This window comes from Saccopteryx bilineata, chromosome 1, assembly GCF_036850765.1.
Source record: "Saccopteryx bilineata isolate mSacBil1 chromosome 1, mSacBil1_pri_phased_curated, whole genome shotgun sequence".
Lineage (NCBI taxonomy): Eukaryota > Metazoa > Chordata > Mammalia > Chiroptera > Emballonuridae > Saccopteryx > Saccopteryx bilineata.
In genome coordinates, this window is record NC_089490.1 from 242,685,745 (window position 1) to 242,829,923 (window position 144,179).

A 144,179-nucleotide genomic window follows, 5' to 3' on the forward strand; every position below is an offset into this window, starting at 1 on the left:
CCAACAGTGCACAAGGGTTCCCTTTTCTCCACATCCTTGCCCACACTTGCTTGTTGCTTTATTGATGATAGCCATTCTGACAGTTGTGAGGTGGTATCTCATTGTGGTTTTAATTTGCATCTCTGATGATTAGTGATGTTGAGCATCTATCTTTTCATATGTGTACTGGTCATCTGCATTTCCTCTTTAGAGAAGTGTCTATTCAGGCCCTCTGCCCATTTTTTAATTGGATTGTTTGGGGGGTTGATTTGTATGAGTTTTTTTGTTGTTTATTTGTGGGGTTTTTTTTACAGAGACAGAGATAGAGTCAGAGACAGGGATAGATAGGGACAGGCAGGGACGGAGAGAGATGAGAAGCATCAATCATCAGTTTTTCGTTACAACACCTTAGTTGTTCATTGATTGCTTTCTCATATGTGCCTTGACTGTGGGCCTTCAGCAGTCCGAGTAACCTCTTGCTCAACCCAGAGACCTTGGGTCCAAGTGGTGAGTTTTTGCTCAAACCAGATAAGCCCGTGCTCAAGCTGGTGACCTTGGGGTCTTGAACCTGGGTCCTTGGCATCCCAGTCCAACACTCTATCCACTGTGTTACTGCCTGGTCAGGCTGTATGAATTCTTTATAAATTTTGGATATTAACCTGTTAGCAGATATATCATTGGCGACTATGTTCTCCCATTCAGTAGGTTGTCTTTTTGTTTTGTTGATGGTTTCCTTTGCTGTGCAAAAACTTTTTAGTTTGATGTAGTCACATTGGTTTATTTTTTTCTTTTGCTTCCTTTATCCAAGGAGACATATACAATTATTACTGAGACTAACATTAGAAAATTTAATACCTGTTTTCTTCCAGAATTCTAAGGTTTCAGGTTTTACATTTAAGTCTTTAATTGGTCTAGTTTCATTCTTTTGCCTGTAAATGTCCAGTTTTTCCAACATCATTTATTGAACAGACTGTGTTTACCCATCTGGGTCTTGATTTTTATCCATTCAGAATCCTGTCTTTTGATTGAAGCATTTAGTCCATTTACATTTAAAATAACTATTTTAACTTTATTTTGTTTTTTTGTTTATTATTTTATTTTATTTATTCATTTTAGAAAGGAGAGAGAGAGAGAAGAGAGAGAGAGACAGAGAGAGAGAAGGGGGAGGAGCAGGAAGCATCAACTCCCATATGTGCCTTGACCAGGCAAGCCCAGGGTTTCGAACCGGCAACCTCAGCATTTCCAGGTCGACACTTTATCCACTGCGCCACCACAGGTCAGGCCTAAAATAACTATTTTAAAATAAATTTTTATTTTAAAATGAATTTTAAAATGATTTTTCAATTATAGTTGACATACTAGTTTCAGCCATACAACCCAATTAGATATTTATATAACTTGTGATCACCCCAATAAATCTAGTACCCATTTATACCACATAGTATTACAATAGTATTGACTGTGTTCCCTGTGCTGTACTTTACATCCCTGTAACTATTTAAAAAAAAATTTTTTTTTATTTAGTTATTTTATGACAGAGAGAGTCAGAGAGAGGGACAGACAGGAAGGGAGAGAGAGAAAGCATCAATTCTTCGTTGTGGCACCTTAGTTGTTCGTTGATTGCTTTCTCATATGTGCCTTGACCGGGGGGCTACAGAAGACGGAATGACCCTTTCTTTGCTCGAGCCAGCGACCTTGGGCTCAAACTGGTGAGCTTTGCTCAAACTAGATGATCCCGTACTCAAGCTGGCAACCTCAGGTCTCGAACCTGGGTCCTCCGCATCCCAGTCCAACACTCTATCCACTGTGCCACTGCCTGGTCAGGCCTTGTAACTATTTTTTAACTACTGATTTGTACTTCTCAATCCCTTCACCTTTTTCACCCCTCTCCCAAACCCCCTCCCATATGGCAACTGTCAGGATGTTCTCTATGAGTCTGGTTCTGTTCTGTTTTTTAGATTCCACATATAAGTGAATTCATATGGAATTTGCCTTTCTCCATCTTATTTCACTCAGCACAATGCCCTCTAGGTCCATCCCTATTGTTGTTGCAAATGGCAAGAGTTATTTTTAATGATTGAGTCATTAAAAATTCCACTGTACAGGCCCTGGCCGGTTGGCTCAGTGGTAGAGCGTCAGCCTGGCGTGCAGAAGTCCCGGGTTCGATTCCCGGCCAGGGCACACAGGAGAAGCGCCCATTTGCTTCTCCACCCCTCCCCCTCTCCTTCCTCTTTATCTCTCTCTTCCCCTCCCGCAGCCAAGGCTCCATTGGAACAAGGATGGCCTGGGCGCTGGGGATGGCTCCATGGCCTCTGTCTCAGGCACTAGAATGGCTCTGGTCACAACAGAATGACACCCTGGATGGGCAGAGCATCGCCCCCTGGTGGGCGTGCCAGGGCATGCGGTTGGGCGCATGCAGGAGTCTGTCTGACTGCCTGTTTCCAGCTTCAGAAAAATACAAAAAAAAAAAAGAAATTCCACTGTACATATGCACCACTTCTTCCTCATCCATTCATCTATTGGTGGACACTTGGGCTGTTTCCATATCTTGGTTGTTGTAAATAATGCTGCAATTAATATAGGGTTGTACATGCCTTTTCAATTTAGTGTTTGGGGGTTCTTCAGATGCATACCACGAAGTGGAATTGTTGAGTCCTTCTTTGTCCTGTGACAGCCTTTGTTCTAAAGTGTATTTTGTTTGGTGTGAGTGTTGGTACCCCCGCCTCTTGTCTTTGCTTCCATTTTCATGAAGTGTCTTTTTCGATCCCTTTACTCCAGTCGTCTTTTGATCTGAAGTGCATCTCTTGTAGACAACATATATAAGGACCTTATTCTGTTACCCATTTAGTCACCCTATGTCTTTTAAGTGAAGGTGAAGACCTACCACACCTCCTGGTCTTAGCAGAGTGGCCTTATGTAGTCAGTGTTCTGTGGGCCTGTTGGCAGTCTCCCTGGTCACACAAGCTACGCACAGGGTGTGCCCCCCATGTGGATTATGTGCACCCCTGTTGTGGTTGAGCCCTGATTGCTGTTGGCGTCTCAGCCAGCTGCCGGCTCTGTGGGCTGGCCAGGACTACCTGGGGTGCGCTGCCAGCAGGGGCTCCTATGGAGTGGGAGTTGCTCTAGTGCCAACCAAACCTGCCCTTGAGATGTGTGGTTTGTGGGGCTGGTTGGGCAGTACTCGGGTGCGGTCTGAAGCTGGCCACTGGCTGGGTTGGTTCCAGAGCCTCTTCCAAGGTGCTCTGGCACACGGTCAGCCGTCACTTATGCCCAGCTCGAAGCTATCTGGTAAGTGCTACCATGTGATCTGAGGTTGGTTGCTGCTTGTGCTGCACTTGGAGCTGCTTGGGAAAGCCTGTCCCCTGAACCAAGGCTGGCTGTCACTAGCATTGGGTTGGGGATCGTGTCGGGTACCATAATGTGAGCTGAGGCCAGCTGCCATTTATGATGGGTTTGTGGCCACTTAGTTGAGGCTGTTTCAAACCCAGACAGGCCACTGCTTATGCTGGTATGGGGCTGATGGGAGTGAAATATAAGCTGAAGCCCTGGCCAGTTGGCTCAGTGGTAGAGCGTCGGCCTGGCGTGCAAGGGGTCCCGGGTTCGATTCCTGGCCAGGGCACACAGGAGAAGCGCCCATCTGCTTCTCCACTCCTCCCCCTCTCCTTCCTCTGTCTCTCTCTTCCCCTCCCACAGAGAGGCTCCATTGGAGCAAAGATGGCCCAGGTGCTGGGGATGGCTCCATGGCCTCTGCCCCAGGTGCTAGAGTGGCTCTGGTCGTGACAGAGCGACGGCCCAGAGGGGCAGAGCATCGCCCCTGGTGGGCGTGCCGGGTGGATCCCGGTCAGGCGCATGCGGGAGTCTGTCTGACTGTCTCTCCCCGTTTCCAGCTTTGGAAAAATACAAAAAAAAATTAAAATTAAAATTAAAAAAAAAAAAGAAATATAAGCTGAAACCAGCACCTTGTATTCCACACTTGGAGTAGCTTTGCGAGAGATACGTGGCACACCGAGGCTGTGCTGTTCGTGTTAGCCGGGGCGGCTGGGGGACTCAACAAGAAACAGTGGTGCGGGCCACCACTGCCCTCCACGGGGAGAGCTGTCCCAGCCCCTTCCTCTCCAGCCCTGGCCCTGAACCAGTCAATTTAGTTCCTCTCTCTGAGTCCCAGCCCTGAGCTCTCAGCACCAACAGTACTGTGGGACTGAGACCTTTCGCCCCTCGGGGGTTCTTCATAGCCAAGCTCTTTCTCTCCTCCAACCAGCTTCAATGTGGCTGCTTCTTTATATGCTTATAGGACTGTGTTCAGCTAGTCTTTAGGTGGTTCTCAATGATGCCTATTTCATAATTTAGTGGAAATTTTGATATGGTTATGGGAGGAGGAGAGCATAGCATCTGCCTACTCTACAATTTTGACCAAAAGTCCTCTGGCACAGTGGTTTCTATAGTTACCATGATCCTCCTGTAGTCAGGAATCCTACTCCATTTCTTCACCACCCAGAGCATCCACCCGTTTCTTCCTCCAAGGCCAAGCCCCGCACAGGTGAAGTTTGGAATGTTTAAAAGGGAGTTCATTAGTAAGCGTCTCAAGTAGATTGTGATTGTCTTCTCTTTTCCTATCAGGTCTACATAAGGGTTTTCCTCAAACTCAAGGTAGTAAAGGAGGAGTCAAGATAGAAGATTTTTTTTTTTTTTTTTTTTTTTTTCCATTTTTCTGAAGCTGGAAACGGGGAGAGACAGTCAGACAGACTCCTGCATGCGCCCGACCGGGATCCACCCGGCACGCCCATGGGGCGACGCTCTGCCCACCAGGGGGCGATAATCTGCCCATCCTGGGCGTCGCCATGTTGCGACCAGAGCCACTCTAGCGCCTGAGGCAGAGGCCACAGAGCCATCCCCAGCGCCGGGGCCATCTTTGCTCCAATGGAGCCTTGGCTGCGGGAGGGGAAAGAGAGACAGAGAGGAAAGCGCGGCGGAGGGGTGGAGAAGCAAATGGGCGCTTCTCCTGTGTGCCCTGGCCGGGAATCGAAAGATAGAAGATTTTTATTGAAAGGAACTTAAATATTACACAGACTTGGCTGAAAGGTACATTTTATTCTTTTCATTATTAAAAAATTATGCCTAAAGAGTCAAATGTAAAAATGTCTACAAAGAACCTTTTCCCATGAAGGCAAAACTAATTGGAAATGTTTATTTTCCCTCTCGAATATGGCTGCAGGTGTAAATTCATGCCACTTCTTTCACTGCTTCCCTCCCTCCCACCGCCACATCTTCCGGAAGTACGTCACTGAGCTGTCGGCTCTAGAAACAGTGATGTTGAGGCCTTACGCATCCAGGGCCCAGTGGACAGACAGGCTCCTGCCGTCCACGCTGGCCACCATGTCTTCAATGGCCTTCCAGTCAAGCTGGCTGAGGATGCTGCTCGTGCTCTCCGACACGCTGTCCCTGCCACCCACCCCAGCAGGAGGCTCCGGCTCATCTTCCATAGGTGACAAGTCCTGTCAAATTGAGGAAGATACTAAGTGTTAGTCGTAGCCTGAGAAAAAATCTAAATGGAACATGAACCAAAGACTCAGAGTTGCGCGTCCCCCAGATGGTGAAGGAAACAGGAAGGCACGGGGCTCGGGCTGCCCAGCAGGTCTGGACTGGCAGGGAGCCGGGCGGCTCCTGACAAGCAGCTGCTGCCACCAGATCTGAAGAGGACAGACGGGTTTATACACAAGTACCTGTCCTTACATTCTGGTGTTTCTTTAGTTAAAAAGAAAATACAAAAAGTCAAGGAAAAGTCTGAAGGATAAAGGCTATATTAGTTGCTTTGAATGAGTACTTCAAACTGACCTGACGATCTTTCTGTATCTCTGTACCCCACAGAAACACAGAAAAAAATATACATCCCCCCCAATACAAAACGAAAGAAAACAGAACCCAAAGAACAGAGAGGAATCACTAGGCCAACAGCAATCCAGAACAATGCTTACTTGCAGAAGGGGACTATGACTGCTGTGGAGAATCGCACGGATGTCCGGAGGCACCAGCCAGGGGCTCACCACGGTCTCTTCTCGCTCGTACTCAATACACACCTGCTGGGTCAGAGGCTCGCGCCCAGCGCTCCCACGCTTTTTCACGTGCGGCGGACTGCAACATGGAGCCATAGAGCCTTTCACGGGAAGATAGCAAAGCATACACTGGGGCGGGTTCATTCCTAAGTTTGTTCATTTATTGTGACTTCCATCATGAAATCCATGGCAGTCACATTTTACCGAATATTTGAGTCACCAGATCTGGATACAGTTCACTTTGGAGTTCTAACAATTCCTGTTCATCAGCGTGAGAGAAGGAAACTGAATCCTGGCCTCTTTTGTTTTTAAAAATAACAGGAAGCTCTCAGACAAGAGAGTACAGGGAGGAGAGGCCACAGAACTGAACTGTAGAGAAGTTCCAACTTCAACACTGGGAGAATTCTAACAGTCGGGCCTACCTGGCCTCTAATGGGCAGTGTTGTGGAAGCTTCCTACGAGCGGTGCATTAGCGTTCCTGCCTACTGTCTGCCTTCGGCACAGGCATCAGGCTGAGCGTGGCGATATGCAGCATGGCCTTTGTCCTCCTGACTGTCAGTATCTGTGCACAGCCAGTGATACAAATATGGAGGCAGCTCAGCAAAGCCATCAGCCCACAGTGCCGCTCTGCGCAAGGCCCTAGCCACGTCTGCCCCACTAACAGTGACGTCCCCCAGCCAGGGTCACGGCACGCCCTGCCCCCACCCCACAGGGACCTGAGGAAACACCCAGACAGGGGCTGCGATGGGAAGTAAACGCAGGTCCCGGACAGTGGTCCAGGCTCCCCGCAGAGGGAAGAAGGGGTCAGAGTGGTGAAGTCTGGCCCCTCTCGGTTTTACCAACCTCACACACTTAGAGGTCAAGGTGCCTCCAGGAAACAAGAGCCTGACACAGCTGGACGGCACACACTTCGGCGTCTGCTGTGGGCTGGTTAAATTCAGGAGCTTCCTGTTCTTTATTTACCCACCTTTTTGGAAGGTAACTGGAGACAGCACAGCCCTCCTTGCTGCCCCTCGAGCTCCACCTTTCTTCTGGGTAAAAGTGGCGGCTCCTGCAAAGGCAAGCAAGTGTCTTTACCCTTCTGTGTGTGCTGTGACTCTGCACATACCACACTGTCAGGCCCTCGAGGACAGAACCCTCCTGACAGGAAGGTTTGATCTGAACCAGGAAAGCAAAACAAAAGTGCAGGGGACAGGAGGCAAACTCCTTTGAGACATGGTGTCCTTAGAGCACGGCCGCGGCCCTTTGCCTGACGGCACATGTGCTGTGCCCACCAGGGTCACTGGCAGCTGGAACAGTCAGGCACGTGGCCTTCAGCTGTAAACACCTGGACAGAGTGTCAAGTTAAATTCTGACCAGAGAATGATTAACTAAGGTTTCTTAAATTCCATAATTAACGGCAACCATTTATGTTACGCAAAATGTTTCACTTAAAATCTTCAATAATTCTATGAGGTAGTTTTAAGTAACAGGTCTGACGGCACAAAGTAAGCAACAGAGCTGGGTGAGGGCCCAGAGGATTCCAAAAGCTAGACCTTTGTCTGTGGCGATGACACCTCTCAGGGACTTACCACATAGCCTTTCTATTGTTTGTGATAGAACCAAACACAAAACAAACGAAAAGGACCTGAAAGTTTGCAAGCAAGGTTGAAGAAATTAGCAAGAAAACTGCAAACTGTTGTAGGAGATAGAGTACAACCTGACTGCCAAACTCACTAGTGTCTCCAGAAAAGTTTTTCTTTTACAGCTGAATTACAGTGATTTAAAAAAACAAAAAAGCTTGATGGATCCTTACTCCTGCATCTGTGCAGTGACTGAACTGGCCTTGTGTGGGCTCAGGGCAGGACCCGGGGTTCTCTCCTGAGCCTCGGAGTGTGGCCAGGGGAGACGGCTGGTTTCCGGACATGGTAGGGACCCCGGCTGGGCAACTTCCGGATGGCCAGGAGTCAGCAGGGGACCCAAGTTTACAAGTAACTACAACGGGAGACCTGCAGGAGTGCCTCAAGGGGAACGTGACACGGGACTGATGGGTCAGAGGACAAAAGGTAACTATTTCAGGCACCACGGCCACCACTTCTCTCCTACTGTTCACCGCTAGCGTGGGAGCTGAGCAGCAGCCCCGAGTTAAAAATGAAAATATGGATGTCAAAATTCATTCTTTAGGAGAACTAAAGAATTAAGATTGGGGATGTCTTCCGAGACAGAGGCAGGAAGGAATTTCAAGGAAGGAGCAGGAGCAGGGAGTACAGCACATGGTGGAACCAGCCTCTGTGCAGGGTACAGGGATTATACGGGACAGGGTGGCAATACAGGTCCGACACGAGACAGGTCTGAGAGAAAGACACATTTCCATCAAGTCCAAGACTTTTCCATCTGATAGTAAGAAATGTTTGCCAATTCGAATACATATTTGAAATGTTGGAATACATATCAGGTGTAAACGCAAATTTCAAAATACTGTTTTCTGTTTTTAAATTTTATTGTAAAAAGCGCAGCATTTTCTTATTGTAATTTGTCAGTCAAAACCAAAAGTAACCAAGCTATGAAGCTTTATCAGAAAGATTGGAATTTCTGGACATTTCAATCTTCGAAATTGAGGCGATGCCCTGAACTGTAGTCTGGGCCGTGTAGGCTCCGGACCCGGGCTGGCTCAGTCCTGGCTCTGTCACTCCCTGCCTGAGAGTAAGCAGTTTTATTTCAACTCTCTCTGCCCTGGTGCTCTCATTTTAAATGGGAACATGATAGTTCCTATCTAACAGGGCTGTAATTAAGACCTTCTCCAGAACCTGGAACATAGTTACAGTTATTATACATTTTAGCTGTATACACTTAGACTCCATATTAGCTATGATTATACATTTTAATGTGCTATCATTTTACCAGTAAGTATATTTTACTTTAGTAATCAAAACTCAGCTATGGCAAAATTAACTAAAAGAAAGCTGGCAATAAATGACAGATATTATGTCTTTAAATGTGGAAAAAAATGTTCAAAGGGTAAAAACATTTCAATCTGAGCCTGTGTAGTACTTCTCTTCTGTGATATATCCATCCTGACATCTAGAGGAACTTTTTTGTCAATTGCAGTTGACATTAAATATTTTATATTAGTTTCAGGCATTTAGACATTTATTATAATTTATGAAGTGATTCCCCAGATAAGTCGAGTACCCACCTGGCACCATACATAGTTATTACAATATTACTGACTATATCCCCTATGTGTGCAAATCAAGTTCTTCGGCCAAACACACAAAAGAAACAGATTCCCAAATAAGTCATATCTAATTTACCAACTGTTCAAAGTCTATTACAAAATGGCCATTTGTTTTAAAAGATTCCTAGGGTCTTATTTTCAAAGCAAGAGAATGAAATTCTAGTACAGCTAAATCTTTATCAAGCTCTCATCTTCTGCTAAAACAAGAATTGCTTTTCAGGGCCTGGCCGGTTGGCTCAGCGGTAGAGTGTCGGCCTGGCGTGCAGGGACCTGGGTTCGATTCCCGGCCAGGGCACATAGGAGAAGCGCCCATTTGCTTCTCCACCCCCCCCCCTCCTTCCTCTCTGTCTCTCTCTTCCCCTCCCGCAGCCAAGGCTCCATTGGAGCAAAGATGGCCCAGGCGCTGGGGATGGCTCCTTGGCCTCTGCCCCAGGCGTTAGAGTGGCTCTGGTCGCGGCAGAGCGATGCCCCGGAGGGGCAGAGCATCGCCCCCTGGTGGGCGTGCCGGGTGGATCCTGGTTGGGCGCATGCGGGAGTCTGTCTGTCTCTCCCTGTTTCCAGCTTCAGAAAAATACAAAAAAAAAAGAATTGCTTTTCACTAAGATTTACAGGTTTTACTAATGAAAAGACAACTTGGGAGACAAGAAGGAAGAGGCCCAAATTACACAAGATAAAAAGCTTTACATCTTACCATGTGGCCGAGGTGAGCCTTGAGATTGCCCCAAATGTTTCCCTTTTGGGATGGAACTTGGTTTGGATACATATCTGACTTTCCCAGGTCGGTTTATTGGCAAATTGTGACCACGCTGAGTCTCTCTAAAGTAGAAATTACATGGGGTGGTGAACACACAATACAATATACAAATGATGTACTATAGAATTATACTATGTAATTTCATTAACCATTGCATACCCATAAATTCAATAAAAAAGAAAAAAGTAAGTAGAAATTATATTATATATTCCTAGAATCTCATATCTGTGATAAAACTATATTTTTTAAAACCCAAATTCTACCTCAGATGAATCCATTCACTTATTCTGTACTTCAGTGATATATACGTATTTAGTGTATAATAACTCAACAAAATATAACATTGGTCTGTTGTTCCACTAAGTTATGCATTCACTGGTTGATTCTTGTATGTGCTCTGATGGGACCGAACCCACAACCTTGGTGTATCAGGACAATACTCTAACCAACTGAGTTACCTGGCCAGGGCCATTCTTTTTTTCAAAAAAACTATTTTTGTTCTCTCTCTACCCATTTCAAATTCTCTATGCATTTGACAGTTATTTATGTATTGAAGTCCATGCTTTATTCTAAAAAAGATTCAAGGGGCATCTGCTATATTGAGTACACCCCAAATTACACACACACACTTGTGATCTGACTGCATCTAGGTTTGTGTTGGGTGGCATTTTCTCTAGGCTCTTAGATGATTATGTTTATGATCTTATTTATTTTGTCAAAAGTAGTCATTTTTAACACTGTGTTGCCCATTGTGGCTCACTGTAAATCGTCCACAAATATAATTTTGTGTTTGTTTGCCATGTATAAGAAACTTTACACCTGGGTACTTTTCTTTAGCATTCTTGGTTTAATTCCTGCATAATGAACTCATGCCCAAACCTACTGCAGGTCATTAATTTAAGGAAGAAATATGTAACAGTATCTGTAACTGAATCAGCAAGAACTGGGCGGGAAGGAAGAGATGGCGGGGAGGAATGGAACTGGTGGGGACCGTTTCTGTAAGAGCGCAGCCAGGTCGAGAACAGGTGCAGCAAACTACGGGAGGAATATTAACAAAGACTACAGAAAAGGAAAAAATGATAGAATATCAAATTGCATTAGGTAAGCTGCAATGCTCTGTTACTGTATTTCCCCATGTATAAGACACACCTTAATTTTGGGGCCTGAAATTTGAAAAAAAGTTTTTACATAAAGTTATTGAACTCAAGTTTTATTCATCATAAAATTCACAGAACTCCTCATCCACGTGAAAAAGTAGGAAATGCAAGTTAAAAAAAGTCTACAACCACTGTATAAGACACTAAGACACACCCAGTTTTTAGACCCCAAATTTTGGGGGGAAAGGTGCGTCTTATACATGGGGAAATAGGGTATATCTTAGAGATTTAATGCTATTGTCTTATTCCTTGGTTAATTCTACAAACTTATGAAGACTTCATAATTAGGGGCCATTTCCCCCCACTTTATCATCATAATTCTGAGCAGGGTAGATGCAAATGCAGTGAGCTTGGGTCACAGAAGTGCTACATTTCTTATCACACCTGACATTGTCTTGCCAAATGACATGCCAACCCTTATCTTACCTTTTTGGAGAAAGGGAGAGCTGCAGCCTGGAAATTTGAGCAGTCCTGGGCTTGTTCGGCGATGGTTTCCGTGCAGCTGCGTGCGGTTGCACTGATTCAGATAACAGTTCATTCATCAGGCTGTACGCTTGTGAGATGCGACGATTAAAGTGGTCTGAGAGCAGCAATCTTTAGAGAAAGAATTTAACGTTAGTAAAAGTCACTTTCAGTTCATCTTTCTAGAAGGAACACAGTGTTCGAAGGCCACCTAGCATTTGTTATTTTCAATACCTTTCAAGTGTATTTCAAATGCAGTATCAAATACCCTAGGTCCGAAAACCACCAGGTTGTATTATTAAAGGTACCTGTAGTTATGGCCTTTGGGGGGAGTTGCAAAATGCATGCACATGTCTGGATTGGGAGGGGGAGGGGAATAGCAGAAATAAGAGTCATAAAAACTGAATGAAGTAAATAATATTTGAAAGCAAGTTCCTAAACAGGGAGGTGGAGTCTAGTTATATTCCTTGCAGTCACCTTCCATAATTTGACAAAAAGGGGCCTACTGTGGAGCCAGAGTCCCCTAAGGCCCGTCCGTGCCTCAGGGCAGTGACTAGACTCACCTATCCTTCTCACGCTTCACCTTCTGTCTCAGCCTGATTTCTCTGGACGTCAGGTAAAACTGCGCAAGAAATATCCAGAGTTCATTATTGCATGGCACAGATAATTAAACGGTAATGATCCATAGAAAATGTGAAAATTCTACTAATTGATTTTAACAGGAGGTTAACATATAATTGTGTTATTTAAGAAATAGTGCAAAATACTATCACATTTTCTTTTCTTAAGTAAAAAGCAGAGAGGCAGAGAGACAGACTCCTACATGTGCCCTAAATGGGATCTACCCAGCAATCCCCCTACCGGGCAATGCTCTGCCCATCTGGATGGTTGCTCTGTTGCTTAGCAATTGAGCTATTTTAGCACCTGAGGCGGAGGCCATAGAGCCATCCTCAGTGCCTAGGGGCAACTTACACCAACTGAACCATGTCTGCGTGAGGGGAAGTGAGAGACAGAGAGAGAGTAGAAGAAAGGGGGAAAAGCAGGTGGTCCCCTATCCTGTGTGTCTTAACTTGGAATCAAACCCAAGACATCCATACACTGGACCAATGCTCTACCACTGAACCAACTGGCCAGGGCCCTGTCACATTTGTTGAAGCTTCTGAGCCCAGCACAACACATGAACATGTTAAAATAAAGCATCATGTAATTAAAGTTCAGTTTAATAAATGGAATGAAAAATATATTTTAGTAGCCAAATTAATGTATTTTCTGAAAAGAGGAGAACCTTATCAGCAGTATTTAAAAGGAAAAATAAGAACATTTTAAGGATGGAGAAGCCTATACTTTATAGTCAGTTTTGTGATTAATCTCACCAAGAGATATATGATAAAGCAGAAATGAGGCAAATGTTTAAAACCAGAAACTTACTGCAGTAGTTCATTGTCACTTCTAAACTCTTCAAAACTTATGCACCGTGAAGCAAACTAGCAAACGTCAGCTCTGCACATCTGATTTCTGAACACCGAGTTACTGCTGAGTCACTACTGAGGTGAAATCCTTTTATAAAAATTATATAAAGGTACACACTCAAGAGAATCCACTTTTTCAAGGTCCTATATAGAAGTAGTCAGTAACTAATTAAAGGTCATATTGATTTCTGATAGAGATTGAAATGAAAATTTTAATTACATTAACCCCTCACTAATCCCATACTTTTACCCAAATGGAAGCTAAAAATAAAGAAACAAGGTCTGCAATCTTGAAGGACATGTCACAAAGTCTATAAACCAATGCCTTCGGAGTGAATTTATTCTAAATTTGGGCACAACTCTAACCATCTTGGGTACTACTCCCTTGGCTGATGGGAAGGGGGGTGCTGATACCAGAACACACACATATACACGTGCAGGGTAAGAGTCTGGTCATGTACCTCAGTAGCTGTGAAGGTCACCATGCCCCTCAACAAAATGTTATATTGACATCAACAGGCTCTCTCCAGACAAAGAAAAGTAAATTACATATTTTAAATAATAGTTCACCTACTTTTGCACCATTCAATGGTTTTTTTTGTTTATTTGTTTTGGTATTTTTCTGAAGTAGAAGTAGGGAGGCAGTCAGACTCCCACATGCATCTGACGGGGATCCACCCAGCATGCCCACCAGGGGGCGATGCTCTGCCCATCTGGGGCGTTGCTCCACTGCGGTGGGAGCCATTCTAGCACCAGAGGCGGAGGCCGTGGAGCCATCCTCAGCGTCCGGGGCAGCTTTGCTCCAATGGAGCCTTGGCTGCAGGAAGGGAAGAGAGAGACAGAGAAGAAGGAGAGGGGGAAGGGTGGAGAAGCAGATGGGCACTTCTGTGTGCCCTGACTGGGAATCGATTCTGGGACTTCCATACACTGGGCCGATGCTCTACAGCTGAGCCAATCGGCCAGGGCCCATTTAGTGTTTAAATGTGACAATCTTATCTAGAAAATTCACTTGTAGCATGTGTTCCCCTGATAATGCTGGAAAAAAATGAAGTACAATTTTGTTTTATTTCAGATTAGAAAGGAAAAGACAGACCATGATTGAAGTGTAATTTAAGTGGGATTGTCAGTGAAGTGATTATTAAAGGAACATCGCTTTATTTCACTTTAGGAGAAATACTTCTGACCTCTGCATGGTAATGTTTGTAGTCAGAACTCAGTACATAAATGCTGAGAGTCTAAAAGGCAGTGAATGCACACACACACACACACATACATACACAGAGCCATTGTTCTGTTGGTAAATGACTGGACTTTTGAAAGTTTCTGTAGATAATGTATGTATAGAAAACTGATATTTTAAAATGTTTTTACTGGCTTGGGAAGACAAGATGGCGATGGATTAGGCGAATGTACCAACTTCCACCTCCCAGAACCAAAGTGGATTACAAACTAATTTTAAGAACCATCATCTGGAAAAACCAACTTTGGAATAAACTAAGAGGACTCTTCAACCAAGGAACACTGAAGAAGCCACACTGAGACTGGTAGGAAAAGTGGAAATGTGGAGAGGGCTGCCCAGCTCCCCGGAGCAAACGGCAGCTGGGAGAGACTCGCATGGCGGGAAGTGAGTTTAGCAGAGAGGAGAGGGTCCTGAGTCCCAGGAACAAAGCCCCAGCCAGCAGCCCCAGAGCCTAGAATAGGCATATGGACAGTATTTAGCTGGAAACAAGACAGGATACTGTTTTTGAGAAAGAGACAGATCTCTCAGACCCAGGATTCTTCTTAGAGGGACCGCGCAGAAAACCTCTCTCACAACCACTCACCAGGGGCTCCAGAGGACGGGGAGAGAGGAGAGGACCGGAGTAGCAGGAAGAGAATGTAATCTAGGAAGCACAGGGAGAAACGCTTTGAGGGACAGCCACCTTAACCCCTGGGCTGAGTCGCTCCCCAAATCTGAAGTGAATATTTTCCCTGGAAAAAGCAATACCAGCAAAGGGAAGCAGGACACCAGCCAAACAAGCTCTCCCACGCACTCAGAGCAGAGTTGCTTAGAAGGAGGGAGCTTTCGGGACTACAGTAGTGAGTCTTAAGGTCTGAACTGCAGCACCCCCACATGGCTGAGGGTTGGCTGGAGGGCAGGCGGTGGCAGGAAATAGAAGCGCGGTTATGTCGGCAAGGGCAGAAGCCGGCTGGCCACCACTGAGGCCCAGGTGTGAGCTCAGTCTTCCCCAGCTGGGGAAGAGGGGACGTGCAAAAGCAGTCAAGCCAAGCTGCAGCCACTTGCAATCAAGCCTGCAGGGGAAGGGCAGAAGCCCCGGAAGGGGTGGACACCTGCCCTTGAGGAAGGGTGCAGGAGCACAGCCTTGCCTCTCCCAGGGAACCGAGGCTTGTGGCCTGACTTGGGAGCCAGCTCCTCCCACGGGGGTGGAGCCAAAAGCCCAGAACAGGCGGAATCCCGATGAGCGTAGGCACATAGTCCCACCTGGCAGGTGGAGCCAAGGTTTGCAGCCATCCCACAATGGGCTCCTCCTGAAGGGGCAGGCGAAAGCCTGGAATCAGACAGAGATTCGCAGCTGAACAAAGGTGCTCGCCACTGCCCTCAGGGCCAAGCATAACGCCACCCGCAGGGGCGGGGTGAAGGCCAAGGCCACCGAGGCTTGTACACCCGAGCACATGATCACAGCCACTCTCATGAAGGAGAGGTGGAAACCACAACAACAGCCCCAGTAGGCAGGCACTGGCAACGCCTATACCCAAACGCCCTAGGCAGCAACAGCAGAGGGGGTGGCGGGCCTGCAGACAGACCACACTTAGGGAACACAGAGGCCACACTCAGTGGACTCCAGTAGCCAAAACCTTCTTTTACACAGACAAAATGAGAAGGCAGAATAATGCAACACAAATGAATCAAGAGAAATCCCCAGAAAAGGACCTGAATGAGTCAGATATAACCAGATTACCAGATGCAGAGTTTAAAATAACAATTGTTAGGATGCTCAAAGATATTAGAATAACAATAGATGGTCATTAAAAACACCTAAATAAAAAAAACACACCTAAAGAGATAGCAAATATAAAAAAGGACATTGAAATAATAAAAAAGAATCAATCAGAAATGACAAATACAATATCAGAAATGAAGAACACAATGGAAGGAATTAAAAGTAGGATGGATGAAGCTGAGAATTGAATCAGCGAGTTAGAGGACAAGATAAATGAAGTCACGGAAGCAAAGCAGAAAAAAGAAAAGAGACTCAAAAAGTCTGAGGAAACTCTCAGAGAGCTCTGTGACAACACGAAGAGAAATAACATCCGCATCATAGGAGTTCCTGAAGAAGAAAAGAAAGAACAGGGATAGAGAATTTGTTCAAACATATCATAGCTGAAAACTTCCCTCAATTAAGGCAGGAAAATGCCTCACAAGTGCAAGAAGCACAGAGAACTCCTTTAAAGAGAAATCCAAAGAAATCTACACCAAGACACATCATAATTAAAATACCAAAGCTAAGTGATAAAGAGAAAATATTAAAAGCTGCTAGATAAAAAAAGACTATCACCTACAAAGGAGCCCCCATAAGGATGACTTCCAACTTCTCAACAGAAACACTTGAGGCCAGAAGGGAATGGCAAGAAATATTCAAAGTACTGCAGAACAAGAGCCTACAACCAAGACTACTTTATCCAGCAAGGCTATCGTTTAAAATTGAAGGAGAAATAAAAAGCTTTCCAGACAAAAAAAAAAAAAAAAAAAAAAACCACTCAAGGAATTCACTACAACCAAACCAATGCTGCAAGAAATGCTAAGGGGCCTGTTGTAAGCAGATCAAAGGAGAAAAAGAATATAGCAAAAGAGGAATACAGTTTTAAAGAATAAAATGGCAATAAACAACTACATATCAATAATAACCTTAAATGTAAATGGATTAAATGATCCGATCAAAAGACATAAGGTAGCTGCATGGATAAGAAAACAGGACCTGGACCTAAAGATGGCAGTGGAGTAGGTGGATGCATAGACACCCAGCTCTCATCACCAAACTGGAATACAAATGAATTTAGACAAAATCAGGGTGAAAAACCAACTCTGGATTACAAGAACAGCTCTCAAAAACCAAGGAGCAAAGAAGAAACCACAACAAACCTGGTAGGGAGCACCTGAAACTCCCCTGCTTACAGGAACAGGGGGCGGGGGGTGAAGCTGAAAGCCTAGAGGGGATCTGACCCCAGGGAAAAGAGCACAAAATACTGCTCACAGGCCAATTGCCTGGCGACCAGGGAGCGAGGTGTGTTGAAAAGACCAGCTTATCTCCCAAGTGGAAAGGAAAGAGAGAGGGACAGACTGTGAGGGCTAAGGAATTCAGAAGATGATCGAAAAAAAGCTGACTCATCCGTGCTGGAGGCAGCCATAGCTGGGGAAGGGACTGATCCTTCCTCACAAAAAACTACTGAATTGCTTCCAGATCAGAGATCTCCAGACATCTCTCCAGCTCCAATCAGCGCAACAAGACACAGCTGAAAACAAGAAGTGGGGAGGAGGGGCAGTAACTCAGGTCTCCATGGAGATCTGAGATACACCTCCCCCTACTGAAGCTGAGAAAACACCCTGCCCCCAGAGAGATTAGTTGGTGGAAGAGGCCTTCAGAGTCTCAGGTTACACCCACCGCATTCCTGGATACAGTTTCAAGGAAGCCCCCTGCTGAGATCAGTAAACAAGAATACCACCTGTTAAGAAAACAAACAAATCAAGACTTCAAAGCTGCCCAAATCCGAAAGTGCATTACAAATAATAGCTGATTCCAACCCAAAAAGACCTAGAAATAACACAACTGAAAACAGGAGGCAGACAACACCAAGCCTAGACTCAACCAACTCTACAAACAAAACACAGACAATGAGAGGACAAAAAAGCGCAATCCAAATGAAACCTTCAGGAGATGAACTGACTGATATGGAAATAATCAAACTTCCAGATGTGGAGTTCAAAATAATGATTGTAAGGATGTTTAGGAATCTTAGAACAACAATGGATGGTCATTATGAACACCTAAATAAAGAAATAGCAAGTATAAAAAAGAATCAGTTGGAGATGACAAATACAATATCAGAAAAAAAGACCACAATGGAAGGAATTAAAAACAGGATAGCTAGAGCTGAGGAGCGAATCAGCGAGTTGGAGGACAACTGGAATGAAGGCATGAAAGCAGAGAAGAAAAAAGAAAAGAGACTCAAAAAGTCTGAGGAAACTCTCAGAGAGCTCTGTGACAACATGAAGGGAAATAACATCCGCATCATAGGGGGTCCTGAAGAAGAAGAGAAAGAACAAGGGATAGAGACTTTGTTCAATCATATCATAGCTGAAAACTTCCCTAAATTAATGCAAGAGAAACTCTCACAAGTTCAAGAAGCACAGAGGACTCCATTAAAGAGAAATCCAAAGAAACCTACACCAAGACACATCATAATTAAAATACCAAAGCTAAGCGATAAAGAGAAAATATTAAAAGCTACAAGAGAAAAAAAAAGCTATCACCTACAAAGGAGCACACATAAGGATGACATCCGACTTCTCAACAGAAACACTGGAGGCCAGAAGGGAATAGCAAGAAATATTCAAAGTAATGCAGAACAAGAACCTACAACCAAGACTACTCTATCCAGCAAGGCTATTGTTTAAAATCGAAGGAGAAATAAAAAGCTTTCCAGACAAAAAACAACTCAAGGAATTCATTACAACCAAACCAATGCTGCAGGAAATGTTAAGGGGCCTGTTGGAAACAGATCAAAGTGGGAAAAAATATAGCAAAATAGGAATACAGCTTTAAAGAATAAAATGGCAATAAAGAGCTACATATCAATAATAACCTTAAATGTAAATGGATTAAATGATCCGATCAAAAGACATAGGGTAGCTGCGTGGATAAGAAAACAGGACCCGTACATATGCTCTCTACAAGACACACACCTTAAAACAAAAGATACACATAGATTGAAGGTTAAAAGGATGGAAAAAAACATTTCATGCAAATCGAAATGTATAAAAAGCTGGGGTAGCAATACTTATAACAGACAAATTGGACTTTAAAACAAAGGCTATAGTAAGAGATAAAGAAGGCCACTACATACTGATAAAGGGAGTAATCCAACAGGAAGATGTAACTAATATAAATATCTATGCACCTAATATAGGAGCATCTAAATATATAAAGCAGACTTTGATGGATTTAAAGGGTGAGATCAACAGCAATACTATAATAGTAGGGGATTTCAATACCCCACTAACATCACTAGATAGATCCTCAAGAAAGAAAATTAACAAACAGCAGACTTATTGGACACACTAGATCAACTCGATTTAATAGATATCTTCAGAACCTTTCACCCTAAAGCAGCAGAATATACATTTTTTTCAAGTGCTCATGGTACATTCTCTAGGATAGACCACATGTTAGGGCACAAAAGTGGTCTCAACAAATTTAAGAAGACTGAAATCATATCAAGCACTTTCTCCGATCACAACAGCATGAAACTAGAAATGAGCCACAACAGAAAAATTCTCAAACACATGGAAACTAAATAGCATGTTACTAAATAACGAATGGATTAAGAATGAGATCAAAGAAGAAATTTAAAAATTCCTAGAAACGAATGAAAATGAGCATACAACAACTCAAAATTTATGGGACACAGCAAAAGCAGTACTGAGAGGGAAGTTCATAGCACTACAGGCACACTTTAAGAAGCTAGAAAAAGCTCAAATAAACAACCTAACCCTGCATCTAAAAGAACTAGAAAAAGAACAGCAAGTAAAGCCCAGAGCTAGTAGAAGGAAGGAAATAATAAAGATCAGAGCAGAAATAAATGACATAGAGGCTAAAGAAATAATATAGAGGATCAATGAAACTAGGAGCTGGTTCTTTGAAAAGGTAAACAAGATCGATGAACCTTTAACTAGAATCACCAGAAAAAAAGAGAGAGGACTCAAATAAATAAAATTAGAAATGAGAGTGGAGAAATAACAACTGACACAACAGAAATACAAATATTGTAAGAAAATACTATGAAGAACTGTATGCCAAAATCTAGACAACCTAGATGAAATGGACAAATTCCTTGAAACATACAATCTCCAAAAATCAATCTGGAAGAATCAGAAAACCTAAACAGACCAATTATACCAAATGAGATTGAAACAGTTATCAAAAAACTCCCAACAAAGAAAAGTCCGGGGCCTGATGGCTTCACAACTGAATTCTACCAAATATTCAAAGAAGAACTAACTCCTATCCTTCTCAAACTATTTCAAAAAATTCAAGAGGAAGGCAGACTTCCAAGTTCCTTTTATGAGGTGTGCATAATTCTGATTCCAAAACCAGGTAAAGACAACACAAAGAAAGAAAATTATAGGCCAAGATCCCTAATGAATTTAGATACTAAAATCTTCAACAAAATATTAGCAAACCAGATCCAGCAATATATGAAAAAAATCATACACCATGATCAAGTGGGATTTATTCTGGGGAGGCAAGGCTGGTACAATATTCACAAATCAATCAATGTGATTCATCACATAAATAAAAGGAAGGAGAAAAACCACATAATAATTTTAATAGATGCAGAAAAAGCATTTGATAAAATCCAGCACCCATTCATGATCAAAACTCTCAGCAAAGTGGGAATACAGGGAACATACCTCAACATGATAAGGCCATCTATGAGAAACCCACAGCCAACATCATACTCCATGGGCAAAAATTAAAAGCAATCCCCTTAAGATCAGGAACAAGGCAGGGGTGCCCCCTTTCACCACTCTTATTCAACATAGTTCTGGAAGTCCTAGCCACAGCAATCAGACAAGAAGAAATAAAAGGCATCCAAATTGGAAAAGAAGAAGTAAAACTATCATTATTTGCAGATGTATGATATTGCATATAGAAAACCCTAAAGTCTCAGTCAAAAAACTACTGGACCTGATAAATGAATTCAGCAAGGTGGCAGGATATAAAATTAATACTCAGAAATCAGAGGAATTTTTTTTCTTTTTTTTTTGTATTTTTCTGAAGCTGGAAACGGGGAGATACAGTCAGACAGACTCCCACATGCGCCCGACCGGGATCTACCCGGCACGCCCACCATGGGCGACGCTCTGCCCACCAGGGGGCGATGCTCTGCCCCTCCGGGGCATCGCTCTGCCGCGACCAGAGCCACTCTAGCGCCTGGGGCAGAGGCCAAGGAGCCATCCCCAGCGCCCGGGTCATCTTTGCTCCAATGGAGCCTTGGCTGCGGGAGGGGAAGAGAGAGACAGAGAGGAAGGAGGGGTGGTGAAGCAAATGGGCGCTTCTCCTATGTGCCCTGGCCAGGAATCGAACCTGGGTCCCCCGCATGCCAGGCCGACACTCTACCGCTGAGCCAACTGGCCAGGGCCCAGAGGAATTTTTATACACTAACAATGAACAGTCAGAAAGAGAAATTAAGGAAGCAATCCCCTTCACCATTGCAACCAAAAAAATAAAGTACCTAGGAATAAATTTAACCAGGGAGATTAAAGACTTGTACTCAGAAAATTATAAAACATTGATAAAAGAAATCAGGGAAGATACAAACAAGTGGAAGCATATACCATGCTCATGGTTAGGAAGAATAAACATCATTAAAATGTCTATATTACCCAAAGCAATTTATAAATTCAGTGCAATACCGACTAAAATATAAATGACTTACTTCAAAGATATAGAACACATACTCTAAAAATTTATATGGAACCAAAAGAGAACACGAATAGCCTCAGCAATCTTGAAAAGGAAGAATAAAGTGGGAGGTATCACACTTCTGGATATCAAGTTATATTACAAGGCCATTGTACTCAAAACAGCCTGGTACTGGCATAAGAACAGGCATATAGATCAATGGAACAGAACAGAGAACCCAGAAATAAACCCACAGCTCTATGGACAACTGATATTTGACAAAGGAGGTAAGGAAATACAATGGAGTAAAGACAGCCTCTTTAATAAATGGTGTTGGGAAAATTGGACAGCTACTGGCAAAAAAAAGAAACTAGACCACCAACTTACACCACTCACAAAAATAAACTCAAAATGGATAAAAGACTTAAATGTAAGCCGTAAAACCATAAGCATCTTAGAAGAAAACATAGGTAGTAAGCTCTCTGACATCTCTCGCAGCAATATATTTGCCAATTTATCTCCACGGGCAAGTGAAATAAAAGACAGGATAAACAAATGGGACTACATCAAACTAAAAAGCTTTTGCACAGCTAAAGACAATAAGAACAGAATAAAAAAACAAACTGCACAATGGGAGAATATATTTGACAATATGTCTGATAAGAGGTTAATAACCAAAATTTATAAAGAACTTGTAAAACTCAATTCCAGGAAGACAAACAATCCAATAAAAAAATGGGAAAAAGAAATGAATAGACACTTCTCCAAAGAGGACATACTGATGGCCAATAGGCATATGAAAAAATGCTCAACATCACTAATCATTAGAGAAATGCAAATTAAAACCACAATGAGATATCACCTCACACCAGTCAGAATGGCGCTCATCAACAAAACAACACAGAATAAGTGCTGGCGAGGATGTGGAGAAAAGGGAACCCTCCTGCACGGCTGGTTGGAATGCAAACTGGTGCAGCCACTGTGGAAAACAGTATGGAGATTCCTCAAAAAATTAAAAATCGAACTGCCTTTTGACCCAGCTATACCACTTTTAGGAATATATCCCAAGAACACCATAGTACTGTTTGAAAAGAAGAAATGCACCCCCATGTTTGTGGCAGCATTGTTCACAATAGCGAAGACCTGGAAACAGCCAAGTGTCTGTCAGTGGATGAGTGGATTAAAAAGCTTTGGTACATATATACTATGCAATACTGTGGGGCCATAAGAAATGATGACATCGGATCATTTACAACAAGATGGGTGGACCTTGATAACATTATATTGAGCGAAATAAGTAAATCAGAAAAAACTAAGAACTATATGATTCCATACATAGGTGGGACATAAAAATGAGACTCAGAGACATGGACAAGAGTGTGGGGGTTACGGGGTTGGGGGGAGGAGAGGGAGGAGGTTGGGGGAGGGGAGGGACACAAAGAAAACCATTTAGAAGGTGACAGAAGACAATTGGACTTTGGGTGATGGGAATGCAGCATAATCAAATGTCAAAATAATCTAGAGATGTTTTCTCTGAACATATGTACCCTGATTTAATAATGTCACCCGATTAAAATTAATTTAAAAAACTATAAAAAAATGTTTTTACCACACACATGTACGCGCATGCACACACACATTCAGGTGTTCCCGCTGCCTCTGACTCTCAGTGAAAATTAAGGTAACAACTCTAATTGTTACCCAGTCACTCAAACTCATTTGTTTAAAATGCTAGAGCTAGAATTAGCCTGGGGGAGAAAGAAATATTCAAGACAGTTCAACAGAACATGGTTTGGACAATACCCTGCTACAATGTGTTTAGGTCCTTCTTTTCCTAACTTAAGTAAAAATGCTAACTTTTTGTCAAAAACTACATCCAGATTCTATTAATCCTTTCCTTGAATTTTGCCAGAAAAATCCTGCCCATCACCTGCCACAATCCCATAATCCCCCACCGCACTCACGGGACTGTGACAATCCCATCGCCCCCCACCGCACTCACGGGACTGTGACAATCCCATTGTCCCCCCACAGTACTCACGGGACTGTGACAATCCGATTGCCCCCCCACCGCACTCACGGGACTGTGACAATCCCATTGTCCCCCCACAGCACTCACGGGACTGTGACAATCCCATCGCCCCCCACCGCACTCAGGGGACTGTGACAATCCCATCGCCCCCCACCACACTCACGGGACTGTGACAATCCCATTGCCCCCCACCACACTCACGGGACTGTGACAATCCCATCGCCCCCCCACAGCACTCACGGGACTGTGACAATCCCATCGCCCCCCCACCGCACTCACGGGACTGTGACAATCCCATTGCCCCCCCACCGCACTCACGGGACTGTGACAATCCCATTGTCCCCCCACAGTACTCACGGGACTGTGACAATCCCATCGCCCCCCCACCGCACTCACGGGACTGTGACAATCCCATTGTCCCCCCACAGCACTCACGGGACTGTGACAATCCCATTGTCCCCCCACAGTACTCACGGGACTGTGACAATCCGATTGCCCCCCCACCGCACTCACGGGACTGTGACAATCCCATTGCCCCCCCACCGCACTCACGGGACTGTGACAATCCCATTGTCCCCCCACAGCACTCACGGGACTGTGACAATCCCATCGCCCCCCACCGCACTCAGGGGACTGTGACAATCCCATCGCCCCCCACTGCACTCACGGGACTGTGACAATCCCATCGCCCCCCACCGCACTCAGGGGACTGTGACAATCCCATTGTCCCTCCACCGCACTCACGGGACTGTGACAATCCCATCGCCCCCCACCACACTCACGGGACTGTGACAATCCCATTGCCCCCCCCACTGCACTTATGGGACTGTGACAATCCCACTGCCCCCCCACTGCACTTATGGGACTGTGACAATCCCACTGCCCCCCCACTGCACTTATGGGACTGTGACAATCCCACTGCCCCCCCACTGCACTTATGGGACTGTGACAATCCCACTGCCCCCCCCACTGCACTCACGGGACTGTGACAATCCCATCGCCCCCCACCGCACTCACGGGACTGTGACAATCCCATCGCCCCCCACCGCACTCACGGGACTGTGACAATCCCATTGCCCCCCACCGCACTCACGGGACTGTGACAATCCCATCGCCCCCCACCACACTCACGGGACTGTGACAATCCCATTGCCCCCCCACTGCACTTATGGGACTGTGACAATCCCACTGCCCCCCCACTGCACTCACGGGACTGTGACAATCCCATTGCCCCCCCACCGCACTCACGGGACTGTGACAATCCCATCGCCCCCACCGCACTCACGGGACTGTGACAATCCCATTGTCCCCCCACAGCACTCACGGGATTGTGACAATCCCATCGCCCCCCACCGCACTCACGGGACTGTGACAATCCCATTGCCCCCCCACAGCACTCACGGGACTGTGACAATCCCATTGCCCCCCCACAGCACTCACGGGACTGTGACAATCCCATCGCCCCCCACCGCACTCACGGGACTGTGACAATCCCATTGTCCCCCCACCGCACTCATGGGACTGTGACAATCCCATCGCCCCCCACCGCACTCACGGGACTGTGACAATCCCATCGCCCCCCACCGCACTCACGGGACTGTGACAATCCCATCGCCCCCCCACAGCACTCACGGGACTGTGACAATCCCATCGCCCCCCACAGCACTCACGGGACTGTGACAATCCCATTGCCCCCCACCGCACTCACGGGACTGTGACAATCCCATTGCCCCCCACCGCACTCACGGGACTGTGACAATCCCATCGCCCCCCCATCGCCCCCCACCGCACTCACGGGACTGTGACAATCCCATCGCCCCCCACCACACTCACGGGACTGTGGCAATCCCATCGCCCCCCACCGCACTCACGGGACTGTGACAATCTCATTGCCCCCCCACCGCACTCACGGGACTGTGACAATCCCATCGCCCCCCACCGCACTCACGGGACTGTGACAATCCCATCGCCCCCCACCGCACTCACGGGACTGTGACAATCCCATCGCCCCCCCACAACACTCACGGGACTGTGACAATCCCATTGCCCCCCCACAGCACTCACGGGACTGTGACAATCCCATTGCCCCCCCACAGCACTCACGGGACTGTGACAATCCCATTGCCCCCCCACAACACTCACGGGACTGTGACAATCCCATTGCCCCCCCACAGCACTCACAGGACTGTGACAATCCCATCGCCCCCCACCGCACTCACGGGACTGTGACAATCCCATCGCCCCCCACCGCACTCACGGGACTGTGACAATCCCATCGCCTCCCACCACACTCACGGGACTGTGCCTGGGGCAGAAGGGGTCGTGCTCCTGCCCTCTCTTCTCTGCCAGCTGGTGTAGGTACTGGGACATTCTTTCTTTCTGCTTCCTTTTCATCCAGACTTGAATCTCTCTTCTCTCCTTCTCAGTTCTTCGAGGGCGTCTATCAGAATGCTGAGTCCTGAGAAATGTGACAGGCTGGGCCTCACTTGACTGTAAATTTGTTGTGGAGATAAGAAGCATCACAACTAATACTGTTTATTTCAAGAGATTCTGTCCCATCTCAAAAAATAGTCAACACTTACACGTTCTCGTCAATCTGCTCCAACCTGTCCTCCAAAATCCAGCGGAAGTGGCCTCAGAAAGGTCACCAGTGGCCTCTCCAGTCTTCATCCTACTGGACTTCTCTATAACACTTGATACAAATAGGCTTTTCCTTTGTTTCAGACTCTCCCCTGGGTCTTTTTCTAACACTCAGAACTCCATGCAGCATCTTCATTGGTCCTTCTGTGCTCACACTTCAATAGTAATGTCTAAAGGTCCTGCTTTAGACTTCATCCATGACCTATTTCTGGACTATCTCATTCACTTCCAAAACTTACAATAAAGAGAAAACTTCTAAACTGCTGCCCTCTGCATCTGGCCTCCCGTTCCTGCCTGGGCACACTTCCTAGCGGCGGGCCTAAGCGATGACTGAGCCTAGGGGACGTTGTGACTGACCTGTTCCTGTGAGACAGGACGCTCTGATGGGTCACTTTGGCTTAATGTTACCACTGACCCCATGAACCTCTCTTAGATCTACACTGGACTCTGAGATTCTACTTCCTTCACCTTCTTCCCCTCCCCTCCTGTCCACAAGGAAGGCCAAGCATTGACTGCGGTCTGAGGCCTCTCCCAGCTTCTGGCCTTCCCTGTTGCCCCTCACATGCATTCCTCCCAGTGAGTCTCCTGTACATCTAGCTGCAGCGTGACTTCTGCCTCTCAGAGGATAAGCACTAACTAAGCACTAAGCATGGTCCAAGGAAACAGTGTGAGATGGGGATTTGGGGCTGACTCAGCACCCGGTTGTACAGAGAGGGCGCCATCCTAAATGGAAGATGGGTCATGGATACAAACGATGTGCTCTATACTGACCACCTGCTTTCCTCCCGGGAGTCTGCACTGGGTATGTCCTGGGCAGAGCGTGCCTACCTGGCCCGCCCCAGGAAGGACTCGGGGCGCTGGGTCTCTAGACAAGACTCCCTGGGGCACAACCTCTCATACATGCTGTCAGTCTGTGGCTGGAGGAATTAAGTGTGTCCTGTGTGGCTCTGCTGGGAGGATTCTTGGAGGCTCGTACCCAGTTTCTCCTGGAATCCACTCCATGTGCCTTTTCCCTCTGCTGATTCTTCTCTGTATCCTTTTGCTGTAGTAAGTTCTAGTTGTGCGTATGACCAGGGAAGTTCTGTGAGTCCCCCGAGTGAGCGCCTGGACCTGGAGCCATCCTGTCTCCACCTCCCACAGCTCCTCCCCTTCCTCCCCTCATAGGTGTTTCTCCAAATAAACCTCTTGCTCATCATCTAGGTCTCATTTTGGCATCTGCTTCGGGAGGACCTAGAACTAAGTACCAGTGAACGTTACCAAGTGAATGTCCTCCTGGCACCTTGTCTCTAAAACTGCACTCATTCTCTATCTTGCTGAAGGAATCACCATCAGCTCAGTCTTCCCGGCAGAGAACCATGCTCACTCTGCTGACCGTCTCCGGGCTCACTCAATGCTTGCTGCCCTGTACTCTCCATCTGGAGCCGCCGCCTCACGCCTAGGCTGCGAAAGTAAGACCTCTAACTGGCTCCCGTTTCCAGTGTTTTGTTTTTTTTTTCACTTATTGATTTTAGAGAGGAAGAGAGAGAGAGACAGTAACATCAATTTGTTCTTGTATGTGCCCTGACCGGGGATCAAACCCACAGCCCTTGCGTATCAGGATGAAGATCTCAGCAGCCGAGCTCCTTGGCCAGGGCCTCTTTCCAGTTTAAAGCCCTCTGCTGATGCCCTACTGTCTGCAGAGCATGTAACTCGGGTGCCTCTGGTCCCCAGAGGCAGGCCATCGGCACACCCAGCGGCCAGCCATGTCTCACTCCTTGCCCTCAACTGACCACACCTTTGCATGTAATGTGCTGGCTGCCTAAGGTACACTTCCTTCTCCTTATGAGCCATGTGAATTTCTGTTGACCCTTTGAAATTAAGCCCAAATCCCATTACTGGGGGGACGGGCCCCTTTAACTGCCTCTGCTCCCCCAGGCTCCCAGAGCACACTGACAGAAGTGGCAGGCTAGGCCGCATTCTTTACTGCTCTATCTCTGTTCAAGAGTAGAAACCATATTTTATTTTCATTTCAACTTCTGACACTTAATACATTATTGATGACATTGATAATATAATCATTAACTTCAAAAAACAAGAAAATTCTATGTATGTGATTGAAGGTAACTAGAAGGCAGTTAGGGTTTACATGGTCTTGATATGAGGTAATAATATAGCAGACAATTCCACTAATAAATAGAAACTGGCGGGGTTTTGGTACACTATTTCCTGGTAGTAGCCTTGTGAGTTCGATGATGTACACGGCGTGCCCACTGGGTTGGAGTGGGCACTGAGCCGGGAAATACAGAAGGCTGGCAATCTTCCACAGGAAGGCCACAGGGATGCACTGCACGACAGCTCCCGTAAGCCTGTCAGCCTTCATTCTCTCAGGAACCAGTTCTTGGCCCAGAAAAGGTTGTAAGGAAAAACACTTCATTTTCTAGGAAAGACTATTTAAAATGTAGTCCAAGGATTAATACATAGAATAAAGTAATACAAATGAAATCATTAATTCTAAAAAAAAATGATTAAATTTATGTTGTACTCAGCCTGACCTGTGGTGGTGCAATGCATAAGGCATTGACCTGGAAAGCTGTGTTTGCCCTGTCAAGGCACATACGAGAAGCAACTACTATAAGTTGATGCTTCCTGCTCCACCCCCTTCCTTTCTCTCTCTATCCCCTCTTTCTAAATCAATAAATAAGATCTTTTAAAAAAAAATCATGTTGTACTTTGAGTGATTGGGAAAACTCACACGATACAGATGTACCATATAAATGAAATAAACCAGTCTATATTCTGTTGGGGAGGGAGAGGAATGATATATAAAACATCATAAAATTTGTTTATGAAGAAAGAAAAATCTAAGCTTTGAATTTGTTTCATTAAAACAACCACATTAAAGCATGGCCAATTTTGAATATTCTGGAACCATGAACATTTTAAGTGGGTTAATTACCTATTCAGTGATTACCTGATGATAGCCCTGGCTTGTTGTTCTGTTAGGCCCAGCTCCTCACTGGAAACGCCATCTTTTGTGATGAGGTCCTCAATGATGTCTGCAACATCCGTCAGCTCAGTCATGTGGAGTGGGTCTACAGAGACGCTTCATTTGCACATGCAACGTGAGAAATGTAAGTCAGCGTCTGTAGCTCATTACAGGAAGCAAAGGTAAGCGTGTACACTGGGCCCTCCCAGACCACAAGTGAACACAAAAGTGATAAACACATAACTCTGTTCCTTTGCTTAATTCCAGGAATCCTCAGTGAAAAACCCAATCATCAGTAACTGATGATTTTGTACGTGCTCTTAAAAAAGCCACACAACACCCAGGACACAACTTATCCCAGTCCTGCATATGCAGTAAGAGAAGATGTAACCATGTAGTCTGTGGTCCTCTCCCTGCCCTGTGCTAAAGCCCAAGGCACGTACATCCCTCGGTGTCTTACAACACCTGGGCCCAGTGGGACTCAGTTACGCTCCTTTAATTTACAAAAAAATGTAGTGGAGAAGTTTACATACATAACCACCACCAAATTTCCAGAACACATAATTTAGACCCAACTTTAAGTAAAACTGTGAATTCATTCTTAAGATATTTACCTCTCAAATGACTCACCACTGTTATTCACACCTTAAAGAAAAAAAACATTATCAATAAAAATTTCCAGACACTGATTTTTCTACTTTTGATTGTTAATATGACTTAGAAATTATACAACCAGGAATTAAAATATTTTTGAACCTCCAAATTGGTTTTAAGGTATCCATGGATAGCATATTTCTCCTCCACTTGAGCATGCTATTTGGTAGTAAATATTGTCCCCATTTTAAGATCACTGCTTTGGTACCCAGTGTGTTCTGCATGACACATTGTAGGAGGTACGAGCTTTCTTTGCTCCACTCAGTTTAGAATACTGAATGAAGTGCAGTTTATTAAAACAATCATAGAAAACAAAAACACTTCTGATGGTCTAAAAGTCATACAGTTGGTAAAATATCTAATTTAAATTCAAGAAGCCCTTACTGAGATTAAAAAAAAAAAATCACAAGATTTAACAACAGCTGCTTATAGCCTTTCTTTATTTAAATGACAGCAATGCCATTTAAAAATAGCACTTTTTACTGTTTGTTATTACTTGAATAATGATAATACAAATATTGTAGACACTCAATAAAGTCACCATGGTTGACCATCAATATCTAGGGAAAACAACATTTCAAATCCACTGTCAGTGGTTCACCCCCTGCATTTAGTCTGACCTGTCATTCATGTGCCCAAGTGCATTCGTTAGGACTAAAGAGGAGCCTTTACTTGCCAGCTCCAGGTGACACGGAGGGAAAGTGGCACCGAAGTTCTCTAAGCCTCAGTCCCCTTCCCTGTAGAATGCGGATGTTAGTGACACAGACCTCACAGTTGGTCTGCGCGGGCGACGCATGTGAGACGGCCCTGCCGGGCACAGGCTCCAGAAATTATAGACATTATTTTGTTTCCCAATTAAAACGCGAGTTCTCGTGATTGGCAGAGTTTGAATTTCTCAATTTTTGTAAAAATCAAGTCTTTTCGTAATTCCTGTTTATTTAACACTGACAAGCTGCAGAGATATAATGCTTGGAGTGTACCTTATGAAGGTGACAAGAGGACATAGTTCTTCATGTGAAGGGTGCAGTTTTATTACTTCCCCTCACCCCTAATTTATACGTAGTGCAGAATGGTTTTACTAACCCCTTCATAACTATTCCCAGTGAATACGCCTCAGTAGCAAGAGTATCTAATTATGTACATCCTGCAGGATACTGGAAATGAGAGCGTAAGTGAGAATAGTGGAGAGCAATGCCAGGCAAACCTGTGTTCCGCTCACTGGAGAGGCTGAGGGCCGCGTGGGCAGAAGGGATCACACTGGTTCCCATGTGAGAAGGAGCTTCTTTCACTGAGAATGCAGCTTCAGAAGTCTGTTCTGTGTCACTCTGATCGTCCTTATTCACATGAGTCAGGAAACGCAGTAAGTCAGAGCCTGTGTTACAATTAAGAGAAACCAGAGAGGGAAGAACCACATGGAAAAGATGTAACACATAGCTGACACTTCCACATGGCAACAGATAGATCAGAAGTTTGCAACGCAACGTTCTGATAGCTTTCTACTGTTATAAGATAATTTAATGATATTTAAAATTTACACTCACCAGTAGTAAAAAAATAAAGCTATTAAATTTATTATCAGCTTCAGAAACATGGTAGACTGAGCTAAAGTAGATAGGCTCCAGCCCGATATAAAAATCACAGAAGATGCCTGACCTGTGGTGGCGCAGTGCATAAAGCATCAACCTGGAACACTGAGGTTGCCTGTTCGAAACCGCGGGCTTGCCCGGTCAGGGCACATACAAGTGCTTCTCGCTCCCTCTCTTTCTCTTCCCTCCCCCTTTCTAAAATCAATAAAATAAAGTCTTTAAAAAAACCACAGAAGAAATGCTAAATTAAAAAAAAAAGATTAATAAACAACAAAACCCTGTAAATAAAAATCCTTGGTGCCAGTAAAAAGAATTCAGCTCTGGCCAATGGTTCAGTTGGTTACAGCATTGTCCAGAAGCACAGAGGTTGCCAGTTCGATCCTCTGTCAGGGTACATATAGGAACAGACTGATGTTCCTCTCTCTTTCTCTCCCCTTTCCTCTTTCTAAAGTCAATAAACGTTAAAAATTTAAAAAAAAAAAATCTTTAAAAAAATTGCAAGGGGAAAAGAGAGAGAGGAGGAAGCCAGAAGTTGAGACTGAATTATAAGCCATCATAATACAATGAAAATGGGAATAAATTACAAAAACTATAGCCCAAACTACATAATATTTAGAAGCTTAAAAAAAAAAACCTTTTATGAGCTAAGAACTCTTAATACAAATGACAAACTATTCAGATCTAAGCAATATCAAAGGATGGTATATATCAACACTATCATCTGGGTCTTACAGGAATGTGTTCAACCTCAAGTGCATATATTAGAAAAGAAGAAAGAATAAAGTTAGGAGAAAATCTAGTACTCAAAAGCAGAAAAAATAATAAGGCTAAGAATAGATATTTACAAAAGAGAAAATTAACAATAGGACATCAAAGCCTGTGGTTTTTTTAAACACATTAAATTGCTGACGACGGAATAGAAGGGAAAATGCAGATATAAACAACTCTAGATGCAGTAGAAAAATTTTTAAATTACTACCCTAATTTTACCCTTTCTATAAGAAATGCAAAAACTTAACATTTCACCATTTCCCAGCGGATTAGCAGAGCTTCACAGTACAGCCCGCTGATGAGCACACACAGCCCAGCACACAGCTCCGAGTGCTCCCAGGCAGTGTGTGGCCGGGGTGGGGGTGAGGCTGGTGAAGGGGGGGCGAGTCACCACCCACACTGCCCAGCTCGGTGGCACAGCCAGAGAAGTGACAGCAATGGCTTCTCAGAGAAAAATGGCCTGACATGGGAGCCAAACACATTATCACAAGAATAATCCCAATCTAAAAACTGGGGGAGCTGGCCCTGGCCGGGTACTCAGTTAGTGTCCTCCCACACGCCAAGGTTGCAGGTCGGGGCAGATGCAAGAACCAACCAATGAAAGCATAAGTAAGTGGAACAACAAACCCATGTTTCTCTCTTCCACTCTTTCTTCCTCCCCCTTCCTCTCTTTCTAAAATCAGTCAATAAATAATAAAATGGCCTGACCAGGCGGTGGCCCAGTGGATAGAGTGTTGGACTGGGATGCGGAGGGCCCGGGTTTGAGACCCCGAGGTCACCAGCTTGAGCACGGGCTCATCTGGTTTGAGCAAAGCTCACCAGCTGTAAAAAGAATTCAGCCCTGGCCGATAGTTCAGTTGGTTATAGCATTGTAAAATATCTTTAAAAGGTCGCTGGCTCAAGCAAGGGGTCTGCTGAAGGCCCGTGGTCAAGGCACATGTGAGAAAGCAATCAATGAACAACTAAGGTGTCACAACGAAAAACTGATGATTGATGCTTCTCATCTCTCTCCGTTCCTGTCTGTCCCTCTGTCTACTCTCTGTCTCTGTAAATAAATAAATAAATAAATAAATAAATAAATAAATAAATAAATAAAATAATAGTAAAATGGATAAAATAGAATAAAAATTGGGGGGCTGATGGCTTCAGCTCACATATGAAAAACATTCCTATTGCAATGCTCATTCCTTCACAGCAAGGCTTCGAGCCAGCCCCTAGCTCCCCACAGACCTTCTTGGGAAATGCAAACAGTTTTGGGAGCCAGAGTTTTCTCAGCTTCAGGGCCAGAAGACAATTCAGTGCGATCCACAGATTCAACCTGTGGGAAGACACACACCACAAAATCACTGCTACAAATTTTATAGTGTGATAATTAAACTCTCGTAAGCAACTTTATGTAGGTTTTAAACATTTGTATGAATGCAACAAATGTAAGAAATGGGAATTTTTACCTTGTAGCTTAACTGATTGACCCTTTTAGAGGGCTCAGGCGATCGTATTATTTTAGAATGGGGGGCAATGTTAACTACCATCTAAAACCTTTTATGTTAGAGATGATAGAAAAAGCCCAGAGACATTCAGTGACTTTCTTAGATGCAGAATACGGATTTGAACCCAGATCTTCAAGGCAGTGCTTATCCACAGTATCTGTCTGCATCCTCCATGCTGACATGTTTTCTTTACCAAAAGGGGCAAGCCAAAATCTTTGCATTTATGTGTGTTTTATAATAGAATGAGAACATCTTACAACCAATACGTCAAACCTTTCCTTTTAAATTAATGCCATTTCCTTCAGGTAGTCACCTTGGAAGACTAAATGCTTCCTATCATTACCTAATAGTATACTGTCTTACCTCATCTATTTTTTCAGTGTAATTATTCATGTTTAATCTTAACTTTTTAATATTCAGTTAAAGAAATACTATAAACCTAGTAAATTATCTTTAAAATGTCAACATGCCAGTAACCTGGAATATTTGTTAGGTAAGTCAATAATGGAACTGTTATCCTGCAGATCAATTTGCATCTCCCAATGTAAGGCTTTAACACACATTCAAAATATGTTCACTGTTTTTTCTTTAATATTTATTTTATATAAATTGTACTTCTGAAAAATATGACAAGATACTTATGTAAAATAATAAATTAATGTTTGAGACTTCCTTTTTAGTTGTCGAACTACCAGGATATACTAATATACATAAACATTAATCCTTTTATTATGAATGTTCTTTAAAGACATAAAAAATGTCTAAGGACTGCTAGTCCACTGTGTAAAATATTTGACCGAAACTGAATTCCCAATATGAGGAAAACAGTATTTTATAAAGTTATAAGAATCTTGCTGAAGGAACGGATAATTAGGAACAGGGTTTATTTCTAACTGCATTCTGGTTTTACAATTCATCAGAAACCTAAGTCCACTTCTTAAAAGCTTAATGCAGTGGTACTCCGCGGGTGGCAGTTTGCCTCAGGGGACATTTGGCAAGGCCTGGAGAGATTTTTTATTATTACAGTGGGGGGGGGGGGTGACAGCTGGGGGTGGAGACCAGGAACGCCACCAAACACCCTGCACTGCAAGGACGGCGCCCCCCATGGAATTATCGGGCCCAAACGTCAGTAATGCTGAGGTTGAGAGACCCTCGCTTAAAGAAACGAAATGTCTCATTCTTCTGAAATAGCCAAGTGTTTATAGAATTATATCACACTACAAATCTGATAACTTGGCAATAAACAGAAAACTAAAATACAGACAGTCCACCTTATCGTGACGGGGGTCTGCCGGTCCGCTCTCCGGGAAATCCTGCTCTATGTCTCGGGCCAGGTTCTGCACTCCCAGCAGCTGCCGGTCGATCTTCCGCAGCTGAGATGAGAGCTGCTGCAGGCACCGGGAGACAGGGCGGGGCGTGGGGCCTCCCTGCAGCAGCTCCTGCAGGAGGTAATCCCGTAGCCCGTCCTCAGCTGCATCTGGCTCTGAGTTCTGCTCCTGGAACTGCAACCCGGCCTCTGGGATATCTAAATATAAATAAGGATCATGTCAGGATCGATTATCATTAAGGGAAAGGTAGGTGCTGATGATCTAACTTTTTGGAAGATCTCAATTTAAGTCAACCTAACTTTCCCTTACAAATCAGTTCTAATGTAATATACTTAGCAATACCATTTTAGCTTCTTATGAGATTTGTCTTTGTTGGGAGATAAAAATATGTAACCGTGTTACTGTGACCACAAGCCTTAATATACAAGGCAGTTTGTTACTTTTATCTTCTGCTACAAAAATATACTTCATAAAAAAAAGCAACTTTAATATCTTTATGACTTTTAAAATAAGACTTGAAAACCATTGTCACCCAGTGAAAGCTAGACCCAGTGTTGGCCATTACTAAGGTGACCAATCATCCTCCTTTAGGGAGGACAGTCCTTTTTTAAAAAAAATTTTTTTTAATTTTATTTATTCATTTTTTTTTTTTTAGAGAGGAGAGAGAGAGGGAGAGAGAGAGACAGAGAAGGAGAGAAAGGAGAGAGAGAGAAGGGGGTAGGAACTGGAAGCATCAACTCCCATATGTGCCTTGACCAGGCAAGCCCAGGGTTTCGAACCGGCGACCTCAGCATTTCCAGGTTGACACTTTATCCACTGCGCCACCACAGGTCAGGTGGGAGGATAGTTCTTTTGCAAGTTCCGCCCTCCCTCGAAAAGTGTGCTATATGTCCTCTTTCTGATATTGGAAGACTAATCTCTAAATGTCCGTATTCGATCAATGCAAAGTCGATCCTTAACGTGTGATGTGACGTATTTGTATCGAAATACTTTTTTTCTTACAATTATTAAAAATTAATAGGCATGTAAGCATAATTACAATATAAGATATTACAAATGTTTTTATTATGCATTTATCATGTTATAGTGTATTATTGTTGCAATGAATAAATTGTTTCTTTTATTTACGATATTGTTTTCTTCAATTTATTTTTGTCCTCCTTTTCACTGTAAAAAAAGTTGGTCACCTTCCCATTACTGATGCCACAGGGGGTCCCAGACAAAAAGTAACCCTCCCAAGACCAGCATGAAAACCAGGGACCTCCCTCTTAATCTCAATAGGTTCTGGTCTGGAATTTGAAGTGCTTCCTCCCTCAGTGCATTCTTCCGGCTTCCGGTCTCCCCTCCCCTCCACTGCTCGGCGTTCTCAGTCATCTCCTCGGCCTCCTCTGCCACCCACTCCTGTTCCCTCCCCATTCTGGGTGCCAGTCCCGGGCACCTCTCTGTGCCCACTCTGTGTGTGTGCCGTCACTGATGCCCAGGAGACGCTCAGATCTACGCGGCACTCTGAGCTCCAGCCCCTTCAATCCCTGTGTCCTGGCCACGACACTTAGGTTGTCCCCAGAGCATATTAACCGAACTCACCACTTCTGACCTCCAACCTGCCTGCCCTTCATACTTCCCTGCTCAGTGACCACCCGGCCGTTCACCCACCCTCCCAAGTCGGAGGCCTGAGAGTCATCCCAGGTTCTCCTCTTTCCCTCACATCCGAATGACCCCAAATACTGATGACTGACCTGCCAAAGGTCTCCTCCATTCCCCCGCAGCACTGCTTCGCTGAAGCTGTCACACAGATGGACCCCAGACAGTGCCTGTGGCTCGCTTATGTGACTCCTCACTAGTCCATCTCCCCACAGACCCCAGAGAGATCATCTAACTTGTTACATCTGAGGCTGTTCCTCTGCCACCTGAAATCCTTCAGCATTTCTACAATGCCTTCCACTGCAAAGTCCGAACAGCTCAGTAGGAGAAAACGGCAATCTGTCTTTCTCCAGCCTACCTCTCCAGTTCACCTGCTATTTCTTAAAACAAAACAAAACCCTCCACTGACTCCAAGCACACTGAACATTCATTTTCTCCCCCTTGGCGAGCTCCATCAAGCCTCTGACCACTGCTCGGTTCATCCTCAGGCTGTCTGCCCTTTTTCTCGCTAAACCCTGCTTCTTTAAGATCCATAGAAGTGTCTCTGCCCTGCACGGCCCCAGCCGTCTGGAGATGACCTGGGTTCTGCCTTTCCCAAGACTCCCACCGTACACCACGCCAGCACTGCCCATGTGCAAACAGAGCTTCCCTATTTCTCCCCCCTCTACCCCCCCCCCCCGCAGGCAGAGAGCCTGGCAGGATGCTCTTCTTTAGGCAGAGAGTGGGTCTCTAACTTAGTGCTTGTCGCATGGACAGTCATGATGCCTGTCCCACTTAACTCACAGAGGTTTTGTGAAGTCAAATTATGAGGCAAAATAGAATCTGAAAAAATGTGAATTACTGAGCAAATATAAGTAGAACTTATTGTACTTCCGTCCTAGTGTAAGGCGAACCTTCCTGCGAGGAGAGAGAATGGAAAACCACAGCGTTGCCAACAGCAGTTAGGGGACCTTCCCCACCTGCCTGCGCCACGCCTCTTTAAGCCTGATGCTCACAGAACCTTGCCACCTCTTCCAGCAACGTACTGTGAGGTTTCTCAGCAGCCTGAAGTGCCCCCTTCATTGCTCAGGAGAGAACCTGGTGTACAAACTTCTGACAGAAAATGCAGCAGAAAAGACAGGCGTGCTCCACATGCAGAAGGGCCCCCAGACCTGGAGCCAGAAGGGCCCCCAGACCTGGAGCCAGCCTCCCCTTCTCTGGAGCGCTCACACATCTGCGGTGACAGGAAAACTCACCAGGAGGGTGGACTGCTGGGTCCCACTAACCCTGCTGTGCTCTCCCCAGCCAGCAAAGCACTACTTGTTTTTACTGACAAAGTTCTAAAATAGGAAGCGACTGCTATCTAAAGTGATGGTAAGTTTCCACTAAAACAGGAATGTATTGTTTGGCTTTTATCATTTTAAATGCCCAGGGACCCTAACCGTCCCTTTGCCCAGCCTTTTCCTATAATGCAGACCCCACCCACTCTACTGTGAGACTGTGTTCTGTCTCTTAAGTATAGTATGTAAATACCATGACAAAATTTCATTTTAAAATGTCTTCCTTTTAAATTGGCATGTTTAAGTTCTCTTTAATAAGCATGGAAGGGTCCACTGGCATTTTTGTGCCCAGGCAGCCTTCCTAGCAAAGGATCGTCCCTACGGTTGATTACAGTATTAGACAATATTCTCCTGTTGCTCATTGTCATTTGAAATGCTGCTTAAGATATTCAGAGGTCACAGGGAGATGGTTTTGGTTCCAGTTTTCAAAATTTGACAGGTATGGGACGGGGTACCTAAGTGTAGGAAAATGGCCGGGAATTAGACTGTTGTCCGAGACAAGTCTTGGGTGCGGACTTTGGACACCAAGGGGGCAGAACGCTGCCCCGGCAAGCACTGATAAGATTGTTGAAACAGCTGGTCCCTATGGCCTTTTCCCTACATACCTGAAAGGTATTAGTTAATTACTCTTCTCTGCACCTGAACCCAGGCTCTGCTAATTTGCTTAATGAGCAAAGAGACCAACAAATATGATGAGGGTGCAGAGATCTGGGCTTTCAGCCCTAGGGGCTGGGAGTCCCCTGTGCCCATCTGTTCTCTATGTTGTGTCTTGTGTGTGTTTTCTTCTTAAGTCCTGCAGCACCTTCCTTTCGTGCACACCCCTTGCTGAGCTGGTCGCAGTACCTAAGTAAGCACAGGCCTGTCCCACCCCTATGACAACCCTCTGAGGCTGCGCCCCAGAGATACAGTGAGGATCATGTAATGTTAATTTTCTTGCATAAACTTCCCAGGATATTACGTGACAGAGCTGGGACTGAAACCCAGTCTGTTCTTCTTGATTCTAAAATCCAAGCTCTTCATGCGGTCACTCGCTCTGCTATAGCCCCTGGTCAGGGCACATATGAGAAAGCAATCAATGAGCAACTAAGGTGCCACAACTAGGAGTTGATGCTTTTCATATCTCTCCCTTCCTGTCTGTCTGTCCCTACCTATCCCTCTCTCTGTCTCTCTGTCTCTATCACACACACAAAAAAATAATAAAATCCAGGCTCTTTTTACTTCTGCAGCCACAAGCCTCCAGCTCCCACACCCTCCCCCACTACGCATGCAGTGCGCAACTCTGGGATCTCAGAGAGGGCAGTCTTCGCATTGGAGATGCCGGCACCTACGTGCAGCGGTAAAACACATGTCCCAGCCGTCCCCTCCTGGCTGCTCACGTCCCCTGAGGCCTGCTGTTGACACACTGACCAGGCAGTGCTGGACTCTGGACCCCAGCATCAGACAACCACTGGCGGGGCCATGCCTCCTAACAGCCATGGGACCCAGAAGAGACACGGGGTCTCCGCTGTAGGAAGCCTAATCGCATATTTGACTCATCTAATCATTCACATGATGTGATAACTTCAGGCTTTGGAGAAATTGTCTTCATCTTACAAATATTTTACAATCATGCAACCTGATTTATGACTATAAAACTCAGTAATTTACATTAAAATTACTGTCAGCTACTATGCCTGTGTATTTTCTATTTGTATTTCTATGGGCTACTCTAGATCTTCCTACCTTTTTAAATGTGAGAATTTCTGCTTAACTCTGAAAAACTCACAGGACGTTTCTGGCTAACCTCATGAATGGAGAAAAGACAGGCACAAAAGATGTGCAGTCTCCAGGCAGAACGTCCTGGCTCCCAGGGCTGGAACCGTGACCATATCTCACTGTGTATCTGTCCATTCTCCTTGGCAAGGGAAAGCCTTTTTCCGGTGTGTTTGGTAATTACCAGGTGGTAGTGCTTATTCCTAATGCAACAGCAATTCGGGGGAGGGGGTGTCGGTGTCATGCTGCACATCTGGGACAGTCACCTTTGTCCTGCTCTCTGTCTGCTGGTGCAGGGGAGGTGACCCTGGGCTCCTTCACTTCTGCGGCACCTGCTATCCTGCTTCTTCCATCCCCACGGGCTGGGGACACTTCTGCAGCTTTAACAACTAAGTCCACAGCGGAACTGGCAGATTCTATCAGGAAGATGAAAGGCATACAGAGATCAAGTCTCAGCTTGTCATGAGGTATTTGGAAGATGAACAGAGAATTTGTAAGTGTGACTACAAACATCCAAAAGTACAGTGGTCTTCAGGGGTGCTAAGAGGCATAAGGAGGGTTAACAGGGCTACTGTAAAAAAATTCTTCAAAATGTTTTAAAAATGTATTGAGAAAGTAAGAGAAAACAATCACCTGGACCGTTAACGCTACAGAAGGGAACCGCATTGGTAACGGAAGCGGCCATATAGTGTAACTCTGCAGAGGACGGGACCTCTCGCTGCTGTGTGACAATATTGTCACCTGGAGGCTCTCTGACGGGCAGTTCCTGCAGGTCGTCAGCATCAATGTCAATCACATTTATGTAAGTGTGTCCAACCTGAGCCAGAACGTCAAAGCAGAGAGGGTTACATTCCTTCACTCCCTGTGGCCTCTCTGCTCCCTTCCCCACAGAAAGGTTTCATTCTGAAGACAAAGGGAGTTCACACAAGCTTACTTTAGGGAAAACTGCAGGAAGCATGTGTTATGATCTGTTTACAGTATTTTGAGGCATAATATTTAAATCTTAATTTTTTTTTACCTTTCCAGCAAAACCATACAGGAAATTTTTGTAGCCACATTTCATCTATATAGTTGAATCATGAGGATGATCATAATAACTTTCAGAACACAGGTATCATTAAAACTTCTGACTAGCCCTGGCTGGCTGGCTCAGTGGTAGAGCGTCAGCCCAGTGTGTGGAAGTCCTGAATTTGATTCCTGGCCAGAGCACACAGGAGTAGCGCCCATCTGCTTCTCCACACACACACCCCCTTCTTTCTCTCTGTCTCTCTCCTCTCCTCCCCCAGCCAGGGCTCCATTGGAGCAAAGTTGGCCCCGAGCACTGAGGGTGGCTCCATGGCCTCTGCCTCAGGCGCTAGGATGGCTCCGGTTGCAACAGAGCAACACCCCAGATGGGCAGAACATTGCTCCCCGCTGGGCATGCCAGGTGGATCCTGGTTGGGTGCATGCCGGAGTCTGTCTGACTGCCTCCCTGCTTCTCACTTCAGAAAAATACAAAAAAAAAAAAACCCAAACAAACAAACAACTTCTGACTAAAACCCCAACCAATTTTAGTACCATATCAGATGCTGGTGGTGACCAGGGTTTCTCTATTTCAGTAGAGAGGCTGCTATGTGGACACACAGCTGGGGCCAGCAGCTGAGGAACAGCCAAAGGTTCACATGCTGAAAGTTAAAACAAGAAAAATCAGGAATATAAAAACAATCTGGAAATAGCTCTAAATCATTAACTTTGTAAGAACAAACAGCATTAACATTTATTTGTTGGGAATCTAAGAAGCTTCACAGGTATGATTTACTCTAATTTTTTTTTTTTCTTTTACAGAGAGAGAGTCAGAGAGAGGGATAGATAGGAACAGACAGACAGGAACGGAGAGAGATGAGAAGCATCAATCATTAGTTTTTCGTTGCGACACCTAGTTGTTCATTGATTGCTTTCTCATATGTGCCTTGACCGTGGGGCTACAGCAGACTGAGTAACCCCTTGCTCGAGCCAGCAATCTTGGGTCCAAGCTGGTGAGCTTTGCTCAAACCAAATGAGCCCGCGCTCAAGCTGGCGACCTCAGGGTCTCGAACCTGGGTCCTCCGACGCTCTATCCACTGCGCCACTGCCTGGTCAGGCTGATTTACTCTAAATTCTTAATGGGATGCAGATTGGCTACTGCTTTTCTCATGTGAATGATTTACAATAAAAATAAAGTACCTATGTCATGTTGAGAAAACGCTCTATTTCTGTGTCAGATATTGTTGTTGTGTTTATTAAAAAGAATTTCAATATAATCAGATTTTAGTAAATAAGACCATAATTAATTTCTCTTTTGCTTTCCACAATGTTTATCTGTTTATTTTAATAGCTTTATTGAGATATAATTCACATCCTTTAAAAGGGTACAATTCAGTGATTTTTTAGTAAATTCAAAGAGCCCGTAGCTAAATTTCACCACTTAAAATGTTTAACATCTAAATTTATAAATCTAGGCCCCAGCTGGGTAGCTCAGTTGGTGAGAGACCCTTATCCTGATATGCCAAGGTTGCGGGTTTGATCCTCGGTCAGGGCACATACAAAAATCAATCAATGAATGCATTAAAAAAAGAGAGAGAACAAGAAATTGATGTTTCTCTTTCTCCCTTCCTCTAAATTTTATAAAACTCATTAGCTTCTTACCCAAAAGTAAAATAAAGAAACCTGTCACAATAGGTCAGGAGTCTAACTCTGTGCCTTCTGTCCTATGACTCTAGTCTTATTTCCTAGCCTTTCATTTTAAAAAGAACATTACTGTCAAATTTCATGTACAAAATATAAGTCATCATCATACTGAGTACTGGACACTTGGTACCAAGGCTTGAATTTAAACCATACCACAACCATAAACCTGGAAAAAAGGGAAGTGAAAATGTTCAGCTGCTTTTTAATGGTGGAGGTAACGCCTGCTTTGATATCCTGCAGACACAGTCTTTAATCAGCCATGCTTTCTCAGAGTAAAGGAAAGAAATCACACCTGACATGGAGGCCATGATGTGTTCATTTCTACGACATTCAGAAACAACTTCCTGAGAGACAGCTTCTTCATCGTGCAGTCAGGAGAGTTGAGGCAAAAAGAGAAAACAGGAAAAGGATTCCACAAACACAGAAAAAAATTATATAAATGCAGATTTTTAGATATTGGATAGCAAAGATAGTAAGAAAAGTAGAGACAGCTTAAAATTTTAATTTAAAAAATTAGTGATAATTTCAGATTTTATTATTTTTTACATCCTGGGCCTGTGTACCTGGATCAATGACAGGCCCCTAGAAAACAGGCTGCTGACTTTAAAGAACTACCCAGGAGTGTCTGACCAGGCAGTGGTGCAGTGGATAGAGCGTCGGACTAGGATGTGGAGGACCCAGGTTCGAGACCCCGAGGTCGCCAGCTTGAGCGAGGGCTCATCTGGTTTGAGCAGCTTGGACCCAAGGTAGCTGGCTTGAGCAAGGGGTTACTCAGTCTGCTGAAGGCCCGTGGTCAAGGCATATATGAGAAAGCAATCAATGAACAACTAAGGTGTCGCAATTTGCAATGAAAAACTAATGATTAATGCTTCTCATCTCTCTCCGTTCCTGTCTGTCTGTCCCTGTCTATCCCTCTCTCTGACTCTCTCTCTGTCTCTGTAAAAACAAACAAACAGCCCTGGCCGGTTGGCTCAGCGGTAGAGCGTCGGCCTAGCGTGCGGAGGACCCGGGTTCGATTTCCGGCCAGGGCACACAGGAGAAGCGCCTATTTGCTTCTCCACCCCTCCGCCGCGCTTTCCTCTCTGTCTCTCTCTTCCCCTCCCGCAGCCAAGGCTCCATTGGAGCAAAGATGGCCCGGGCGCTGGGGATGGCTCTGTGGCCTCTGCCTCAGGCGCTAGAGTGGCTCTGGTCGCAACATGGCAACGCCCAGGATGGGCAGAGCATCGCCCCCTGGTGGGCAGAGCGTCGCCCCTGGTGGGCGTGCCGGGTGGATCTCGGTCGGGCGCATGCGGGAGTCTGTCTGATTGTCTCTCCCTGTTTCCAGCTTCAGAAAAATGAAAAACAAACAAACAAACAAACAAACAAACAAACTGCCCAGGAGCAAAGAGTTTGCAAGGGCTTTCTCAAAGGTACACTTCCGAGTGTCACACAGATGACAAACAGAGAGACGTATGAAAAGTTCAACATCACTAATCATTAGAGAAATGCAACTTAAAACCACAATGAGATACCTCCTCACACCTGCCAGAGTGGCTATCATCAATAAAGCAACAAGCAACTAGTGCTGGCGAGGGTGTGGAGTAAAGGGAATCATCCTGCATTGCTGGTGGGAATGCAGACTCATGCAGCCACTGTGGAAAGCAGTGTGGAGTTAATTCAAAAAATTAAAAATGAAACTGCCTTATGACCCAGTGATTCCACTTCTGGGAATATATCCTAAGAAACCCAAAACCCTAAATTTAAAAGAATATATGCACTTCTATGTTCATGGCAGTGTTATTTACAATAGCCAAGATTTGGAAGCAACCCAAGTGCCCATCAATACGCGAATGGATATAAAAGCTGTGCTGCACATATACTATGAAATATTACTCAGCCATAAAAAAGAAGGAAATCTTACCCTTTGCAACAGTGTGGATGGATATAGAGGGTATTATGCTCAGTGAAATAAGTCAGTGAGAAAAAGACAAACACCATGTAATTTCAATTATATGTGGACTCTAAAGAACAAAATAAACAAAACAAAACTGAAACAGACTCATAGATGCAGACAACAGACTGATGGTGGCCAAAGGGGAGGGGGTGGGGGACCGGGTGAATCAATCAAAGCGGAGGGGGTGGGGGACCGGGTGAATCAATCAAAGCGGAGGGGGTGGGGGACCGGGTGAAAGAGGCGAAGGGAGTGAGAAGCACAGACTGGGAGCTACAAACTAGTCACAGGGAGGACAGTACAGCAGAGGGAATACAGCCAACCATATAATGACCATGTGTGGTGCCAGGTGGGTACTGGAAATATTGGGGAATCCCTTTGTAAGGTATGACCGTCTAAGTACCATGCTGTACACCTGACACTAATACAAAATATGGAATGTAAATTGTAATTTTAAAAAATATCAATTTAAATAAAAAAGGAATGTCTCAACTGAACACTCATTATTGCATCACAAAACATCTTAAACATGTTCAGCCTCATCAGAAAGAAGCTAAGTAAGATGCCTTTCTTTGGCCTTTCAAACTGGTGAAGAGTTAGCTAAATCACAGTGATGACAAAAAAATAGCTCTTATGCAAGATAACTCATTAGAGCATTAATTTATCAGAGAAAATACAGAAAGCACTAATGTTTTCAACAATAGGAATTAGTTAAATATTTGATGGCATAGTTGGAGAAAGGAATATGCTTACAGAATAGGTTTTTTTAATTAATTTTTTTACAGAGACAGAGAGTCAGAGAGAGGGATAGATAGGGACAGACAGACAGGAACGGAGAGAGATGAGAAGCATCAATCATCAGTTTTTCGTTGCAACACCTTAGCTGTTCATTGATTGCTTTCTCATATGTACCTTGACCGCGGGCCTTCAGCAGACCGAGTAACCCCTTGCTGAAGCCAGTGACCTTGGGCTCAAGCTGGTGAGCTCTTTGCTCAAGCCAGATGAGCCCGCGCTCAAGCTAGTGACCACGGGGTCTTGAACCTGGGTCCTCGGCATCCCAGTCCAACACTCTATCCACTGCACCACTGCCTGGTCAGGCAATGAACAACTCTTAAACACCTGAGTATCTCTCCATGAAGGATTACCAAATAATCTAAAGCATTTTAAACATTATTTCTTAATTAACATTCATTTAATCCATTAATTTGTGTGCAATATATAATAATACCAAAATATCAGATACCAATTGTCTTCAACATCAGAGAGACCGTGTACTATAATGTACATGAAGAAAGAAATAATATGTTAAGAATATACTCTAACTGGACAGTGTTCCAAGGTACCTGGAAAAAGAACAAACACTGAAACCCAAGAAAGGCTGAACTCTTAGGGAAGAGAGCAATAACATCCGCACGATGGGAGTTCAGGGGGTGAGGGGGCACACCTGTACTATGTATACCTGTGTAAAATGTACACAAGACAGAAAACCATCACGATATTACTTCTGAGTGGTGTGATCACAGTTAATTTCACCTTCTTCATAGCTTGCTATATTATCCATTCTACTATGACCATATATTATTTCGAAACCATACTAAGAAACACTTTACAATAATATAAGATTAGAGATTTAAAATGGCACTTACGAAGTTCAGATACAGTGAAGAGAAACTCTTTCCCAAATGGCACAAAAAAGAATTACTATAACACAAAGGACAGAGCCCAGACATCTTTGAGGACGGCTGTCGGGCCACATTCCAATCAGCAGCTTCTCCAATACTGAGTCCTCTGCTCTTGGACAGAGTCCCACACGCCCCTCCGTCGTTAAACACAGCTCGTCCCTGTCCTAACTCGACTTCACCACCCACAGGCCTGGCCTCCGGTGAAGGCAATCAAGGACTCCCAGAACCCAAATTCAAAACACTTCTGATTCAGGAGGCAGTCTGGGGCATTTGTGAACAAAAGTCTCTGTCATGTTTTAAGTTATCATAAATTCAATTTGAAATCTGGCTTTAGGTTTAAAATGTGTAGCATTCCATTTGGCTCTTCCTGAGTTGCAGACTTTAGAATAAAACTGTAATCGAGCCTGACCTGTGGTGGCGCAGTGGATAAAGCGTCGACCTGGAAATGCTGAGGTTGCCGGTTCGAAACCCTGGGCTTGCCTGGTCAAGGCACATATGGGAGTTGATGCTTCCAGCTCCTCCCCCCTTCTCTCTCTGTCTGTCCTCTCTCTGTCTCTCCCTCTCCTCTATAAAATGAATAAATAAATAAATAAAAATTAAAAAAAAATGCTAAAAAAAAAACAAAAAAAAAACTGTAATCGTAAGTAAAACACTTTCCTGAGTTCTAGAGTTGTTCTAGCAAATTAACAAATCTGGAAGGGGTAGTCATGGGAACCCCCAAATTTGCAATTGATTGCAGTTGACTGGACAGCAATACCGGTGTCTGGGGACCCCATTTACAGCTAGCCTCAGACATAGGAAGTCTTAGGGTTGGGGACAGGAACCTGGGAAGAGCAGCTAACACCAACAACTTAAATTCCCTTTAAACCACTTTGAAGAAAAAGTGTAGATGGAGCAAATGCTGCAACCCACATGCATTTGTAAGATGCATGCATGCAGGCATTAAGATGAAGGAAGAGAGCCGGTCACCTGGGTCCGTGTTTGTGCTGGCGTCCTGGTGTGCCGTGGCCCTGCGTCTCACGGTGGCCATGAAGTGCAGCCCGGCTGTGGTGGCAGTGGCATCCTGCAGCATTTCTTAAATACAGGAAACATGGGACTCAATCAATGAGCGGCCATTACACCACCAGGAGCCCAGGATCAGAGCGCCGAATGAAAGGGAGCCGAGGTATGGGGTCCAAGCTGTTATCAAACGGACTCTCTCATGAGGCAGTGCCTAGTGTGACCCTACAGGCAGCCCAGGGGACATACCTGAAATCATATAGATGGTGGACCAGCAGGCACAGCCTGGACACCTAGCCGTCCTGCTGGGCAGTGACAACCGTGATCGCTGAGCAGGAGAGTGATGTGGTCAGACTGACATTCTAGAAAAAGCCCTCGGCCAGCAGGCAGGGCAGAGTAAAGTGGATAAAATGGAAGTGGCCATGGGGGGCTGAATGGCTGCGGCAGTGTGTACACCTCGCGGTGCTGAGGAGCAGAGAGGAGGGGAGAAGCCAGATCACCAAGAACCGGAAAGCAGGTGAGAGCTGGTGGGTAACCAATGAGGGGAGTGGGGAAGGCAGGGTTCAGAGTGATGTACGTTTTGGGGTTGAGTTGGTAGCGAGCCAAACAAAGACAGAGAACAAAGGAGAACAAGCCAGCTGGTGTGGGGGCTGGAATTCAGACCACATGTGCTGTACGTGAGTTAATTCCCATCCAGACAGAAAAGGTCAGCAGGAAGCAGACTAAAAGTCCAAAGTCTGTTAGGAAACTTTGTGTTTAATGTGCGTTTTCCTGGGAGATCACCCAGGGAGACTCATAAAAGTATCAATCATGGTACGCTGTGATAGAATAAAAAATATGTATGTGCTTGTGGTTCTTGGTTCCAACCAAACACAGAGTTCCTCAAACCCTTCAAATTTCCTGGGTGTCAGAGGAGTGTCTGTCAGTATTCGTGATGAGCAGGGACAGTGGCTGGAGGTGGAGTTCAATCACCAGTGGCTGAGGCTGTATCGATCACGCCTCCGCAATGAAACTAAAAATCCTGAAGCAAGTCTAAGGGAGGCTCTGGGCAGGTGAGCGCTCCGCCTCGGCCCCCACACCTCGCCCTGGGCATCTCTTCCATTTGGCTCTTCCTGAGTTGCAGACTTTAGAATAAAACTGTAATCATAAGTAAAGCACTTTCCTGAGTTCTAGAGTTGTTCTAGCAAATTAACAAATCTGGAAGGGGTAGTCATGGGAACCCCCAAATTTGCAATTGTTTGCAGTTGACTGGACAGCAATACTGGTGTCTGGGGACCCCATTTACAGCTAGCCTCAGACATAGGAAGTCTTAGCACTGAGCCCTTAACCTCTGGGGTCTGGGTTCACTCTAGGTTATTAGTGTTAGAATTTAATTTAATTATGACACCCAGTTAGTGTCAGAGAATTGCAGAATTTATTGTCGATTGGTATGACATATTACACACTCACTGGAGTACTGTGCAGTCATTAAAAATACTGTAGGAAACCCAGTGACATGGAAGACATCTGCCCAAATTCCAGTATGTGGAAACAAGTAAATAATAAACAAGTACAAAAGGTATTCTTTTTACATAGGCGTCCAGTGGTGCAGTTAGCATGTGACATATACAAACATATACATATATATATATCTCTATATATGTCCACATATATGCATGTATGTATAGTATTTGCAGATATATTTGAGTAGGGGTATTCAGAAGATAAAGCCTAAAAGAATATAACACTGGTTATCGCTAGAATGGAAGATTATGGGAGCTTTTAATATTCTTCTAATTCTCTATTTGTATTTTCTAAGTTTTCTCCAATGAACACGGGTTACCTTAAAGAAGCAAAAATGTATTATTAAGAGTGAAAGGGGCCTGGTCGGTGATGGAATAGTGGGTAGAGCGTCGACCTGAAATGCTGAAGACCCAGGTTCAAAACCCCGAGGTCGCCAGCTTGAGCGTAGGATCATAGACATGACCCCATGGTAACTGGCTTGAAGTCCAAGGTTGCTGGCTTAAGCCCAAGGTCACGTACAGGAAGGTTTGTGTGTGTGTGTATGAGAATCACTGAGCAGAAAGTCTTGGCGAATACACATATTCAGTGGCAAGAAATAAACAGACCAACTGAAGAAAGAAAATAATTTACTATCTATAAAAGCAAGTTCTCTTTTCTGAACTGATTCCTGTACTTTAATGTGCACCTCTTTTCTATGATAAATTCAGCCCTAGGCATGTTCCCCCATCATTTCCTTTTAGGCCTTATATTATATATTGGTACCTTATGTGAGATTCTAATAAATTGCACGGCTCTACTGGAGCAGTTGGCGAATTTGTTCTGTAAAGGACCAGACATTGAGTACTTGAGACTTTGTGAGCCATACGGTACCTTTGTGCAACAGCTGAACCCTGCTGCAGTGTGAAGGCTGCCACAGACAACGAGTTATAAGGGCAGAGCTGTGCTTCAATAAAACTTGACTTACAAAAACAGGCATGGTCTGGATCTGGCCTGTGGGCCAGAGTCTGTCAAGGAGTGCTCTATATCACATCATCGCACGCACACACACACACACACACCCCATCTTGTCAAGGGTAATTAATGTACATTTATAGTAATAATGTAGTCTCGTTTTTTTGGTTTTTGGTTTTTGGTTTTTTTGCATTTTTCTGAAGCTGGAAACGGGGAGGCAGTCAGACAGACTCCCGCATGCGCCCGACCGGGATCCACCCGGAATGCCCACCAGGGGGCAATGCTCTGCCCCTCTGGGGCGTTGCTCTGTTGCATCCAGAGCCATTCTAGCGCCTGAGACAGAGGCCACAGAGCCATCCTCAGCGCCTGGGCCATCTTTGCTCCAATGAAGCCTTGGCTGCAGGAGAGGAAGAGAGAGACAGAGAGGAAGGAGAGGGGGAGGGGTAGAGAAGCAGATGGGCGCTTCTCCTGTGTGCCCTGGCCGGGAATCGAACCTGGGACTCCTGTACTCCAGGCCGACGTTCTATCACTGAGCCAACCAGCCAGGGCCAGTAGTCTCATTTTCATATACATATTTTTAGGTATCTAGGGAAGCTGACTTTAACCTGAACTTAGACACAGTTGTGTATATACGTACCAAAAGGAATTTCAAAGTCATCCAAAGGCTGGGAACTGCCATGTTCTTGCTGCTCCTAAACAAATCCACAAATGATCAATTTATGAGTAATTCAATGACATTTATTACTCTGAATATATATATAGTAACTATTTTTTATATACAGTAACTATTAAAACTGCTAATTTTTAGGAAAAGATCCAATTCCCCTAACTGAAGAAATATTTATTTACTCTATCAAATTATGTACGCTAACAAAGTAACTCTACAAAAGAGTTTGCAAAAGTCACAAGTCAAACAATAAAAAAAGAGCACTATCAATGCAATTATTATGACTGCAGTTCTCGCCTGCAGAGTAGTCTTAACACTCAGCTAGTACCTGTACCCCCGTCAGATCGAAACTATTCATGGACTCGACTAAGCCTCCAGACTTGACTTGAGGATGTCATGACAATGTGTGCCTTTTCAAAATTCATGAGAACAAAACCATTTCAGTTTACTTGATCTGTTGTTGCAAAAATAGGTAAACAGAGTCATCCGATTTAGAAGGAGTGTTTGAAAAGATCTGATTTAAAATATACTTTACATAATAAACCCGTAGTGGGGACATGTTAGAGGGACCTAAAAGAGGTAAGTAAAACTGACAAAGGAGAAACCCAAATCACATAATGTGCATTAAGACATCATATAGCCTGACCAGGCGGTGGCGCAGTGGATAGAGCGTTGGACTGGGATGAGGAGAACCCAGGTTCGAGACCCCGAAGTTGCCAGCTTGAGCGCAGGCTCATCTGGTTTGAGCAAAGCTCACCAGCTTGAGCCTAAGGTCGCTGGCTCGAGCAAGAGGTCACTCGGTCTGCTGCAGCCCCCCCCCCCATCAAGGCACATATGAGAAAGCAATCAATGGACAACTAAGGAACCACAACGAAGAATTGGTGCTTCTCATCTCTCTCCCTTCCTGTCTGTCTGTCCCTATCTGTCCCTCTTTCCAACTCTCTCTGTCTCTGCCACACACACACACAAAAGACATAAAAAAAAAAAAGCAGAGTGATTTCAAATATAAGTCACATAGGCAGATGCTCTGCACTTCACTGGTGTCTACTGCTCCCCGGAGGGACACAGCACCAGTTCTGTACTTAATTATGGAAGAGGCTCCTGGCACAACCAGAAGGTCCCAGCAGGCAGGAGACGAGACAGACCCCAAAGACATTCCAACCTCGGAGTTCGTGCAGACCAGGGAAGAAGCTATAGTCGGGGCTTTATGTACCTTGGGTTTCATCACCGTTTCTGCATCGTTGTCATTAATGGTGGCGCCCTCGGGTTGGAAAGTCACACTCGGATCTCCCAGTTCCTCTGACCTTCGACCTTGCAGCTCTCTCATGGCTCGTCGCCTCTGCCTGTGAAGAACAAGAGTGTCACGCATTTTTATTATTTTAGTAATACCCGGTTTTCATTTGTGTCATGCTTTGTAAGGAGACAGTTATGAAAATTATGTCAAGCCCTGGCCAGGTAGCTCAGCTGGGTAGAGTGTTGTCCCAATGTGCCAAGGTTGCGGGTTCGATCCCCAGTCAGGACACATACAGGAATCAACCAGTGAAAGCATAAATAAGTGGAACAACAAATTGAGGATTCTCTCTCTCCTCCCCCTCTTTCCTCTCTCTCTAAAATCAATACAAATTAAGAAAAAATTTTAAATAAAGAGAATTGAGTCACTAAATTATTTTCAGCCTGACCAGGTGGTGGCGCAGTGGATAGAACATCGGACTGGGATGCAGAGGACCCAGGTTCGAGACCCCAAGGTCGACAGTTTGAGCGAGGGCTCATCTGGTTTGAGCAAAGCTCGCCAGCTTGAACCCAAGATCACAGGCTTGAGCAAGGGGTCACTCACTCTGCTGTAGCCCCATGGTCAAGGCACATATGAGAATACAATCAATGAACAACTAAGGTGTCGCAACGAAAAACTGATGATTGATGCTTCTCATCTCTCTCCGTTCCTGTCTGTCTGTCCCTATCTGTTCCTCTCTCTGACTCACACTCTGTCTCTGTAAAAAAAAAAAAATTATTTTCAATGGCATTAAATTAGCAAGATATTCTGCCACAACAGGAGCAAAGATAAGCAAAGTCAGGGACATGTGGAAGTTATTTCCAGCTCCTCCACTACTGCTCTGACTTTTCTGTGGAAGCCTCTGGAATCTCAGGTTAGACTTACACCCTGCAGGTAATTTTCAAACTCCCTTTCCTGCAGATTCTAGGCTGGCCACAGACCCCAATTGGAAACCTCAATCACCTATTTGAAAAAGTTCAGCACACTTAGTCACCTCAGCAAAATGCCAGCAGGGCAGGGTGGGGGGCGGGTAGGGGAGGAAAGCCCAGAGACTTAAAAAGAAGACTTACTGTAAAGGGGGGATACCTGGAAAGGATGGAAGGAAGGGACCACTTCTGGAAAGAGGACCCTGATAATAGAATTTTTGGGTCTGATAAGTATTTTCTAGACTCGGTAATCTACTACGTACTGAACCTCCATTATGAGTAAAACACTATAAATGCTCTTCATCCTAAGTCACAGCCTCCCTTCTTCCGTGCACATTTCTTAGTGCCCTGACACAATTCACATCCCGTACCCCTTCTTCCTAAGTAAGAGAAGTAACCATGAACATCCGGTAGGAGTATCAGAGGGTACACGGACTAGTGCAGGAGACAACACACGTTCGTGCTGCCAGAGATAACGACTGCTCATCCTGTTACAGAAACGTGGAAAAGAATCCTCCAGCCTATGAGTGTCAGAAAAAATTTCTTAATATGCTGGAAAAAATAGTAGTATTTGTCTCTCACAACACAGGAATTTTCCTCATCACAAGACGTGCTCAAATGCATGACGCATGATGAGGAAACCGGATATGCGGTTGTGTTTGGGCAGGAGGTTGAACCAGTTGACTTCCATTTTGTAACTATATTACTGTAAAAAACTTGCAAGTATGATCATCTCAAATTAAATTTCACTTAACACTCACCGTTGCTTGCTGTCCTTTCCTTGTCTTGCTTCCGAAGGCCTTGTTTTGCCCTGTCTATGCAGACAGTGTCCCGAGTCACCTCGTTCAAATAAATCATTAGGTGTCGGTTTCTGTTGGCTTTGTTTAAACGCAATCTTTTCAACTGGAATAAGTCGTGGGGTTTTGTACTATAAGAAATAAAGCATACAAACTTAAAATTCCATACCTCGACTAGGCAGTATGTTAAAGATTTGAGAAAAACAATTGTTTAAATTAAACTAAGATGTCTAAGAGATAAAACATGCCAAAAGGTAACAAATTGATTGGGACCGGTAAGGTGAATAGCCTGACCTTAAAGAATAAATGATTTTGGAATGCTGAAAATTTCAACTGGGTTGTCCTATTTCAAAAATTAAGCTAGAAGTCTTCATCTGCTTAATTTCTTTTCTGGATTAAAAAAAAATCTCCCTTCTTATAAATAAAAGTATACATCTAGTATTTGGTTTAAAATTTTTTGGAACAGGGAGGATGCGGGAGGCTGGAGATTGTGCATGGAACAGAGTAGCAGTATGATGCGGACTGCAACTTGGGGACTCATGATACTATTCTAATAAAAAAAATTTCCTTAAATCCTCCTCAAAATTTGTTTTTCTACTCCTTTAATCCTTTCTTTTCTGTTCATAATATGTGCAGAAGAAAAGAAGGCATGGTAAGTACTTTTTCTAAGGAAATGACCCAGTATTATCTTCAAATCTTAAAAGTGCATCAGAGAGCAAATTATTCAATTACTGTCCTATGATGGTACTATCAACTTAGGAAACTAGAACCCAAACAATTTGAATGTCATAAAGTGGAGGTTTTGGTGGTTTATTAAGATTCAACCTTTATGTTTTAAGTACTTTTAAAAGACACCATTCTTTTTATATGCTCAACTATTTCTAGACCTGGGTCTATTGAACAATTTTAACCTGTAGCAGATTTAAAGACAATCACATCGCAATTGCTAGGGACCTCAAACAGTGCTCTCTCTCACTCTCTTTCTAGACACACACACACACACACACACACACAGACACAAGCGCGTGTACCAACAAAAACACTGGTCATTTTCTTTTACTACTTATTTCTTCTGCAAGTAGAAGAAATGTGCGTGAAAAGAGTTCAGTAAATTCCAGTACTGATGTACAAGACAGACCTAAAACCGTTAAAGGACCCAATTATTACTTTAAGCTGCATGTTTGAGTTCCTGCCAATAACAGAAGCATTACTTTTACAAAAGAAATGTGTAAAAGCTTGTGACCGAGTGCTCAGTGTTTATCATATGACCAGGACTGTGCCTTTGCATATGACAGGACGGTTTGCCGCAAAAACAATTACCGTATTTTCCTGGGACAGACAAAAATGAAACAGCGGTAGTCCTTGGTGCTTTCTCTCTTCTGCTGCAGTTCTGGCGGGGATGAGGGGAACTGGAACTGAGGCTCTCGGGACCGACGGAAATGTGTAAGAAGGTGTGGGTGGCAGGTGCAACAACGGAAATCCAAAGGGATTCTGAGGAGCTATCTCACCGGGCTGTGGCTTAATTCCAAATACTTGTGCCGGTTTCATAAACAATGAAGAGTCCTGTTGAGGCATCAAGTTCTCTTGTACAACATGCTGATTCCAGGTGACAAGCGTGGGGACTCCTGTAAGCAAGGCTTCCGCCCCCCGCTCCCGCTCAGTGGCCTTCTGCGCGGCTCCAGTGCTCTGCTGGCTCCGACTGGGACAGACTGCTGAGGCGGTGGGCACTGCTCTCTGGGGCAAGGGAGGCTGGAAGGGGCCAGATGACCCCCAGGCCTCCCTCGGCCGTGGCACAGCCCCGAAGGGTACCTGCGGAGCTCTCTCTGCGTGGAAGGAAAGGGGCTGAAGCCCGTGCTTAGGCTGCAGCGGAAGCAGGGTAAAGGTCTCTGCAGCAGGAGGGAACCTGAGGATCTCCAGCCCAGCAGACGGTGTGCACCCCGGCTGGGGGTGGGCGCGTCCGGCAGGGTCCGGGGACAGCGACGTGGCCGGTTGGCTTCCACATGCCGTGGGTAGCCCGCCATTCTCAGGCTGGACTCCTAACTGACAAATACTCCCACGTGGAACAGTCTGGAAGGGAAAAATGCTACTATGAAAATTGAGAACATATTAGAAACTCCTTATTTTATAAATGATGTTTAATATGTTTTGGAGGGTGTAATAACTGTCCAAAATGTTACTCAAATAACAAAAGGAAAACAACTGAACCACTAGGACAGCTTGAATGGTACTTAGAATGAGTTACCTGACCAGTTTCATCACTGCTCTGACCCGACGGCCCCATCGCTTCGGGGCGGGCTGGGGGGCGGGCTGGGGCCCCCTTGCCAGGCTCTCTCATGGGCTCTCCCAGGGGCTCTCCCGCAGACTTTGGTCTAGTGTCCAGTTTCTCCTTTGCATTTCTAGTGACGTCTCCCACACCACCACTCCCTCCTGCCAGGATGGACACCGGGCTTCCCACAGAGCATGCGGGCGGACACTGCTGGACTAGCTGCTGTGCGTTCAGGAGGTTGGCGAGGGATGGCCCTATTATTTGCATTAGACTCAGGAAGTTGATCTGTTGCAGCTGCAATGAAAATTAAAGCAACATCTGAAAATATACTGAAAAAAAACCCCTCTAAAGAATCAACACCAACCGGCCAAGCATTCCACAACAGTCACCACTCTGCCTAGTCTCTGTGAGACCCAGGAGTGCTGAGCAGGAAGCACAGTTGAGGGAGATTGCTTTAAAAGAGGGAAAAAAAGAATGAAAATGAAGATTCACTTCGACCCCAAATGCTGATTATTGAAGTAAGTTATAAAAAATTTTAAAGAGAAGATGACCAGGTGATTTCAATGTGCAAACAAGCTTGGGAACCACCCTCGCACGCCGGCGTGATGGACCGCAGCTACGACGAGAAGACAGGTGCACTGCCCAGCAGGCCTGGGATGGGGGCCTGGACTTGCATTTCTAACATCTCAGTGATGTTCACGGTACTGGTCCAGGGACCACACTGTGAGAACCAAAGGACCTGTGAGAGTCTGGTGGGAAAAAGACGGAAGGGAAAAGCGAGTTGTGGGTCTTTCAAGCCCAACAGAAGAATCTACACTTCATAAAACAAACCAACAGAGAAACACTGCAGGTTAAAAACACGTTGGTCCCCTTCGATTATAGAAGAAATGCAAGCTTATTACAGGAAAAACCCAGAAAAATGTAAAAATCATTCATAATCCTGTCCTTAAAGATAACTAGTACTGATTTTTTGTATTTCACTTTTGTATTTTTAAAACAAGATAGCAAATAGTATACACATCTGTATCTGAAATTTAAACAGGAAACTACAGTATTAAAACAATACTTGAAAAAACACAGTATTAAAACAATACCTAGAAAATGCACATATAAGACTATGGAAGTATGAAGGTCTAGGACTCCAGCTCAGCTTGGCTACAGAGCAGCAACAGCCGGTGACGGTGCTGGCACATGGGTGCAGGCCTCAGGAGGGCACCACCTGAGCCCTTGGCATGGTGGAGGGCCATCAGCGGCTCTCTGAGGCAGCGATTCCAATCCTGTGTGTGCACCCAAATTGTTCGGAGAATTTGTTAAACACACAGGCCGTGACCAACAAGGTTCCTACCTAATCCAAACACCAAGTTTGACAAATGCTTCCAAGAGCTGATGCCGTTAGAACAGGCAACGTTATGAAAAGGACAAGGATGGGAGGAGAAAGATGCAGTGAGTTTCATGGGCAGAGGAGCGTGTGGGAAAAGCATTCTCACCAGGGCCTGTAAGTGCAGAGAAATCAACAAACACCGATATAGAAATGGTGTATTACACCACAAGTAGATTCAATTAGATTTCAGGGAAATAGATGTTTAAGGTACAAAACAGGAAAAGAAAATAATTTAAAAATTTTGGTAAACAGAGACAAAAAATAACCAGGTGACAAGATGTAATCAAAGGGCAAAATAGCCCTGGCCGGTTGGCTCAGCGGTAGAGCGTCGGCCTAGCGTGCGGAGGACCCGGGTTCGATTCCCGGCCAGGGCACACAGGAGAAGCGCCCATTTGCTTCTCCACCCCTCCGCCGCGCTTTCCTCTCTGTCTCTCTCTTCCCCTCCCGCAGCCAAGGCTCCATTGGAGCAAAGATGGCCCGGGCGCTGGGGATGGCTCTGTGGCCTCTGCCCCAGGCGCTAGAGTGGCTCTGGTCGCGGCAAGGCGACGCCCAGGATGGGCAGATTATCGCCCCCTGGTGGGCAGAGCGTCGCCCCTGGTGGGCGTGCCGGGTGGATCCCGGTCGGGCGCATGCGGGAGTCTGTCTGACTGTCTCTCCCCATTTCCAGCTTCAGAAAAAATGAAAAAAAAAAAAAAAAAAAGGGCAAAATACTTCTAAAGGCAGCTGGCGACTTCAAGAAACAGGCCACAGTCTGGTCTGCAGATAAGAACTGCGAGGTGACAGGCTGTGTCAGAAATAAACTCTGGGAGCCTGCGACCTGGTCTGCCCCTCACCTCTGCGCGCACCTCTGTGTGTCAAAGGCTCAGTGCAGAGAAGTCGTTGTGGGAGCCTGCCAGGCCCTCCCCTGCAGCTCTGAACCACCGAAACAAGAAACAAAGGGAGAGCCCAAACAGAGCCGGGCACTTGTATTTCAACTTGTCCGTTTCTGGGAGTCTGCTCGGATTTAAAAGCCTTACGTATATATCATGTGTAGACTGGCATATTTATAAGGAGATGCGCTTACCTGAACTAATTTAAACATTTCATCTTGGAGAATCTGACTCACAGAGCGGGAAGGGTCTGGTGGTGGAGCCCCAGCGGCACTGTTTGTTGGCGCTGGTGGCGTGGGCACAGGCGTCTGGGACGCAGCATGGACTCCATTCGACAACAAAGGGGGAGCTGAGGACGATTTCTCTATAAATACAGAGACCTGTGCACTGCAGGTGGAAGCACAGAAATAAAAAAGTCACACATGAATCAATAAAAACGCAAATTAAATGTCTGTGATCTAAATATTTTGATCCTACTTTTTTCCTCTACTTTACAGACTTTCTGGAAGTGTTTAGGAAATTTAAAGCCTAAAGCCCATGTCTCTGTCCCCCTCACATCTGTCACCCACCAGAGACACATCTGTCATCTGCGTGTCACTCATCCATGTGCATTCACTAGGAAGTGTATGTGTCCCGTCTCACAACCCAGAATGGTCCACACACATATTCTACTCTCCTGGTTCCTCAAGGCACCTTGGTTTAAAACCTGTATAATCATTCTAATTAGTTCTGTAGACTGCGTGATTTGGTTCAAGAATATATTTTTTTTATTTTTTTTTTTTTTAATTTTTTATTTATTTACTTTTTTAGATTTTTTTATTCTTTTTTATTAGAGAGAGAGAGAGGGGAAGAGATAGAGAGAGAACAGGGGGAGGAGCAGGAAGCATCAACTCCCATATGTGCCCTGACCAGGCAAGCCCAGGGTTTTGAACCGGCGACCTCAGCATTCCAGGTCGACGCTTTATCCACTGCGCCACCAAAGGTCAGGCAAGAATATATTTTTATGACTAAATTTAATGACCCAGATGGACTTGAGAATAGAGGGAAGGTATGGGTTTAAAAAAATGTTTAATTCTAAGATAGGTACAGCAAACTCCCTTCAATCATCATTTAATACAAAATAACAGTATGGTGAACATTTCCCCCCAAATTACAGAGTTTATAGTTATAATTAAATCCTAATCAACAAAATAAGATTAAAGTATGTTTTCTTAATTTTGTAAGTAAAATGATTATTTGGGGATGATTCCTTAAACATAGCAGGTACTCAGTGTTTTCTAAGCAAATCAATTTCATAAACTAAATAAGGGAGCTGGCATTATCTTTTCCTAATAATGTGGTCACTGTCTCTAAAAAGAAAAGAACATATTAAATTACATTTAGGGTTATTTGGGGGTCCTCTCATTTCCTTTCAGCAACGTTTGCCTTTTCTCAAGCATCTAACATACTCAGTAACAAAACTTCATCTGGCAAAGCCATGAGAAAGGCATTGTGGCTTGCCTGTTTTAAGACACCTTGGTCAGCCTTTGCCTTCAACAAGTAGCAAGGGTGAATTCTAATTGTGGAGAATTTTTCTAAAGTCAAGCTGCTCTATAAAGCCTCCTTTTCCAACAAGACGTCACACACTAAACACTCTGCTCAACCTCTGTTAGGGAAATTCAGAGACAGGATTGGACGAATCTGTTCTATGGGAATTAAAAGCATTTTATGTCTCATTAGAAATCTGTTAGAGGCTGACAAGGAGCACCAACATCCTCTTTCAATTATATAGCCACTAGTTTTTTCAGAAAAGACTTTGCTAAAATAGTTCCTGTATGTCTTTCAAACAAACTGGCAAGAGGAAACTATTCATAACAAACTTAAAGGCGTCAGAGATGTGTACCTGTGTTGCCTTTTCAAGGCTGCAGGTTGCTTTCACTTTATTTTCTTAGTTTATGGTGAAAACGCTTAGTAATCATTTCAAAATGGTACAGTAGGCATCATTTCATTCTCTCATCTTATAAAATGGGATGAAATGGTACAGTATACAAAAAATCTTACCTAGAAATTTCTGGACTTGGGTCTACACGAAATGAATGAGGAACGGTGAGTTCAGGATTTGAAAGGGCCTTGATCATACTATAATTAAAGATTAACAGTCGATTAGGAACCAAGATATTCTTCACATTATTTCAGGTACAGGTGATTTAATGCCTGGCCATAGAAGAGTCTACACATCCTCTAATAAATCTCTGTGATGTTTAGCTCATAATTACAATCTGTTTACATTTGTTTCCATAGCAATTAGTAACAGTTAAACAGAAGCAAAGAAAATGTCTGGATGGCTTAACATAAAATGACTTGGATGCTGTCAGCTGCTCAGCGACAGAAATAACGAAATCTCAAATGAGGCCAGAGAAGGGAGCGGAGCTAGGACCTCAGACTTCACCCATGGAAGAGGCAGGAGCTCGTCCTCAGGTCCAAAACTGCAAAGACTAGTGTTTTTATTAATAGAAATATCTATGTTACTTGTAAAAGCACATAGCATTACTGTGTTCCCCCATGTGTAAGATGCACCCTTTTTTGAAAAATTTGGGGTCTAAAATCTGGGTGTGTCTTATTCAGTGGCTGTGGCATTTAAAATGCCATGGATGGAACCGAGGACAAGGCACTACATGAAGACAGTGATTCGTCCTCAGACACAGCTGAGGACAAGCTGATGGATGGGAGTTTTGACAGTGATGAGAAGTTGTATGAATTTTATAATGAATAAAACTGGAGTTCAATAACTTTATGTAATACTTTTTTTCAAATTTTGGGCCCCCAAATTAAGGTGCGTCTTATACATGGGAGCATCTTATACATGGGGAAATATGGTATATTCTTTTTGTTAACTATCTACAGAAGAACTGAACAAGATTTGTATATTGAGAAGAGAAAGAAAATCTAATTATGTTGCCTCTCTCATGGTCAGTAATTCTAAAATTTCAAAAACTCCACTCTCTTCAAACAGTAATGAGCCAGGCAGCAGAGTGTATGCACGTCACAGCTTTGTGAAGAGTGTGCCACAATCACACCACAACAGTGTACAGTTTTATACACACTGGATGATTCATAATCGCTCTTTATCTGATCCAATAAAAACAGAATCAGCATGGAAGGTGGGTCCCTAACGAGCGGCTGAATAAACCCCGGTCTCCTTGGGGCTGGATGTTACTTTGACGAGGCTGAGAGGGATGAGAGAGCAAGAGGCATGCTGGACATAACCAATGTCAGATACATGTACTGAGACTGGATGTATAACTTTTAGTAAAAAGCATCATTTACTGTTGCTATAATCTGAAGTTACAAATTCACTAGGAAAACAGTATCACCATAAAATATGTATTATGTTAAAGAACAATCTCTTCACCAAGTGAACTCCAGGTGAGCCCTGAGAGCCAAGGCTGCTCACGAGGGTGGAGAGGCAGTCAGTCAGCCCGCACTTTCCCCCTTACCCGTTCTGTTCAGGGGCTTTTTCCTCCATATGCGCCTCCGCTGGTTCTGCCCCTGGCCCCTGAACCTCTCCTGTGGAATGCTGTTAAAATGAACAGTGTCCGGAAAGAAAAGAGGGAAAACAAATAGGTATTATGTCTTAGGTATCTGAGTTTCACATCAGCCACTTACCCAGAGTGATAGCAGTTTCAAAGCAAGTGAGAAAGCAAAACATTACAAGGCAGGCCCGGTCCTACTCTGACCAGATCTCTGAACTGTGTGAACTGCTTCTGTCCACCACCCCGGGCCACTGAGTGTATTCATGTATGATGTGTTGACAAATACATTTACATACAGCCATAACAGCGTAAGTAAGCACATTGTGAGAACAACAATAATGCAGGAAAAACTATCCTTTTTAAAGGGATTGTTTCAGTAATTAGAAATGTCTGCATTCCACCTGGAAACCCAGTGTACACAGTTTTGAAAAAACACAGCACATAAAAGTGCACATATGTGCAAACACTGCACACACAGCTGTGCACGCACAGCTGACGTATATATTTTGTTTTTATTTTATTTTTATTTTTTGTGGGGTTTTTTTGTGTGACAGGGATAGAGAGAAAGAGAGAGGGACAGATAAGGACATAGAGAGGAAGGGAGAAAGATGAGAAGCATCAATTCTTTGTTGCGGTACCTTAGTCTCGTTAGTTGCTCATTGATTGCTTTCTCATATGTGCCTTGACCAAAAGGCTACAGCAGACCAAGTGACCCCTTGCTCAAGTCAGCGACCTTGGTCTCAAGCTGGTAAGCCTTGCTCAAACCAGATGAGCCAGCGCTCAAGCTGGTGATCTTGGAGTTTTGAACTTGGAACCTCTGCGTCCCAGTCCGACGCTCTATCCACTGTGCCACTGCCTGGTCAGGCAGCTGTATACATTTTGAATCAAGAACACCTTTGTCACGCTTGGTTATATTAATGTGCTACAACAGCTGATGAAATGAAAATTCCCTGGCCAGAAATTAGAAGACATCTTACTAATAACAGAACCTCAGTGAGAGAAAAATGCTGCTAAACCTACTGCCCACAGTGTGCTTGTAAGAGGTAACAGCCTTGGTCGGACGCACTGAATAAAAAACCACAAGTATAATTTAAACAACTGGCTCCACCACGTACTGACTTACGTCTTCCAAAGGCCATGGCAATGCCCGTGCGCAAACGGCAGTCCCGGGACTTCTGAGCCTTCCAGCAGGTTCCCTGGCATCTTCTGCAGGGAAACAAGGAAGAGAAAGGGGACCATTTGAAAATAAAAATCATTTTACTTTTTAGATGGTTCAGGAATATTACAGGAAAACATATAATGGCAGAGAGATTTTTCACTCTCCTTACAGACACATTTTTATAAAAACACCTGGCAATAGTCCCACTCCTCCCAGTGACCCTGAGCTAAGCTGCGAGGGGCCTCCCGTGAGCACAACTCCACAGAAAGCACCGAGCCTCTGTTTTAGGGAAGACTGCTGAGAGAAAGTTCCCAGGAGAAAAGAGACCCACAGCAATGACACAAACAAAGCAAAAGGCCTATAACTCCAATCCGGGTTATGAGTTAATATGCTCAACATTGCATAAATATTGAATTGTTTTAATTTTTGGTTTTAGGCTATTATGCACATACTAATTTAGATATAAGTCGAAATAAGTTACCATGGATGATTATTCACCAACTTCAAATTAATAAGGAGAGCCAAACAAAAAGAGTAGCCAAATGAACTGACCTTCATGGTCTGATGGGTTTGCATCCATTTCCTTCTCCTGTGTAAATGTTTCTACTCCCAAAGGAGCCTCATCACTCTCTATACATTCCTTTCCAGTCTCATCAGCGACAGCAACAATCCCATCATTGGTTTCTCTGATTTCAGTTCTGGCTTCAGTTGGCATTCTATTATACAAAAATAAAGCAGCTAAAATTATGACTCATTCTTGGAAACAAAGAGCTTGATTTCAATCAATTCTGTTTATCAAAAAAAGAACAAATTTAGTTTTTATAATTATGCAATCTTTTGTTTTTTAACAATGCCTGGTCCACAGCAGAAGCTCAATAAAAGGTTGTCTAATGATTGACTTTAATAGATTACTCCTAGCATTGCCTCCTATGTAAAAATGGATGAAAGGATTGGTTCGGCTTCCTCTGACACTGGGAATCAATTAATATTATCAATTAATCAGTATGTGACTATATTGGTTAATTAGTAATAAAAGGATCTCTCAGGATGAATTAGCTCCTCTCTCAGAAGATAAAAGCTAGACGAACAGGGAAGAAACATCACCTGCAATGAACTGTTAAAACACTTCAGACAGTGCTCACTCCCTGCGTCTCTAGTTCAAAGAAATGCTTATTCCTTTAACTTTCCAGGGTTTTTAGTCCTTCCCTTTTAGCCAAACATCATCAAACAAGGCATTGCCCTCTGCAAGAAAGGCTGTAACCGGCAGCTTACTTCATGATACTCTGGACGGATTCGCTGAGATCCTGTGTCTCCTCGGTCCTGCCTGGAGTGGCCGGGGCCACTGAGCAGCCAGCACCTGCCCTGCAGTCACTCTGGACACCAGGTCCCCTGTGAGACCCGGTGCGAGGATGCTCCTGCACCTGAAACAAGCCATTGGTATCATTTAGATTTCACTGTTGAACCCCACAGTTTTCATTATGTCTTGACATTGTCAACACGACCTACAGAACTTCTCCTGGTTAAGTGTCTCATTCCATTGCCAAGCATAGAATGCACAGCTACAACTAGAGCTCTGCTGCTGAAGCAATGATCAAGTCTTTATTCCAGCTGGTCTAACACAAACCTAAGTAGTATTCACAAGAAATCAGCCTTACAATTTTGTAAGACATAACACCAATGTTTTCAGTACACAGAACATTAGTGATAAAAAATGCAAAGCTGCTTTCATAGGATTCTCTGCTATTATAGACATTTAGTAACTATTTCAAAATGACACAGTAGGCAAAAACATCTACAGCTAATACAATGAATATAACTCTTGTATCTCTTAGACATTCAGGTATGTTCCATCTAGAAACATAAATTTCAGGGACAACAAATATACTGCTCACAAAAATTAGGGGATATATCAAAATCAATATGAAGCGATGAAATATCCCCTAATTTTTGTGAGCAGTGTATCACAGTATCTTATAAACCACCTTAGGATAACAGAAACTGACCCCAAAAAACCCTGCAGAGAAAAAACTCATAAAAAAATAAACCACACACTCTCACATCCTTCATCTTAGAATAAACTATTTTTGTGTGAGGGTACTTTAAAACAGAACAAATGTAGACTTAGTAATAGGAGGGGGTGACCAAGAGGCTCCTGAGCACCCCCCCCCCCACGGACACACTAAGGTACAACTACAACCACGGGGACTGCCGCAGAACGCCGCCAGCCGAGTCCTATTCCCCAGGCGGGTGAGAAAACACCCACACTGAAACAGACTCTCACCATGCACCCACCCTGACACAGGGCCCTGCTCCCAGCTCCTCTCTAGGAACAAAGGGTTTGGGCCCCACATTTAGCACCCCAACTTTTATTATTATTTTTCTTTTCTTTTTTTCAGAGACAGAGAGAGAGTCAGAGAGAGGGATAGACAGAGTCAGAGAGATGAGAAGCATCAATCATTAGCTTTTTTGTTGTGCATTGCGACACCCTAGTTGCTCATTGATTGCTCTCTCATATGTGCCCTGACCACGGGTCTTCAGCAGACTGAGCAACTCCCTGCTTGAGCCAGTGACCCCGGGTCCAAGCCAGCGAGCCCTTGCTCAAACCAGACGAGCCTGTGCTCAAGCTGGCGATCTCGGGGTCTCGAACCTGGGTCCTTCGCATCCCAGTCCGACGCTCTATCCACTGCACCACTGCCCAGTCAGGCTAGCACCCCAACTTTTAAGACTCCCACTTGGGTAAAAGGACTCCAAAACACCTATCTGTGCAAGTCAACGAGGCTTGCATCCACCAGACCCACAGGGCCATAGGGAAATGGAGAAGCACTTTTAGCAGGTGTGTGTCCTGGGCCCCGGGAAGGAGCCCACCTGTACACTTTGAAAGCTGCCGCCTGAAGGTCAGGCTGATAGTTTAGCACACACCTAGGGGCTGCCCCCGATCCTCCTGACAGACCAAGGGTGCAGATGGACACCTCCCCTGTCTTCCCCCTCTCGCCCTCTCCAAGTGGCCAGCATCTCCCTGGAAGGAGCCAGTACCCACATCTGGCAGCCAGGTTCTGCAGCTGCTGACTGAGGTATGGCTTCCCAGACCACCTGTCTCTGCCAGCCAGTGGGGCCTGCCTTCATGGGCCCACAGGACTGTAGAAAACAAAAAGCAGTTCTTAGTGGTGCCAGAGCATCCCTCTGTGGATACCCACCCGGAGCCAGTCCATAGGAGCGGCAGACACTATCTGCCAGGTCCTCCACCGAGGGGCCTTCACTACATACACTGACATGTGCTGCCTGAGGGTCCGGCTTCCAATCAGGCTGCATCTGGTGATAAATGTGTGCCACCCCATGGGACCCCGAGGGCTCTTGATATACTCTCAACTATTGGAGCCACTGAGAACAAAGGAAGAGGCATAGACAACCACAACCAAAAGCTCACGCCAGGTTGATTGATAAATGCGTCTCCTATCCTGCACCGTGACGCGCAGCCGGGGAGAGGCGCTGTTCCAGCGCAAGTCAGGAACCGGCACAGAGCCGCGGAACATGAGGAAACAAGCAGCACGCTCTGAACAGATGAACAAGGGAAATCTCCAGAAACAGATCTTGTAATATCACTTAAAATTATCTTCTTCTTTTTTATTACTTTATATAAATGGACGCAAAACTTCAAAACCACACAGCCTCTATGAAAGTACTTTTACTCTAATTAATTACTTTTAAGAATTAAAGGAACCACTTGAAGAAAAAAAAATTAGGTGGTTCAGATTATAATCCATTTTGTCATTAACTTTGTTTCTTAGGGATCCTTCAATAGTTGGAAGAATATACTGTTTAAATCTAAAGAGAGAATTCGCATTTGTATGCAATAAATAACTTAAGTACTTACCTTAAGAGTGGCATTTTTTGTCTTATATGTAGCAAAATAGGGTTGTTTCAACAGCCACAATGAGGTAAGGATGGCCGCCGGAGAGGTCCTCACGCGAAGGACGGGGCTGTACCCACAGGAGGCGTCCATGGGACGGTCACAGGGCAGCCTGCACTCTGACCACCTGACCATCCACCGCAGCAGCCTCCCCAGACTGCCGAGCGTGTCCCCCAGGGCTGGCGGGGGCTCCTCCCGAGGGTTCATGTCACCGCTCTGGACTGCTTTGAATGTGCACCCCCTCTTACTGGACTTGGGAGCCCACAGAACTGGGTTCGACAATCTCTGGATGAAAGGTTCCTCTGTATTGTTGTCGCCTTGTATTCTGTAAATTGACTTCTGTTTTAAACCAAACAACCCACTCTTCCCTTCCTGTCTGTTAACCTCGTTCACAGGGCTCTCCGGAGCAGGTGCCAGCGCTGGGTGAGCGGGCCCCATCACAGAGAGCGTGCGGCTCTCCGGCTTGTCCGGCTCCGGTGACTCCGGAGCGGCGACAAAGCAGGAGCCGGCCCTGAACACGGGCTGGGACCCGGTTTCGCCCCAACGTTGCTGTAACGTTGTATGTACATCAAAGAGTAAGGGATTGAGCTCATGTTCTCGAAGATGTCCAGAAAAACCGGTCAGGAACGGAATGCCAGGGTCCTTGGCACCAAGCAGGTCTCTTTCGAGAACGTAACTCAAGAAGAGATCCAGGAACTTCACATACTCGTCGTCGTCGCGCTCGAATTCCCAGGAGCCTACTGCAGGGAGGGTGTTCTGCAGTAACTTTCCATCGGCTGCTTTTCTTTCAGCATTTTCTTCCTGGTCGCCCATTTTCTTTTCATCATGGGACTTAGCCCTCAGTGTTAATTGCTTCTGATGAGGAGCATTTCTACAGCAAACCGAAATTTGAGAAGCCAAAATTAAAGATCATTTAATCATTAGAATTTGCCTTAGAACTGACAATACAATCTGATTAACTCACATATCTTTTTTCAATGCGTGATTACCTATCTTTCAAATGAGGGGTTTGGACTAAATGATTTCTAAGTGTTCGCTAGAGCGGGACATTCTGAATAAAAAAAAAATACCACGTTAATATCAAATGGGACAATTGGCGTTAAAGGAGATTAAAATGTATGCACAGAAATTTCCCTATTAAAAAACATGAGTGTTTTTCTGGGAAAAAAGAAAAGTCCTCTAATAGTTCAGACTACAGACACAGTAAAAATCCCTGGGCACCTATGCACACGCTAGCCTGCGGTTTCCTGTTTCCCTCCAGCCTCTGCCCCTTTCCGTGCCCACACAATGTGCTCGAACAAGCCAGACTGCCCACAGGGGTCCTTACCACACACAAGGTGGGAAGTTCTAAACAATTTTCACTGCTGTTAAACCTGCTGGGCAGGCACCTAACTGCCAACCATAATTATTTTTAAATCTTTTTTCTTTCAACATGGTCTTTGTGGCAGAATACAGACCCCAAGCTCCCTCAGAGAGAAATAAAAGGTCCAGTTGGGCACCTGGGCTGAAGTCACCATGTCTCTGTCTCTCCTTATTAACAAGGCACGCTAAGCAGCTTCCGGAGTGTCCCTGTGCTAACCCAGAAGTCCTTTGGTAAAATAAGCACACCATTTATAATACGACTTAAATATATGTTTGTTTGGAGTAGAAAATTACTTAAGCAAGATTATGGTAGATTATATAGTCTTTCAGTCATGAGAAGGATACATTACATTCCATATAGCAAAGAAAAACATCTGCTTAAAGCAGAGAAACAGAGGTTTAAATGATAAGCAAGAATCACTCAACAATTTATGGGCAAGTTTCGGAAATGAATGTGCAATTTCCTTTCCTGGAAACATAAAAAAAAATAGCTAACCCAATAATCCTAAACTATTTAAGTCTAAAGATGACTAGAGAACTAAAAGTCCTTCTGTGAACTCTAGAATTTAATCTACACATTTGATTATATACTTGCAGGTGACACAATTATTTCATATCTCTATAATATTTTTAATGGATTTTCAAATCTACTGTCTCATTTTACACCCCTAACACCCTTGTGGGTAGGCAGGGCACCACTTATTCACATTAACAGTGCAATCAGTGAGGTTGCTGGGACTAGAAATCAGCTCATTAGCTGCATGAAAATGTCGAATGCTTGTCATTAAGAGATCTCAACTGTACCTTTGACAGAAATGTGTCCTGCTTTTTCTTTCGACCGGTAAAGCTTCGGAGACGGTCTCAGCATCACTGTGGACCAGAGAGTTCCCCAGGTCTGTGAGGGTGCTCCTGCTCAAACTAGTCCCCAGGGAAAACCTGTCGTAACCTGGAACCTCAGCTGGTTTCTCCTCTTCGACTGGTTCCCATATATTCATCTCAAAAGAACCGATATTTCTCTGCACACGTTTTAGGGCTTTCACCCTGACCTTGTGGATAGAATGCATGATGACCGACATCATTTCCTCCGTCTGGGGATCTAGAAAGACGAGAACGAGAGGCTTTACAGTTCATTCAAATACATCCACTGAAGACACAGGGGATCCAATTCTGGTCCCTGCTGGGGACATAAAATCTGACAACTAAGGCTTATTTCCACATTGTCAGATTGTGCTCTCATCAGCATTCATTTGAAAGCCATAAAGAAGAATTGCAGATGCTGGAGGAGGTCCACAAAAGAACAAAGAGGACAGGACCCAGACTATTAGAAAGTGTACCCTGGAAAATGAAAACTTAGAAAGCAATTTAACCATTTCAATAATCAGAAGGATAATTGTAAAAAAAAAACCCTAATTTTTTTTTTCTATTCCCACAGAGTGGAGAAAAAGAGAAAATGAGTATAATTTTAGCCAAGGAAACAAGGACTCCTTTCTGACTTTGACTAATGGGAAACAATAAGAACGCAAGTTTTCTGAGGCTGCCTATAAAAAATTTTAACCATTTTAAATCCATAAACAAGACACTTTAGAGGATGTCAAAAAGTCTTTAAAAATATAAATCACAAATACAAATATACTAATGCAATAATATGCAATCACAGGATATAGCGACTTAAATACTAGATTGTAGTGTTAAATATGTGGGTAGTTTAAATTCTTTAAAAATGCCACAATCTGGTCCAGGTATCTAATGCCACTGAACTATACACTTAAAATGGTAAATTTTATATTATGTATATTTTGCCACAATAAAAAATAATTTCTGCAAGGTCATCTTGAATGTATAGGATACAATCAGAAGTATAAATAAGCATAAAAGAAAGAGTATTCGTTTTAAATATAATATCTACATTATGCAAAGCACTATATGCACATTTTATATATTGTATATATTGTATCCTGTTTAATCCTCTTTCAATACACATTCATGGAGCTGGTATTTATAGTCATTTTACAAACGAGGAAATGAGGCTCAGAGAGGCTGAGCAACTTGTCTGTGGTCACAGTTACTAAACAGCAGGGCCTTCTCACACCTGTCCCTCAGGAAAAGGGCGATGAGTGAGCACCAAGAAAGCAAAGCTTCCAAAACAGCATGAGCACCCTCAGCAATTTTATCAGATACCAAGGAAATGACAGACAATACCTTTCACGACACTGTGCCTGAGCCTCTGCTGCAGAGAGTGGTATTTTTCTCTCAAAGGAACCCTTATGTCCTCAGGATTAGGAAATGCTTTCACAAAAATCTCTGCTACCTTTAAAAAAATTAAAAAGTAAGTTTGATGAGCAACATCATTCTTAATTACAATTAAAAAAAACACCTTTAAAGTCTTGATTCTGATTGAGTTCATTTCACCTACAGTCGCATTACCTTTCTGATTGGAGGCAGTTCTCCGAGAAGGCTCAGAATCAGATCCTGGACCAGCTCCTCGATGTTCCAGAAGCGAGAGAAGGGCAGCAGGCGGCAGGCCCAGTCCGCCGCGCTGAGGCCGTGCTCCACCACGCAAGCATCAAACTCCGCTTTGAGTGCCTACAAGACGACAGTGAGAGAACTCATTTCCTTTTCACCTTGGATGGGTAGACCAGAATAACAAATTCAAAAGAAAAAATTTGCTACAAACAGTAAAATCTATCAAGCAACAACTTAGCAAGTAGTTTCGTTCATTTTTCTTGTTCTTTTGCAAGGTAAATAAATACCTTCTTTCCCTCCACGTTTTCCCTTGCTTTCTGATACCTCCGGCAACTGTGAGATAACTTATCGCGGACGTGCAGCATCCAGCACAGAGCGCAAAGCTCCCTGAAGCAACCTAAACCGGGAACACAAACAGGAGAGAAGACTGCATGAGCGTGTGCACTGGGATGGCAACCTCCCCTCTCTGCTTGTTGCTTTTTTCCAAAATAAATGTAGTTTGTTGATTAGAAAAGAAACATATGCTCATTATCAACACCTTACATAAAAGTTATGGAGAACATTTCAGAATTTTTGTGCATATAACTCTAGAATTTCATGGATGTCAGTTGCATGAAAATATTGAAAATGTTGCTAAAAGCAAATAATTTACTCTAGTTACTAGTTTACTTGCTTTAAACTTTATAATATATAGTAGATACTTGTCAAGCCAATAAAACAGCTGTACTGTACAGTTATTTGAAAAACCACTCATAGATAGGCATTTAAGTTTAAAATTTCTCAACACTAGAACCATTTCCAATATCAGTGTTCTTTATTTAAAGCAATATGAATACATAAGTATATATAAAGTCATATGACGCCATTCTTTTTTCCTCACCTAATGTCTCTTGGATATCTTTTCACTGGTAATATATGCGGTTCTCACATTGCCACCCAAGTATTCTGTTGTGTGCAAACTTCCCAAAATCAAATGGAAACCACATCACTGTTAATATTGGGCCTGATTTATAAGCAAGCAGCTCATTTTGAACAAACCTAATGCTTTAATGGAAACTTCATCAGGCTTGTTGTCCCCAGTTGCTCCAGGTCGAAAGAATGCCACGCCACCTATGCAGTAATTGAGTAATGACTGAGGGAAAGGACTCAAGGAAGGGAGGGACCCTTTCATTCGGATCTGAAAGTAAAGAATGATAGAATATGTTGTCAGTTGCATAAATCCACTGTTAAGGAAACAATGAAGCAACAAATAGCAGAGAAATCACAGAGAATGGACAGCACAGCACCGTCCCTGGACTACGTAAGAAAACAGCCCTGAAATCAACCGTGTTCTCAGAAACTTAGCTCACGGATTTAATTCAAGAAACCCACTAGGCTCAATTTCAAATGAGAAATAAAAAATGTTTAATCAAATTACCCTCTTGTCGGCAACTTCCCTGGCCTCCATCTTTCCTCGGGGCCAGGGAACCTCGCTGGGCAAGAGGCGCTGTAGTAAATAAAGCTTTTGTTATTACACACACACACACAAAAATTACCCTCTTGTCACTCAGTTATAACTGCATAAACAAATTTAATGTTTTTTTATCCTTTCTCCAAAGGCACGATGAAGAAAATAAAGAAGCTTAACTATCTGTGATCTAAAACAAAACAATGTGGCCCTGGCCGGTTGGCTCAGCGGTAGAGCATCGGCCTGGCGTGCAGGAGTCCCGGGTTTGATTCCCGGCCAGGGTACACAGGAGAAGTGCCCATCTGCTTCTCCACCCCTCCCTCTCTCCTTCCTCTCTGTCTTTCTCTTCCCCTCCCGCGGCCGAGGCTCCATTGGAGCAAATATGGCCCGGGCGCTGGGGATGGCTCCATGGCCTCTGCCTCAGGTGCTAGAGTGGCTTTGGTTGCAACAGAGCGATGCCCCAGATGGGCAGAACATCGCCCTCTGGTGGGCATGCCAGGTGGATCCCGGTTGGGCGCATGTGGGAGTCTGTCTGACTGCCTCCCCGTTTCCAGCTTCGGAAAAATGAAAAAAAAAAAAAGAAAGTAAAACAAAACAATGTGAAGTACCTGAAAACAAATACAAAACGAAGGTAGAACTACACACATAACTTTTGAAAATCAAATTCATAAATGACAGAACTAGAAAGTCACCATTTGTCAAACCTAATAAAATAAGGACTCAAGCAAGAATCGGCAATAAATGCTAAATTGGCCCTGGCCGGTTGGCTCAGCGGTAGAGCGTCGGCCTAGCGTGCGGAGGACCCGGGTTCGATTCCCGGCCAGGGCACACAGGAGAAGCGCCCATTTGCTTCTCCACCCCTCCGCCGCGCTTTCCTCTCTGTCTCTCTCTTCCCCTCCCGCAGCCGGGGCTCCATTGGAGCGGAGATGGCCCGGGCGCTGGGGATGGCTCTGTGGCCTCTGCCTCAGGCGCTGGAGTGGCTCTGGTCGCAACATGGCGACGCCCAGGATGGGCAGAGCATCGCCCCCTGGTGGGCAGAGCATCGCCCCTGGTGGGCGTGCCGGGTGGATCCCGGTCGGGCGCATGCGGGAGTCTGTCTGACTGTCTCTCCCTGTTTCCAGCTTCAGAAAAATGAAAAAAAATAAAAAATAAAAAAATAAATAAATGCTAAATTAAGTACAAAGCTGATTGACATGACAGTAAGACATGACCCAAAATCACTGACCCATCTCACAATCTATTTTTGACCACCCTGAAAGTGCATGCATTCACATGCATACACATGGAAAGAGAAAATGTGAAGAAAGATTAAACAATATTCAAGCAATGCTGATAACTGTTCAAATCTGGTGATAAACAAAAGCTTATTATACTATTCTTTTTACTTTTATATTTTTAAGTTTCCATAAAAATGTTTTATAAAACAGCTATCCCACATTTTCCTGACTTTTTTTTTATACTATCAGAAAAGTAGTTATTCTACCCTTTTTTTTTTTTTTTTTTACAAACGTTAATTTTTTGGAACAGTTTTAGATCTATAGAAAACTGCAAAGATAGTAGTACAGGGTTTTCCACCCAGTTTCCCCTAGTAGCAACAGCTTACATCAGTGGTGCATTTTTTTTTAATTTTTAATTTAATTTAATTTTTTTTACAGAGACAGAGAGTGAGTCAGAGAGAGGGATAGACAGGGACAGACAGACAGGAACGAAGAGAGATGAGAAGCATCAATCATTTGTTTTTCATTGCGCATTGCAACACCTTAGTTGTTCATTGATTGCTTTCTCATACATGCCTTGACCGCGGGCCTTCAGCAGACCGAGTAGCCCTCTGTTGGAGCCAGCGACCTTGGGTCCAAGCTGGTGAGCTTTTGCTCAAACCAGATGAGCCCGCGGTCCAGCTGGCGACCTCGGGGTCTCGAACCTGGTCCTCTGCATCCCAGTCCAATGCTCTTTCCACTGTGCCACTGCCTGGTCAGGCAGTGGTGCATTTTTTATAATTAATGAACCAATATATTAATACATTAACTAACAACCATACTTTCTTCAGATTTCCGTAGTTTTTACCTGATGTCTTTTTTGCGTTTTATAATCCCATCCAAAATACCACATTACATTTAGACATTATTCCTCTTTAGGAACTTCTTGGCTATGATAAGATGTTTCTTAGACTTTTCTTGTTTCTTTATTATTGTCTTCACTTCTATGTCTACATTCTAAGTAAACTTAGCTAGGTATTATTATTATTTTTTTGTCAATTAAAGCTTTTAAAAAATGTATAAATAGGCCCTGGCCGGTTGGCTCAGTGGTAGAGCATTGGCCTGGTGTGCAGGAGTACCGGGTTCAATTCCCAGCCAGGGCACACAGGAGAAGCGCCCATCTGCTTCTCCATCCCACCCCCTCTCCTTCCTCTGTCTCTCTCTTCCCCTCCTGCAGCCGAGGCTCCATTGGAGCAAAGCTGCCCCGGGCGCTGAGGATGGCTCCATGGCCTCTGCCTCAGGAGCTAGAATGGCTCTGGTCACAACAGAGCAATGCCCCAGAGGGGCAGAGCATTGCCCCCTGGTGGGCATGCCGGGTGGATTCCGGTCGGGCGCATGCGGGAGTCTGTCTGACTGCTTCCCGTTTCCAACTTCAGAAAAAAAAAAAAAAAAAAGTATAAATAAATAATTTTTTCCTGCTAATATTATATCAAATGAGATGCTTTATAGCCTGAGGTGAGCTGATGAAGTTACTTTTATTTATATGCATAAAATATTTCTGTAAGGATACATAAGTTATAGTGGTAACGTCTGTGGATGGGATTCCAGGGTGAGAAGAAAACTACTTTTCACTAACTCTTCATTACCACTAGCCCTATAAATTCTGATGAGAAATAAGCTATTAATCCTATCCCTTATATGTTATGAATAGCTTCTCTCTTCTACTTTCAAGGAAGTCTTTGGGTGTTTGGCTCTTGACAGTTTGACTATGATGTGCCTAAGAATGGATCTCTGAGTTTATCCTACTTAGAGTTGTTTGAGCCTCTTGGACATGAAGACTAATGTTTTTCATCAAATTTGGGACATTTTTGGCTATAATTTCTCTAAAGTTTCTTTCTGCTCTCTCTCTCTACTCTTTCTAGGAATCCCATTTGAGTACTGTGGTATGTTCTATAGCAGGGGTCCCCAAACTTTTTACACAGGGGGCCAGTTCACTGTCCCTCAGACTGTTGGAGGGCCGGACTATAAAAAAAACTATGAACAAATCCCTATGCACACTGCACAAATCTTATTTTAAAGTAAAAAAACAAAATGAGAGCAAATACAATATTTAAAATAAAGAACAAGTAAATTTAAATGAACAAACTGACCAGTATTTCAATGGGAACTATGCTCCTCTCACTGACCATCAATGAAAGAGGTGCCCCTTCTGGAAGTGCAACGGGGGCCGGATAAATGGACTCAGGGGGCCGCATGTGGCCCGCGGGCCGTAGTTTGGGGACCCCTGTTCTATAGTATTCCACAGGTCATGTGGCTCTGTTCATTTTTTTTCATTCTTTTTTCCTTTCTGTGTCTCAAATAGCATAATCTCAATTGACCTATCTTCCAGTTTGCTGATTCTCCTGCTTGCTCAGATCTGCCATGGAGCCCCTCTAGTGAACTTTACATTTCAATTGTTATACTTTTCAACTCCAGAATTTGTTTAGTCTTTAAAAAATAATGTCTATCTACTTATTAATATCCTCTATTTACTGACACATGATTCTCATCCATTCTTTTAATTCTTTAGAAATAGTTTCTTTAGTTTATTAAACATATTCAAAAGAGCTGATTAAAAATCTTTGTCTAGTAAGTCAAATATCTGGGCTTCCTCAGGGACAGTTTCTATTGATTGCTTTTTTTTCCCTGTGTATGAGTCATAATATCAAGTATCTTTAATAAATGCTTTCTGAATTACTCCAAGCCTTTGGTTAATTTCCAGAGTGCTGAAAAGTTAATCCTGATAATTTTTGCCAATATTCCCATTGTTTGGGGAGAGGAATGATGTTTTAGATGTCCTTACTCTACCATTTTCACTGACATCTTCACTAGCTCTTTTGAATTAACAAGCGCATGTACTATTATTTTAACTTTAAAAAATAAGTACCTTAAGATAATTATGTAACCTACATGCAATATATTATTAATGCTGTTATAAGGGAGTCAACATAAGCTTAAGAATATATTTATCCTTGCTTGTCAGTCTTTTATCTAGTGACTGAGAATAAACATAAGGAAATTAAAAAATTTTTGTTTCTATGGTTAAAGACATTATAATTTTGATGATAAAAAATGTGTTTCATCTTTCCAACAAATTAGAAAATATTAATTTGCTACAACCAAATTTGTAATTAAATTATATGTTAAATGAAGTCTAAATGAAAGATGAAGAGAGTACAGTAATATTGGAAATCACCTATATATGGTTCATACTTCTATAAGAATGGACCTCCACACTTAGGTACCATCCTAAGAACAATAAATTCATGGGCTGACAATAAAACTGTCAGATAAATTTAGGGGATACTGGATTAGAGGGAATTATGGGTCACTTCTGTGAGTGTTGCCCATGAATTGACAATGAACCCTAAACATAAGCTCCAGGTAACAGGGCACTGAACTGTGACAGTGGCAATGACTATATAGGAAAGCTCTAGTTTATGGATCATTATTTCTAGATGTATAGAAACATGGGTTTTTCTCAGCCTCAAAATGGTATAGATGCTTTCAAATATTATTTGTAAATTACCCAATGAAGTTAAACAGAATTACCATATGGGTCAGTAATTCCACTCAAGGGAATGAAAAATACGTGTCCACACAAAAACTTGTACATAAATGTTTATAGCAACATTATTTATAATAGCCAAAAAGTGGAAACTATCCGCATATCCATCAATGGATGATTAAAACAAAATATCATGTCTATAAAAGAAAATATTATTCAGCCATAGAAATAAATAAAGCACTGGTTCATGCTATAACATGGATGAACCTAAAAACATTATGCTAAGTGAAAGAAACCAGTCACAAAAGGCCACATACTGTATGATTTCATTTACAGAAGATGTCCACAATAGGCAAATTCCCAGAGACTGAAAGTAGGTGAGTGGTTGCCAAGTGCTGGGGAGATAAGGAAATAGGGAATGATTGCTAATATGTTTCTTTTTGGTGTGAAAATATTCTGAAATTATCAATAAATAGTGGTGATGGTTGCACAACTTTGTTACTATACTAAAAACCAATGAGTCAATTTTATTGAATATCATTATTATGTCAATTTAAAAAATGGTGAAGAAGTTAGCAGAAATTAAGATTCTGCATTATATTAGCTTTCTATTGCAACCCTAACAAATTATCACAAGTTCAGTGATTTAAAACAACACCGTTTACTATCTCACAGCTGCTATAGAATAGAAGTCTAGACACAGAAAGGCTCAGTTGATTATCTGCTTACAGTCTCACAAGGCCAATCAAGGTAACAACAGGGTTTACTTTCTTTTTAGAAGTTCTGGGGGAAATTTATTTCCAGGCTTAGTCAGGCTTTGGCAGAATTCCATGCCATGTGGTTACGGGACTGAGGTCCCATTCCCCCACTGGCTCCAGGCTGGGGAACACTCCCAGTTCTAAGCACTGCCTTCACTCCCTGGCCTTCGCCCTCATCTGCCAGCATGGTGCGCTGAGTCCACCTTTCCCTCTAATCTCCCCTCTAATCTCCCCGTCTGCCTTGTTTCTCCGCCTTCCTTTTCCCCTGCATCCCAACGACTGATTCTTTGGCCTTCCTTTTTTGCTCTAAGGGCTTATGTGATTACTTTGGGGCTGCCAAGATAAACCAGGATAATCTCTCTATTTTAATCAGCTAATAGATTAAATCAGCTAATTGATTAGTAATATTAATTCCATCTGCAGAGCCCCATCAGGCCACAGTAAAGCAGCAGCTAGATGTGTTCGGGTCACCAGGAAGCAGGGACCCTGATAGCATCTTCAGAATTCTGCCCACCACTGCACAATGCTTTAATAGTTAATCACTTACAAAACTTTTTACAAGGACTGTCTTTAGCTGTGTTGCTGATTTTAAGAGAATCCACACTCTTAACATCTAGTTGATTTAACTGAAACTAGTTTGAGACTATTGTTAGGAGATGGTAAAATCAACCTTCAATGCAAAGATAATTTATAACTCTAAACAGTTTTCTACAATAACTTTTTTCTTTTTAGAGAGAGAGAAAGGAAGAGATGGAGGGACAGACAGACAGGAAGGGAGAGAGATGAGAAGCATCAACTCGTAGTTGTAGCACCTTAGCTGTTCACTGATTGCTTTCTCATATGTGCCTTGACCGGAGGGCTCCAGCAGAGTAAGTGACTCCTTGCTCAAGCCAGTGACTTTGGGCTTCAAGCCAGCAACCTTCGGGCTCAAGCCAGCAACCATGGGGTCATATCTATGTTCCCAGGCTTCAGCCAGCAACCCCATGCACAAGCTGGTGAGCCCACACTTAAGCCTTCGACATTGGGGTTTCAAACCTGAGTCCTCAGTGTTCCAGGCCAATGGTCTATCCACTGAGCCACCGCCTAGTCAGGCTCTACAATAAATTTTTATTGATTTTAATTTATTGTGTTTACATAAATTCAAGTGTTCCACTGAATATGCCCCCCACCCCTGTGTTCCCCTCAATATCTCCCTTAACCCCCCACCCATCAACGCCCTCCCCCCTTCCCTCCAGGATTTGCTTTTCTGCTCTCTATAACGCTGTGTTATGTATATACAATTTCACCCATCTCTTTCCCTTTTCTGATCTCACCTTCTGACAATAAATTTTTTTTAATTATTTTTATTTATTCATTCATTTTAGAGAAGAGAGACAGAGAGAGAGAGAGAAGGGGGGAGGAGCAGGAAGCATCAACTCCCATATGTGCCTTGACCAGGCAAGCTCAGGGATTTTTTTTTTGGTTTTTTTTTTTGTATTTTTCTGAAGCTGGGGAGAGACAGTCAGACAGACTCCCGCATGCACCCGACTGGGATCCACCCGGCACGCCCACCAGGGGGCGACGCTCTGCCCACCAGGGGGCGATGCTCTGCCCCTCCGGGGCATCGCTCTGTTGAGACCAGAGCCACTCTAGCGCCTGGGGCAGAGGCCAAGGAGCCATCCCCAGCGCCCGGACCATCTTTGCTCCAATGGAGCCTTGGCTGCGGGAGGGGAAGAGAGAGACAGAGAAGAAGGAGAGGGGGAGGGGCGGAGAAGCAGATGGGCACTTCTCCTGTGTGCCCTGGCCGGGAATCGAACCCGGGACTTCTGCACGCCAGGCCGACGCTCTACCACTGAGCCAACCGGCCAGGACGACAATAAATATTTTAAATGAAGTTTCCTATAACAAACATTCAGGCTCAATAAATCTTCAAACTATTAAAATCAATGTTTCAATAATATAGGAAAACTTTTCACCCTCCTTAGCAAACGTACTTAAGAAAAATTTAAGGATGACAAGATATAGAATGAGTACAAAACTTTCTCTCTAAGAAAGGACCAATTTGTCTGACCAGGCGGTGGCGCAATGGATAGAGCGTCGGACTGGGATGTGGAAGGACCCAGGTTCGAGACCCCGGGGTTGCCAGCTTGAGCGTGGGCTCATCTGGCTTGAGCAAAACGCTCAGTAGCATGGACCCAAGGTCACTGGCTCAAGCGAGGGGTTACTCAGTCTGCTAAAGGCCTGCGGTCATGGCACATATGAGAAAGCAATCAATGAACAACTATGGTATCGCAACGAAAAACTAATGATTGATGTTTCTCATCTCTCTCTGTTCCTGTCTGTCCCTATCTATCCCTCTATCTGACTCTTTCTCTGTCCCTGTAAAAAAATAAATAAATAAAAATTAAAAAAATAAAAAAGGACCAATTTTCACAAACAACTTGACAACAACTGCCCAGAACCTCTAAGGGATCTGTCCTACTAAAAAAAGTTGTAGATTCGTGTTTTAAATGTAATTTAATCAAGGGCCAAATTAAGAATATTCAGGGCTAATAATATTTATTTCCACATTCACAGAGAGACAGCCTCCAGGCCTACGAAGGACTTGCAGCTGGTGAAGGGACACTGAGCAGGTGTCCCATCTGGTTGCAGTCAGTGCAGACAGAGACAACAGCCCAGAGTCCAGTGACCTGCACGTACGTCCCAGCGGGCGGCGGGGGTGACTAGGAGACCACTGAAAGGAAATGCACAGCCAGGGACTGCTCTCACTTTCTGTCACCTGAGCCCACCTGAGCATACACAGAACACAAGGGACACCTCAGGGAGATGGGGAGGAAACCACAAACTCAGATTAAATCCTCGGTGATGGGGGGTGCAATGTAACTGAAATGAACTATTAGCCCTTCCCGTGCAGACAGGATGGGACTGCAGAGACCCAGTTCCGAGTCCTCGTCTTCCAGCAGAAAGAATGTGGTCTGTCTGGGTTGCTTATTGTAACTAAGTCTGACTGCGGATTCACAAGGCAGGACACCTTGGGAGAATGTCTCAATGACAACTGCTGATAAACACCCGCATACTAACGGCACTCGGGGACAGGGACATGGGCACACCTTCTGCATGACCTTCCTCGCCCACCTCAGCCGCAGGATGTACCACTGCGCGGCCGGGCAAGAGCAGCGCGCCGCCCGCAGGAGCAGCAGCAGACGCTGGACAATGCCGGACACCTTCTGGCGGCCCTCCTTTTCGGCTTTTAAGAGAAGATCGTCACCATCTTCCTGAAAAAAACAAAATCAAATTTTACTCATTGTGTCTATGCTGATTTATGTATGTTTCCTACCGCACTGAAAACTAGTCAATAGCAAATGCCTTGTCATACATCTCTGTATTACCTTAGCACACAGAATCAAGTCCACCAGGTAGTAGTAGGATTCGACAAATGGTTGCGGGAAAACACTACTCAGGTCAGTAGTAGCTAAAGGTTACTTTCCCAGAATGAGTACTCTAACCATCTGCTTCCCCAGGACCCTCCTCAGCACTGCCCCCTTTTAAATGTACTCCGCTTATAACTGGGTGTCCGCCCCTCCCCTGTACAGCCTGGATGATCCACGGAGAGCTGATCCCGCATTCCCAGCTCCCAGGGCAGGTAACCGATCACCAGGCAGTACCTTGCGGTATCCCTAGCCAGGGTAACTGGCGCAAAGACAGGCAAGTGACCGGAGCCCGTCTCAGGACTCCTGCTTGGAATGCTTGGAGAGGAACACTTTTATCCCGTCCCTCTCCCTCTGGACATGGACAAGGTGTTGTACAAGCTGCTAGCAGCCATCCTGCTTCCACAAAGGGGACCAGCCTTCAGCCTAAGCCAACACCTCTGAAAACAAACTAGAGAAAGAGCCCACGTCTTAGGCAACATAACTGAGTCAGAAGGCTGCCCTACCGCTGGGGTCCTCAACGACGCCAGACAATTCTGATAAAGTCTTCCACTGTGTACTTCTAACCATTGTAGTTGATACAGAGTGACAATTAGGAGAAATTGACCATTGAAGATTATTTTAACAAAAAAATAATGAAATGAAGCACTACTAGGAATAGTAATCACCCAAACTAATACCAGCATGGCATATCCAAAAATATCTTAAATGTGATTTCTAACGTCTAAATCAGACATGCGAGGAAAGAGGAGTTACTGAGAAATACCATGGACTATTTATTCCTTTTATTTATAATATACTACATTTCAAATATCAAGAAATATTTTTAACCTGTTGAAACATAACTCCTTCCAAATATAGCAAATGAGAATATAACTCTAAGAAAGAAAACAAAACTAGATACAGATATATTTTACTAATACTGAAACACTGAGTAGTAAAGAATCAGTACCAGAATCACTTCAAAATTAAAAATTAAAATATTTTAGCCCTGGTGGGAAGCTCAGTGGGTGAGGGCGTCATCTGTAAGCACAGAGGTTGCCAGTTTGATTCCTGGTCAGAATACAGACAGGAACAGATTGATGTTTCTGTCTCTCTCTTCCTTCCTCTCTCTCTAAAATCAATAATTAAAAAAAATTTAATTTAAATAATTTAAATGTAAATAATTTACATTAACACTTTAAATCTTAAAATCAGCAAATTGTAACGTTATGGTTTTCAGTAAGAACAGGGAAAAGTCCCTGCAGGGAATGCAGAACTGCCATTTGTAAAGACAGAACTATCAGTTGAATGGCATAGAAGGGGAAAAAAAGACCTTTTATCAAATCAAAGGAAAAAATCAAAATAAGTCTTTCAAAAGAGGCAAAACAATGATGTAAATAAAACACTGAAATAAAACGTGGCTTCTAAATTCTGGCATTTGTTATTTTGTTGCCCTACATATCTGTTTTTAAAATGTGGGGAGAGAGAAATGTCTCTTACCTTTGTTTTATTATTGTAATAATTTTAACATGTGTTGGCAGCTTCCTATGTCCTAGGGCCTAAGAGAAAAGCTTTTACAGGGTGGGTAGCTCACTTACTGCTCACAGTGATGCTATTGGAAGAAGTTTCACCATCATCTGCATCTTACAGATAAGGAAACTTAAACAGTTAAGTACACTACGTAAAATTAATACAATTGATAAACAGCCAAGCTGGAATCCAGAAGTTTGTCTTCAGAGCTTGCATTTTTATTAGCAAGTTGATTGTTTAAAAATTGGACAGAACCAACTTTAAATGGAAAGGTTAAGCTTACTTCACTCAGGACAGCCGGCTGAGGACAATACAAGGGAGGAGCCGGGAGGTACAAGCCGGCTGGCACCAAGCCCCAGAGCCTCCTGCTGAAGTCCTTGGCGGAACTGACCAGCAGCTGAAAGGCCTCGGAGAGGACGTCGGCCTCGGCCATGGCCGCCACCTTCAGGACCTCCTGCAGCGAGGCCAGTAGCAGGTCTGCGTCCTCCTCCTCCATGGGGTCTGCCAAACACAAGAGCAGCTAACGCAATCAAAACCGATATTCCACTTCTTGTTCTGCTTTGTAGGACAGAATTTCATATCTGAACAAGCTGATCACTAAAAATGAACATGCTGGTGAACAGGCGAAACATCCAAACTTCTAATCTAGACAGAAATTTAGTGACTATTCTGTTACTTGAAGATTGTAGGCAATCATCGCACACTTTTTTCCAAATAAGGCATAGTAATAACAACTATATAATAAAAATATTTTTGAAATATAGTTCTGAGTCAAAATATTAGTACCAAAAAAGAATGTCAAGAAAGACACTAAAATAATATACATAGATTATGTGAAGACAGTGGGAGAGAAATAATGATTTTTTAACTTTTCTTAATAGTCCATCATAGTACTTTTATAATAAAAGTTAATGAAAATGATTTACAATATTCTAAGCCAGGGGTAGTCAACCTTTTTATACCTACCGCCCACTTTTGTATCTCTGTTAGCAGTAAAATTTTCTAACCGCCCACTGGTTCCACAGTAATGGTGATTTATAAAGTAGGGAAGTAACTTTACTTTATAAAATTTATAAAGCAGAGTTACAGCAAGTTAAAGCATATAATAATAATTACTTACTGCCCTGGCCGGCCAGCAGTAGAGCATTGGCCCGGCGTGCAGGGGTCCCGGGTTCGATTCCCGGCCAGGGCACACAGGAGAGGCACCCATTTGCTTCTCCACCCCTTCCCCTCTCCTTCCTCTCTGTCTCTCTCTTCCCCTCCCGCAGCGAGGCTCCATTGGAGCAAAGATGGCCTGGGCGCTGGGGATGGCTCTGTGGCCTCTGCCTCAGGTGTTAGAGTGGCTCTGGACACAACAGAGCGACGCCCCAAAGGGGCAAAGCATCGCCCCCTGGTGGGCATGCCGGGTGGTTCCTGGTCGGGCGCATGTGGGAGTCTGTCTGACTGCCTTCCTGTTTCCAGCTTATTACTTACCAAGTACTTTATTTTGGATTTTCTCTAAGTTTGTCAGAATAAATCTTTATAAAACAACTTACTATAGTTAAATCTATCTTTTATTTATACTTTGGTTGCTCCACTACCACCCACCATGAAAGCTGGAACACCCACTAGTGGGCGGTAGGGACCAGGTTGACTGCCACTGTAAGCATACTTGAGGTATAAAATGTAAGATAAAAACACTCATGTACTGCCTGACCAGGCAGTGGCACAGTGGATAGAACGTCGGACTGGGATGCAGAGGACCCAGGTTCGAGACCCTGAGATCACCAGCTTGAGCGCAGGCTCATCTGGTTTGAGCAAAGCTCACCAATTTGGACCCAAGATCGCTGGCTTGAGCAAGGGGTTACTCGGTCTGCTGTAGCCCCACGGTCAAGGCACATATGAGAAAGCAATCAATGAACAACTAAGGTGTCACAATGTGCAACAAAAAACTAATGATTGATGCTTCTCATCTCTCCGTTCCTGTCTGTCTGTCCCTGTCTATCCCTCTCTCTGACTCTCTGTCTCTGTAAAAAAAAAAACAAAAAACAAACAAACAAAAAAAAAACACTCATGTACTGACTTTTCATCCTTGTCTGATACTAACATTTTTTTCGATATTCAACTTATATTTTTTAAAAATAAAAATTTTCAGATATAGCTGAAATTCCTACAGACGAACCACACTCCACTCTTTTCTCAAAAGGTATCCCCTCTCTATGACTTGGTGTGGATGTGCAGAAACTCCTATCACACATATGTTGTTGTATCTTCCTATTCTAAACTCAGAGGCTTAGCTGTTCTTTTGTATTTTCCAACTCTTTTTTTATATTTATTTTGTGTGTATTTATCTTTCTCTACATATTTTGTGTTCATATGTGTGTATACAGAGTTCAAATTCATTTTTCCAGTTCATTAACCATCTGCTGAGTTTTTTTATTTTTAAATTGGTTTACTGAGGTATAGTTTACATATGCTAAAATTCATCCTTTTTAAGTACCCAGTTCAATGAGTTCCCACAAATCTATACAGCCCTAGAGGAACATTTTTTTTTTTTTTTGTATTTTTCTGAAGCTGGAAACGGGGAGAGACAGTCAGACAGACTCCCGCATGCGCCCGACCCGGATCCACCCGGCACACCCACCAGGGGCGACGCTCTGCCCACCAGGGGGCGATGCTCTGCCCATCCTGGGCGTCGCTCTGCCGCGACCAGAGCCACTCTAGCGCCTGGGGCAGAGGCCAAGGAGCCATCCCCAGTGCCCGGGCCATCCTTGCTCCAATGGAGCCTCGCTGCGGGAGGGGAAGAGAGAGACAGAGAGGAAGGAGGGGGGTGGTGGAGAAGAAAATGGGCGCTTCTCTTATGTGCCCTGGCCGGGAATCAAACCCGGGTCCCCCGCACGCCAGGCCGACACTCTACCGCTGAGCCAACCAGCCAGGGCCTAGAGGAACATTTTCATCACCCAAAACAGTTCTCTTATACCCCTTGGTGAGCAATTTCCCCCTTATTCCCAGGCAACCTCTGACCTGTTTCCTGTCCCTACAGTGCTGTTATTTTATAAAATGTCACATCAATGGAATCATATACTACACAGTCTCTGTTTCTGACTTCTTGCATTCAGCCATTGGGTCTGAGATTCACCCATGCTGTGGCATGTGACCAGTAGTTTGTTCCCCTTTATTATGTAGTATTCCACTCTACAGACAGATGTTTATCCACTCATAAGTTGATGGACATTTGGGTTGGTTCAAGGTTTCGGCTAGAATAAAAAAACTGTTGAGAAAATTCATAAAGCGGTCTTTGGGCGGACTTATGTTTTCTTTTTCTTGGGAAAATACCACAGGAAGTTTTTACTTCCTGTTTGTCTCTGACCCCTGGAAATTTCACTTAATTTCTTTATAGCTTAGCCTTTAAACGTATATTTTTACAGTTTATCTAGAAATGCATTTTATCTTTGTCATTTATTGTGAGAGAGTTTCAGATTATCTAAATAACATATTACCAGACCTAGAAGTTCAGACTGTGAATGTTTTACTCTTTTTTTCCAAACATTTTACTCTTTTTTTAATGGAGTTACATTTTTTTTAAGTAAATGAAAAGATAAAAAACTTGACAAAAAGGTATCAAAGAGAAGTTCTCAGACTTCCAGGTATTATAAGTTCTTTCTGGAAAGAGAAGTTATAATTACTAAGTTTTAGGAATCCTTAGTGGAGACAAGCACTGGTAAACCAAACGGCCGCACAGGAGTCCTGGTTTCATCACTAAACATAAAACTTCAAATAACTACCTTTTGTCCAAATTTTTCCATCTACAAAACAGACTAATTTTATAGGGCACCTGGTTAAGTCTATGTAATATATGTAATATTACATTGTTTTTAACTTTGTAGTACCACTTTGATTAGAAACAAAACCAAATCAGTGATTTATGTGCGAGGCAAGAGTTGAACTGAACACCTCTGAGTAGCCCTCTGGGTCTGAGATGCCGCGGCTCTACGACTGCAGAAGGAATCGGTGCCAGTGCAGCCACACACACCTAGGATAAAGGCACGGACGGGAAACGACGTTACTCAGCTCCTGACCACTGTGTTCTGGATGTACCCACGATGAAGAGGAAATAGCACACTTTTATTTTTGATGTGTTTACTTCAAAGTGTTCATGTATTTGTGGGTACTGACAAGCTTTTGAAAATACCATAAGGTTTATAGTAATTGACCTGATACCTGTATCTGACTACATGTAGGTAACACACCTGTAAATTGCTTGTATTTTGAGCTCGTGTCACCTTTTGGCCCCAGGGGAGGTGGCTGACCTAGAAAGCCCTGGATTTTCTCCCGGAAGATCTGGGCAGGGGTCACATCTAACGGCAGGTTCTGACCCTTTTTCTTGAACCTGAAAGCACATCAAATTAGGAGGAATGATTCCAAATTTTGCAAAAAAGCAAACAGTGACACATCAAGAACAAAACATGAAGTTTAAGAAACTAAGAAACGCGCTGTCGTTATTCACCCTATATTTAAGAAGGAAAGCATCAGGAAATACTACATTAAGGAGAGTACTGAGGCTCTCCGTGGTCACGGTACAAAACAGCCCCCCGCGGCTCTCCTTCCACTGCCCCGCAAGCGTGCGCCATCCCGCCCGAACCGGTCGTGTTTTCTGCCCTGTGCCTCTGCCTGTGTTTGGAACGTCCTCTCTCCCTGTAGCCACTCAATGTGTCAAGCTCCTGTCTTCCCTTCAATGCCTGTCTCAAATGACATCTACATAAAGTATTTCCGTCCTTCCCCACCTGGATTCCTGCTCTCCCAACACTACCACGGGCTTTTTCCTACCACGGTATGTAAACTAGAATAATGTTGTGTCCTCTTTTCTCTATTAAACTGTAACTGCCTCTAAGCATAGAAACTATGCACCATTTAAGTTTATATCCTCTAATATACCTAGTATAAAACTTGGTACAGAGAGGTTACTTAATAGGTATGTATCTGTCTAATCATCGAATTGAAAAAATATAAAAGACACAACAGAAAAGCTAAAATACAGAGATTAGTTTGATTAGCTTAAATCTCAAATCCTATTCGAGATAGACAAACTCTCCCATTGACTTTAAGCTCTTTGAGGGCATAACTAACAAATAAATGCTCTAAATAAATTGAGACAAATAAGCCAGCTGCTGAGGTGTCCAACACAGGACCTCTAGTTGCATGTGGCTATTTAAATTTACATTAGATTGAGAATTCAGTTGCTTAGTCTTACTAGCCACATTTTAAGTGCTCAATAGCTACGTGCCGCTGGCAGCACACACACATTTCCGTCACTGAAGAAAGCTCTCGGGCACAATGCTGAACCAAGATTTCCACCAAATATGGAGAAGAAAAGAATAAAAATTACTCTAGATGACACTAACACACTATTTCTTAAGTTTGCCTAAAAAAAATACACACCTTGTGAAACTGCTATCGAGTTTACAGAACAGCTGGAAGGCTACCCCAACTGAAACAGATGTCTTCCAGTCTCCAAGTCTGTGCGCCAACCACACAGCTTCTGGAATCAGGCCGCCGATAAATAATAATTCAAGGGCATATTCAACTGTCCACACGTTGGAGAGATTCTGATCTCTGACAACACTGGCCACCTTGGAGTGTTGCAGAAGAATAAATCGGAAGGACTGCTCTGTAAGTAAATTACATGGCAAATGTCAGAGCTCACTTCTCCTTACATGGTTACATGTAACTCTTCAATCAGTATTTTCTACACAAAGCCACAACAAGGAAGATACATACAAAATGGATTAAAATATTACTTAACATACTCTAGAATGGTTTTTTTTTTTTAAACTAAAGAATGTGCCTCAAGGGGGTTGTGAAGCAATTGCCCACATTCTTAAAGAATGAAACAGAAGGGAGTAGAAATGAAAACAGAAGATACAGTGTCACCTGCGTTACACAAAATAAAGGTAAATACAGTTTAATAAAACTTTTGCCTCAGATAATATAAACAAAGGTAGATATTTAAATACACTGGGTCACGGTGTACAATTTATTACTGAGGGCTACTCTGAAATCCATGCCTATTACTCCTACTATATTATGCACTTTGGAGGGCAGAGACTGAATTTTTTTACTTTCTATTCCTCAAAATGTCAAGCAATAAAAGACTTATGTATATCAAGTTTTCAATATATTAGTGTTGGGTTTTTTTGTTTTATTTTTTACAAAGACAGAGAGAGAGTCAGAGAGAGGGATAGACAGGGACAGACAGACAGAAATGAAGAGAGATGAGAAGCATCAATCATTAGTTTTTCATTGCAAATTGCGACACCTTAGTTGTTCATTGATTGCTTTCTCATATGTGCCTTGACCGTGGGGCTACAGCAGACTGAGTAACCCCTTGCTCGAGCCAGCAACCTTGGGTCGAAGTTGGTGAGCTTTGCTCAAACCAGATGAGCCCGCGCTCAAGCTGGTGACCTCGGGGGTCTCGAATCTGGTTCTTCCACATCCCAGTCCGAAACTTTATCTACTGCGCCACCACCTGGTCAGGCATATTAGTATTTTTTTTTTTTTCCTGAAGCTGGAAACGGGGAGAGACAGTCAGACAGACTCCCGCATGCGCCCGACCCGGATCCACCCGGCACGCCCACCAGGGGCGATGCTCTGCCCACCAGGGGGCGATGCTCTGCCCCTCTGGGGGTTGCTCTGCCGTGACCAGAGCCACTCCAGCGCCTGGGGCAGAGGCCAAGGAGCCATCCCCAGTGCCCGGGCCATCTTTGCTCCAATGGAGCCCTGGCTGTGGGAGGGGCAGAGAGAGACAGAGAGGAAGGAGGGGGGGGTGGAGAAGCAAATGGGTGCTTCTCCTATGCGCCCTGGCCGGGAATCGAACCCGGGTCCCCTGCACGCCAGGCCAACGCTCTACCGCTGAGCAAACCGGCCAGGGCCAGGAATATTATTAGTATTTTTAAGAAAGCTGAAAAAGTATGATTTTCAATACTCTTGAGTAAATTACAAACCTAGCTTGAGATGAAATACAAAGGGTAACATCCTTCTCCCCTCTGTAGTTTTCCCTAATTAAAGTAACTTTTGAATAAGCATCTTGAAAAAAAAATTTGTGTGTGTGACAGAGACAGAGAGAGACAAAGAGAAGGACAGATAGGGATAGACAGACAGGAAGGGAGAGAGATGAGAAACATCAATTCTTCATTGTGGCACCTTAGGTGTTCATTGACTGCTTTCTCATATGTGCCTTGACGAGGGCGGGAGGCGGCTATAGCAGACCGAGTGATCCCCTGCTCGAGCCAGCAACCTTGGGTTCAAGCTGGTGAGCCTTGCTCAAACCAGATGAGCCCACACTTAAGCTGGCAACCTCGGGGTTTTCAACCTGGGTCCTCTACATTCCAGTTCAATGGTCTATCCACTGTGGCACTGCCTGGTCAGGCGCATCTTAAAAATTTGATGACAGAACTATTATTTTTGTAAAAACACATACTGCTAAAACTTTCATTCACTCCCTCAAAATAAAATTGCTAAGTGTGAATTTCTGCTCTTTGAAATGAAGTGGTTTCTCACACGACCTACATAGGTTCTGCCCACACCAAGCACTAACATCTTACTAGCTCTTTGACAAACACAGTCAGATAGAAACAAAGAATTTAGGTAGCCACTTGAACTGATTCTTCACAGGCAAAGAGCCAGGTGATTGTCTACATTTTCCCTATTTTTTACTCCCTATGAGCACGGCACTGTACTATTAAAAGAATCTGAATGGCCTGACCAGGTGTTGGTGCAGTGTATAGAACATCAGACTGGGATGCCGAGGACCCATATTTGAAACCCCGAGGTCACTGGCTTGAGCACAGGTTCATCTGGCTTGAGCAAGGCTCACCAGCTTGAGCCCAGGGTCGCTGGCTTGAGCAAGGGTCACTCGCTCTGCTGTAGTAGGCCCATGGTCAAGGAACATACGAGAAAGCAATTAATGAATAACTAAGGAGCCACAATGAAGAATTGATGCTTCTCATCTCTCTCCCTTCCTGTCAGTCTGTCCCTAACTGTACCTCTCTTTCTCTTGTCTCTGTCACAAAAAAAAAAAAAAAAATCTGAACGATTTAATTCTCTGAAAATGTGATACTTTCACACAGCAAACATCACACCAAAAAAGCCACTCAAATAAATCCCAATATATTCTCTCACTAGTTCTGATCAGAAAGATTTACATGAAATCTATTCTAAGTCAAGCCTGCTGACACCATTTTTTAAGATGCTAGGATGTTAAGTAAATGAAAGGATATATATAGTTTCAGGTATTTAAATTTTCAGTGCTCAGGATCTCGGGCAGAGGAACAGAACACAAAGCCAGCTCTCCCACCCTCTCCTCTCATTGGGAAGATAGCTCTCTATCACAAAAAAGTGCGTCTCTCAGCTCTTATGAATGAGTCTGAATCTGTCCCAAACCAAGAACCCCATCACCTCGCTTCCCGGAGTGTGATAAAGACCAGTCTTCCTGCAGTGTGTAAAGTGATCTGTGAAGATAGGGAGCATGGCCTGACCAGGCGGTGGCGCAGTGGATAGAGTGTCGGACTGGGATGCAGAAGGACCCAGGTTCAATACCCCGAGGTCGCCAGCTTGAGCGCGGGCTCATCTGGCCTGAGCAAAAAGCTCACCAGCTTGGACTCAAGGTCGCTGGCTCTAGCAAGGAGTTACTCGGTCTGCTGAGGCCCGCGGTCAAGGCACATATGAGAAAGCAATCATGAACAACTAAGGTGTCGCAGCGAAAAACTGATAATTGATGCTTCTCATCTCTCTCCATTCCTGTCTGTCTATCCCTATCTATCCCTCTTTCTGACTCTCTCTCTGTCCCTGTAAAAAAAACAACAACAACAACAACAAAAAAAAAAAAAGATAGGGAGCATGAGTGACAGCAAAAGCCCTGTGAACACCGAGGGTCGGAACGACAGAAAATGAGACAAATCCTCTAAGTACTAGGATGTTACCAGTTTTTTCTCCCTCTAAATTTTTCTAAAATAGAGTACTACCTCTCTTTTTCAGCATAATAATGTGGATTAAGGATATTATTTGTTGTCAGAAGCATTAATACTAAAAACAGGAAACTGTGATAAATGCCTAGGTTGTGACCAAAAAAAGTGCTTAAATATAAAACCACCCTTAATAACAACAAATGTCAAATGCATGGGGAAATAAGTAATGACACACATCTGAGCGCCTCCCAGGACAGCACAGGGGTGAACGAATGAAGCTCAGGCTGTTCTTGAGCTTCTGACCTGAGTCAGGGGGCGGGGATGGTGGGACAAGGGATGAGGGACTGAGAAACAGGGGACAGGGGGACCTGGGAGAAGCCGAGTCTGGTTCCCTGCTCACACGAGCTCCCTACAAGAGGCCATAACCAGGTCAGGACCAACTCCAGTAGGTCCCCAGGAAGCAGGGACCTGCTGGAAGAGGAACCACTAGACAGTTTCCCTTCTGGTCCTACCCACACATGACTTTCTAGAACCTCCTGAAGAACCCCCAGGGAGAATAGAGACTACACTCCTGTAGAAGCGTACAAGTGGGTGAGGACAGCCCTCTGCTCCCACCCACATCCTGAGACAATTACGGAAGAACTGAATGCACAGTTCACAACCAACATTTCTATGATTAGATTTGCAGACCTCTTGTTTCTATTAGCTACTAACCTTCCAATCACATGACATCTGTACTACTCTAACCTAGCTCTAAGCCTTGTACCTATTTATCAGTTCCTGTTATTTCCTGCTGAAAGCCCTCCAGCAACTTCCCATTGCACTTAAAATTCAGGTTCCTCACCCTGGCTTACCCCACCTGGCCCCTGTCGGCCTCTGACTTTATCTCCTATCTCGCTCCAGCCTCCCCAGTCTTTCAGTTTCTCAGACACATTGTTTGCTCCTACTCTGGGGCTTTTGCACAAGCTCCAGTTAAAATACCGTAGGCCACGATGTGTGCACAGCCGGCTCTTCCTCACCGAGAGGAGTAGTTTACAGCACCCCCACCAGAGAGCTCCTCCCTGAAATAGCCTCTCAGTCACAACACTCTACTTCAGTTCTCCGCATAACAATCATACCATTTGATATGTTTATTTACATATTCATTTATTTAATTTTCTGTCTCAACCATAGAAGAATATCTATTTGTTTTGCTCATGGAAGTTAGGATAAGTCTGTTTCACACGTCAAACAAAAAAACTACAGATGTCTTCATATTATTAATTTCATACAGTACAAGCTGGTACATCCGCAGCTGCCAGAACACTGCATGGTGCCCAGTGGGCACTGACCACAAGCTGGCAGGATGGAGGGGGCCACCAAGGGGCCTGTGTGTGTTCCTCTCCACAGGGCGGACAGCTGCCCAGCACAGATGGGGTGGGTATAGTTTGGACCCAGGCAATGAAGTGATTAAAGAGAGCAAAGTAAGGGATCCAAATAAAATTAAATTCTAAATTGGCATACTCAAACTTCATTAAATTTTTATATAAAGGAAGGTGGCAACCCTTTTACTTTAAAAATAAGAGCTTTATCAAGTACCAACTTGTCCAAATTTTGTGATTAAAAAAACCCCACATTCAGTAAAACCAAATTCTAAGCAATTACCTTTGTCAGATTTTATTCACTCACAAAGAGCCCCGGAGCAGCACCTGGGTGTCAGGCGCGAAGTGATAACGGTACTATTTCTATTGAGTAATGATCGCTAATTAATACTATTGTAACTGTTATGAGCAAAAACAAGGTGAGAAAATCATCCATCTGCTCTGTTACCTGTTTTCACATGCAGCGGAGGAAGGACATTCACATTGTGAGGTGGCAAAATGCAGAGGGACTGGTTGGTGAAATAGGCGGCCATAAACCGGGCCAGGGACTGGATCACCCGCAGCGCCGCCTCAGGGTGGACGCTCCCAGTCTTCCCCAGCTCGGGAGCTAAAGGGCACAGGAATGACCAAAGAGAGTCTCAACAAACTATCGAAAAGTAACAGTATAAGAGTTCCTAGCACTGTACAAGGAGAAAATGATAATCAATTTGTTTTAGATGAGCACCACGGCCTGCACAAGTTAATTTATGATAGGTATCGGTACTTCTTGAAGACAGTAAGACAAAAATAATCAGCTCATAAAGTATGAGCACATACACTTAGGAACCTTTTATGATTTAAGTTAGTGGTTTTAACTTAAAAATATGGAGGATCTATACACACAATCAGCCACAGCTGACTTGCAAGCTTGGCCTTTTGTTATTTTTCCTTCTTTCCAATTTCTTTCTTTGCTGAAGGTTGCAAGGCTTACTACACAGACAACCTGAAAAGCACCAGAACAAAAATTCTTAATGTTTTTCTCCGTACTGTTCGGTCTGGGAAGTGTGACACACTGCGTAGTCTCTCTGGGGAGGGAGGGACAGAGGCTCTGTGTGGACGGGAGCAGGGGCTGGGGAGGTCAGGATTCTGTTATCAACTAACAGGAGCGAACATGCATCATCCTGATTTGAGAATCAAAATTCAAAATATAAACTGGCATTCGAAATAGTCAAAACTATTAAATATATATAAGTACTAATTTAACATTGATTTTTATGAAAGTTATGGCCCAAACAATAACAAAATACCTTTCCTTCCAGAAGTCACTTGGTACGTATTCACAAGACTATGAATCTCTACAGGAGTAGGGGCCACGTCTATCTCATTTCCTATCTCTGTATCCCCAGCACCTACCTCTCCTGGAGTTTTTCTCCAGGGTAAAACTTACTGTAGGAACTGCCCGAAGGCACGATCTCCAGCAATCCTAATCATGTGAAACTCAGGAATAAGCCCCTTAAATAGGGAACGGACTGATTCCAAAAGATATGGCCACAGAGTAAAAGTATCAATTCAGAGGTTTTAAGAAAAGTTAAAAGGGTCAGTCTCTATAAGGTACAGTGATGATGTTAATAATGGCAACCTTAGACAATAAAAATTATAACTGTAAGAAATGATGACATCGGATCATTTACAACAATATGGATGGACCTTGATAACATTATACTGAGTGAAATAAGTAAATCAGAAAAAAACTAAGAACTATATGATTTCATACAGAGGTGGGACATAAAAATGAGACTCAGAGACATGGACAAGAGTGTGGTGGTTGTGGGGGAGGAGATGGGGGAGGGGAAGGGCACAAAGAAAACCAGATAGAAAGTGACGGAAGACAATTTGTCTTTGGGTGATGGGTAGGCAACATAATCAAATGTCAAAATAACCTGGAGATGTTTTCTCTGAACATATGTACCCTGATTTATCAATGTTACCCCATTAAAATTAATAATAAAAAAAATAAAATTAATTTTAAAAAATTATAACTGTATACAATGATTCAATCAGGTGAGTGTGCAGGAAAGAGGTAACATACTGTGCCTACTTGAAAGGCCTGCTTTTAAGGTTGACCTTTGGCTGGCACCTGGGCACGTGGGTTTTGGAAGGACTGCCACCACCTTAACCGATGACAGCCCTCAGCTCGTGGACGAACTACAAACTGTGTGGTCTGTGTGGGCACAGCAGTCCTTCTGGGAGCACGGCTGGTAGGGGCTCAGCGGAGAGGGCGCCCACGGGCAGCCCCCAGTAAAAACACTGTGCACCTCGTCTCACGCGAGCCTCCCTGGAAGACAGCTCACTTGTGTTGTCACAAAGTGTGGCTGGAGGAAGGAAGTACAGGCTGTGTGGCGCCCCTGGGAATAGGCTTCTGGAAGCCCGTGCCTGGTGTCCCCGGGACTCCAGCCAGGCGCCTCTTCCCTTTGCTGATTTTGCTTTGTGTCTTTCCACTCTAATAAATCACAGTCTTTGAGTCCTCTCTGTGAACTCACTGAACTTGGGGGGCTGGCCTTGGGGACCCCAACCCAGTAGGGATATGCTTAATAGGTCCTAAACAGTCATCATTAAAAACTAAAACAAATACATTATATAGGTTCAGCTTATCTTGAAAGTTAAATCCTGTAATGATAAGACTACTTTATTTTATTTATTTATTTTTTACAGAGAGAGAGTCAGAGAGAGGGATAGACAGGGACAGACAGACAGGAATGGAGAGATGAGAAGCATCAATCATTAGTTTTTTGTTGTGCGTTGCGACACCTTAATTGTTCATTGATTGCTTTCTCATACGTGCCTTGACCGTGGGTCTTCAGCAGACAGAGTAACCCCTTGCTCGAGCCAGTGACCTTGGGCTCAAGCTGGTGAGCTGTGCTCAAACCAGATGAGCCCTCATTCAAGCTGGTGACCTTGGGGATGATGAGATTACTTTAAAAAAATGAAAAATATCCAAACAAATTAAATAGCACACAGAAAAGCCCCTTGCTTCATATTCAGCTAGGAGAACTTTCTGGAGGACAATTTGACATTAGGCATCAAAAGTCTTAAAACCATGGATTCTCTTTATCTAATGTTCTATCTAACAAACACAGCTGTGAGGAGACAATTAGATCTTCACAGAGGCAGTCACTGCTAAGCCCTGGAAATCCAAAGATTGGGGGGAAAACGGTAATTGCTGTTGAGAAGCAGTCTGAAATTAACCTTAATAAGGCAGAAACACCAACTTTTATGAATAAGCAATTTCCTATCTAACCTGTAAATACAAATTTAGTAAGATTAAATGTACTGATTTTTGAAAAACGTACCTGAACTATGTTCACTTTCTTTTACAGGAAGGCGGGACCGTCTCAGTAGTTCTCTTACTAGCTGATCACACAAGCCTTGAGCATCATTTAGGTTATAGCTATACAGGTGGCCATATAACAGAGAAAGGTAATAGCGCATCTGAAGAAAACACGTCCTTCTTCCTCCTTCATCCAGAAAGAATTGAGCTTACATTAAAACCAGGAAAGCCGTTTCCAGAGAGAGAACTCAGAGAGGAGAAGCGCCCTTTCTTGCCTTTCCTGCCTTCTTCCTTTCTGCTGCCTGGAATATGGGTGGGAGGGCTGGAGCCCCAGCATCCATCTTAGATCAGGTTATGGCCTTAAGATCGGAGGCAATGCACTAAGGACGACAGAGTAGAAAAACTACAGGAGGGTGGGTCAACTTCCGTCCTCCTTTCAGCAGAAAGAAATAAACTTCTTCCTTGTTGAAGTCACCATTACGTTCAGTCTCCATTACGAGGGCCCATTCCTTGTGGATTCAGTGGGAATGCAGAGGTCTATACGGAATTCACCATGAAAACTCTGCATCAGAACTTCTCATCTCCATGAAGGCCAGATGGACAATTCCCAGATCTGAGGACTTCATCTGAGGACCTCTGTCTCCAGATCTACTCAATCACAAGTCCAATTGGTCAAACTACTAAATACCTGCCCACTGTGAGCCCTGTTCTCTAGTACTCTTGACGTTGCTTTGGTTCAGGAACTCTTCAAAGAACAGATTTTCTTGTTTCTAGTCAAAACCCACATCTCTATACCACACTACCACAAATGACCCTACACAGTGTAGCAAAGTGATCTTTCCACATGGCCTGTATTTATGTAAAAGTTCTCTTTCCTACTTAAGCCTCTTAACTGATCCCTCAGTCTTCAGGATAAAATCTTAGCCCCTTGGCACTGCATACGCTATGTCCTTCACCGTCTTTCTGTCCACCTGTCACCCTAGCCCCAATATTCCACACACATATTACAGAGTCCAGTTCTGTTAAACCACTTGCAGTTTACCCATTGCATGGGTTCTCATGCCTGTTTGCTTTGGGGATGCTATCTCCTAAGATAAGCCATTCCCTGGCCTTCAACTGGCCAATTTCTACTCCGTTTTGCACATTAGTTCCCCCAGGGGTCTCCAGGCTGATGTGCACTCCAGCCTTGGACTGTGTGAACAGCCCTTCTGCGCCTCCCAGCAGCTGCCACACAGCCTGAGAAAAATGCTAGCTATATACAGACTGTGGGGAATTTGAGGGTCAAGTTGTTTATTTCAGCTATTCCCAGGGCCTAACAGAGAACCAGGCACATAGCAGGCCCTCAATAAACACTGAATGAATAAAATATACAAAGTTACAGCAATCAGAAAATATATTTACTAATTGGCCACACCTGACCATGCAGTAGTTGCAGTCAGAGCTGGCTACAAGTTTACCAGCTCAGAACCGCTATCTTTAGCCTCACCCTCTGCCCTGTAGCATATGAGCTACCACCAGTTTCTGGAATCCACACCCCTATATTCTCATCAGAAACTCCATGTAGCCCATATTCAACCCAACTATAAGTCTAACTCACAGGATCTTGTTAAAGGTTGAGTTACTTAAGGACAGAGAGCCTGAGCTCCATGTTTCTCTAAGTCTGTAAAAGATGATAAAATATGAGACCCAGTTTCTCATTCAGTCCCTCTAAATGACAGAAACACATGATTTTAATTATGATCTAAATCTCATTTTTCTCCCATCAACAATCAATCACAGGTTTCATAACTAACCAAAAAAAGGACAGAAGAAGATTTATCTGTAGATAACAAAAAACTCTTGCTTCTATAAACTCCAAGACTAACACTAATTTTAAATACTTTTTACAGTCCAGGTTTCTGAGATATGTAGTATTCTATTTAAGTATTAAGAAATTTATGAGTACTTAGAAATGTGGAATTATTTTGGAGCTCTAGAGCATGGTAAAATTGATAAAATACATTCCTACCAGTATTATGGCAATTATTATTATTATTATTATTTATTTATTTATTTTCTGAAGTTGGAAACGGGGAGGCAGTCAGACTCCCGCATGCGCCCGACCGGAATCCATCCGGCATGCCCACCAGGGGTTATGCTCTGCCCATTTGGGGCATTGCTCTGTTGCGACCAGAGCCATTCTAGTGCCTGAGGCAGAGGCCACGGAGCCGTCCCCAGCGCCCGGGCCAACTTTGCTCCAGTGGAGCCTTGGCTGCGGGAGGAGAGACAGAGAGGAAGGAGAGGGGGAGGGGTGGAGAAGCAGATGGGCACTTCTCCTGTGTGCCCTGGCCGGGAATCAAACCTGGGACTCCTGCACGCCAGGCCAACGCTCTAGCACTGAGCCAACCGGCCAGGGCCGCAAATATTATTTTTTAATAATCTCCTACCATTCTCTTGGGTTTCTTCTTGTAGAGCTTTCTTCCACAGTTGAACAGATTTTTCATATGATCCTAACAGGAAATACTCTTCACCTGCAAAGTTTTTAACCAACAATTAGTTATGGTTAATTCCCGCACTTCATAAAAATTCACTTTGTTTAAAAACTCAGTTGGGTATATAGCTCAGTAAGAAATGTTTAAAAAATCATTGTAACCAAGTAATAAAAATCAAAGCCCAGTTAGCTATATTGGTTATTCATGGAGTTAGAAACTGTTTATAAGATACCGACCATTGGCCCTGGCCAGGTAAGTTAGCTTGGTTAGTGCATCTTCCCGATACACCAAGGCTGCGGGTTCAATACCCGGTCAGGGCACATACAAGAATAAACCCATGAAAACATAAAGAAGTAGAACAACAAATCGATGTTTCTTTCTTTCCCTTCCTCTCACTCTCTCTCTCTAAAAATCAATCAATAAATTTCTTTTTAAAAAGGTACTGACCATTAATAGGTTTGAGCTCTAAGGTTTGGCTCAAGCTCACTCCGGCCATCTGTAAGTTGGCCTGTATGTGACACAGCAGGGAACGGACAGCAGAAGCTTCATGTGCCATCTTTCCAGTTAACTGTCTGTCACCTTTAGGAACTCTTTGACTTAACTGTGTTTGATACCATAGAGTTTTGTTATACAGTACTCTCCAGAGAGCCATCAATCTGCATAAAAAATCAGATAATCATTAACACCAAGGTTCAAATAGAAGTAATGAGAATCATTATAACCTCCAGCTTAGCCTTTTTCGGGGGGGGGGGGGAGGAGGAGCTGTATTCTTCACTGATGTAATAACATATACAAACTGAGTGGATTAAAATATACCACAAAGTCCACTGATCAAAAAAAGGCATAATATATTTTTTAAATCTTCATATATGCTCTATGTGCACATGGTCATTTTTCTAGAGTGCTTACTTACTTCAACCAAAATCTCTCCACAATATCCTGGTTGCCCAAGACTGGTGAAACATGTGTGTTAAATAACATTTGTCATAAGTCCTAAAATGTTTTTAGATAAAATAAAATCTGTAATGCCAAGTGCTGATGGACACAGGGTTTCTTTTTGGGGTGATAAAATATTCCGGAATTAGTGCTTATAGTTCTACGACCTTGTGACTGTACTAAAAATCACTGAATTGTTAAAGTTTAAAATGGCGAGATTTATAGTATGGGAACTGTAACTCAATTTTTTAAAAAGGAAGCAAAATCGATCACGCTGATAGTATCCTAACAGTAAAGTACTTGTACCTGCGTCCTGGCTGCTGAGCAGGATCTGCTACTTGAGGACAAACCTTGAAAGATGAGTTCCACGACCACTTTTCCCGAGGACCACTGTCTTGAAATATTTGAAAAACGGGGACCATCAATGAGTCTTGATTTGCTCTTCTTCCATTAGTTGATGCTGAAATACCATCAGGCTGAAGGTTATATATGCCGTTTAAGTTATCGGCTACCATCCTGAGTAAATGAATACAGGCGAACAGCCTCTGGGAGAGGAACTGGCCCCGCTGCCGCTGAGTCAGCAACAGCTTCACAGTCCCCGAGGTCAGCTTCACCACGTGTCCCATATCCGGTCGGGACCTCAGGTCCCAGTACCGGACTGACAGGCATTGACGGAAAAGCTGGAAGATACAAAGTACCCACGCATCATCATGATTTGGACTTTTGCTTAAAAAAAGATCAAGTTTGGGGAAAGGACATTTTATAAACTGAAGAATGTAGAAAAAATGAGTAATGCAAACTACTGTGTAATTTAGCATTAAATTTTTGTCCGTCACATTTTTTGAAATTCCTATAGTCCACGCGGCAAGGAGGTTTCTCTGGACAGAATGCAGTTCCGTTAAGGTTCTGTCTGTCTCCTGGGTATCATCTTTTGCATGAATTGTATCAAACATAGATGCAAATTCCAATCTTCCCTCCTTGGAGCTATTTGATGATGGGCCATTTTTTTGGTTCCAAAAAGAGAGTAAGTTGTTTGGGAAGTATGTGTTTTCATTAGTTTCTTCTGCTTCAAAATCCTAAAACATGCATGAAAAAAATTATACTTAATACCATGTAATACCTTACAAGTAGAGTCACTTGGTGTTGTCAAATTTCTCCTCCCTTGAACAAGGGCAAAACAAAATACTTTTCTTGGAATAAAATCAACATATAACTGTTCAAAGGGAATAAAACACTGCCACCACTAAGTACCTGCCAATCTGCTGCTTTTTCATGTAATTTCGTCGTTTCTTCTCCCTGCAGGAATGCGGGGACAGTCGAGTCCGCTGAGCATTCATGTCCTTGGTGCTGTAACAGGCTCGACCTTAGGGAGCCCAGCGAACGCAAGCTCAGCCCTCTGCTTTTTGGCTGTAGAAGAAAAGATTTCCAAGAGCAAAATCTGAGCTGTAATTCTTTTACAAGCAATGAAAAATTCTATAGAAAACTGTATACAATTCCAAGGACATTAATGTCTGTCTAGTTTTCCATCTGAAAAAAGTAAGAAGTCAGCCTTTATCAATGATACCAAAAAGAACTATACCTTAGACAATATCACACTGTGGTACATTTTCTCAAGCCTCTGAGCTGAATCAAGCAGAAGGAATCTCATGAGCACTGATGGAGACAGGTTATCAAGAAATCGAAGGGTTGTGACCATATACCCATCAGAAACAAGGAGGTAGGGCAGCCGTGAGTGCGCCTTCACGGAAAATCTCTGTCGCAGAGGGTCACTCTCAGAAGCTGATGAGTCTACAGAATTATTTGAATCTTGAAATGTAAACTGGTGCGGTCTAGCAAACAAATGTCAAAAATTCAAGAACTGTAAGAGAAAAATCTTAAAGAAAACAATCATATTATTCCAATGAAAAAGCAAAACAATTAAAAGTTACAGAATGATGAAAAGGCAGGCAAATTAAATATAAAAATATTAAATGTGGACTATGTATTGAAAAACATGTGATTACATAACGTATAGGTTTATGAGTTTAATTTTCCCTGAAGTACTTAATCTATGTTGTTTCTAATCTAATTTTATACAAAGTATTTCAGAAAAATAATTAACACAGTTTACTTTTACCATTAAAGAGAGCTAAATATTTAACTTTCCTTCTTACCATTCACTTAAATATTCTTATAAGAATATAATTATGAGCAATGGGTATATGTGTTATTAGGTAGGAAGAAAAAAAATGAGAACATTTGGAGAGAATGGTGGTAAGTAAAATTTTATCAGCTTAAGATTAATTTGACTGAATTTTCATATAAATGTATTTATTGTTAGGTGGGTTAACTTGATTATGATTACTGAATATTGCTGCTTATGAACTTTGCAGCTTTATAATATAAAAAGGGCAATCAAAATAGATTATGATTTGGGGGGGTATAAAAGTATTCAAATACAGATTTTATTAGCCAAAGAGTCAACAGTAAAAAATTATAGAATGTCTACCATACTATAAATTTATAGAGTCATTAAAAATGACTAGATGGGCCTGACAGGTGGTGGTGCAGTGGATAAAGCATCGACCCAGAATGCAGAAGTTGAGGGTTTGAAACCCCAAGGTTCCTGGCTCTGACTGCGAGCTTGTCAGTGCAGGGGGTGGAGGACTGGCTTGAGGGGGTAAGGGGGGAATTGGACCCACATAATCTTAAAGCTCACCAATGCAAGCCAAAAGGTCACTGCCATGAAAAGCCCAAGGTCACTGGCTTGAGCAAGAAGACACTTACTTGGCCCTGGTCAAGGCACGGATGAGAAGCAATCGATGCATAACTAAAGTGAAAGCAACTATGAGTTGATGCTTCTCACCTCTCTCTCCCTTCCTGTCTTTCTCTCTCTCAAAAAAATAATGACTTCATGGAAAGATGTATAATATTTACTATTAAATAACTTATACTTACATAGTCACAATGTCAAATTTCACCAGGATTAAGCCACAAAGAGAAACAGAAAAAAACTATAAATAACAAACAGGTATTGAGATGACAGACTCAGGAAAAAAAAGACCATTTGAAAGATGACATTATGAAAAAAAAGAAATCAAAGAGTAAAGCAATACCAAAAGAGGAAAACTTCTGTTAACAAATTAAAATAATTCAAACATCTCACCTATATGTTATTAGTGGGTGAAGAGGAATAAATTCTGCTGGCCCAAATTCTATAGAGCAACCAAACGTAACCAATGTTAGCAATTCGCCTTGGCACGTCAGTAAAACCAGGGAGCCACGTTTCAACACACAAGCCAGAAAAAGACTATTGTATGTCCAGCTGATATCACCTACCCAGTAGGACCTAGAAAAAAGCAAGGCATATATTAAGAAAAGATTCTATACAAAGTCTTTGACAAGTATAATGGCAAAGCAGAGGTGAAAATCTTCAAAACAATAAGGACAAAAAAAAAACAACAAACCAAAACAAATGGAGCCAGACCAAGCAGTGGCACAGTGGATAGAGTGTTGGACTGGGACACAGAGGACCCATGTTCATAACCACAAGGTCACTGGCTTGAACATGGGCTTACCCACTTGAGCGCAGGATCGCTGGCTTGAGCATAAAATCATATACATGACCCCATGGTCGCTGGCTTGACCCCAAGGTCACGGCTTGAGTAAGGGGTCACTCACTCTGCTGTAGCCCCCCAGTCAAGGCACATATGAGAAAGCAATCAATGAACAACTAAGGAGCCGGAATGAAGAATTAATGCTTCTCATATCTCTCCCTTCCTGTCTGTCTGTCCCTCCTTCTGTCTCTCTCTCTGTCTGTGTCACACACACACAAAAAATGGATGGAAAGTAACTGCCACATACATTTCATGTATATCATTCTCAGAAAAAAAGAAGTTCGTTCATTAACATCTACTCCATACGACGTAACTATACTTACATAACTAAGTAGACTGTACAACATACCAACTGGAAATTTAGATTCACAAGCAAATCATAAAATAAAAATAATCCTTAAAACAGTTATGCTTTTTAGTCACTCACATTTTAGTTAGAACGATTTTTAACCTTAGTGGTGTCCATGACTAAGATCTATTGATTATGATTTCAAGGTCAGTCCCCCGCCTGTGCTCCCTTCAGCCTGCTTGGGTTCCCCTCAGGGCCAGACCCCCTCTTCACAGAGACAGCATTACTGCTCCTCATCTGGTAATATTCATGCTGCACGGAGACAAAGAATAGCTCTCCTGCCCGTAAATGATGGACACCCCTAGTCAAACAGAATGCTGAACTCAGGCCAGTAAACTTCATAAAGGAACTTGTAGCGAGGGAAAGAAAATGAAGAGGCAAGGCTGGAGTGACCTGAAAACTTTGATAATTCAGACACCAGCACAGGAAAGTGTTCAGAAAGGGAAATCAGGAGGTCTGAGAGGAGATCTTCCTACTCTATTGCCTACGAGTACATAAAAGTCTTCCCATTTGGGCTTTTCCATTCCGGCCTCTCCACATAAGCCCAATATTCCACGTTAGCTCAATATTCTTCTACCCAGAGTGATGCCACTGCTCCTCAGGCAACGTAGGAAGAAATAAGAGAAAAAAATGATGTTCACTTATCTTCTACTCAACTAGGCTCCTTCCTTGCTTTTCTTATATAAAGCAATTTTTGGAATCTACTATCAAGCACAAATGCTGAATGGAAGTTGCATTATCTATCTAAATACCTATATTTAGACACTCATTAAATAACCAGAGCTGGGGCCTCTCCCTGGCCTGGGCCCGGCGGGTCTCTGGGGTTCGAGCAGGGGCTTTTGGGGAAAAGTGGGCACCGGGCCAGCCTGCCCAGCGCCTGGCCACCAGCAACCACCGGGCAGCCCTGGGAGGCATCGGTGGACCCCTGGGGGCGCCCTCCCAACCCCCACCCCACCCCACTCCACTCTGGCCTTCTTGGGAATCTGAGAGAGTCCACGAAGGAGGTGGAGGCTGGGGGTTCATTTTGTACATGAGACTGGAGGGGTCATGACTGGGATTGATTTTAAGTCAGGGAAGAGGCTCTGGGTCACTGGGTGGGGTGGGGGGTCCAGTTGGAGAGGGGTGGGGGGATGCCCACCACTGATGCCCACGCCCGGTCTGGACCTGTCCAACTTTCCTTTCAGAAGCCTCCACTCTAGATCTCAGGTTTTCCTTCTCCTCCACCTCCTGCTCTCCCCACTTCTCCAAGTTTGTCTCTTTAGTCTCCTTGTCCTTTAAATTCTCTTAGTCTTGATGTTTTTTCCCCTCCTGCAGTCTCTCTGCCTCTCCTCTGGCTTTCTCCTTTAGTCTGTTTCTCCGAACCCTGCCTCTCTTCTCCAGACTTTCTGTCTTCCTCTTCAGCCTCCCTGCCCTACTCCCTCAGTCTCTGTGCCGCTGTCCCTCCCTCATTCTCTCTCTCAGGCTCTCCCTCTTCTTTTCATTTTATCCCCTCCCCCCCTTTTACAGTCTTAGCCTTGGTCTCTCTGTCTCTCTCTCCTCTCTATTTTACCTCTCCTCTGCTTCTTAATTTCTGTGACCTTCTTTTGTTTCTGTCTGTCTCTACCTCATTTGCCTGTCTGTCTCTCAATAAATAAATAAATAATAAATAAATAAATAACCAGAGCCTTAAACCTACCAAAGCATTGGAAAACAAAATAAAAAGACTATTTAGAAACACAGGAGTTCTTACCTGACAAGTGTGGCTGGGACCACAGGGTTCTTATTGCTACATCCTTTCAGGCTGCCACAGAGAGTGACAAAATTCAGTGTGTTTATAAATAATACCTGAGTTGCCTAGAAAGAAAAATAAAAACATTAAAGTTGTTTTACTTTAATATTACTTACAATTTTGGAGACCTAGAGATCTCTTATTATATCAGTAAACTATCCAGGGGTCTTTCCCAACTAGCAAAACAATACTGATCACCTATATAACTCTTTTCTCTTTTATTCTACATTTTAAGAACAACCACATTGTCCTTCTTTCTTCCTTTTCCCTTAACTTCCTTTTGCTTCTAAAAGCCAACTTTTAAAAACTATGGCAGCTAATATAAATAACTTTACCAATCCACAATGTTAAGTTGGGTCAGAAAACAACAATGTAAAAAACATAAAGAATTATCTTCAGGGGAAGAAAACATCTCAAAACTGAACTGAACTATTTTACAGGTTACTTCCAAGAAGGAGTGCATTTACTGACCTTTGGGTCTTTCTGATTGAGAGCTACTGCCAAGGTAAGGCCGTCTCTTGAAAAGGCAGAAATTAGAGCGCCTCTTGACTTGACTGATTCACACGTAGGAGTTAGACTACACAGAAGGCAATCTTGCTGTGCCCAATGCACATGGTATGGCAATGATCTAAGAAAGTAATGAGGTAACTGAAAGCAGGAAGTTTAATAACTTTTAAATTAATACATAAAAATAATCAGTATAAAAAATTAAAAGTGTCCAACTAAATTCCTACATGTGCACATAGATTAGGTGGCTTCTTAGCAACCATTCTGGAGGTTCAGCCAGGTAACAAAAGCAAAGCCACCAGCTAAACACAACTGCTTCCATTAATGGTTTAGATATGCATACTTCTCCATTATTGCTAACATTTTTCAAGGGATTAAATAGGTAGAGAAGAGGGGGTTTTCAGTACAGTGTTCTGCTGAGGATGGCTACACACACGTATTCATTCAAGTCCAGATGCGTGCTTAGGGGCTATTCCTTTTACTTTATACAAATTATACCTGAATAAGGTATTGTTAGCATAAAAAAATAAAGAAAATAAACAGAAAGAAACACAATAAAAAAAGTTACAGCCTGACCAGGTGGTGGTGCAGTGGATAGAATGTCGAACTGGGAGGCAAAGGACCCAGGTTCGAGACCCCGAGGTCACCAGCTTGAGCGCGAGCTCATTTGGTTTGAGCAAAAGCTCACCAGCTTGAGCCCAAGGTTGCTGGCTCAAGCAAGGGGTTACTCGGTCTGCTAAAGGCCCGCGGTCAAGGCACATATGAAAAAGCAATCAATGAACAGCTAAGGTGTTGCACCGCACAATGAAAAACTAATGATTGATGCTTCTCATCTCTCTGTGTTCCTGTCTGTCTGTCCCTATCTATTCCTCTCTCTTTCTCTCTCTCTGTCTCTGAAAAAAAAAAGAAAAAGTTACATTATTCTAGTATACCTTATTTAAGCGTTATATGTTTTTAACGCATTCTTTATATTTTATTGGGCTTTCTGGAATAAAAATATGTTTATTTTTACAGTAGTAAATTCAAGTAAGTCATAAGCCTTTTAAAATTCAACTGAATTACTTTTCAAAATAGTTTTTTACAGTCTTAACAGAAGTAAAACCATAGTCTGCCTTACGTTTCATGTGTTCTCACCTCCAGGAAAGGAAACAAAGCAAAAGCAAAAGACTTTCTAGATTAAACAGTTAGAAATGGAAACCAAAGAAATAAAACAATATTTCTGGGAAGAGAGGATTTCTAAAGTCTCAGAAGTTGAAAGTCCCATTTTATTTACTAGTCTTATTAGGTATATATAAGTCAAAAGATAATAATGTCTTAAAAGGGGTGGAAAGTACCTCACCTTTTCGGTGTAAATACATCCTCAAGCCACCGAATTGCTAGAAATGTCAACTTCAGGCATTCCCCAGAATAAAAACCGAATGAACACAAGCAGCAGTCTCCCAGTAACTGTAGATAAATGTAATATACTTTAGAATATAATTAATCTGAAAATAAACCAGGAAATATAAGACATATATACATTTCTCACTGTAAATAAGTGGAAAATAGCGAGATTTTGCTCATGTTTTTATTCTTCACATTAAGTTAAAGACTAAGAAAACTGAAATCCGAGCCAGAGGCATATCCCAAATGGTGCGGTTTATTCTCTTAAGAAAACACTGCCATTTGCTGGGGCTATAACTAACCAGATTCTCATACAGTAATTTTTCTCTTCTTTTATAGTTATATATTATTTACATTAGAGCACTCCCTGGAGGTGTGGGGAGGTAGAGGAAAACAATAAAACTCCAAAATGCAATGTCTGACAACAGTTGTAACACTGGGCCATACAAACAAAGAACACCATGCTATTTAAAATGTGTTTCAGTTAATGGATATGCTATTTCCTTAGAATTAAGTGGCTTACTTAATATCACCAATTCCCCCTTTCTAAATTACAAAACTAGTTATATTTTAAAACTAAGGAAAAAGAAAGCTCTAATTTCAAACCATTTCTACTGCACATTTCTTAAAGTGTGACCAAGAAATATAAAAATGTATTTTCCATCCCTGGCCAGTTTGCTCAGTGGTAGAGCATCAGCCTGCCGTGCAGAAGTCCCAGGTTTGATTCCTAGTCAGGGCACACAGGAAAAGCAACTATCTGCTTCTCTACCCCCCCTTCCCCATTTCTCTCGCTTTCTTCCCCTCCGCAGCCATGGCTCAAATGGTGTGAGCAAAGTTGGCCCTGGGTGCTGAGGATGGCTCAGGCACTAAAATAGCTTAGTTGCCAAGCAACAGAACAGCAGCCCCAAATGCACTGAGTATTGCACAATGAGGGGTTCGCCAGGTGGATCCCAGTTGGGGCGCATGCGAGAGTCTCTCTCTGCCTCCCTGCCTCTCACTTAATAATAATAAGAAGAAATGTATTTCCTATAATAATTCCACAATTACTCTGACAACTGATGACTAGAGAGCTACAGCTACGCTATCACCCCCTCTGTTCAACGAAATGACAGTGTCTGCTCTGAGAGTCCGAGTTCTCGCTGTCTGAAAACACCCTGTCTGATTTGGATTTTACCTCATTTTTTATGAAAACGGCATGCACGGTAGCTTCTTTATCTTTGGTGGAAGGCAGGTGAACTGCTTCTTCAGGTATGAGCTGGGACCACCGGCCCACCAACAAAGGGCTTTTTGAAGATAAGATATTCTTGAATTCCAAATATTCCCAAAGAAATATGCATCCAGAAGGAGTTATAATCAGAACTCTTCTCCCATCTCCAGAGACATACAAATACAGTCTCGAAGAGCTTGCTTAAAAGAAAAAAAAAGGTAATTAAACCTTAAAGTCTGAATTCCCTTCAAAGTACATAATTCATCTATTCTGACAAAGAAACCAGAATGATGTTACCATTAAGGATGTAAAACTAAGGCAGTAATAATAAATTAAAACTACAAATAATAGTAACATTTATCACATATTTATGTGATATTAGGAACCCACTATGATGAGATGTTAGGCATACCAGACCTCAAGATGAATCTAAGTATCTCAAATAAACACCACCAAAATAATACATATGTACCAATTAAAACAAACAAATTCTTACCTACTGCAGCTTTAATCATTTCCTTGGGCTTTTCTGTTGCTTGTATAGTCTTCAAACAATCTTGATCTTTGTTCCAAAGGAAAAGCTCCCCTGTAGTAAGCAGCCCAGCCAACCAGCCATCTGCTTCCAGAAAGAATACACAATACTTACAATCCAATAGTTCCCCTAATATTGTCCCAAATTATTAAAAAATTCAGTTAACCTAGCCTTTAGAAAATATCAGGACGACTTAACTGTTACTGGACGTTGTTAGGACAATAACATCCTTTAAAAAAGGCTGCAGACGAGGAATTTTCTTCTTTGTCCTTCCTGAGAGCAAGTTAATTTCATTTATGAGTTTATCATCCAAAAGAAAAACAGCTTCATTCTCCTAAGGGAAGAAATATGTGAGTCTTAAGAGCGGCCAAAAGTTCATTCATACTCTTATTCAAATTCTTCCAGAAAGAAAAGCAAACTTAAGAAAGATTGTACACCCTGGCCGGTTGGCTCAGTGGTAGAGCATCGGCCTGGCGTGCAGGAGTCCCGGGTTCGATTCCCGGCCAGGGCACACAGGAGAAGCGCCCATCTGCTTCTCACCCCGCCCCCTCTCCTTCCTCTCTGTCTCTCTCTTCCCCTGCCACAACCGAGGCTCCATTGGAGCAAAGTTGGCCCGGGCACTGAGGATGGCTCCATGGCCTCTACCTCAGGTGCTAGAATGGCTCTGGTCGCAACAGAGCGACACCCCAGATGGGCAGAGCATTGCCCCCTGGAGGGCGTGCCAGGTGGATCCTGGTCGGGCGCATGCGGGAGTCTGTCTGACTGCCTCCCCGTTTCCAACTTCAGAAAAATACACACACAAAAAAAAAAGAAAAAAAAAAAAGAAAAAGAAAGATTGTACATCATAAAATGAACAATAAGGGTTATTAGGTAACCTGAAGATGTTTTCATTCTATCTCAAAATAGTGCATTAAAATTATTGTACTTGGTAAAATGACCTAATAATGATCGTAATTCAGGTTTCTTTGAAGTTTAAAATTATAGAAGTGTCTTCCAGTTCTGTTAGCTACAACTGGGTTATCAATTTTGAATGGTAGTATGTGCAAGTTTTTAAATTATTTATTTAGATTAAAATAGATAATGCTTCTGCAACCCCCGGCTCTGACCATTTTTTCTCACCTAGAAAAAGCATGCTGTTTTGAATTAAGTTTGTCTCCACGCATTTTGCAGCAGTGGTTTTCAAAGTAGCACCTAGCCAGCAGCATCCGCATCCCGCAGACTCTGTGAGGGGTGCTCTTCTCCTACCCGGACCCGCTGAGTCAGAAACTCTGGGACAGGGCCCAGCGCTTGTTTTAACAAGATCTCCAAATGACTCTGAACCAATAGTAAAGTTCAAGAGATACCCTTCTAGAGAAGGTAAAGTAATGTATCATTTCTTACAGGAAATGATACAACACCAGATTTCTCCATTTTAATTATTATAATACATTCTAAGAGGATTTCATAGGTTTGCCTGCATTCCCTGAGGTGAGGATGCTATTCCGTGTACGCTGAGCACCGTGCTCCGGGACTGTCTGTGTACTGTGACTCATCTTTGTTTCAGACACGGGCATGCCACTGCACAAAAGTGAGCACCACATGGGCAGCAACACTCCGCTGTTCCGGAAGGAGAAGGTTTGGAAGATTAAATACTCCCTTTTGCTATATGCCATCTCCTCCTTCTTAAACATTATATGAAAAAAAAATTTTAATAAAATATTTCTTCTAGATAGAATATTTAACTTTCTAGAAAAGGTAACTTGCTCACTATAATAAAAACAAAACACAAATACAAAACTCGGTTCCACGGTGATCCTTCTAATGATGGATTTTATTTAATTTTAAATGCCATAGAACATTCTTCAGTCTTAGAGGCTAGGCACATATTAGAACTGGTGCTGATGAAAACAGAAAAACCTACCTGTCCCAACCAGGAGACCCGTGGCCAGGGTGTTTTCTGTTTGATACTTGTTGATGTCAAAACTTCTAATCTTATCTCCATGCCTGTTGAGATGTCAATAATCAATTAAGTAAAAAACATATACAGGCCTGACCTGTGGTGGCGCAGTGGGATAAAGCATCGACCTGGAAAACTGAGGTTGCTGGTTCGAAACCTTGGGCTTGCCTGGTCAAGGCACATATGGGAGTTGATGCTTCCTGCTCCTCCCCCTTCTCTCTCTCTCTCTCTCTCTCTTTCTCTCTCACTCCTCTCTCTCTAAAAATCAATAAAAAAAATATACAAGATGCTATAAAGAGCAAAAATAAAAATAAATAGCCCATAATTTTTACTGAGGATCTTAATTCAGAATTTTCATCAAGAGTTGGTGTTTTGGCCCTGGCCAGTTGGCTCAGCGGTAGAGCATTGGCCTGGCATGTGGGGGACCCGGGTTCGATTCCCGGCCAGGGCACATAGGAGAAGCACCCATTTGCTTCTCCACCCCCCTCCCTCCTTCCTCTCTGTCTCTCTCTTCCCCTCCCGCAGCCAAGGCTCCACTGGAGCAAAGATAGCCCGAACGCTGGGGATGGCTCCTTGGCCTCTGCCCCAGGCGCTAGAGTGGCTCTGGTCGTGGCAGAGCGACGCCCCGGAGGGGCAGAGCATCGCCCCCTCATGGGCAGAGTGTCACCCCTGGTGGGCGCGCCGGGTGGATCCCGGTCGAGCACATGCGGGAGTCTGTCTGTCTCTCCCCGTTTCCAGCTTCAGAAAAATAAAAGGAAAAAAAAAAAACAGTTGTTTTCCTTTTTCATCAGCTCAATTCTCTTTTTAAAGTAAGACATGGAGCCTGACCAGGTGGTGGCGCAGTGGATTGAGCGACGGACTGGGATGAGGAGGACCCAGGTTCGAGACCCTGAGGTTGCCATCTTGAGCGTGGGCTCATCTGGTTTGAGCAAAGCCCACCAGCTTGGACTCAAGGTCGCTGGCTTGAGCAAGGGGTTGCTCGGTCTGCTGAAGGCCCGTGGTCAAGGCACATGTGAGAGAGCAATCAATGAACAACTAGGGTGTCGCAAAACACAACGAAAAACTAATGATTGACGCTTCTCATCTCTCCATTCCTGTCTGTCCCTGTCTATCCCTCTCTCTGAGTCTTCTCTCTGTCTCTGTAAAAAAAAAAAAAATTCAATGAGCAAAGACATGGACAACGCATTCAGTATCTCATATCTTGAACCATCAGACAAGTGTGGTTGCTTTTTTGACAAGTTATCACTGAGATGATGAGGGTAAACAAGAACTAGGAAAACAGCCTGAAAATGCAGCTTCTACGTGATGTGCCTTTCTCGGTGATTCCAAAAACGGCCACACGCTATCTCCATCCCACGGGCTCCTCTTCCACTGTGACTTAGCCAGGGGTCCCCAAACTTTTTACACAGGGGGCCAGTTCACTGTCCCTCAGACTGTTGGAGGGCCGCCACATACAGTGCTCCTCTCACTGACCTCCAATGAAAGAGGTGCCCCTTCCAGAAGTGCGGTGGGGGACGGATAAATGGCCTCAGGTGTCCGCATGCAGCCCGCAAGCCGTAGTTTGGGGATGCCTGACCCTGCTCTCACAGACCACTTCCCTGATCCATGCCTTTTCCCTTGAAATTGGAAAGGATTGTGACTATTTTCGCCATGAATAAAATGGAAGTGATGCTGTGCATTCTCCAAGGCTAGATCACAAAAGGCAATACAGCTTCCACCACACTCCCAGGAATAATCACCCTTAAAGCCTTTGGTTACCACGGAAGCAAACTGTCCAAACTAGCCCACACAGAAACGAAGCTCTGAGCGAACAGGAAGAGGAGATGCCTAGCAAGCCCCGTGCTGGGTGTGGGGACAGTCACAAGGAGGCCAGCACAGTCCGTGAGATCTCGCGCAGGGGAGGAGAGCATGATCTTGGGCGAAGGTCCATTCCTGGGAGAATCCGAGAGGATACCCATACTGGGCCGACCGGGCACAGAGCACTGCATTTTAAGCTTAGTGAGGACATAGACGCCATCCTAAAAGGGATCCCACTGACCAAACTGAAGACCAATTATAGTCATGAATTTAAAATCCATTAAACAAAATAGGAAACTGATTTGATACAATTATAAAAAAGTAAATAAATTGAACATTTGGTGAAAATGGCGTATTCGCATTGTCTCAAACTTTACAATGAAGAAGCCAGGCAAACTCCATGTAATCCACTGATCAAAATGGAAATGATCAGCCTGACCAGGTGGTGGCGCAGTGGATAGAGCGTCGGACAGGGATGCAGAAGGACCCAGGTTCGAGACCCCGGGGTTGCCAGCTTGAGCGCAGGCTCATCTGGCTTGAGCAAAAAAAAAAAAAAAAGCTCACTAGCATGGACCCAAGGTCAAGGTCACTGGCTCGAGTGGGGGGGGGGGTTACTCAGCCTGCTGAAGTCCCGTGGTCATGGCACATATGAGAGAGCAATCAATGAACAACTAAGGTCTCGCAATGAAAAAAACTGATGATTGATGCTTCTCGTCTCTCCCCGTTTCTGTCTGTCCCTATCTATCTCTCTATCTGACTCTCTCTCTGTCCCTGTAAAAAAAAAAAAAAATGGAAATGATCAGCCTGACCAGGCGGTGGCACAATGGATAGAGCATCAGCCTAGGACACTGAGGACCCAGGTTTGAAACCATGAGGTTACTGGCTTGAGCAAGGGCTCACCAGCTTGAGCACGGGTACGCTGGTTTGAGCAGAGGACATTGACATGACCCCATGGTCCCTGGCTTGAGCCCCAAAGGTCACTGGCTTGAGCCCATGGTCACTGGCTTGAGCCCAAGGTCGCTGGCTCAGCTGGAGCCCCCCTCCACCACTACCCTTTAAAGGCACAAATGAGAAAGCAACTAATGAACAATTAAGGTGCCACAACTACAGGTAGATGTTTCTCATCTCTCTCCCTTCCTTTCTGTCTGTCCCTGTCTCCCTCTCTCACACACACACACAAAAGAAAATGATCAGAAATGGGATGAATGGAAATCATGTGCCACCTAACAGGCATATGAGAAAAGTACCTGTGCCACATGTTAAAGATATGTAACTTTAATCACAAGGAAGGAGCAGACGAACCCAAATGGGAGGACATTCTACAAAATAATTGATCTGTAATCTTCAAAATGCCAAGGTTATGAAAGTCAAGAAAAGATTGGTAAACTGGTCCCAAACAGAAAACCTGACAATTTAATGCAATGAGTAATTGTAGATGTTATCTCTTCATGATAAAGGACATTGGACAACAGGAAAACCTGAATAGGAAGAAAAACTGAGAATCAGATGCTTGCAATGTGTAATGTTCATTTTCTGATTTTGATAGTTATCCTGCAGTTATGCAGGTGAATGTCTTTGTTTGTAGAAAATATACACTCAAATTCATGGCTAAGGGAACATCAGTTTGTCACTCTCAAATGATTCATGAAAAAAGTTCTCTGTATATAAGCAGGTGTCCTATAAGTCAGTGACTATAATGAATTAATTATTTTTTCATTTTATTTATTTATTTATTTAATTTTTTAGAGACAGAGAGAGAGATTCAGAGAGAGGGATAGACAGGGACAGACAGAACGGAGAGATGAGAAGCATCAATCATTAGTTTTTCGTTGCGTGTTGCAACACCTTAGTTGTTCACTGATTGCTTTCTCATATGTGCCTTGACCGCGGGCCTTCAGCAGACCGAGTAACCCCTTGCTCCAGCCAGCGATCTTGGACTCAAGCCCGTGAGCTTTTGCTCAAACCAGATGAGCCTGCGCTTAAGCTGGCGATCTCAGGGTCTCGAACCTGGGTCTTCTGCATCCCAGTCCAACGCTCTATCCATTGCACCACTGCCTGATCAGACTATGATGAATTAATTAAAATAAATTTATTTTAATCGTAAAACCTGGAACAATGATAGCATTTGGTCATTGGCCTGGGCTATATTCCATCATAGCCTTATTCTTCCTTGTTCTTTAAAAAAAAAAAATTCTATCTTTTTTATTCTATTTAGTTTAGGATATACAAAAAGTTGAATTTAATATGTTGATCCCATAGTTAAGAAAATATCTGATATTTTAAAATAAAATTAGCTTTAAAAAACTATTCAAGTACAGTCGGGATGACCTATTAAGATGCTAGCCATTCTCATATTTTATATTATAACATTGTTTCTCAATTGCTCAAAACCCTAATATTCTAGATGACTACTTCCTTAGACAGTATTTCTTTTTAAAAACTTTATATATGAAAATTATAAATAAGAAATTCCCTGAACCAGCTAACCAAGTGCAAGAGTAATGAGAGCATTAAGAAAGCATCATTTGCAGCTCCTAATAAAGCAGCAGGTCTAGCCCAACAGTATCAGTGGCCGCTAAAGCTATCAGGTGAGCCCTGGCCGGTTGGCTCAGCGGTAGAGCGTCGGCCTAGCGTGCGGAGGACCAGGGTTCGATTCCCGGCCAGGGCACACAGGAGAAGCGCCCATTTGCTTCTCCACCCCTCCGCCACGCTTTCCTCTCTGTCTCTCTCGTCCCCTCCCGCAGCCGAGGCTCCATTGGAGCAAAGATGGCCCGGGCGCTGGGGATGGCTCTGTGGCCTCTGCCCCAGGCGCTAGAGTGGCTCTGGTCGCAACATGGCGACGCCCAGGATGGGCAGAGCATCGCCCATGGTGGGCGTGCCGGGTGGATCCCGGTCGGGCGCATGCGGGAGTCTGACTGTCTCTCCCTGTTTCCAGCTTCAGAAAAATGAAAATAAAATAAAATAAAATAAAGCTATCAGGTGAAAGGAGACGGGGAACTTTATAAGAGGTGTATTGATAGGCCCTAAGCCCACATATCAATCTTAAAATTACTATCTGTGAAACAAAGACATGATATTCCTCCTGATATGATGCTACATAGATATAAAGTCCACAGAACTTATGAAATATTCTTACAAAAAAAAGATTAAAAACTGAACCATGAATCTAACCACTAGTTAACAAAACAAAAACAAAGAAAATAAAGAAACATACTTAAAACTTCAAGAGAATAAAGTCAATATACTATAACAGTTGACATAATTGGAATAGGAACTATAGCACATAGATAAAGTAATGTAATCAGTGCTAAATTTCCTGAACTTGCTAACTGTACTTGTTTATGTAAAAGAATACCATCGCTCTTAGGAAATGCATATGGTATTAAGAATTATGGCAGAAGAAGGGATGACGTTATGCACACTCTCTCAAATCATTCAGAAAGAATCTATAAGTGTACTGGTATAAAGAAAAGGATAGCCTGATCGTGGTGGTGCAGGGGATAAGAGTGTTGGTCTGGGACACAGAGGTCCCAGGTTTGAAACCCCAAGGTTGCCAGCTTCACTGCAGGTTCACCAGCTTGAAAGCTGAATCATCTTCATGACCCCATGGTCGCTGGCTTGAGCCCAAAGGTCACTGGCTTGAAGCCCAAGGTTGCTGGCTTCAAGCAAGGGGTCACTGGCTCCACTTAAGGCCTTCCACGCCCCTCCCCTCCAGTCCCCTCAGGGCACATATAAGAAGCAATCAATAAATAACCAAAGTGGGGCCCTGGCCAGTTGGCTCAGCGGTAGAACGTCGGCCTGGCGTGCGGGGGACCCGGGTTCGATTTCCGGCCAGGGCACATAGGAGAAGCGCCCATTTGCTTCTCCACCCCACCCCCTCCTTCCTCTCTGTCTCTCTCTTCCCCTCCCGCAGCCAAGGCTCCATTGGAGCAAAGATGGCCCGGGCGCTGGGGATGGCTCCTTGGCCTCTACCCCAGGCGCTAGAGTGGCTCTGGTCTCGGCAGAGCGACCCCCCGGAGGGGCAGAGCATCGCCCCCTGGTGGGCAGGGCGTCGCCCCTGGTGGGTGTGCCGGGTGGATCCCGGTCGGGGGCATGCGGGAGTCTATCTGACTGTCTCTCCCCATTTCCAGCTTCAGAAAAATACCAAAATAAATAAATAAATAAATAAAATAACAAAAGTGGCCCTGGCGTGCAGGAGTCCCAGGTTTGATTCCTGGCCAGGGCACAAAGGAGAAGCGCCCATCTGCTTCTCCACCCCTCCCCCTCTCCTTCATCTCTGTCTCTCTCTTCCCCTCTTGCAGCCGAGGCTCCATTGGAGCAAAGATGGCCCGGGTGCTGAGGATGGCTCTGTGGCCTCTGCCTCAGGCGCTAGGATGGCTCTGGATGCAACAGAGCAAAGCCCCAGAGGGGCAGAACATCGCCCCCTGGTGGGCATGCCCGGTGGATCCCGGTTGGGCACGTGTGGGAGTCTGTCTGACTGCCTCCTCGTTTCCAGCTTCGGAAAAATGAAAATAAATAAATAAATAACCAAAGTGAAGCAACTATGAGTTGATGTTTCTTATTCTCTCTCCTCCCTCTCTCTTTCTGTCTCTTAAAAAATTATTAATGTTACTTTGGTGATATGTGGTAATTCTATTATGGTTTTCTGGTGTTTTTTTAAAGATTTTATTTATTGATTTTACAGAAAGAGGAGCGTGGGGGGACGAGAAGTAGTTGCTTCACTGTATCTGTTCATCGGTTGCTTGTCCTGTGTCTTGAACCCAGGACTTCAGCATTCCAGGAGGGTGTTCTATCCACTGTGCAACCACAGCCAGGCTATTTATTGATTTTACAGAGAGAGGAGGGCGGGAATAACAATAAGTATCAATTCATAGTTGCTTCACTTGAGTTTTTCATTGATTGCTTGTCCTATGTGTCCTGACCCACAAGCCCAGGGTTTCGAAGGGCCAACCTCAGTGTTCCAGGTGGATCCACTGCGCCACCACAGGCCAGGATGGTGTTTTTTTAAAAAGGGTCCTTAATCTCTCCTAGATATGGGCTACAGTATATACTTAAGTATTTATGCCAGAGATTTGCTTTTAAATATTCCAGATCTATACTAAGAGATAAGTTTTGCAACTAAAATGTAAAGAATAAAAAGGTAGCTCAAGATGACTGAGCCCTAGAGGATTTGGTAGTTTTCACCGCCTGTTTTGTGGCAAAGATTATTTCTGCTACTGATCTGGCACTCAAAACGGTAATGCTCCAGACAATAACAGATATCGCCACAATATATTCGTTAATAGAAGAATACATAAAAGCAACTTGATCACACTGACAAAACATGTTAGGAGACGGAAATACACTAAAAGTACCTTTATTTAAAACCCACGGGCCAATGCAATTTAAAAGACAATAATCCAAGTTCCTCTGCGGTTTCCACCACACGCGTGTCTAAGAAATCACGTCCCTTCCTCAGTGTTCAAAGAAGAAATCACCCACTAAAGCCAAACGGGAGTTTCCCCACGACAATGTCGCGCAGGTCCCCCCAGCTCCTGCGAGGTTTCCTCCCGAGCCCGCGGAGGGGGCTGGGCCGGGGGCCAGTCCCAGCGCCCACCGGGGACAGGACAGGATGCTGCGGCAGGAGGGCAGGGCCAAGGCGGCTGCGGAGGCCCAGGAGGCGGGAAGGCCTGCGCGGGGCAGAAGGGAAGGACGGGGTGCTGGGAGCGGCGGGGGGCAGCGGGGATGGGCACGGGCGGACATGCAGGACGGGAGGGGGATCGGGACCGAGGAGCGCCGCCCCGCGGCGTGGGAGGCGGTGGGGCCGTGCGGCAGGAACCTGCGGCCGGGGACCTGCGGGAAGTTACCTCGGCCGGCCGGGCTGGGCCCTCCGGGGCGGGGATGGCGCGGCGATGCCGAAGGCCAAGCGGGCGGCGCGGCCGGGGAGGCGGGGGACGACGGCTGCGGGCCCCGCGGGCCGCCTGGACGCGAGCCGACGCCCTGGCGACGGCGGCGGCGGGCGGGAGGGGACTCGAGCGCCGCCAGGGCGCCTGCTCCGAGCCGGCGAGGGGCGCGGGCGGGAGCTGCCCCGCTCCGCCTCCCCCTCCGCCCGCCCGGCCCGCCCCCCGCCTCCTCCCCGCGCCGCGACTTCTGTTCCAGCCGATTGTCCCTCCCCGCTCCAGATGCTCCCCGCCCCTCCTGCCCGCCGCCCCCCCGCGTAGTCCCCTCCTCCTTCCTGTTCTCCCTGCTCTCCCCGCTCCCGGCGCCCACCGCCTCTCCCCACCTGCCCCCTCTCGCTTCCCCACCGTGCTCTCGGTGCTCCCCGCTTCGCCTCCCCCGCGTCTCCTGGACTTGGGCGGGTCCTTGTTTGCACTCACCGGGCGTGTGTCAGACTCACCGCGCGCGGTGCCGCGCTTCACAGGAGACCGTCTCATAAGCGACTGCTCTGTAACTCAGGGGCTGTCACTCCTCTAGTGGAGGTTGTCACGGACCCTAAAGTGAGGGGCTCGTACACTGCCCCCCAAGCGGATCGGATGGGCAACTTAAAGCACTGAGGACACCATGTGCGTTTTTGCAACCCTGGTGACTTGTTTGGTCATTGCACTGTGTTCACTTTCTTCGCCCCCGGCCTGGTCCAGCCCTCCGACTGGGAACGGGTCACGAACAAGCCGCTGTACGGGGTTTGGCCTGGAAAAGCATGTTTCTGTAGCTTAAATTTGTATGTCTCCTCTTCACGTGTTGATGTCACTGGCCCTGGTGTTTGAAGGCATTCGACTTGTTTCCCTTGGCTAGGATCTTACAGCCTCTCAAATGAAGAGCTATCATCTTAGTAAGCAAAGGATACAGGGCGGGAGGGTTTCCTGAAACATCAAGAACTACACCTGGCCCTCTGTTTGTGTGTCGGATTAGGGCAGCCTGGATCCTAGCAACTCAGCACTGTTATCTCAAAGGTTAGAGAAGTGAGATGCTTCAAATTCACCCGAAGTCACGAACAGTTTACATAAATCCTACTGGAGTCAGCACAAAAAGCCCCAGGCAGAAAAATTCAGGCCCTGGCGGGATAGCTAGGTTGGTAGAGCAGTGATCCCCAACCTTTTTTGGGCCACAGACCGGTTTAATGTCAGAAAATATTTTCACGGACCAGCCTTTAGGGTGGGATGGATAAATGTATATATCTCGTGACCAAGACAAGCATCAAGACTGAGTCTTAGATGGATGTAACAGAGGGAATCTGGTCATTTTTTAAAAATAAAACCGTTCAGACTTAAATATAAATAAAACGGAAATAATGAAAGTTATTTATTCTTTCTCTGTGGATCGGTACCAAATGGCCCATGGACCGGTACTGGTCCGCGGCCCAGGGATTGGGGACCACTGGGTTAGAGCATCTGGGAAACGCAGAGTATGCTGGTTGGATCCCTGGTCAGGGGCACATAGAGGAAGGATCAATCAGTGTTCCTGTCTAACTGGCTGATTAGGATGTATGGCCATAAGACCTAGAGGATGGGTGTCATTGTGGAGTTAACTGTTCCATACATTATCTTTTTTTTTTTTTTTTTTTTTTTTTTTAGAAAATTAAATTCAATAGGGCAACATTGATCAATAAAAGTACATAGGTTTCAGGTTAACATCTTTATAGCATTGAACTGTTGTTGATTGTGTTGTGAGCCCATCACCCAAACATTTTCTTATTCTTTAAGTTTTATGGAAAGAACTACAATTTGCTAAAAATTATTGAATGTCGCCTGACCAGGGGGTGGTGCAGTGGATAGAGCGTCGGACTGGGATGCGGAAGAGCCAGGTTCAAGACCTCGAGGTTGCCAGCTTAAGCGTAGGCTCATCTGGTTTGAGCAAAAGCTCACCGGCTTGAGCCCAAGGTCCCTGGCTCGAGCAAGGGGTTTCTTGGTCTGCTGAAGGCCCGCGGTCAAGGCACATATGAGAAAGCAATCAATGAACAACTAAGGTGTTGCAACACGCAATGAAAAACTAATGATTGATGCTTCTCATCTCTCCATTCCTGTCTGTCTGTCCCTGTCTATCCCTCTCTCTGACTCTCTCTCTCTGTCTCAAAAAAAAAAAAAATTATTGACTGTCTATAATGTGTGAGACACTGTTAGGTATAAAGAGGGGAAGACAATATCATTCCTATTTAAAAGATTTATAGTGTGCAGACTGTACTTTCTTCATCTTAGAGATGGGGAGGTCACAAATATCTAAGCTAGGTTTTAAGTGGAGAACAATTCAACTTGAAGCACATGCATTTGATGGTGCCTTTGGACTTCTTCCAGATGGGACTATCTAGTGAACAATTAGATACATGTTTCAGAACCCCAAAGGGAGGACTGTAGATATAGATAACATTGGGGATCAAAATTTTTGTTGCATCCACAAAAACACTTATTCTTACCTAATTCGAGTGTGCTGATCTCAAATCTGACATTAGTTTTTCTCTGTAAGCTACAGTCTCTTTGCAATTCAAGATTTTAGGTTTTTATCTTATAGTAAAAAATTTTTTTTAATTTTTATTTATTTATTTTTTTACAGAGACAGAGAGTGAGTCAGAGAGAGGGACAGACAGGGACAGACAGACAGGAACAGAGAGAGATGAGAAGCATCAATCATTAGTTTTTCATTGCGCATTGCAACACCTTAGTTGTTCATTGATTGCTTTCTCACATGTACCTTGACCACAGGCCTTCAGCAGACCGAGTAACCCCTTGCTGGAGCCAGCGACCCTGGGTTCAAGCTGGTGGGCTTTTCCTCAAACCAGATGAACCCGCACTCAAGCTGGCGACCTCGGGGTCTCGAACCTCAGTCCTCCGCATCCCAGTCCGACGCTCTATCCACTGCGCCACTGCCTGGTCAGGCTTATAGTAAAATTTTTAACATTTAGTTTAACATAATGAAGTAGATGTCTTCTTGGGCATCATCTTTGTGAAAATATAATAATTTATATAATGCAGTAAATACACTGAAAGATATGACTGCATCAAAATATGTCTACAATTTCAAAATAGAACATATTAAAACACTTATTTTAATCATAAAATTTGTGCAAAACTTATTTAAATTCTATTCAGGCAAAAATTTGTGTTTGTAGCTCTTGCGTTTGTGTACTTGTTGAAGACGATCTCATTTGATGCTCCAGCAGTAGTCTGCTCATCACTAATAGCTCCAAGATTTTCGGGAAACTTATCAAGGTGACTGTTCAGGAAGTGAATCTTAATGTTCATGTTACAGCCAATGTCACAGAAAGCCAACAGCATCCTTTGAACCAGAAGTTCATAGTTTTCTGCTTTTTTGTTGCCAAGGAAGTTCTTTGTAACTGCCACAAATGACTGCCATGCTGCTTTCTCCTCCTTATTCATCTTCCTGGCAAATTCTTCGTCACATGTAAGGGTTTGAATTTGAGGTCCATCGAATACATCTGCTTTTATCTTCTCGAAACGCAAGGCAGGAAAAGCAGAAATAATATGTTGAAAGCATTCACTTTCTCTATTCAAAGCACGAACAAATTGCTTCATTAAGCCAAGTTTGATGTGAAGCGGGGAAAAAATGATCCTGTCTCAATTAACTACAGGTTCATTCACAATATTTTGCATCCCTACTTCCAGAGCTTCACGTTTCGGCCACTCCTTCTGTGTCTAGTGTTTCTTCTGAGCTCGGCTGTCCCACAAACACAGAAAGCAAGGATACTTCGTGAAACCTCTCTGTTGTCCTAGCAGGAAATTTATCATTTTAAGATCCACACAAATGATCCAGTTATGCTCCTCATACTTCAGAAAGTTGAGGACAATTTTTATGTCATTATAATCTTCTCGCAGATGAGTTGATTAACCAGTTGGAACCGCTGCATAAACATTACCCTTGTGTAGGAGAACACATTTCAGAATCTGTTTAGAGCTGTCAAGAAATAGCCGCCATTCTGTTGGACTGTAAGTGATAATACCTAGCTGGCTGAGAAGACTACTGATATCATGACAGTAAACAAAGTGTTTGTCTTCAGGAAAAAAGTCCACAAAAATTTGTTCACACTTCCTGAAATGGGATACTTTAGCTGACTGGTGAAGTACATTCTTTTCTTGAAGGCTGGAGGCTAATAACTCGGCTGCTTTCTTTGAGGCCCAAATCTCTTACTAGGTCATTCAGTTCGGGTTGGCTAAACTGCTGAGGGGTTAATGACTGCTTGGCATCAGAAGAAGACCCTTCAGACTCTACAACCATTTCCTCATGCATCTTATCAAAATACACTTGATCACCATGTTCACTTTGTCCTTAGCAGGAATAAGACCATTGAAAACTGGAACCGGGAGTGTCTCAGAGTATGGGATAGGTCGTATTGCTGAAGGAATATTAGGATATGCGATCATATGCTGTTTTTTTCTTGCTGATGCCCTTTGTATGGATCAGACAGAAATAACAGTCACTGCTGTGGTCCTTAGGTTCACGCCAAACCATGGGAATACCAAAAGGCACTCCTTTGTGTTTTCCTTTTGTCCAGTCACAAAGCATTTTCTTACAATTATGACACACAATATGAGGAGCCTAATTCTTGTCTTGATCGCCAAGGGGAACTTGAAAATAGGCAATATAAGCATGTGTCACAAATGATGAAATATTGTGCCTTTGACGTTGAAGTGTGTAAGTAACAGCCACAAATATAACAGAAGGTGTCAGGACTGTTCTTACATTTACGCCTACTTGAAGAAGCCATGATTCAATCTTAAAACAAAATAAGAGGGTGTTTTTTTATCATATAATAATTTTTTACATTTAAAAATACAATTATGTAAAAGTAATGTTTGTAAAACATTAATTGCCTCGTGGTTATGTTCAATCCAAGAGTCGAAATTTAACTCCAATTTAAAAAACAATGCATACCATTAACTGTAAGAAAAGAAATTAAAATTGCATAAAAACTAGAGTATGCACCAAAAAACAGATTTCAGATTTGGAATCAGCGATGCAGAAATATATAGAAACACTTCTAAAACCTCATGCAACAGAAAATGAAAAAAAAAAATTGTTCCCTAGTGTTATGTAAGCTACGTATCAGTTTCTCCTTCAGCCTGCACTTTTTTAAAAGCTCATCTCTCTTTAATATATACTGCTGAAAAAGAGTTTAGTGGAGAATCCCAATTCTTTTTTTTTTTTAGGTTTTTAAAACAAATTTATTGGTTTTTTTTTTTCCTTTTTTTTTTTTTTTTGTATTCTTCCAAAGCCGGAAACGGGGAGAGACAGACAGACTCCTGCATGCACCCGACCGGGATCCACCCGGCACGCCCACCAGGGGGCGACGCTCTGCCCACCAGGGGGCGATGCTCTGCCCCTCAGGGGTGTCGCTCTGCTGCGACCAGAGCCACTCCAGTGCCTGGGGCAGAGGCCAAAGAGCCATCCCCAGCGCCTGGGCCATCTTTGCTCCAGTGGAGCCTTGCTGCGGGAGGGGAAGAGAGAGACAGAGAGGGAGGAGAGGGGGAGGGGTGGAGAAGCAGATGGGCGCTTCTCCTGTGTGCCCTGGCCAGGAATCAAACCTGGGACTCCTGCACGCCAGGCTGACGCTCTACCACTGAGCAAACCGGCCAGGGCAATTTATTGCTTTTTATAGAGAGGAGAGAAAAAGGGGAAGGAGGAGCAGGAAGCATCAACTCATAGTAGTTCCTTCTTGTATGTGCTTTGATATGGCAATGTTCAAGTTTGACGCTTTATCCACTGCGCCACCACCAGGTCAGGCAAGAATACCATGCCCATCCTTACGAGAATGTGAGAGGGATGAAATAGAAGATAATTCGAACTCAAGTAAAAATAAGCCTGATAATTCCCCATCAGATCTGGTGTTTTGTAGTTATAGTGCCAGATTTATAACTGAGGTCTTTTGGTAGCAACTAATAAAATCACATCTGACTTTAGCTTGAGCAAGAGAGGAAATGTATTGTCGAGAATCTGGTGTATCCCACAGTATCGAGGGAATGTTCTCAACCAATTTTTGGGAGACAGGAACCAGGAGAGACTGTTGTCCTATAGAGACATCTGTGCTGATGAAATGTTGTTTGCTCTGACCAGTATGGTAGCCATAAGCTACAAATGATATTAAGTGCCTGGAATGTAGCTAGAGCAACTGAGACACTAAATTTCTTATTTCCCAGAAATTCAAACAGCCACATGTGGCTCGTTTCCTATATTGTACAGTGCAGCTTCAAAGCTTTGCCATTAACGTGACTGAGCTGCAGTTAGTCTCAGCTCTGTCTCAGTTCAAAACTGCAAATCTCTTGGGAGGAACATACAAATGATGCCGTTTGGGTGAGAGATTCACTCCTGGATCAATCAGGTATGACTAGGATCACCTAGTACAGAAATGGCTGCTGAGGGCTTGTCTTTGTTTCTGAGTCCATTCTTTCTCCACAAGGGAGTCATGATAAGATGAGGTCTGTGATAAGATGGAGTGGTGAATCATTTAGATGAGGCTGCAGTGTCAGAACATCCATGGCCTAAAGAACATAAGACGCTTATTTCTCTCTTGTGCAACTTTTATAAGGTGAGTGATTCAATTTGGTGGAGTCGCTGTGCTCCACAGTCATTCAGAGATATTCTTTTGAGATCCTTGCTCTGTCATCTAGCATCTTTTTGCATAGTCAAGACAGTCACAGTGGCTTCCAGCCAGAGGAAAGAGGTAAAGGGATCTTGCCCCCAGTCTCAAGACCTGGGCTCAGAAATAACCCATTTCTGCTTAAGCTGCATGGGACAGAACTTAATCCCGTGGTCACATCTAACTGCAGGGAGGCTGGGAAATGTGCATTAGTAATGGCAATTAGTTTTTAGCACAAGTGGTTAGAATATACATACATACATACATACAAACAATCATCTATCTCCTCACCAACTTGTGATATCCTTAAAGGCAGAAAATATATATGTAATAAAATCTTGAAATGAGTAGAGTATGTTCTCCAAATATATTTTTTCAAATGTTTTGGCTATCCTAGGTCCTCTCATTCCTGTATGTATTTTAAAATCAGTTTGTCAATCTCTATAAAAAGTCTGCTGGAATTCTGCTTGGACTTGTACCAAATCTATGTATCAATGTGTTAACAAGTTGTCTTTCAATTAGTGAGCACTATATGTCTCTCATATTTAGGGTTTAATTTTTCCAGCACTGTTTTGTAGTTTGCATTGTAAAGGTGTTACCACTTTATTTTTTAAAAAAGCCTTAAATTGCTTTTTCATGTTATTTTAAATATTTGAGTAAGTCCACATTTATGTCTGTTTTTCCAACTTGTCTTACATTTCATTTGCCAAATTGCACTGGGCTCCAATATTATGTTGATAGAAACATCCATATTTTTTCCTCAACTTTAAAAAGAAAGTGGTTAGTTTTCCAGCATTAGATGTGATTTGGCTATACGTTTTTCATAGAGGTCTTTACTGGGCTGAGAAGTTCCCTTTATTTCCAGTTTGCTGAGAATTGATTGTGATGTGCTTTGGTGTGATTTTGTTTTTCTAGCTTTGGGTTCACTGAGCTTTAGTGATGGGTTTTTAGTTTTCATCAAAATGAGTGGTAAGCAAATCTAGTACACTCATGTGTGCCTAGTATGATTCAGTTTTGAATACACCTTTTTCATGTTTGACAAACTTTAAAAAAAATTTTTTTAAATTGATTTTAGAGGGAGACAGAAACATCTATCTGTTTGTGTATGTGCCCTGATTGGGGATTGAACCAGCAACCTCTACACTTAGGATGAAGCTCTAACCAACCAAGCTACCCAGCCATGGCTTGCAAGCTTCTTTAGGAAGGCACTTTCCTGTTCTGTATGGTTTGGGCGATGAGCTGGTACCCTCTACTCCAAGACTGAGTCCTTGACTCAGGACTGGTCCATCAGAACCCTTCCAATGACTTCTCTGTTGACTACACATCTGGATTAAACAGGAAGAATTTGACCCTGCCTACACTCTCCAGGAGTCTATGAAGCAAAGTGCAGGAAGACATGAAGAATGAATATGAGGAGACCAGACTGACCTGGAGAAAAAGCCCTGGAGGTACTCAGGCTTTGGGTCTAACCATGTGGAAATAGCTCTATACTTAACTTCTTAGTTTTGAGGGCCAATAAATTCTTTTGCATAAACTTGAGATTTAAAAATTTTTTGCCATTTGCAATGGAGTCCACCCCAGGAATCCCAGGAATATGGCATTTCTTCTAAGGGAAAGGTGGGGGTATAATATTGTAGGTTTGCATTTTTAAAAGACCACTCTAACTTTAGTGTAGAAAAAGGAATGAGGGAGGGCTCAAGTTAGAGGCAGAAAAGACTACTGAGGGATTGCTTGTAGGCATCCAAGTGAAATAGGGTTAACTAATTAAGCCCTAAAAACCTGAGACAATTGGACAGATGGGGGGGGGGGATATTAAGAAAATAGACTTGCCTGACCAGGTGGTGGTGCAGTGGATAGAGCATCAGACTGGGATGTGGAGGACCCAGGTTCAAGACCCTGAGGTCTCCAGCTTGAGCGCGGGCTCATCTGGTTTGAGCAAAGCTCACCAGCTTGGACCCAAGGTCGCTGGCTCGAGCAAGGGGTTACTCAGTCTGCTGAAGGCCCCCGGTCAAGGCACATATGAGAAAGCAATCAATGAACAACTAAGATGTCACAATGTATAACAAAAAATGATTGATGCTTCTCATCTCTCCGTTCCTGTCTGTCTGTCCCTGTCTATCCCTCTCTGTCTGTAAAAAAAAAAAAAGAAAATAGACTTGCTTAGAAATTGCTAATTTATTGGATTTGGAGGTAGAATTTAAAGATGATACCCATATTCTGGATTTGTGTAACTAGATGAAAAAGACTGAGGTAGAAAATCAAGAGTGGGCAGAGGCAGAGAGAGAGGGAGGTCTGGTCACCTTCTGCCTGAGGCACTTGGAGGTCATTCCAGTGGAAATGTCCATCACACAGGTGGACACTTATGTGGGCTGGAGATACGACAGGCCTGGCTCCCATGTGGTGAACTGATTAGTCTTAAGAAAGAGTTCATTTTCTTGATGATAGGAGTTGCTAAAATGCAAAAAGCGTAACTAAGAGTTTTAAAACAAATATTAATTTCAAACATACTATAAAGCAGAAGTAATGTTTATTTGATATGAAAGAGTAAAAATATTACTGTCACTGCTCTAATATTTGAAGCAGAACAACAAAACTGAATAAAAATAGATTACACTGGCTCTTATAAAATTTGAATTTAAAAAGTCTTATATTCAGCTTCAATCTGCTTGTGAGGAAAACTTCCTGAGCAAAACAAAATTTGTTTAAATGATTTACTACAGGACTCAAAAATTAAAATTCTTAAAGGTTTTATTATTGAGACTTTAAATGAAAAAATTGATAGAAAATTGTGTGCTCTTTTAAGACCTTTAGATTTAATGTTCCTAGTTCCCCATTTCCTTGATATGACTGTATGATCATTGTAATTTTTTCTCTGATGAACAAGAGGAAAAGATGGAGGTGGGCAGTATTCTGTGGAAGAGAAAGAATATCCTGTGAATCCTGAGGTGAAGTTCATTATAAAACATAAAAGTGGAGGAAGTTTATGTGATTAGCAGAGTGGTTCAATGAACACGTCACTAGGAGATATGTTGTAACTAAAAAAATGTTGAACATACATCACATGCCTTTCAGGGTCAATATCCACACCTTGTAGTACTCAGAATAGGTTTTTCTCTTTTTCCTAACCATCTTGCCACACTAGCACGCTCTACCTAAAATATAAATATGTAACAATCAAGGCCTTCACTGACTCTTCACTGTGTTCTACTCAGTATTCATTGCCTATATATACACTTACTAGTCACTATAAAGAAATATGTTGAATGAACACCATTACAAAGCATACCGATGCCATGGATACAAGTGCTGGCACAATGCTACTACACGTTTACTCCACCGAGCACAGCGGAGGTGGAGCTCACTAATGTTTTATAAGGCTGTCCCGGTGAGTCTTATGAATGTCAAAGTTTTAGAAACACCATTCCAGAGGACTCAAAGGGAGGGGACCTAATTTCCTTTCTCTTAGGGATCTTATCCTACCCAAAGGATATTGAAAACATCCTCTGGGCAGCTGGAATTCTTACAGATTCTCAAAGGGTGCTATGTGAATGGAAGGGACAGTATTCAGATTTCTGGCTCCTCAGCACCATTTAGCCATGCTAGCCTGTCGCCCTTTGGAAAGAAGTACTGCTTCAATATTGTGAATTGAGTCTATTTAACATATACATTAATGTGGTTGTGTGTAAATGTACTTAAAACTATATAGTTACATTTTATAAGTATGGTATATTGTTATATGTAAGTATATATTATATTATATAGTTAATATATAATATATTTACATATGATATATAATTATGTTTTATATATTATAAAAGAGTAATATAAATATGACATTGTTATACAAGTATATACGATATATAGTTAACAGTGTATTATATAAAAAAACTTGATGTATATTAGGCAGAACTAGAGTTATGACTGAACTAATATTTAAGCAAGACTTTCATTTTAAATAGACATGACAGAATTTTAAATTTACAGAATTAACAAAGTATAACATGTATTCATTTTTCATATTAAAAAAAGAAACAATTGGCCCTGGCCGGTTGGCTCAGCGATAGAGCGTCGGCCTAGCGTGCGGAGGACCCGGGTTCGATTCCCGGCCAGGGCACACAGGAGAAGCGCCCATTTGCTTCTCCACCCCTCCGCCGCGTTTTCCTCTCCGTCTCTCTCTTCCCCTCCCGCAGCCAAGGCTCCATTGGAGCAAAAGATGGCCCAGGCGCTGGGGATGGCTCCTTGGCCTCTGCCCCAGGCGCTAGAGTGGCTCTGGTTGCAACATGGCGACGCCCCAGAGGGGCAGAGCATCGCCCCCCTGGTGGGAAGAGCGTCTCCCCATGGTGGGAGTGCCGGGTGGATCCCGGTCGGGCGCATGTGGGAGTCTGTCTGACTGTCTCTCCCTGTTTCCAGCTTCAGAAAAATGAAAAGAAAAGAAAAGAAAAAAAAAAAAGAAACAATTGGAAATCTGAAAACTATGAGAGGTACTTGTGCCTAATAAATGATATTCTGACATTCTATTTAAATATTATAAATTAAATATTATAGGAGTGAGACAGTTAAATTTTAAGAGAATAAGTATGAAAAGGGCAACCCATGGTCTCAGGAAAATAAATAGAAGTACAAGGAAAAATACTTACACAATGTATTTTAAAAATTATGAAACACGTATTCTTTACAACAGACAGAAGGGACTTACTCTCAGTAGTATCACAGTGAGAGGAAAGGAGTCCATATTCTTAACTTATTGCCAGTCCTGGTCATTCTCACTCTCTCCCCTTCCCTCGTCGTTGCCAGGACTGTGGGCACACGGTCTAGTTACTTAAATTTTCTTAAAGTCTAAAAATTACATTACTAACAATTTCGCTTTACATATTGTGTGTCTTGGGTAGAACTCATGGGTTGTAGTTACTGAGGGGGAGGGAGGAGGAGGAATCAGGCCGGGAGCTTGATCCACAAGCTGGCTGTACCCTGTACCCGGTAATGCAGGGTTCTCAGACTGGACGTGCACCAGCATGCCCTAGGGGGCTTGGCGAGACAACAGGGCTGGGCCTCAGCCCAAACTATCGGTTCAGGTTTGGGAATAGGCTCAAACACCTGAAATTGTAATTAATTCCCAGATGGTAGTGATGTACCTGGTGCGCACACTCTGAGAAGCATTGCTTTAATAAAATCAGTAGTCACAAGGCCAAAGAACTAGGTAGACACTAGGAAGAACAGTATCTCTCTGTATAGGTTTAGGACATAGAACATTAGTTACAAGTTTATCATCTGCTCAAAAAACAAGCAGGTACATATCGTAACTGACAAAATTAGTAGTTGGTGGAAATTTCTTTCTAAGGATAAATTCAACACCTAAAAAACTTTCAAACAGAGACAGTGCTTGTTTGCGTCTTTAAGGACTGTCCGAGTCCAGTATTTTGAGAATGACCTGCTCAGCTAGCCTATTTCAATTCTGATATCAGTATCTTTGGACTAACTTGAAAATGAATATTGAAAATTCAAAATGTCTACCTGTGGTAATTCAAAATAAGAGTTTATAAAAACTTCTTGTTCTTGTGTTAGTAACAGCATAAAAAATCTTATCTCAGTTGTTTTTAAAACTGATTATAAAACAAAGTAGTAGTAAAAAGAATTTATCTGGCAAATACATTGTTTGTAAGTACTAGCTACCTATTAAAAACACAATTCTATTAACATTGCTCTTAATTTCTTAGATATACAGCACTTGATATCTGGACTCAGCTAAGATTTTATTTTACAGATCAAAATACACGGATAAAAATACATTACAACAATTAATGAAGCCGTTCTAATTTGGCCTGAAGAGATTTAAAATTCCCTGTGATGGCTTGCACTGCGAGTGAAGAGCTCATAGACTGTAGCTCAACCAGATAACCACAAACAGCATCCAGGCAGAGATTTGTGAATCTTCTCCTGGAAAAGACAAGACACAAGATCAACTGTCTAGACATTCACAAACATTCGTTCCTACAGGACGTCCCTATAGCTTCCACTAATCTTGTGTATATTCCCAGAGAAGAGCAAGGATCATGTGCTTAAATAAATGGCAAATCAATGAAAGCATAGAAGGAAACCTGGGGACAGGTGGATTACCACGCAACCACTAATTTTCTTTTGAAGATTATTATGATGAAGAGACAGTAAAGGACGATTCTTTAAATTGATGTTAAATTATTTACATTCTTCTGGTCTTTTTAAACAAACATATCTTGAATTGGCCAATAATATCACAAAGTCCTAATTAAACTGTCCTTAGTCACTAATTCATAGCAGGAGTTTAGAAGTAATTCATAAATTATATCCTTTTAGTTGTAGAAAGAATTCGGGATAAGGATTGAAAAATGGAAAAAATCCTCCCCTTCATACATACCAATCAACAGCATTCAATAGTTACTGCTGACATAAAAATGAGCCCAAATCTCTTATACTTCTTTATAATCTCGATAGCTTTCCTCATTCTCTCCAAATTTGTTATCTAGATATTTATTAGAAACATTTAAAAGCTTCTGCTGTAATGCAATATCTAATTCATATTTACCTCTCACAATTTAAAACCTGGCTAGGATTCTCAACATATCTTGATAATAGTACATGTAAACAATCCAAAAGGTGCAGCGGCTTCTTCATTCTGTTCCAGAATGGATCCTATAAAGAAAATACACATTGTGAGTTATAAGGAAACTGTCAACTGATTTTTCTTTTTTTTTTCTTTTTTTAATAATTTTATTTATTTATTTATTTATTTATTTATTTATTTATTCATTTTAGAAAGGAGAGAGAGAGGGAGAGAAGAGAGAGACAGAGAGAGAGAAGGGGAAGGAGCAGGAAGCATCAACTCCCATATGTGCCTTGACCAGGCAAGCCCAGGGTTTTGAACCGGCAACCTCAGCATTTCCAGGTCGACGCTTTATCCACTGCGCCACCACAGGTCAGGCGTCAACTGATTTTTCAACCATTTATGGTAGTTAAAATAGCCATCAGATTACAAGGCAAAACTTACTAATATCAAAACAAGTATTTAATATTATGGGGTTACTAAGCTCCCTACCTGGTTATGATTAAGATGTGAGTAGCACTGAGAACTGCACTGTGACGTTATTTATAAGGAATATTTGACACCAATCTACTTTATGGAGCATGTACATATCTTGTTTAGGAACCAGAGGTAAGAGAAAAAGCCCATCTCTTCTTATCTCCTTTGATATCACTCTTATTTCAAACCTATGTAAACTGGGTCTGTTTTAAATAAGAGATTAATTTTATAGTCAAAGAATTAGGGACAGAGAGAGAGAGAGTCAGATAGAGGGATAGATAGGGACAGATAGACAGGAACAGAGAGAGATGAGAAGCATCAGTCATCAGTTTTTCGTTGTGGCACTTTAGTTGTTCATTGATTGCTTTCTCATATGTGCCTTGACTGTGGGGCTGGAGCAGACCGAGTGACCCCTTGTTCAAGCCAGCGACCTCAAGCTGGTGAGCTTTTTGCTCAAACCAGATGAGCCTGCGCTCAAGCTGGCAACCTCAGGGTCTTGAACCTGGGTCCTCTGCATCCCAGTCCGATGCTCTATCTACTGCGCCACCGCCTGGTCAGGCTATAGTCAAAGAATCTTAATCCTAGTTCTGGCTTTACCTGTTACTAGCCATGTGACTTGAGCAGGTTATTTAACATGCTTGCCCTTGGTCAGATGGAGTAGAAGAGGGGATGCTACTACTTGCTCATTGTGAGGCTTATATGAGAGACACAAGCACCTTCTAAATCACGATGTGTGTTTTAAAGATGCCACTTTAAAAGACACAATCTAGTTCAGGGGTAGTCAACCTTTTTATACCTACCACCCACTTTTGTATCTCTGTTAGTAGTAAAATTTTCTAACCAGCCACCAGTTCCACAGTAATGGTGATTTATAAAGTAGGGAAGTAACTTTACTTTATAAAATTTATAAAGCAGAGTTACAGCAAGTTAAAGCATATAATAATAATTACTTACCAAGTACTTTATGTCGGATTTTCGCTAAATTTGGCGGAATAAACCTTTATAAAACAACTTATTATAGTTAAATCTATCTTTTTATTTATACTTTGCATACATAAAAATTACATTAGTTAATTGAATTATTAGTGGGATCCCTGAGGCTGATGCTGGGAAACTAAATATTAAATATCCGGTTCAATTTTTGGGAGGAACAAACGAAAGTCTCCCCTTTTGGAAACATTCAGGCAGTTTCTTTCTTTCGTCATAATATGATTAACAGCTAAATCCTGATTCCACAAGATATGAGGTAGGGAAAGGGATCAATAAACTGAATACCATTTTCCACATATTTGGATACAAGACCGGCATTTTTAAATTTTGCCATAGGTTTTCATATCCACTACTGTCGAATTTGTTTACTTTCTTCATCATATCTAATTTCTAACAGTTCTTCTTGGCAAGTTGTATCAGCCTCTTCAATATCTGCAGTAAAAGGATTTTTCATCCAGTCATATACCTTCAATTTCAAAATATCTTCAAGTCGTTTTTCCATGTCCAATTTAAGTTCATTGAGGAGGCTACTGAATCTGTCAATATCCTCTGGAGTTACATCATCTTTTATAGATAATAATTGAGAAACTGATGAAATTCTCTCTTCAATAGATTATGACGAAGTAGTTCAAGTTTGTCAATAAATAATAGCACAATACTTTGGCAACTTATAAGTGTTTTATTAGCTCCTTGAAGCTGCAAATTGACATTGTTAAATCTCTTGAAAATATCTGCCAAGTAAAAGGCATCATTCTTTACTGTGTTTAACTGTTGACACAGATTGGTCTCTATTACTTTAAAAAAATTGTATGACACTATCATATAATGCTACAAATCTAGCCAAAGATGTACCCTTTGATAGCCACCAAACTTCTGTGTGCAAAAGTAACTTAATAAAATCTTCACTATTGTCCTGCCAAAGCTGCCAAAACATTCTATCATTCTTTGCATTGGATTTGATCTTGTTTACAGCTCGAATTACTATAGTTAATGATGAATGGAGACTTGTACTTAAGATGTTTTCCTACAAGATGTTGTCTGTGCACCACACAATGAATACATAAAACATTTGGCACTTCCTGCTTCAAATAAGCAACAAATCCACAATAGTGACCTACCATTGATGGTGCTCCATCAGTAGCGCATGCAACGATATTATTCAAAGGAATATTATTTTTTATAAAGTATGTTCTCACAGTATTAAATATAATCCTTTTGTATCTGTGATTAGATTTATTGCAAATAGCATTTCTTCTCGTAATATATTGTTTTCATCAAAATAGCGTACATATGGCCCTGGCCGGTTGGCTCAGTGGTAGAGCGTCGGCCTGGCGTGCAGAGGTCCCGGGTTCGATTCCTGGCCAGGGCACACAGGAGAGGCGCCCATCTGCTTCTCCACCCCTCCCCCTCTCCTTCCTCTCTGTCTCTCTCTTCCCCTCCCACAGCGAGGCTCCATTGGAGCGAAGATGGCCCGGGCTCTGGGGATGGCTCCTTGGCCTCTGCCCCAGGCACTAGAGTGGCTCTGGTCGCAAAAGAGCGACGCCCCGGAGGGGCAGAGCGTCGCCCCCTGGTGGGCGTGCCGGGTGGATCCTGTTCAGGCTCATGTGGGAGTCTGACTGTCTCTCCCCATTTCCAGCTTCAGAAAAATACAAAAAAAAAAAGTAAAAAAAAAAAAAATAGTGTACATATGCCATCAATAAAGCATCATTATCTGCAATGATAGATTTGTCCAATTGCATGGAAAATGAAGAGTTTTGGAGAATAATTATGTTTGTTTTCAACATTAACTGCCATTTCATCAATTCATTGCTTTACTGTGCTATCGCTTAGGGGCAACGTTTTTAAAATTTGAGGTATACACTGATGCATTACTGTTGAGATAAATTCTTTTACAGAGGATATTATTACAGTTTCTCCAATATTATAGCTTTTACCACTTTTTGCAATTATTTGTGAAATGCATTAAGTGGCAATTAATCCATCTTCGTTCATTGTATGTTGTTTCTTAAATGCAACGATAGGTAAACAATTTTGAAATTTTTTATATATTTCCTGAAAATATTCAATGGGCTTGTCCTTGTCATTTGGACGCTTTGTAGAAAGATGTTCTTGCAATCGACTTGGCTTCATTGCCTCATTGAATAATGTTTTATGGCACAATAAACACATTGTATGTTGTTTATTTGCAACAGATTCTATGAAACCCATCTTCAGATACTCTGGCGAATAGCCACATGTGCATTTATTTTGAGACATGGGCTCACGATATTTCACAATATTTTATTTGAAGCTGTAAGCACATGCTTGCTCTCAGAAATCTAACTACATACTGACTTTAGTTTTGATTACATAACGATTTAGCTTCACTTACGTAACGTGAACAAAACTTATGAGCTTGAAATCTGTTGCGTAATTGCGACATTACAAGGGTCGTAGTTGAGATGAGACTATCCGTGGTTGTGCATTTTATAAAATTTTATGCAGTGGGTATTGGCCAATGGCATCACTTCTTTGCGATTGGGGCGAAGTAGCGAGACATCGGCTAGTTTTGGCAGTCCAAGGGGGGGGTTCCTAGAATGTCACCCTATTACCCTAAAATCCGGGAATTGAGACGAAAATATGAGTTAATTGGTGTCTTCATTGTCTGGCAGGTTCTGTCATAGGAAGAAGCGTCGAATCATGGAATTCTTTGTCTACGGGGTAATAAAACGAAAAACTGCTAGTTTTGGGCGACAACAGCAGTCATAAACTGCCCGCCGGATCAGGCGGCGGGTGTAGACCCCGGGGTCAGGTACCTGGCTGCTCACAGATGTGGGCCAGGTGGTGGCGAAAGAGGTCGGGTGCGGTCCCAATACAAATGCCCTATTAACAGAGTCTGACCGCTGTCCTGATCTTGACTGGTCAATAGTCGATTAGTATGTAATCACGGCGCTGTTTGGTTGCTCCACTACTGCCTACCATGAGCTGGAACACACACTAGTGGGCAGTAGGGACCAGGTTGACTACCACTGATCTAGTTCAACAAGGTTTTATTTGGATCTCTTATTGAAGGATAAAAATTACAATGTATACTAATAATAGTGCTTTTCAACTGGTGCACTGTAAGAATTTTTAAAACATACAATACTGAACTATTTCATCAAGGGCACAGACCTCATTCCCCTTAAACTATAAAATTGGCAACAGCCAACACAATAGCTATCTGGTGTGAATGCCCCATCTTGAACCATAAATACATGTCATATAACAGGGTTGCATCTTACTAGTCATGTTGCATAATAAGGTTGTGTCTGATTGGTTAATTCTTGGTACAAGTATAGGCTCCTGATTTTTTTAAAAGTCACATGGAACCAAAAGGGTAATTACTACATATATATATGTATTTTTTTGATAAATCAATCAAAACTATACCTATGTTTTTAGTCAGATCAGCAAAATATATATATATATATTTTATGAGAATTTAAAAAAAATTATTTTATTTATTCATTTTTATTATTAGAGAAAGAAGAGAGAGAGAGGAAGGAGAGAGAACAGAGGAGGATCAGGAAGCATCAACTCCCATATGTGCCTTGACCAGGGTTTTGAACTGACGACCTCAGGGTTCCAGGTCGACGCTTTATCCACTGTGCCACCACAGGTCAGGCAAAAAATATATTTTTTGATGTATCACAGAATTTTAGTAATTAATTTATGTGTGACACAAGATGGAAAAGGCTGAAAATCTCTGGTCTAATAAGGTTCCATATAGTGAGAAAGATCATTGCTATTTTAGATGAGGTCACAGTTAATACTGTTATTTTATTCTTTCAAAGTACATGATCATTCTTAATGTAATGCACTTAGCCTGTTCTAAGAGTAAAACATACATTGTGTTAACATTAAAAAGTAATATTTGACTTTATCATGATCTACAGCAAAGCCACTTTAAAAAACAATATATTATTTTTATTTATTTTTTAGAGAGTAGAGTGTGAGAGAGAGAGAGAGAAGGGGGAGGAGCAGGAAGCATCAACTCCCATATGTGCCTTGACCAGACAAGTGCAGGGTTTTGAACTGGCGTCCTCAGTGTTCTAGGTCGATGCTTTATCCACTGTGCCACCACAGGTCAGGCTAAAGCCACTCTTATTATTGGTTTTAGAAGTTTGAATTATGATAATTTCCCACACTAAACCAATGAAGCAAACTGGTGATGTATTAGACAATGAGAGACATACAAATATGCAATCAGAATCTACTCATATCTAGAAACAGCTACTGAACTTTAACTAAGTAAATAATTTTCTGTTAGTTGCTATTTTCCTTACCCGAGACTTGAACAAGTGATCATACACTTCCAGCAGTCTAGGTAATGGCACTCCAATTTCATTCATCGTCTGTATTACAAAACCCACATCCCAGTTCAAAGTACAAACTTGCTGCTCTAAGAACTGCACGATAAAATCTGGGGAAGGAAAAAAATGAGAAATTAAAACTGTTAACGCCCTGGCCGGTTGGCTCAGCGGTAGAGCGTCGGCCTAGTGTGCGGAGGATCCGGGTTCGATTCCCGGCCAGGGCACACAGGAGAAGCACCCATTTGCTTCTCCACCCCTCCGCCGCGCTTTCCTCTCTGTCTCTCTCTTCCCCTCCCACAGCCAAGGCTCCATTGGAGCAAAGATGGCCCGGGCGCTGGGGATGGCTCTGTGGCCTCTGCCTCAGGCGCTAGAGTGGCTCTGGTCGCAATATGGCGACGCCCAGGATGGGCAGAGCATCGCCCCCTGGTGGGCAGAGCGTGGCCCCATGGTGGGCGTGCCGGGTGGATCCCGGTTGGGCGCATGCGGGAGTCTGTCTGTCTGTCTCTCCCTGTTTCCAACTTCAGAAAAATGAAAAAAAAAAAACAAAAAACAAAAAAAACTGTTAACTCCCCCCCACTACCTTTATGGAGATATAATGGACATATAACAATGTGTAAAGTTAAGGTATGTAACATGATTTGATTCAAATATTCTGCAAAATACTTACTACATAGTAAGGTTAGTTAACAAATCCTTCACCTAACATAATTACTATTCTTTTCTGTTGTCTTTGTAGGATTGTTAACTGTGATAATAAAAAGTAGTCCTTATTCATAAATGAGCACTTTATAAGAAGAAATACTTTAAAAATTATTTTCAAAAAACTTTACATAATAAAAATAACACATATATCAGACTCAGCCTATCTCTAGAGATGGAAAGCAGATCAGTGCAGCCTAGGCCAAAGGAGAGGGGAGTGACTGCTCCCTGCCTTCTTTCTGGGGTGACAAAATGACCTACATGTAACGGTGATGGTTACAAAGCTCTGTGAGCGTGCTGAAATCATAAGCTATTAGGAAAAAACTGTATTTTGGTGAATTGGGAAAATACAGGAAGGTATAAGAAAACAGAGCACACTCACAAAGCCACTACTAGAAAGCACCCACTGATATTTCTTTAACATATTAATGTATTATATCCTCGATTTAACAACTTTTCAGGAAAGAAAGGCCCCCTGCATCCTGACTTCAGAAATATTAACTGTTTTGAAAATGTACCTTCTCCGGACTCTAAATTCTTTATTTTGATAGTTTTAATGTGCTAACCCACTTTCACTTTTACTACCTGTCACATCATGAATAAGATCCTAACAGTGACATTCACATTACTATTTATGATACTGAAGCCTGCAACTGAGCAACATGAACATCGTGGGAACAATGAGAGAGAGAGAAAGAGAGAGGCCGCTGTCCCAGTCTCCCTCTGCCCTGCAGTTCTCCTCACAAAGACTCGGCACAGGGAGTAAGAACTCCAGACACTCGACTCTTATTCTAGTTTGAACTCTCCATGGAGCCTGTTTGTCACTGAGACAGAAAAAGGAAGACCTCTTCTACCCTAAACTCTACTGACTCCAAATTAAAAATCCAAGTCAAAAGCAGAAATACCCTCAAAAGGCACTGTATAGAATGTGGTATATTTACTATTAAAATTGTGAGGTTTCATCTATTTATAAAGCATATGTAAAACCAGCCATTTTTATTTTGTCTTTACAAATTTGTATACGACTAGCAAAAATATCATCACTATGGTTGACACTATGCCAAGATAGGTATGTAAACTTGGAAAGTCAGTCAAAGAAAGTTCCATACCAAACTATTCATCAACAAATTCTGCTATTCTTTGGGGGTCTTCCTTTTTGAAGAAGTAGAATTAAACTGTTCAACTAAATAGCAACAAGGAAACAATTTCAGTCTAAAGATAACTGTTTTTCCATGTGGGTGAAGAACACCGCCCAGAGGAGCCCAGCCCGCACTGCGGCTGCGCGGACCTAGAGGGAAGAAGCGCGGTGTGCCGGCATAGATCTTGCCCAGGATGACGAGCTTCAGGCTGAGCGCGTGCATTCTGTCCGGGGAGCTCAGCGCCACACTCTCATTCAGTTCTGAAAGACAGAGGCTGTCATTAGAAACCCAAAGCATTTTTAATGTGAAGGGTTTAAACTGGCTAGTTTATTTTGTTTTGAGGAATGAAATACCCTAGAACAGGTACTCGTATTAATATAATGCACTGATTCTCCGTTTCCGTTACCTGGTGTCCTGTCTTGTCCTACCAGGGAGGTGGCCAGGAGATTCGGGGGGAGGGTTTTGGTCTCCCTTAGTAAGCAGTGCACACCCAAAAGTGGGACTCTGCGAGGGTCCTCTCTATTATCCACTGGGCTCATTATCTAGAGATGTTTCAACCACTGGTCCCCCCTGATGAGGGTGGTTAACTCTTTCACAGACTGGCATGAAATTTCTGACAGACGGGCAACTGAAAACCACGGCGAAGACCCCCCTCCACAGTATCCAGGTGCCCTCCACATACCCTCCACTGAGGCTGAGTCCTGGGTATACGAGCCACTAGCAGTCTATGCTCCTCTATCAAGCACTAAATAATGTATGCTAAATACACCGACAAGTGGACGCTTACCTTTCTCTATGATATCTTGCCAAAGCGTCTGTACCAAGATAGGGTCTGAATAACCAGCACAGTGAATTATTGCAAGTTTACACTCTGCAAGTTTAAATGGGTCAGCAAATTCCCCGTAAAGCTGTGGGAGAAAATGTCAACATTATACAACCAGCCAGAGGCCAGCGTTCAGAAATTCATACTGAAACACTCCTTGAAAGTTAGAAACCAAAGATTTTGTGTAAAGCTCCTAAAATATTATATAAAAATGTGATGCAGCACAGCCGGCCGTAACTTTGAAATGGTAATAAACACACTCAAATATATGTCACTAAGTGTGCTTTTTTCCTGGGCTGAAAGGAGTCGTAATGACTTCTTTTAGAATTAGTGTTGTCTGAAACAGGGTTTGAAGACTTATGGGAACACTGGCAAATCTCAAGGCGAGAATGTAAGGGGTACTGAGGCCATGCCCAAGAATAACCAAAGAAAGAACTGCACAAAAGGGTACAGCAAGGCTTGCAGAGAAAAGCAAAAGGATTACTTTTTCAAGACAAGACACAAGGCAATAAAGTTACTGACAGAGGTTTAACGAGGCCCCATATGCTGCTGACTCTCGACAGTGACTGGCCTGGAAAGAAACATAGCTGTTTCTGCGAGTCAGACCCCGGCCGGGATCTGCCAGCCCAGCGACAGGCTGCCAAGGACGCCTGTCTTACCCTGTGGAAGCAGGTGAATCATTCCCATGAAAGAAAAAATCCAAATGAAACGAAGCCTATAGCTGTGCGGTGACCGCCTGACTGCTGCAGGGGCCGCACCTGCTGTCTCATTACCTTAGTTATGTCCATGAGCTCAGAGTCCAGCTGAGAAACCGCATCCTGCACAGACGCATGGTGGGAATACTGCCTTTGCAGTGTCTCCTGTATCAAAAGTTGGATCCTAGCAACCTTGTTTTTGGACAGAAAAAAAAAGAAAGTTTTTATTTCATTATGAAATCAGTGGCACTTAAAGAAATGAGTCCTAGGATGTGACTTTAAGTTTGTTAAAATTAATGTTTTAATAAAGACTTCTGTCGACCAGGCGGTGGCACAGTGAATAGAACGTCGGACTGGGATGCAGAGGACCCAGGTTCGAGACCCCGAGGTCACCAGCTTGAGCGCAGGCTCATCTGGTTTGAGCAAAAAGCTCACCAGCTTGGACCCAAGGTCGCTGGCTCGAGCAAGGGGTTACTTGGTCTGCTGAAGGCCCGTAGTCAAGGCACATATGAGAAAGCAATCAATGAACAACTAAGGTGTTGCAACGCGCAACAAAAAACTACTGATTGATGCTTCTCATCTCTCCGTTCCTGTCTGTCTGTTCCTGTCTATCCATCTCTGACTCTCTTTCTCTGGTAAAAACAAACAAACAAACAAACAAACAAAGACTTCTATCATAAAAGACTAGTAACTCTTTTTTTCACATCACGAAATTTCCCAGGAAACGTCCTGTGAGGGGTCTTTACTGTCCACCAACCCCATGGCAGACGGATGGCTGGACTCTCCCCCAGCCTCCTCTGCAGGAGGCACGGACATAAAACCAAGTTCTCTGCAAAGGAACAAGAGTTAGTCAAGTATAACGCTTCCAAGCTGAGGTTTTTAAGAGAGTGATTGGGCGTCCCACATGCTTTTTTCCTTTTTTCCTTCTGACCGAGGACAAAAATAAGGCCACAGGTAAGAGCAGAGCCAGGAAATAGAACTTGGGTCCCCAAACCAACCAACTGGAAGAAAGCCACCTGCCGATCAGAAATGCCCATTCTGAATTTCTGTGATTGAGAAATAAGCTTCTGCACTGGGGCCATTACACACAGTTGGGTCTCTTTAGTCCACTCGACTCCACATGATATAATCAGCTCCTTATTGGAATTGTTGGAAAAAACCTTTAGACGTGCCACGGAGATAAGTTTTAAATTACAGCAATAACCTGAGACCCAAATGCTGTATCACTGAAATTTTTAAAGATTTATATCTAAATATGAAAATAAATGAAAAAATATAGGCAGAAGAGAGTAGTAGAATGAATAATACTGACTACTCTAGATCTACCATTTACCAGGGGAAGAAGGGAGAGTCGGAAACACGTGACTGTACTACTCAGTGTGGACAAAGCTGAAGTATGTGCCTCACTTACTTCCATTTTTTCTTCCAATTCGTGAAGGAATTCACCATCCGCAGCCGTGGAGGAAATGGCCGTGGAGCTTTTGGCACTAAGGATGGCTCGAGCAATGTACTCCAATCGCTGCTGAAGAGAAATTTCTGTGCTAGGGGAAAAACACTTATTTTTATTGTGAAGAATTCTTAAGGTTCCTTCCAAGATACAAACACATCAATTATGATGTACTATTTTATACCAAATGGACATATAACTTAAAAAAAATTATTAGAGGATTTCCAATTCAAAAAAAAAATATCAACAGTTGAATACAACAAATAAAGAAATCCTTATATTTGTGTCCAAAAATGTAACTACTTATTTTAAAACTTTAGTTCAAGATATTAAAACTTGCCCTGACCAGGCGGTAGCGCAGCGGATAGAGCGTTGGACTGGGATATGGAAAGACCCAAGGTCGCCAGCTTGAGCGCGGGCTCATCTAGTTTGAGCAAAAAGCTCAGCAGCTTGGACCCAAGGTCGCTGGCTCGAGTAAGGGGTTACTCTGCTGAAGGTCTGCGGTCAAGGCACATATGAGAAAGCAATCAATGAACAACTAAGGTGTCGCAATGAAAAACTGATGATTGATCCTTCTCATCTCTCTCCATTCCTGTCTGTCCCTATCTATCCCTCTCTCTGACTCTCTCTCTGTCCCTGTGGGGGGGAGGGGAAGATATTAAAACTTGGATTCTTGGCCCTGGCCGGTTGGCTCAGTGGTAGAGCGTCGGCCTGGCCTGCAGGGGTCCCGGGTTCAATTCCCGGCCAGGGCACACAGGAGAAGCGCCCATCTGCTTCTCCACCCCTCCCCCTCTCCATTGGAGCAGAGATGGCCCGGGCGTTGGGGATGGCTTCTTGGCCTCTGCCCCAGGCGCTAGAGTGGCTCTGGTTGCAGCAGAGCGACCCCCCGGAGGGGCAGAGCATCACCCCCTGGTGGGCGTGCCGGGTGGATCCCGGTCAGGCGCATGCAGGAGTCTGTCTGACTGTCTCTCCCCGTTTCCAGCTTCAGGAAAAAAAACAAAAACAAAAACAAAGAAACAAAGAAAACCCCCCTGGATTCTTGTAAAATTAAGTTAAAAAATATTCCTGGCCTTGGCTGGGTAGTTCAGTGGATAAAGCATCATTATAGTGCATTGAGGCCGCAGATTCAATCCCTGGTCAGGGCATGTAATAGAAGCAACCAATGAGTTTACAACTAAGCGGGACAACTAAGTGGAACAATGAGTTGATGCTTCTCTTCCTCTCACCCTTTCCCTTCTATTCTTCCTCTCTCTCTCAGTCGGGAAAAAAATCCCCGTATTTTTTATTGCTCCTCAGTCTTCTATTCTTTGCATTAACATGGCCAACGCTGCATTTGTTCTCCTACACAGCAACTAGAGTGACCACTTAAGACCAAAAATCACGAAAAACTAATGTCAGATTTGAGATCAGCACACTTGAATTAGGTAAGAACAAGTGTTTTTGTGGATGCAACAAAAATTTTGCCCCCCAGTGTTAGATATCTTTAAATTTTTTTAAAAATTCATTTTAGAGAGGAGAGAGGGAGAGAGAGAGACAGAGAGGGAGAGAGAGAGAGAGAGAGGAGAGAGAGACAGAGAAGGTGGGGAGGAGCTGGAAGCATCAACTCCCATATGTGCCTTGACCAGGCAAGCCAGGGTTTCGAACTGGCGACCCCAGCATTTCCAGGTCGACGCTTTATCCACTGCACCACCACAGGTCAGGTGATATCTTTAGAACATCACCACAAAGCATGGAATATTCATTCTTTTAAATGTACACAGGACATTTCCTAAGCTAGACTATATGTTAGGATACCAAAAGGTCTCAATAAGTTTAAGAAAATTCAAATCATATCAAGTATCTTTTCTAACCATATGGTAGGAAACTAGATATCAATCAGAAGAAAAACTGAAAAACACAAAGACATGAAAAAAAAAACCAACCAAAAATCAGATGTCACATGTTTTCTTAAAACCCTCCAACAGCCTTAACTTGCTTTTCCAAACTCATCTCCTTCCACCTGCTCCCTGTTTAAGATCTTCAACCCCTTTTCTGTATCCCTTCCCTGGATATTAACCTTTTCCCTGTTAAAACAATTAAGTTTTTGTTACAAAATATTCAGGAATTCTCTACTTTTAAGAACAATCATTGACTTCACAAACACACGGACCCTAATTTTCTTTTTCTTTTTTCTTTTT

General features: G+C 43.3%; 2 protein-coding genes across 4 annotated transcripts in view; both read right to left on the minus strand.

Moving 5' to 3' along the window:
• Positions 1-5,002: 5,002 nt before the first annotated feature.
• Positions 5,003-118,320, minus strand: CPLANE1 (ciliogenesis and planar polarity effector complex subunit 1). Of its 3 annotated transcripts, none has more exons than XM_066239956.1 (54): positions 118,106-118,320; positions 110,427-110,509; positions 108,725-108,860; positions 108,491-108,610; positions 107,962-108,194; positions 106,744-106,850; positions 105,369-105,525; positions 104,859-104,962; positions 102,330-102,512; positions 100,764-101,013; positions 100,436-100,591; positions 99,491-100,260; positions 98,696-98,904; positions 98,204-98,287; positions 95,800-95,964; positions 92,919-93,077; positions 87,586-87,814; positions 86,397-86,536; positions 82,451-82,668; positions 80,338-80,502; positions 71,339-71,477; positions 70,588-70,697; positions 70,262-70,420; positions 70,037-70,145; positions 68,642-68,933; positions 66,440-67,346; positions 63,841-63,989; positions 63,121-63,284; positions 62,533-62,615; positions 61,374-61,453; positions 59,938-60,015; positions 58,092-58,284; positions 55,624-55,941; positions 54,702-55,448; positions 53,346-53,512; positions 51,602-51,731; positions 50,359-50,413; positions 47,238-47,342; positions 42,949-43,011; positions 41,508-41,614; positions 40,584-40,767; positions 40,217-40,366; positions 35,182-35,435; positions 33,651-33,738; positions 31,268-31,435; positions 30,024-30,054; positions 29,395-29,526; positions 26,100-26,262; positions 12,183-12,241; positions 11,584-11,751; positions 9,938-10,062; positions 6,997-7,080; positions 5,952-6,130; positions 5,003-5,471 (listed from the first exon to the last, which is right to left on the minus strand). In XM_066239956.1, the coding sequence occupies exons 2-54, from the start codon at positions 110,505-110,507 to the stop codon at positions 5,298-5,300; spliced, it is 9,780 nt and encodes a 3,259-aa protein (XP_066096053.1). In that variant the 5' UTR covers positions 110,508-110,509; positions 118,106-118,320; the 3' UTR covers positions 5,003-5,297. The 3 variants fall into 3 exon arrangements, with proteins under 3 accessions (XP_066096053.1, XP_066096045.1, XP_066096061.1); XM_066239948.1 differs by having other exon boundaries at positions 42,949-43,014; XM_066239964.1 differs by lacking the exon at positions 42,949-43,011.
• An 11,119-nt stretch (positions 118,321-129,439) lies between these two features.
• NUP155 (nucleoporin 155) overlaps positions 129,440-144,179 on the minus strand; it is a 63,603-nt gene continuing 48,863 nt past the window's right edge. The window contains exons 29-35 of the mRNA XM_066239976.1: positions 141,967-142,096; positions 140,634-140,747; positions 139,825-139,945; positions 139,187-139,297; positions 137,173-137,309; positions 131,381-131,487; positions 129,440-130,755 (exon numbers count right to left, since the gene is read on the minus strand). Of these exons, the coding sequence (XP_066096073.1) occupies positions 130,617-130,755; positions 131,381-131,487; positions 137,173-137,309; positions 139,187-139,297; positions 139,825-139,945; positions 140,634-140,747; positions 141,967-142,096 (859 nt within the window). The 3' untranslated portion in view covers positions 129,440-130,616. The remainder of the gene's footprint in view (positions 130,756-131,380; positions 131,488-137,172; positions 137,310-139,186; positions 139,298-139,824; positions 139,946-140,633; positions 140,748-141,966; positions 142,097-144,179) is intronic.

What these genes read in the sequence shown, in the direction of transcription:
- CPLANE1 (XM_066239948.1), bottom strand. Translation starts at nt 110,507, where the DNA reads ATGGAGATAAGATTAGAAGTTTTGACATCAACAAGTATCAAACAGAAA. An exon ending in ACAGTGTGATATTGTCTAAG is followed by an intron (nt 100,592 to 100,763) that starts GTATAGTTCTTT and finishes TTTCTTCTACAG; the next exon opens with CCAAAAAGCAGAGGGCTGAG. An exon ending in CTCTCCCTTTCTCCAAAAAG is followed by an intron (nt 10,063 to 11,583) that starts GTAAGATAAGGG and finishes TTTCTACTTTAG; the next exon opens with AGAGACTCAGCGTGGTCACA.